Genomic DNA, 144,179 nt, shown 5'->3' on the forward strand with positions numbered 1-144,179 from the left:
ACACTATTTTGAATGAGAAACTGAGATACAGGTATATTTCAGCACTGGACAGTTCCAAACAGCCAAAAGAGCAGGTATTAATGGATTATACTGATTTATAGTGATTCATTTTATTTTTTCTTCCCTCTTCATTTTTGTTTCTCCCCATCCAGGCCTCCCCTTCTCCCTCTGTACTCCCATCCGTCCTTGGCTACTGTGTTGTGGGACCCCCTGATGAGTGGGACCTGCCTCCATGAGCCCCGCGCCCCCTCCCCCTCTCTCTCAGGCTTCAGCACCCCCATCTCAGAGCCCCCCTTCCGCAGGTTGGATGCAGACACCCCTGCCTGCACCCCCGAGACCGACCTGACCCCCACCCAGTGTGTCCTCCGCAACGTGTTGTCCATCGACACCGGTGGGGCACCAGGGGTGCCAGGCGGGGTTGAGGGGTGCCCCCACACCTGCGGCAGCAGCCCCACCCCTAGTGACGGGCCCCCGGCCCACTTTGACAACAGTGTGCTGAAGTTACACGAGCATGAGGCTTGCCAGTGTGGGGGCGGGGCAGAGGCAGGGCTTAGCTCGGAGGCTGGGGCCGTCCGTAGCCAATCAGACAACATCCGGATGCAGCAAGGAGGTGGAGGGTTTCTGGAGGGGCTGTTTGGCTGCCTGAAACCCGTCTGGACCATGATCGGGAAAGCATACTCCCCCGAACACAAGCATAACCAGGAAGGTGTGTGGAGTGAGTATAACAGCCAGTTCTTTGTCACTTCAGCACAAGGTCTTCTGTGTTTAATAACGACTTTTGTATACTTTTAGGATACTGAATACCTTAACCAATACAGAAATACATGGCGATGTCATGTAGGATACTGAATCTATTGTCACTTGAAATGTTAGTCATTCACTGTGTAAAGATGTTGAGGTAAATCCGTAACCATGGTGATGCATTATATATCCAATAAAAAGGTTCAACTTCGAGATGCTGCTCTTCCTTGCTACTTTTCATTTTGGAGGGTATTCACTAAAATGGCTTACATTTCTATCTCTTTTTATATCTCTCACTATGCCTTCCTGCCACCATCCCCTACTCTCCGCCATAATGCGGCTGATGTTACCTTTGCACTAGCCTCATTCACAGTCTTATCTACGGTAGTGGATTCACAGCTGGTTGACGAGACAACAAGAACAGCTGCCTCTACAGCAGCAGGTCCCTTGAGACCACAAAACTTCAGTGGACCTCATGCAGAATTAATCTGCTTGTCTCTCTTATTCCGCCTACTGGCGTCTGTCTTCTCACAGTGACCAAACTCTCAGTTATTCATCTATCTACTGTACTCTTATGACAGATTATGGGAGATGAGAGATTAGCTCTGGGGAGATGTGCAGCTGTTTGCCTTCTACATGTCTCTCCAACTGCAATCTTACTGTACACTGCACATATTGATCCAATTGTGAGCTATGATGCTATAACGGGGAAAACACCTATTAATATGTCAATATTAAGTACTTTTTTCCATAGGAAAGTTATATATACAGTGGGGAGAACAAGTATTTGATACACTGCCGATTTTGCAGGTTTTCCTACTTACAAAGCATGTAGAGGTCTGTAATTTTTATCATAGGTACACTTCAACTGTGAGAGACGGAATCCAGAAAATCACATTGTATGATTTTTAAGTAATTAATTTGCATTTTATTGCATGACATAAGTATTTGATACATCAGAAAAGCAGAACTTAATATTTAGTACAGAAACCTTTGTTTGCAATTACAGAGATCATACGTTTCCTGTAGTTCTTGACCAGGTTTGCACACACTGCAGCAGGGATTTTGGCCCACTCCTCCATACAGACCTTCTCCAGATCCTTCAGGTTTCGGGGCTGTCGCTGGGCAATACGGACTTTCAGCTCCCTCCAAAGATTTTCTATTGGGTTCAGGTCTGGAGACTGGCTAGGACACTCCAGGACCTTGAGATGCTTCTTACGGAGCCCCGCCTTAGTTGCCCTGGTTGTATGTTTCGGGTCGTTGTCATGCTGGAAGACCCAGCCACGACCCATCTTCAATGCTCTTACTGAGGGAAGGAGGTTGTTGGCCAAGATCTCACGATACATGGCCCCATCCATCCTCCCCTCAATACGGTGCAGTCGTCCTGTCCCCTTTGCAGAAAAGCATCCCCAAAGAATGATGTTTCCACCTCCATGCTTCACGGTTGGGATGGTGTTCTTGGGGTTGTACTCATCCTTCTTCTTCCTCCAAACACGGCGAGTGGAGTTTAGACCAAAAAGCTCTATTTTTGTCTCACCAGACCACATGACCTTCTCCCATTCCTCCTCTGGTTCATCCAGATGGTCATTGGCAAACTTCAGACGGACCTTGCGTGCGCTGCAGGATTTTAATCCATGACGTCGTAGTGTGTTACTAATGATTTTCTTTGAGACTGTGGTCCCAGCTCTCTTCAGGTCATTGACCAGGTCTTGCCGTGTAGTTCTGGGATGATCCCTCACCTTCCTCATGATCATTGATGCCCCACAAGGTGAGATCTTGCATGGAGCCCTAGACCAAGGGTGATTGATCGTCATCTTGAACTTCTTCCATTTTCAAATAAAAGTTGTTGCCTTCTCACCAAGCTACTTGCCTATTGTCCTGTAGCCCATCCCAGCCTTGTGCAGGTCTACAATTTTATCCCTGATGTCCTTACACAGCTCTCTGGTCTTGGCCATTGTGGAGAGGTTGGAGTCTGTTTGATTGAGTGTGTGGACAGGTGTCTTTTATACAGGTAATGAGTTCAAACAGGTGCAGTTAATACAGGTAATGAGTGGAGAACAGGAGGGCTTCTTAAAGAAAAACTAACAGGTCTGTGAGAGCTGGAATTCTTACTGGTTAGTAGGTAATCAAATACTTATGTCATGCAATAAAATGCTAATTAATTACTTAAAAATCATACAATGTGATTTTCTGGATTTTTGTTTTAGATTCCGTCTCTCACAGATGAAGTGTACCTATGATAACAATGACAGACCTCTACATGCTTTGTAAGTAGGAAAACCTGCAAAATCGGCAGTGTATCAAATACTTGTTCTCCCCACTGTATGTAGATCTCTTTCCCTTGTGGACCATTAAAATGCAACAGATGATGTCGTTTATATGATACATCTCAGCTGGTTTGCTTAGAGCCGTCTGCCACCCACTGCCTGTCACTTACTGCTTCCTTGTGTTGATGTTGCATTCTTAGAATCCTGGGAGGTTCCATTTGAAGAGATCTCGGACCTGCAATGGGTTGGCAGCGGGGCCCAGGGGGCGGTCTTCTTGGGGAAGTTCCACGGAGAGGATGTGGCCGTCAAGAAAGTCCGGGACATCAAGGAGACGGAGATCAAGCACCTACGCAAACTCAAGCACCCCAACATCATCACCTTCAAGTGAGAAAAACTCCCTGACCCTGACCCCAAGAGAACAGAGATGTAGAGATGTATATGACTATAGTAGTAGAACGTATAAACATATACCCAACTGTTGGTCCGAGCTATTATAGCCTAGACCAGGCAAACCATCATGCCATCATCAGACATTGACTCTATTATTCTCCTCTTTATCATTGTCCCTCCCTCCCTTCATTCCTTCTTCCCTACCTCTCTGTCCCCCAGGGGTATCTGCACCCAGGCTCCCTGCTACTGTATCCTGATGGAGTACTGTGCCCAGGGCCAGCTGTACGAGGTGCTGAGAGCAGGCAGGAAGATTACCCCCTCCCTGCTCATTGACTGGGCCATGGGCATCGCCGGGGGCATGAACTACCTGCACCTCCACAAGATCATCCACAGAGACCTCAAGTCCCCCAAGTGAGTCCATGTGCTCGATATTATCAAAACCGTCCGCCTATATCAGGTGTGGGCAATCATTTTGGCTCGAGGGCCCCATCGCGATTTCCAAATTCAACCGAGGGCCGTACATATTTTTTTTTGCGACCGATTTGTTACTCAAAACCAAGTCCGTTCAAGAGTGTCCCGGAGTGTTTTTTTAACACCCCAAAAAATTATAATTCCACCCGTGGGCTGGATTGAATGGGCTCGCGGACCAAGTCCGGTCGGCGGGCTGTATGTCGTCCACCCCTGGCTTATAGAGACTAGAAGTCTCCAAAGTGAATCAGTGAGCTCTTTCTAATAAAATGTTTAGCTATTTCTGGCTTAAGAACATCTACAATAATAGTGGTTTTCTTTCTACCCTTGGAAGTATGCTGATTACCCATGATGACCTAGTGAAGATCTCTGACTTCGGCACCTCCAAGGAGCTCATTGATAAGAGCATGAAGATGTCCTTCGCTGGTACGGTGGCCTGGATGGCCCCAGAGGTCATTCGGAATGAACCCGTATCGGAGAAGGTGGACATCTGGTAAGTGAAAGATTCTTGGCCATAGAAAAGATGACCAATGCAATCCCATCTCAGTGATCACTAACATAAGGAGTGTTGTGAACTGCAGGTCGTTCGGGGTGGTGCTGTGGGAGATGCTGACCGGGGAGGTCCCCTATAAGGATGTGGACTCCTCTGCCATCATCTGGGGGGTGGGCAACAACAGCCTGAACCTCCCTATCCCCGAGAGCTGCCCAGACGGCTTCAAAATCCTCCTGAGGCAGTGCTGGTGAGTGGAGATGGAGGGAGGGAAAGAGAGGGATGGTGGAAAAGAGGAGAGAGAGGTGAGAGGCGGCAGTGGAAATAGATAGCGGGAAATTCTGTCCTTTTAAACCTTTAAGACTTGGCCCACGTAGAACCATATTGATTATACAGTAGATATACCAAAGTTGTCTCTGACTGAAAATATCTCCTTGGCTTTGCAGGAACTGTAAACCCAGAAATAGACCCTCTTTCCGTCAGATCCTTCTCCATCTGGATATAGCCTCAGCTGATGTACTCTCCACCCCACAGGAGACATACTTCAAGTCTCAGGTAGCCTACTCTACACTATATCTCACACAACCTGATGAACTCATACACAAGCAAACACATTCCCAAGTGACAGATATGAGTGCACAAATATGTGCATGCATGTGTACACTCACACACATACCCAGTGTCTAAGTGTGTGTGTGTGTGTGTGTGTGTGTGTGTGTGTGTTGCGCAGGCTGAGTGGCGGGAGGAGGTGAAGCAGCACTTTGAGAAGATTAAGTCTGAGGGGACCTGTCTGCACCGACTGGACGAGGAACTGATCAACCGGCGCAGAGAGGAGCTCAGGTCTGTACCACGACACTCTGACAGGCAGAGTTACTCTTCCCTTTTAGATGCTGGAAGTGATGCTATGCCAGGATAGTGTCAGAGAAAAACCACCACACACTGGGCCCAGACTCAATTCATTTAAATGACATGGACACAGCATTGATTCAACCAGTGTGTGCCCAGTGGGCAGTGCCTTGTTATGGGCTGTGAAACTATAGTACAGTAATCGCATGGTCATGTCGACAGGCAGTTTCACTAACATCAAATGTCTACCGTTCCTTTTTATCCAATGCCCTTCCCTTATCTATCTTTGAAGATAGAAAAAAGAAGGAGATAGAAAATAATAGTCTCAGGGCACACTTCTTGCATCCTTTCATGCGGAGCATGATGTCATTTGTGCGCTCTTTTCTATTCAGGCACGCTCTGGACATCCGGGAGCACTATGAGAGGAAGCTGGAGAGGACCAACAACCTCTACATGGAGCTCAACGCTGTCATGCTGCAGCTGGAGCTCAAAGAGAAAGAGCTGCAGAAGTAGGTGGCTCCCTCAATCAAAGCACTTCGATGCTTATTTAGTTGTTTAGCTAATTCTCGGATCATTTGCATAAAGAAAAGTCAAATTTATCACATGAATCATGTCAGCTATTATGGCATATAGACCTTCTGAACATGCAGTGTTTCAAAATGAGTTGATAAATAGTCTCTGCTATTTCGGGTTATAGAGGATACAAGTCATAGAAATAGAATATGTAGAACAGACTAGTTTCTAGATTTCTTATGCAATCAACATGAATGGTATTGATGTGTTCCTAGGAGAGAGCAGTCTTTAGATAAGAAGTATCCAGGACTGTTCAAGCACCACAGCTCCAGACAGACTAGCTCCTCCAACTCCATGGACAAACTCATCAAGAAGAGAAATGTCCCACAGAAACTGCCCTCTGGAAAGAGGTGAGAGTTCATTCCGAGAGCCAAAAGCATAGGAGACAAGCGTAGTTCTTATCTGAATCCTATAAGGAGGTGGATCATGCAAAACTAAATACTCGATTGAAACCATTATAAATAGCTGAAGATTTATTATCCAATTATTTCACATCTGACCATCATTTCCTATTCTATTATGTTCTCATAGGCCAGACATCCTCAAGTCAGAGGTGATCATTCCCAAGATGGATTCCTCTGTGATGCAGGTCACTATCCCCTCCTGCTCCAACAGGGGCTCCACGTCTCCTAGCCGCTCGCGTAGGGTCAAGACCCGCCACCGCAAGCCTGGCAAGGGCAGCAGCGGGGACCTTGCCGGCCTGAAGGCCACTCAACCCTCTCCCGACGGGGAAAACCCTGCCCAGGCCAACAGCTCCAGCACGGGCCCCTCCAAGCAGCTCCAGGAACCCAGCGTGGCCCTGCGGGCCCTGGGCCACGAGCAGCAGCAGAGGCAGCTGTCCTCCTCCAGCCCGGACCTCATCTGCACCACACTGGCGGCTGAGGGTCAAGGGAAAGCAGAACCTACCGTTGGGGGGCTTGAGAGGGGCGGCAGCCTGAGCGCCTCCGCAGGCCTAGGGGGGTCCGAGGGGGGCGCAGGGGGTCTGGATGACCTCACAGAGACCACCCCACGCAGCGACACGCCCAGTGAGGACGCAGCCTCGTTCCCCTTCTCTAGCAGCCCAGACTCGCCATGTGGAAGGGGGGCGGCCGCCGGGAGGGGGTCTGTGCTGGGCGGCCCACGCCTGCCCCACGATGGGGACGATAAGGAAGAGGGAGTGAGTGGTATGAGGTTACCCCGGGGGGCATCAGGCCATCTCACTCCCTCAGCTATCCTGTACAGGGCGGCCATCGCACGCAAACAGGTACAGTCCCAATGGAAGCTAGTTATGTTCAGTATGTACTCTCTCTTTTCATCTCTGTGAATCTGTTAGCTAACCCATTCTGTTTTCCCTGCTGTGTCCACAGAGGCGTGGCGTGTCTTCAGAGGAGGAAGAGGGGGAGGTTGACAGCGAGGTGGAGTTGCCACGGAGACGGTGAGCAGTGTTGGGGAAGCTACTCGGAAAATATAGTTTACCAAGCTACAGATTACTTCACACTGGAAGAAGTTAAGATACACTAAATCTACCCTTAAGAAAAATACAGTTTAAAAAGTAGTTCACTACATCCAATCTACTTTGTGATACATTTTCATATCTAAATCTGAAACGTCATAGACTACAAATTGCAAGAACAGACCACTCTGGAGTCAGACGTTAACAGAATGTGTCATTTAGCCCATTAAACACGAAAACTGTGTTTCAAGTGAGAATTAGGCATGTCTGATGCTGAAAAAGAAAGACAATTCTTGCCTAACCATATTTTATTTTAATTCCAGTAGTTAGCTACACTACTACATGTCAAAAGTAATGAAAGCACTACCAAGAGTAGAATGTAGTTCAACTACCACCAAGCTACTGCAAAATGTAGTTAAATCACTAGTTGAATTATATGTAGGTCACTACTCCCCAACACTGAAGGTGAGTACAGCATGTTGCTGTACTCCAGTGCCCAAAAAACAGATAAAAATGTCTTATTTTCTCATCTTTGATATCTCCACTAAATGGTTATGTGATATCATTTTAGGAGTCATAGTGTTTGGTACCGTTATAAAAATAATATTTGTAAAATATTACTATTCTAATCAGAGATTTTGTGTAAGTGGTGTAAGTGGTTATTCAATGTTCAGTATGACTGTTCAGTAGGACTGTTCAGTATAACTATTCAGTATGACTGTTCAGTAGGACTGTTCAGTATGACTATTCAGTATGACTGTTCAATATGACTGTTCAATATGACTGTTCAATATGACTGTTCAGTATGACTGTTCAATATGACTGTTCAATATGACTGTTCAGTATGACTGTTCAGTATGACCGTTCATTATGACTGTTCAGTATGACTGTTCAATATGACTGTTCAATATGACTGTTCAATATGACTGTTCAGTATGACTGTTCAGTATGACTGTTCAGTATGACTATTCAATATGACTGTTCAATATGACTATTCAATATGACTGTTCAATATGACTATTCAATATGACTGTTCAGTATGACTGTTCAGTATGACTGCCAAATATGACTATTCGATATGATTATTAAATATGACTGTTCAGTATGACTGTTCAATGACTTTTCAATATGACTGTTCAGTATGACTATTCAATATGAATGTTCAGTATGACTGTTCAATATGACTATTCAATATGACTATTGAATATTACTATTTAATGACTGTTCAATATGACTATTCAATATGACTGTTCAGTATGACTGTTCAATATGACTATTCCATATGACTGTTCAATATATCTATTCAATATGACTGTTCAGTAAGGCAGATCAAATCAAATCAAATTTTATTTGTCACATACACATGGTTAGCAGATGTTAATGCGAGTGTAGCGAAATGCTTGTGCTTCTAGTTCCAACAATGCAGTAATAACAAGTAATCTAACTAACAATTCCAAAACTACTGTCTTGTACACAGTGTAAGGGGATAAAGAATATGTACATAAGGATATATGAATGAGTGATGGTACAGAGCAGCATAGGCAAGATACAGTAGATGGTATCGAGTACAGTATGTACAAATGAGATGAGTATGTAAACAAAGTGGCATAGTTTAAAGTGGCTAGTGATACATGTATTACATAAGGATACAGTCGATGATATAGAGTACAGTATATACGTATGCATATGAGATGAATAATGTAGGGTAAGTAACATTATATAAGGTAGCATTGTTTAAAGTGGCTAGTGATATATTTACATCATTTCCCATCAATTCCCATTATTAAAGTGGCTGGAGTTGAGTCAGTGTCAGTGTGTTGGCAGCAGCCACTCAGTGTTAGTGGTGGCTGTTTAACAGTCTGATGGCCTTGAGATAGAAGCTGTTTTTCAGTCTCTCGGTCCCAGCTTTGATGCACCTGTACTGACCTCGCCTTCTGGATGATAGCGGGGTGAACAGGCAGTGGCTCGGATGGTTGATGTCCTTGATGATCTTTATGGCCTTCCTGTGACATCGGGTGGTGTAGGTGTCCTGGAGGGCAGGTAGTTTGCCCCCGGTGATGCGTTGTGCAGACCTCACTACCCTCTGGAGAGCCTTACGGTTGAGGGCGGTGCAGTTGCCATACCAGGCGGTGATACAGCCCGCCAGGATGCTCTCGATTGTGCATCTGTAGAAGTTTGTGAGTGCTTTTGGTGACAAGCCAAATTTCTTCAGCCTCCTGAGGTTGAAGAGGCGCTGCTGCGCCTTCTTCACGATGCTGTCTGTGTGAGTGGACCAATTCAGTTTGTCTGTGATGTGTATGCCGAGGAACTTAAAACTTGACTGTTCAGTTTGACTGTTCAATGTGACTGTTCAATATGACTGTTCAGCATGACTGTTCAATATGACTATTCAATGACTGTTCAATATATCTATTCAATATGACTGTTCAGTATGACTGTTCAATATATCTATTCAATATGACTGTTCAATATATATATTCAGTATGACTGTTCAGTATGACTGTTCAGTATGACTGTTCAGTTTGACTGTTCAATGTGACTGTTCAATGTGACTGTTCAGCATGACTGTTCAGTATGACTGTCAAATATGACTATTCGATATGACTATTAAATATGACTGTTCAGTATGACTGTTCAGTTTGACTGTTCAGTATGACTATTCAATATGACTATTCAATATGAATGTTCAGTATGACTGTTCAATATTACTATTCAATATGACTATTAAATATGACTATAAAATATGAATATTCAATATTAATCAAATGAATTGATCAAAACTGAAACTAAACTGGATTCCTCTCTTCTTTCATCTCCCTCTTCTCCCTCGTTCATCCTCGTCAGACGTCCGACCAGCATCACCAAGTGCCAATTGGTGTCTACCTTCAGCTCGGAGAACCTCTCTGTGTCGGATGGCGAAGAGGGCCACACCACCGACCACTCCCACAGTGGCACGCCGGACGTCGTCAGCACCAACACGGACGACCGTCTGGGCGACCGTAGCGATGACCTCCTGTCGCAGGGGTCAGAGATCCCAGCAGACAACACTGACCCGGTGCAGGCCTCTGGCGGGCTGTCTGAGAGGGAGGGAGCCCTGGGCCAGGTCAAAGCCCTGCTGGACGCTTCACAGAATCCTAATGAGGCAACACAATTCTCTCTCTCTGATACTGGATATACAGTGCATTCGGAAAGTATTCAGAGTATTTTTTAGAATTTTTTGCAAATGTATTAAATAGAAACAACTGAAATATCACATTCACATAAGTATTCAGACGCTTTGCTCAGTACTTTGTTGAGTACTTTGTTGAAGCACCTTTGGCAGCAATAACAGCCTCGAGTCTTCTTGGGTATGACGCTACAAGCTTGACACACCTGTATTTGGGGAGTTTCTCCCATTCTTCTCTGCAGATCCTATCAAGATATGTCCGGTTTGATGGGTGAGCGTCACTGCACAGCTATTTTCAGGTCTCCAGAGAAGTCCGGGCTCAGGCTGGGCCACTCAAGGATGATTTTGAAACTTGTCCCAAAGCCACTCCTGCGTTGCCTTGGCTGTGTGCTTAGGGTCGTTGTCCTGTTGGAAGGTGAACTTTCGCCCCAGTCTGAGGTCCTGAGCACTCTGGATCAGGTTTAGGGATGGTGCCGCGTTTCCTCCAGACGTAACGCTTGGCATTTAGGCCAAAAAGTTCAATCTTGGTTTCATCAGACCAGAGAATCTTTAGGTGCCTTTTGGCAGACTCCTAGCAGGCAGTCATGTGCATTTTACTGAGGAGTGGCTTTCGTCTGGCCACTCTACCACAAAGGCCTGATTGGTGGAGTGCTACAGAGATGATTGTCCTTCTGGGAGGTTCTCCCATCTCCACAGAGGAACTCTGGAGCTCTGTCAGAGTGACCATCAGGTTCTTGGTCACCTCCCTGACCAAAGCCCTTCTCCACCGATTGCTCAGTTTGGCTGGGCGGCCAGCTCTAGGAAGAGTCTTTGGTGGTTCCAAACTTCTTCCATTTAAGAATGATGGAGGCCACTGTGTTCTTGGGGACCTTCAATGCTGCAGAATTGTTTTTGCCACTCTTCCTAGATCTGTGCCTCGACACAATCCTTTCTCAGAGCTCTATGAACAATTCCTTCAACCTCATGGCTTGGTTTTTTCTCTGACATGCACTGTCAACTGTGGGACATTATATAAACAGGTGTGTGACTTTCCAAATCATGTCCAATCAAATTAATTTACCACAGGTAGACTCCAATCAAGCTATAGAAACATTTCAAGGATGATCATTGGAAACAATATGCACCGGAGTTAAATTTCGAGTCTCATAGCAAAGGATCTGAATACATATGTAAATAAGGTATTTTTTTATTTCGGTTTTTATATATTTGCAAAAAATATGAAAAATCTGTTTTCACTTCGTAATTATGGGGTAATGTGTGTAGATTGATGAGGAAAAATGGTAATTTAATCAATTTTAGAATAAGGCTGTAACGTAACGTGGAAAAAGTGAAGGGGTCTGAATACTTTCCGAATGCACCGTATATCTCGTGTTATTTTTAATTACTGTAAAGAAAAATATAAACGCAACATACAACAATTTGTTACAGTTTATATGAGGAAATCTGTCAATTTAAATACATTCATTAGGCACTAATCTATGGATTTCACATGAGTGGGAATAGAGATATGCATCTCATGGTCACATATACCTTAAAAGAAACGGGCCTCAGGATCTCATCATGGTATTTATGTGCATTCAAATTGTCATCAATAAAATGCAATTGTGTTTGTTGTCCATAGCTTATGCCACCATAACCCCACTGCCACCATGGGGCACTCTGTTCACAATGTTGACATCAGCAAACTACTCGCACACATGACACCAGACACGTGGTCTGTAGTTGGCAAAGGAGAAATGCTCACTAACAGGGATGTAAACAAATTTGTGACCATAATTAGAGAGGAATAAGCTTTTTGTGCACATGGGAAATGATCTGGGTATCTGTTATTTCAGCTCATGAAACATGGGACCAACACTTTACATGTTGCATTTATATTTTTGTTCAGTCTAGTTTATCTGTTCCCCACCACTAGTTTCTAATCTACACTACTTCCATGGACAAGAACCATTAACACCTCCCATAACTCTGAGGTTTCAGTTGTTTGTCTTCTACCTCTAGCATAATGTTTCTCTTCTCACCCTCTACCTCAGAGTCGGGCCCTGTGCGACGACTCGGACTGCGACAGCGCTGAGCTTGACCAGTCAGGAAGTGGGGAGCCCAGTCGTCCACCCAGCGCTGGGGCCTGGGCACCTCCATCAGGGTACCCCTCTGGGCCCCAACAAGGGTCTCCTCAGGGGCACCAGACAGGGCCTCCATAGAGCCAACACACTGGACACTATAGAACGACAGCTACCTTACAGTAAACAACCATCACAGAGCCTACCTACGCCAGTATCTAAAACAGGACTTCACTGAATGTGATGAGTGGTCACATCAACTGAGCTCAGGCTATGACAAGTTAACGACCAGTGTCTCGTGCAGCAATATGGGTTTGTTAGTTAGCATATCTTCATAAAATAACACAGGTGATTTGTTATAAACTGACAGCAGTTGTTAGGACAGCTTGTGATATGACTTGTTTAGATTTCATTTTATAGCGAGTTTAGATAAAGTGTTAATACAGGTACCTTTAGACACTGCTCCAGTTCAGCAAAAAAAAAAAACTTTGCACACCGACAAAACAGACATGCGCACACACTGTCCCCTTGCCAACTGGTACTTTACCATCACAGCTCTTGGAGGAGCCTAATGTCCAATTCACAAATTTCTCCCATGCAAATGAATAATGTAGATATTCACATATCACGTTACAAAAAATAATATATTTGACATGTAAGATAACTGATGTAGAAAAAAAATAAAGCAGTATGCAGCCCAATTAACAAATGCATGACTACACGTTTATATTACGTTTTGGATGTGTCCGTTTTATATTTTGTGAGAAGGTTTACACTTTTTTTACCCTGAAAGTATTCATTTCCATAAGAATTTTTGTTAATGAATTGAGGTTGGCACTTAAAAAAGGTTATATCAAAAGGTGAATGAACAGCTCAGTAAAATGTTTGAACCTTCGACAGGTCCCTCAACTGGTAATGTTAAAGTCATACTTTTATCTTAACTCTTCTACCACAGAGTTTTGAATACACAACCCTTTAAGATCACAGAGAAACTAGCCAGAACAAAGATAGAATACTGCTCTCTGGTGGTAGTAGTGGAATAGTAAGTATCCTTTGAATTTCAAGAGGTTTTTGTTTTTAATACAGCATTGCACATTGTACTGTAACATAGGAATTATATCAAAATATGAGCAAGAAAATAAATACTGTATTGGTAAATCTTCCGAGGTGTGACGGGTGTGTTATATTGTGAACATGTAAACTTCTTACAGAACTTAGGTGAGGCCCCTGTATGACAAGTGAAGTAAAGTGAAAAAGGAAACCAAACTGAAATGTGCAGTACAAAATGCTCTGTTCCATTTCATTCAGTGGGCTCAGGCAGTTGTTTTAAATCACATTTGGTTTCTACATTAGTAGTAGGAAAGTTCCTCATATTTTTACCCCAGGAAAGATGTAAATAAAAAAAAGACAGGTTACATCCAGGGGTAGTTTTAGCATTTCACATCTTTTTATTTATGTATTGAAGTTCTTCAACAATTCAGTTTGCACCCGAATCTACAATAGTTTGAAAACGTGCACAAAAACGTGAGTTTCTTCATCCTGCAAAGAATAATAAAAAATAAAATCTGATCCAGGCAAAGGAGATAGCAGGAAACTAGTGTTAATTTTAGAATCTTCCTTCAAGTTATTTTAAATGAATACCTCAAGTCTTATCCTATAAAGACACGCAATAATTGTTTTGTTTTACCCCTTGCAGCACCCTCCCACCCCTGCAGTTAAAAAAAATATTTTCTCTATTCAAAACAAATATTCCAACGTTATCAATGTTTATCTTCTATCTTAATAATTTCAGAGAAAATAAATTCATCCCTCTGGCCCGTTGTCTCCGGGTTACCACGCCCCACCCACCCTATCAGAATCCAGTACACAACAACAACACTCAAATGTCCTGAATAAGGAAAACATTTAAACGGATGAAAACAGGAATGACAAAATAATTATACAGCAAATAAAAGAGGTGACAGAATTCAGTTAAAAACACTCCTCATAGTCCCACTTCAGAGATGTTTCAATTAGTTCCTGATCTTGTCTTTCGTTACATCTTAAGAGTACATCATTTACACCCCACGTATACCCATTACCCACAATGCCTCATTTAGGAAGTTCAGCTTTAAAGAATGATAAATATCAGTGAATTCTAACAGGAGGACTGGTGTGTATTAAATAAACAATAAATATAAATCATCAAATACAGGGAAGGAACAGTCCACAACAGCTTGTTATTATTGGGTCTTTTTTTTCTTCATTTTTTAAAACATTTTCTAAGAAAAATCTGACATAAAAAAAAACATTCCTTTTCAGATTTTTCCAAAATGTTTCTTCCCCGGCTACCAAGGTCAAAATATAAATACACCAAAAAAATATCTTTAAAAAACTATATGCAAAGGGAATTTAACATAATAAATAAATAAAATACCTTGATGTAATTACAGCTGAGTAGGTAGGTGTTTAACCAAAGGATTGGTTTTTGCATTAACTTTATTGAGGGACCTCTCGGTAAAAAGTAGGGGGGGTTACGTCAGGTGCTGATGAAGATTCTCCATGTCAGTTGGCTGCCAGTCCAGTAGCTTCAGATGACAGCCTACAGAAACATAAAAAAACAAGAGGAGATTCAAAAACTAGCCTTAAATGCAAGCCGCTTTGATTTCCTAGTCATATTGGTCCTCTTATTCTGAACTATGACTTGGCATATCAGCAGTTCCAGCGTGTTGTCCCTCACCTGGCGTTGATCAGGTACTCAGCCAGGCTGATGCTGGCAGGGGAGCCGGTGATGGTCACCTGCCTGTCAGAAGAGCCCTCCACTGGGTTGGCAATCTTGATCTGAGCCCCGGACATCTGGCGGATCTCATTGATCTTAGCCCCCTGACGGCCAATGATGCAGCCAATCAACTTAGGCCAAGGAAGGCAAGAGAGAAAGTTTCAGAATACAAGACATTTCACCACTCTTCTCAGGAGTGAAATGGTTTTTAAACTAAAAACCCAGATAAGACAAGTATGCTACAACTAACACTAAAGAAATTCCTGAAAGATTTACATCAATCTTGGGCTGAAGTATCGAGAACAAGTAGGGAAGAGAATTCCAGAGTGGACGGGGACACTTACATCATTTGGAATGGTCAGCTCATGGGAACCAGTTTGTGCAGAAGCATCCATCCCAGCTAAAGAGAGAAAACACAAGTCAGTGCCGACAAAGACAAAAATGTTGCAGAGAATGCAACAAAAATCAATAAAATGCTTCCGGTCTCTTTTCCTCCTCTGTTGACCTACCCTGGAAACCCTGGTTGTTGGGAGCGATGGGGAAAGGGCTCTGCTGCATGGCCAGCTGGTGGAGTTTAGTAAGCTGTGGAGAGAGAGGTGGATACATGGAGAGGGAGAGATGGAGAGGAAGAGAGAGTGAAGGGTTGATGAAAGGAGAAAGACAGGAACTATAAAGCCAGGAGATACACAGGGTTATGTTCTGCATTAACACATGTATACACTACATGACCAAAAGTATGTGGACACCTGCTCGTCAAACATCTCATTCCAAAATCATGGGCATTAATATAGAGTTGGTCCCCCCTTTGCTGCTATAACAGCCTCCACTCTTCTGGGAAGGCTTTCTACTAGATAAGTGGTTCCCTAACTTTTTATAGGCCAGTACCCCTTTCAAAACATTCAACCTCCAGCTGCGTACCCCCTCTAGCACCAGGGTCAGCGCACTCTCAAATGTTTTTTTGCCACCATTGTAAGCCCACCCCCCACACACACACACACACACACACACAACGATACACTTATTAAACATAAGAATGGGTGTGAGTTTGTCACTTTCCACAATCCGGGTTGTGACAAAGAGCTCCATAAGACCAGGGCACAAATAATAATAAATCATTTTGCTCTTTATTTAGCCATCTTACATATAAAACCTGATTTGTTCATAAAAAATTGTGAATAACTCATTGGTTAATGAGAAGGGTGTGCTTGAAAGGATGCACATAACTGCAATGTTGGGTTGTATTGGAGAGAGTCAGTCTTAAATCATTTTCCACACAAAGTATGTGCCTGTATTTAGTTTTCATGCTAGTGAGGGCCGAGTATCCACTCTCACATAGGTACATGCGCACCCAGCTCACTCTGGTGCGTCGCTCTATCACATTTGACATTGTCCGTAAGCTTCAGTTCATTTGCACACAACAAAAAAATACAAATGATGGAAAGACCGGTGCGTTGTCCTTGTTAATGCAGACAGGGAAGAGCTACAACTCCTTAATCATAGCCTCAATTTTGTCCCGCACATTGAATATAGTTGAGAGTCCCTGTAATCCTAGATTCAGATCATTCAGGCGAGGGAAAAAAAAAAACACCCAGATAGGCCAGTCGTGTGAGAAACTATTCATCATGCAAGTGGTCAGACAAGTGAAAATTGTCAGTAAAAGAAAACTAAACTTGTCTCAATTCGTTTAAAAAAAAGTGTCGATACTTGATAACCAGCGCACTTCTGTATGTTATAAAAGCGTTAAATGGTCGCTGCCCATATCATTGCATAAGCGGTCAGTCATTCCCTTGGCAGCAAGAGCCTCTCGGTGGATGCTGCACAGTATCTAAGTGGCGTCGGGAGCAACTGCTTGCACGCGCGTTACCACTACACTATGTCTCCCTGTCATGGCTTTTGCGCCATCAGTACAGATACCAACACATCTTCACCACAAAAGTCCATTTGCTGTCACAAAGCTGTCCAGCACTTTAAAAATATCCTCTCACGTTGTCCTGGTTTCCAGAAGAGGATGTCTTCCTTAATTGACCCCCCATAAACGTAACAGACATACACCAGGAGCTGTGCCAGGCCCGCCACGTCTGTTGACTCATCCAGCTGTAACGCAAATAATTCACTGGCTTGTATGCGAAGCAGAAATTGTTTCAAAACGTCTCCTGCCATGTCACTGATGCGTCGTGAAACAGTGTTGTTTGATGAAGGCATTGTCTGTATAGTTTTGGCCTTTCCCCCAGCTGTATCAGCAAGTCTTCCACAATCGTATGGGCTTGCCTGTCCTAGGCACTCGGTAGCTGACCATATAAAAGATGCTTCTAGCCCCTTCTTATTAATGGTATCTATTGCTTTTCTAAGTCTTACTACTCGAAAGTCATCTTTATTCTTGATAAAAAAAAACTCCTGTGGTTTATTTCTCAAATTGTCATATTTCGTTTCTAAATGTCTGCGCAAGAGTGAAGGTTTCCCGCGAGAGAGTAACAGTTAATGTGATTGGATGTTAATTATTTGACTAGGCTACCTGTATTTGACATTGGGTTGTTATTTTGCTGAACACTGGATGGTTTAATTTTATTTTTGGCAATGAAACGAGGCTACTCAGGCGAGAACAAAACCTCACTCAAATGTGTTAAAATTTCCCTTCACTGGAACTAAGGGGCCTAGCCCACACCATGAAAAACAGCCCCAGACCATTATTCATCATCCACCAAACTTTACAGCTGGCACTACGCATAGGGGCAGCTAGCGTTCTCCTGGCATCCGCCAAACCCAGATTTGTCCGTTGGATTGTCAGATCAGGAAGCGTGATTCCTCACTCAAGAAAATGTGTTTCCACTGCTTCAGAGTCCAATGGCGGAGAGCTTAACAGGTGGCATCCGATGACGGTGCCAGGGTTGAAAGTCACTGAGTTCTTCAGTAAGGCCATACTACTGCCAATGTTGGTCTAAGGCGATTAAATGGCTGTATGCTCGATTTTATACACCTGTCAGCAACGGGTGTGGATGAACTAGCAGAACCCACTTATTTGAAGTGGTGCCCATATATTTGTGTCTGTAATATATATTTATAAACTGGGTGGTTCGAGCCCAGAATGCTGAATGGCTGACAGCCATGGTATATCAGACGTATCCCATGGGTATGACAAAATATTTATTTTTACTGCTTTAAATTACGTTGGTAGCCAGTTTATAATAGCAATAAGGCACCTCGGGGGTTTGTGGTATATGGCCATAATACCACGGCTAATGGCTATTTCCAGGCACTCCGCCTTGCACCTAAGAACAGCCCTTAGTTGTGGCATATTGGCCAACAACACCCCCTCTGGCCTTATTGCTTAAAACACACACGTCAAAAGTTTGGAACCACCTACTCATTCAAGGGTTTTCCTTAATTTTTTTTACATTGGGACTAATAGTGAAGACATCAAAACTATGAAATAACACATGGAATCATGTAATGAAAAAGTGTTAAATCAAAATATTTTATATTTGAGATTCTTCAAAGTAGCCACCCTTTGCCTCGATGACAATTTTGCACAGTCTTGGCAATCCTCTCAACCAGCTTCATGAGGAATGCTTTTCAAACCGTTTTGAAGAGGTTCCCACATATGCGGGCACTAGTTGGCTGCTTTTCCTTCACTCTGCAGTCCAACTCATCCCAAACCATCTAAAATTGGGTTGAGGTCGGCTGATTGTGGAGGCCAGGTCATCTGATGCAGCACTAAATCACTTCTTGGTCAAATAGTCCTTACACAGGCTGGGGGTGTGTTGGGTCACTGTCCTGTTGAAAAACAAATGATAGTCCCAAGCGCCAACCAGATTGGATGGCATAGCACTGCAGAATGCTGTGGTAGCCATGCTGGTTAAGTGTGCCTTGAATTCTAAATAAAATCACGGAAAGTGTCACTAGTAAAGCACACTCACACCATCACACCTCCATGCAGAGAGTACCTACTCTGCATTTCTCAAAGACAGGGCAGGTAAATACTAATACTTTTTTAAACTCAAATTTGGACTCATTAGACTAAAAGGACAGATTTCCACAGATCTAATTTCCATTGCGCTTGTTTCTTGGCCAAAGCAAGTCTATTCTTATTATTGGTATCCTTTAGTAGTGGTTTCTTTGCAGCAATTAGACCATAAAGGCCTGATTGACAACAGTTGATTCTGAACAGTTGATGATGAGATGTGTCTGTTACTTGGACTCTGTGAAGCATTTATTTGGGCTGCAATTGATGGTTTTTGTGACTGCACTTGAAGAAACTTTAAAAGTTCTTCAAATGTTCCGCATTGACTGACCTTCATGTCTTAAAGTAATGATGGACTGTCATTTCTCTTTGCTTATTTGAGCTCTTCTTGCCATAATATGGACTTGGTCTTTTACCAAGTAGGGCTATCTTCTGTATACCACCCCTACCTTGTCACAACAAAACTGATTGGCTCAAACGCATTACGGAAAGAAAGAAATTCCACAAATTAACTTATAACAAGGCACACCTGGTTATTGAAATGTATTCCATGTGACGACCTCATGAAGCTGGTTGAGCAAATGCCACGAGTGTGCAAAGCTGTCATCAAGGCAAAGGCTACTTTGAAGAATGTAAAATATAAAACTGATTGGTTTAACACTTTTTTGGTTACTACATGATTCCATGTGTTATTTCATAGTTGAGGTCTACACTATTATTCTACAATGTAGAAAATATTTCAAATAAAGAAAAACCTTTGAACGAGTAGGTGTCCAAACTTTTGACTGGTACATACACACACTATACCAAACATTAGGAACACATTCGTAATATTGTCCTCAGAACAGCCACAATTCATCGGGACATGGCTCTACAAGGTGTCGAAAGCGTTTCACAAGGATGCTGGCCCATGACTCCAATGCTGGGTGTCCATTGGGTGATTGAGCATTCTTGATGCAAAACGGGAAACTGTTGAGCGTCAAAAACAGCGTTGTACTTCTTGACAAACTGGTGCACCTGGCACCTACTACCATACCCCGTTCAAAAGGCACTTGTAAACAAATTATAGTTTTGGCAAGTCGGTTAGGACATCTACTTTGTGCATGACAAGTAATTTTTCCAACAATTGTTTACAGACAGATTATTTCACTGTATCACAATTCCAGTGGGTCAGAAGTTTACGTACACCAAGTTGACTGTGCCTTTAAACAGCCTGGAAAATTCCAGCAAATTATGTCATGGCTTTAGAAGCTTCTGATAGGCTAATTTACATAATTTGAGTCAATTAGAGGGGCACCTGTGAATGTATTTCAAGGCCTACCCTCAAACTCAGTGCCTCTTTGCTTGACATCATGGGAAAATCAAAAGAAATCAGCCGAGACCTCAGATTTTTTTTTTTAGACCTCCACAAGTCTGGTTCATTCTTGGGAGCAATTTCCAAACACCTGAAGGTACCACATTCATCTGTACAAACAAGAGAAGGCAAGTATAAACACCATGGGACCACGCAGCTGGCATACCGCTCAGGAAGGAGACCTGAGAGACTCATGAGACTCCTGGAGATGGCATCATGAGGCAGGAAAATTATGTGGATATATTGAAGCAACATCTCAAGACATCAGTCAGGAAGTTAAAGCTTGGTCGCTAATGAGTCTTCCAAATGCATACTTCCAAAGTTGTGGCAAAATAGCTTAAGGACAACAAAGTCAAGGTATTGGAGTGGCCATCACAAAGCCCTGACCTCAATCCTATAGAACATTTGTGGGCAGAACTGAAAAAGTGTGTGGGAAGCTTGTGGAAGGCTACCTGAGACATTGCTACCAAATACTAATTGAGTGTATGTAAACTTCTGACCCACTGGGAATGTGATGAAATAAATAAAAGCTGAAATAAAATCACTCTACTATTATTCTGACATTTCACATTCTTAAAATAAACTGACCTAAACTGAATTTTTTACTAGGATTAAATGTCAGGAATTGTGAAAAATGGAGTTTAAAAATATTTGGCTAAGGTGTATGTAAACTTCCAACTTCAACTGTATATAGCCATACCATTAGGGATGCACATAAAAATTCTGTCCAACACCGATAAATTATTAGTGGCTCAGACTTAACACTGAAATATATGGACAAAATACTGGCTATGAAATCATCCGATACTGATATATTTCTTTAGGCAATTATCAACCGATACAAAGGGTGAAATACTGTGCAGCCCTTCTTCAAGGCAAAACTCCAAAATGTGCAGTCCCAAAAAAAACGGTGCACCTCAACACAAAACAATAGATTGATTTGACAGTTAAGGCTAGCACCACAAACAAATTTGGCAAAGCCTAATTTCAGAAATTCTCCCAAACATAATCAAGGCTGCAAAAGAAATTAAACGATACACATGGCAACAAACTAAACATTTAAAAGTACCAGAAGGCCTTAGCGATGCATCACTGCAGTGCATTTACTGATTGAAACTTAAAAATGGAACTAGAGTGGTTGAAGGGGGGGGGAGAAGGTACAGCATGTAAGAGAGGGTGGGTGCCATGACTACCCAGGAGGGTTGATGTGTAGATATATGGGCTCACTTACAGAATGACCTTCACTTACGTCAGGCTGTGGAATGGCGTGCTGTCCTTGGACAGCGTATGCCTGCAATGAGAGAAAAGCACTTAGGAGGGTGCGTGGGAAATGGGCACGAAAAGCACACTCACAGACTGTTAGTATCCTGGAGACCCATGGCTGCGTTTAGACAGGCAGCCCAATTCTGATCTTTTGGGCACTAATTGGTCTTTTGACCAATCAGATCGGCTCTGACAAAGATGTGATTGGTGTAAAAACTAATTAGTGGGGAAAAAAAGATCAGAATTGGGCTACTGTCTAAACGCAGCCAAGTCCTTGGATGTCTGGAATGAGAACGCTATGGGGTAATTCAGACAACACCATACACAACAAGGATATGGACATATGGGTGACGCATATAGCCTAGTGGTTAGAGCGTTGGGCCGGAAACTGAAAGGTTACTGACCTGCCTCGTTAGATAAAAGGTTAAATAAAAAAATATGCACCCTCCAGCTAGTACTCAACCCATCTGACAGCTCAGCTACACTATAACTACTGGAGGGGATTTCTCTCCCTTAACATAGAAACTCTGGAGGCCATTTGGCAATGGTGCTGACGTCTGCACAGTGCAGAATAACACACTACTGAAATGTAGAAACAGACTTAAAAGTACAGTGTTATTCAACTTCCCTTAAACAACTGACAATGCTATCATTTTAAAAAAGGGAAAAGGGAAAACTGACATATGAATTACAGACTAATTAGTTGATTAATTACAGATGAATAAGGTTGGTTTATTTACCTGACCTCCCGCAAATATGACAGGAGAGCCTGAGGGTTTGGGCCTGTAAGGTATGGTTACACCCTTAGGCGGAGACTGAGGAGAGAAACAAAATCAACCATTAGGAACTGGAAAATGTACATAAGCGGTAGTTATTTTGAAGACACTTCAAAATGTAGGACAATGATATATAAAAAAAAAAAAAATCAGGAACCTAAGCAACATCTCGGGTGAAATAAGAAAAAAAGACAAGACAAAAAGGGGGTAGTGCGCAATGGTTCTCATACTACTACCTCGAGCATGACAACACAGATCTGCTTGACACACTCGATGATGGACTGGGGGGTCCCTGCAATGGTGATGGCACGCTCTGTGGAGTTAGGCAGCATGTCCCCTGCCACCTGTACCTGAGCTCCTGTCGACTGGAGAGAGAGACAGGAAGGAGGTAGGGTCAACATTAAGTGTTCAGAGTTCTCTTTAGAATATCTGGTGGCACAGTTCATCTAGAGACCGTGGGTGATCATTTCTAATTAGCATAATAACATACTTGTGTGGGTGTACTGTACGTACCTCTCTGATCTCTTTGATCTTGCAGCCGCCTTTGCCGATGAGGGAGCCACACTGGCTGGCAGGCACAACGATGCGCAGGGTGACTGGCGGTTGGCTGGTGGCCGTGCTGTTAGTCATCGAGCTGCTGATGTCCTGTAGGGAATCGAACGGAAAAACAAGATACACTGCTGAGGATGGCTTCGGTCCAAAGGCTTGGACTTAGATTCTTTTCTCATGATCTTTACTATGCAAAATCTGAATTGTTACTTACTCTAACATGGTGTATTGTTCATGGGTGCGTGAAAAACATTTAAATTTCCTAGTAATAGGTTTCCAGCCTGATTGAAATGTTCTATGGCTTATTTGAAATCTGTAGTTAGGAGTCAAACCTCCTCCAGCTTCTCGATGATCATGGAAAAGGCTTTAAAAATGGCGGTGGTGGGGCCTGCCAGGGTGATGATCCTCTCTGGGCAGTTCCCCTCAGAGATGTTGATACGAGCGCCACTCTGTACAAGGCAAACAGTCACGTGGACGTGACATGCTATTCATGCGTTTTCTCATTACAATGCTAAAATATTAGGACAATATATTTAATTGCATTTACACATTCAGCGCTGGCCTAAATTTGGTTGTAACATTGCAATCTGTCAACCCTCAAGCATGAGTCATCGGAATCGGTAGAAAATGTCTAGAAGTGGCCACATCTCACAAACTTCCTTCAATACGTTAATCAATGCAATGACGGACAACTCACCTCCTCTCTCATCTTCTTCACAGACTCTCCTTTCTGCACAGAAAGCACAATGTTTAAACAACAGTCCCAGCCATGAATGAAAAGTGCAAAGCAGAACACAGTGAGAAACATCAGGAAGGCACACTCACCTTGCCAATAATGCTTCCAACTTCCTGCAGACAAGAAAAGCAATAACACATTAAAATCAGTAATCCATCTTTTTATATATATTCACTTTACAAAAGCTTTACTCAAGAATGAAAGAACCCCATGTAGTAGTATTTTCTACTGTATGCAAGTTATCCATGTAGTGTGCAGTGTAAGGTTTATATTAGTCTCGCGTTGCCATACCTCCAAAAACACGTTGCCGCCGTTGGAGGTCTAGAGGATTTATTGCAAACATTTGATGTTTTTGAAGATTTTGATTGGACGTTACATTTCAAGAAGCTCCCGAGTGGCACAGCGGGTCTAAGGCACTGCACCTCAGTACTAGAGGCGTCACTAGACCCTGGTTCTGTATCACAACCGGCCATAATTGGGACTCCCATAGGGTGGCGTACAATTGGCCCAGCGGCGTCCGGGTTAGGGTTTGGCCGTCATTGTAAATAAGAATTTGTTCTTAACCGACTTGCGTAGTTAAATAAAAAAATAAAAATAACCCTCCTCCCACACACCTGTAGAAGGGGTGATGTGTGTTATGTGCGTCACCGTTTTCCGCCCGGGTAGTTGTTGCCTACGCTAGTGCTCGTTTCCAAGCTATCAAGTGTGGCCGACTGTCTGCGATTTATATTTATTGAAATTTCAAGTGGATTGTGCTCCGGTGACAGACCTTTTCTGCCATTCGTCCACATGGCGGCTGAATATATTCAATAAGCAAATACATGTAAAACTAATATATATATATATATATGTTTTACCATGTATTATTAGCTAAGCTAGCTGGCTACAGTAGGCCACTTTATAGACTAAATCAACTGAGCTGCTAGCTTGCTAACTTTACACAGTGTTTAGCTAAGTGAATTAAAATGTCATAAGCTAGTTAACTGTCTCCAAATGCAATTGTAGATAAAAGACATAAAAGAGGGTGAAATTACAGCTCCAGCTGCCAGTAAAGGGAGATTGTAGGCTACTGGATATGGCAGGTCATTTTGTGGAGACATTATGAAAAGATTCCCCAGTTACAGTCCCAAGGGGGGAAACCTTTTGAGGACAGAGAGATAATAGCAACATAATATTCAGGGTTGTCTAATTTGAGTAGAATGAAGCCTGTTGCTTTGTCATGTTTTCGGTTGGGTGTACAGGGCCCAGCCCTGCAATAAACAGACCTGACTCAACTTATCAAATCTAATTCTGTGATAATCAATTGTGCTATTGCTGGGATGGAATAGATGTCTGCTGACATGCATACCTATATAACGTAGGTACATGGCATAATGACGCCACGACACATAGTGCGCTACACATGCAACACAGCATTCCTAACCTAGCCCACAATGTCTGCTGTGTGGATCGAGCAGTCAACAAGTCGAGCAGTCATTTGAAAGAGTAAGAACATTAAAGCGAGACAACTCAAAGACGAAATCCATTAAAATGCCAGGATAATGGGATTCATTGCCCTTGACAATCAACCGTTCTCTGTCGTGGGTGATGTTGGCTTTCGCGACTGGTCGAGCACCGGTACACACTAACATTACCAAGTGCGCTATTGTTCAGATGGTGCCCTACCGGAGTTACACAGTAATAGTATCACTGCTATTAGCTTCTCACTTCTCACTGCCAACTGCGTAGGGCAAACTTAACATGTGTAAATATTTGTATGAACATAAGATTCAACAACTGAGACATAACCTTAACAAGTTCCACAGACCTGTGGCTAACAGAAATGGAATAATGTGTCCCTGAGCAAAGGGGGGGGGGGGTCAAAATCAAAAGTAGCAGTCAGTATCTGGTGTGGCCGCCAGCTGCATTAAGTACTGCAGTGCATCTCCTCCTCATGGACTGCACCAGATTTGCCAGTTGTTGCTGTGAGATTTTACCCCCCATCAAGGCACCTGCAAGTTACCAGACATTTCTGGGGGGGGGGGGGGGAATGACCCTAGCCCTCACCCTCCGATCCAACAGGTCCCAGACCTGCTCAATGGAATTGAGATCCGGGCTCTTCGCTGGCCATGGCAGAACACTGACATTCCTGTCTTGTAGGAAATCACGCACAGAACGAGCAGTATGGCTGGTAGCATTGTCATGCTGGAGGGTCATGTCAGGATGAGCCTGCAGGAAGGTTACCATATGAGGGAGGAGAATGTCGTCCCTGTAACGCACAGCATTGAGATTGCCTGCAATGACAACAAGCTCAGTCCCATGATGCTGTGACACACCGCCCCAGACCATGACGGACCCTCCACCTCGATCCCGCTCCTGAGTACAGGCCTCTGTGTAACGCTCATTCCTTCCACGATAAACGCGTTTCTTTATTTGCTGAGTTTACTATGGAATGCCGTTTGGGTATTTGACAATAACACTATTTGACGCGTTAAATAAGCTTTTAATTTGACAAATCGAATAACAGTTATATTATAGAATGTTGTGTGTGCTGAATTTGCACATGCAAGCCAAGCGCCACCACTACTATCAGTAGCACTGTCAATGCTGTACAAAAAAGTCTGCAAACAAGCAACCACCGGCCACGAACGATGTGCCTACAATACTGTGTCGGTAATAAAGCATTATTTGTTCGACCGAATAGCTTTAGCTTGGTACCTAGCTAGCACCAATACAACCAGCCTGAAAACAATAACCAGTAGAAATGGCAGTCATTTTCAACATTCTTAGCAATGATTTAGGAATCCTTATAAGTAATTATTTGCTAGGAAGCCACTTGTTGTTCGCCTACTGAAATTGAACTTCAGTTCATGAAAAATAAATAGCTAACCAGCTACTTAAACCCTGTTGCCCAAAGCTAACGTTATAAACAGCCAGCTAGCTTCATCTGGTTAGTTAGGCTCGACCTGACCATGTTATGTGTTGTGAAGCTAGCCACAATAAGGATTAGGCACAATAGTGGAATTTGCGGTTGTCCTTCAAAATAAAAGTACCTCTTTGAAAATGATACAACGGTTACAATTGGTGGAATTACGCCATATTTAGACGAGATAATGTTAAACAAGATTGGAATGTGAAGCAATGAAATGGGGTATCAGTCTACCCAGTGACACCCACAGAACACAACTCTGAAGAGTTTACACAAATATTAGCGTTGTTGCTCTTATCGCGGGACTGTGACTGTGTGAAATCCCCTCCCCAGTCAGTCAGCCTATTGTGTGTATTGACATTCATATTGCACTGTACAGCTTTACCTAAGGATTGGGGATCAATGAAATGGGGTAACAGTCTACTCAATACCCAATATATCCCCCCGCCCCCCAACGTCCTCCCCACGAGTTATCAGACCCCAAAACATCCACGCAGTATTGTTTTTTCTTGGGAATAGTGTTCAATACACTAAATGTGGCTCAAGTCACAGCTGTTTCAGAGTCCAGCAATAAGAGCTACGATGCCAATGTTCTCTGTCACTGAGTAGACTGATACCCCATGTCATTGAGCCACAATCCATAGGTAAGGCTGTACAGTGAAATAACTATGGCCCCAATGCAATTCAAAAGTATAATGCATCCAGTGTGAATTCAACAAATGATTGTCTTTTGTTGATTTTATATAACATTTCCACCTCATTTAGCATTATCTATTCAATTATGGCATAATTCTACTATTTGTATTCATTTGCATCACTGTCAATGACACTTATTTTGAAGGCTAACCGGAAAGTCCACTATTGTGGCTAATCCTTATTATGGCTAGCTTCCGACCACCATTAATCAAATAACTGTCTTATAAATCAGGGTTATTTTAGATGACACCTAGCAATATAATTAGCTAGCTAATGATAGCTACTGAAACAGATTGTCGTTTTGCTATGTTTTTGGGGAAGAACATTGTTTGCATCCATCAGCTAGCAAGCTTTTTTTTAATGACCAGCACTGTAGGTACGCGAGACAACTTTACCAGCATCATAGCATACATAGCAGCTGATGAATCGTTGTGACATATGAAATACGAGTGATAGTGTAATCAATGTGTAATAACTACATACAATTTTTATGAACGCCTTAAATGATGTAACGTGCAGTCATATTCAAGACACACAAAGATCCAAATGGCGTTCCATAGAAATCCTGGCTGAGAATGAAACGATTGAACAACGAAACAGCACAGCAGTAAGTGAAAGAAATAGGTTTTGATTATGTTTTACTGGTAATGGGGACATACGTAAATGGCACCGAAAAAACATGTTGTTCAGTGTGGTGTATGTAACCTTTATTTAACTAGGCAAGTCAGTTAAGAACAAATTCTTATTTACAATGATGGCCCGGACGACGCTGGGCAAATTGTGCACCGCCCTATGGAACTCCCAATCTAGGCCGGATGTGATAGAGCCTGGATTCAAACCAGGGACTGTAGTGATGCCTCTTGCAAAGAGATGCAGTGCCTTAGACTGCTGTGTCCATGTGTGTGTTACCTATTTAACTGTATTAGAATGCTTAAAAGGCAGCAAAAAAAAATGTCTCTCGGTATCTGATTTTTTTTGGCAAAGAATATTTGGGTATTAGCTAAATGATGCAATAATTGGTGCATCACACACACAGTCAAAAGTTGACACACCTACTCATTCTAGGGTTTCAATTTTTTACTATTTCCTACATTGTAGAATAATAATGAAGGCATCAAAACTATGAAATAGCACATATGGAATAATCTAGTAACCAAAAAGCTTTAAAACAAATCTAAATATATATTTTATATTTGAGATTCTTCAAAGTAGCCAGACTTTGCCAAGAGTGAGCAAAGCCGTCACCAAGGCATTCTCTCAATCAGCTTCATGAGGTCACCTGGAATACATTTCAATTAACAGGTGTGCCTTGTTAAAAGTTAATTTGTGGAATTTCCTTCTTAATGTGTTTGATCCAATCAGTTGTGTTGTGACAAGGTAGGGGTGGAATACAGATGATAGCCCTATTTGGTAAAAGACCAAGTCCATATTATGGTAAGAACAGATCAAATAAGCAAAAAGAAACGACGGTCCATCATTTAAGACATGAAGGTCAGTCAATACGGAAAATCTCAAGAACTTTGAATGTTTCTTCAAGTGCAGTCGCAAAACCCATCCAGCGCTATGATGAAACTGGCTCTCATGAGGACCGCCACAGGAAAGGAAGACCCAGAGTTACCACTACTGCAGAGGAGAAGTTCATTAGAGTTAACTGCACCTCAGAAATTGCAGCCCAAATAAATGCTTCTCCAGGTTCAAGTAAGACACATCAACATCAACTGTTCAGAGGAGACCATGTGAATCAGGCCTTCATGATGGAATTGCTGCAAAGAAACCACCACTAAAGGAAACCAATAATAAGAGGAGACTTGCTTGGGCCAAGAAACACGAGCAATGGACATTAGACCGGTGGAAATCTGTCCTTTGGTCTGATGAGTCCAAATGAGATTTTTTAATACAACTGCCGTTTCTGAGACGCAGAGTAGGTGAATGGATGATATCCGCGTCACGGGTTCCCACCGTGAAGCATGGAGGAGGAGGTGTGATGGTGCTTTGCTGGTGACACTATCTGTGATTTATTTTTAATCCAAGACACACTTAACCAGCATAGCTACCACAGCATTCTGCAGTGATTCGCCATCCCATCTGGTTTACGCTTAGTGGGACTATCATTTGCTTTTCAACAGGACACCTACAGGCTGTGTAAGGGTTATTTGACCAAGGAGGAGAGTGATGAGTGCTGCATCAGATGACCTGGCCGAACCCAACCCAATTGAGATGGTTTGGGATGAGCTGGACCGCAGAGTGAAGGAAAAGCAGCCAACAAGTGCTCAGCATATGTGGGAACTCCTTCAAGACTGTTGGAAAAGCGTTCCAGGTGAAGCTGGTTGAGAGAATGCAAAGAGTGTGCAAAGCTGTCATCAAGGCAAAGGGTGGCTACTTTGAAGAGTCTCAAATATAAAATATATTTTCATTTGTCTAACACTCTTTTTCATTACTACATGATTTTGCTGTCTTTACTATTATTCTACAATGTAGAAAATAGTACAAATAAAAACCCTTGAACGAGTAGGTGTCCAAACTTTTTGGAAAAAAAAAAAAATATATATATATATATATATACACACACACACACACGTTAATGCATTTCTCTGGGCTATAGTAGTAAAGGCCAAATTTATAGCCCAGAGAAATGCATTGAACAACACCTTCATAAATGGCAAAAAGACAGTCAAAATAAATCATAAGAAACAAGGTTTTGAAGTGTGTCTGTCCTATATCTGGGAGATATAAGAAAATTCAGGATAGATAGATTTTAAAAAACAAAACTTATTTAACCCCTTTTTGGGTAGGCACAAAACGACCTTCATACTTCCATACTTCTTTTTTGTTGTTGCTGGTACTGGTTACCTTCAGACAACTCCTGTGACACTTACAAAACGGAGAACCACATCGCGTTTGTGAGAATCTGCCTTTCCACAGTCGGGTCACATTAGTTTGTAACCCAAATGGTTTGAACGCTACAAACAGAAGTTGGCACATCAACCAGAGGCCGACCGATTAATCGGAATGGCCGATTAATTAGGGCCGATTTCAAGTTTTCATAAATCGGTAATCTGCATTTTTGGACACCGATTATGAACGATTACATTTCACTCCACGAGGAGACTGCGTGGCAGGCTGACTACCTGTTATGCGAGTGCAGCAAGGAGCCAAGGTAAGGTGCTAGCTAGCATTAAACTTATCTTATAAAAAACAATCAATCTTAACATAAATCACTAGTTAACTACACATGGATGATGATATTACTAGTTTATCTAGCTTGTCCTGCGTTGCATATATTCTCAAAATCAATACACAAGTATATGACTTTAAACCTGCATATTTAGTTAACTTCTTAATGCTGCAGGGGAAGTATTGAGTAGCTTGGAAGAAAGGTGCCCAGAGGAAACGGCCGGCTCTTAGTCCCAGTTGCTAATATATGCATATTATTATTAGTATTGGATAGAAAACACTGACGTTTCTATGTCTGTGAGTATAACATAACTCATATGGCAGGCAAAAACCTGAGAAGAAATCCAAACAGGAAATGAGAAATCTGAGGTTGGTCAATTTTCAACCCAGCCCCTATTGAACTCTCAGTCGGATATGGATGAAGTTGCATTTCCTAGGGCTTCCACTAGATGTCAACCGTCTTTAGAAACTTGAATGAGGCTTCTACTGTGTTGTGGGGCTGAATGGGAGCTGAATGAGCCAGGTGTCTGGCAGAGAGCCAAGGGCTGTTGACACGCAATTCACATGAGAGCGACCTGCGTTCCATGGCTTTCCTACAGACAAAGGAATTCTCCAGTTGGAACTTTATTGAAGATTTATGATAACAACACCCTAAAGATTGATTCTATACTTAGTATGACAAGTTTCTTCGACCTGTAATATAACTTTTTGAAGTTTTCGTCCGACATTCGGATGGACCTGCACGAGCGTTTGGATTTGTGTACTACACGCGCTAACAAAAGTAGCTACTTGGACATAAATAATGGACATTTTGGAACAAATCAAGCATTTATTGTGGAACAAGGATTCCTGGGAGTGCATTCTGATGAAGATCATCAAAAGTAAGGGAATATTTATAATGTGATTTCCGATTTCTGTTGACTCCAACATGGCGGAAAATGTTATTTATTTTCTGAGCGCTGTCTCAGATTATTGCATGGTTTGCTTTTTCCGTAAAGTTTTTTTAAAATCTGACACATCTATAATTACATGTGTATTGAGTATGAGTATTTCTGTTTAATTGTTATGGCTATGCAAAATCACTGCATGTTTTTGGAACTAGTGAACGTAACGCGCCAATGTAAACTCAAATTTTTTTATATAAATATGAACTTTATCAAACAAAACATACATGTATTGTGTAACATGAAGTCCTATGAGTGTCATCTGATGAAGATCAAAGGTTAGTGATTAATTTTATCTCTATTTGTGCTTTTTGTGACTCCTCTTTGGCTGGAAAAATGGCTGGGTTTTTCTGTGAGTTGGTTGTCACTTAACATAATCGTTTGTGGTGCTTTCGCTGTAAAGCCTATTTGTAATCGGACACTGTGGTAGGATTAACAACAAGATTACCTTTAAAACGGTATAAGATACATGTATGTTTGAGGAATTTTAATTATGAGATTTCTGTTGTTTTGAATTTGGCGCCCTGCACTTTCACTGGCTGTTGTCATATCATCCCATTAACGGGATTGCAGCCCTAAGAAGTTTTAATATTGCCTGCTAACATTAATTTATTTTAACCAGGGAAACTGTCACTTCTCTTGCATTCTGTGCAAGCAGAGTCAGGGTATATGCAGCAGTTTGGGCCGCTTGGCTCGTTGCGAACTGTGTGAAGACCATTTCTTCCAATCAAAGACCAGAATTATTTGCCAGAATTGTACATAATGATGACATAACATTGAAGGTTGTGCAATGTAACAGCAATATTTAGACTTAGGGATGCCACCCATTAGATAAAATACGGAACGGTTCCGTATTTCACTGAAATAATAAACGTTTTGTTTTCGAAATGATAGTTTCCGGATTTGACCATATTAACGACCTAAGGCTCATATTTCTGTGTGTTATTATACTATAATTAAGTCTATGATTTGATAGAGCAGCCTGGCTGAGCGGTGGTAGGCAGCAGCAGGCATTCATTCAAACGGCACATTCCTGCATTTGCCAGCAGCTCTTCGCCATGCTTCAAGCATTGCGCTGTTTATGACTTCAAGCCTACCAACTCCCGAGATTAGGCTGGTAATACTAAAGTACCTATTAAAACATCCAATAGTCAAAGGTATATGAAATACAAATGGTATAGAGAGAAATAGTCCTATAATAACCACAACCTAAAACGTCTTACCTGGGAATATTGAAGACTCATGTTAAAAGGAATGACCAGCTTTCATATGTTCTGAGCAAGGAACTTAAATGTTAGCTTTTTTACATGGCACATATTGCACTTTTACTTTCTTCTCCAACACTTTGTTTTTGCATTATTTAAACCAAATTGAACATGTTTCATTATTTATTTGAGATTAAATTGATTTTATTGGTATATTATATTAGGTTAAAATAAGTGTTCACTCAGTATTGTTGCAATTGTTATTATTACAAATATATATATATATATATATATTTGCAATTGTTATTATTACAAATATATATATATATATTTGTAATAATATGTGTAACGGATGTGAAACAGCTAGCTTAGTTAGCGGTGGTGCACGCTAAATAGCGTTTCAATCGGTGACGTCACTTGCTCTGAGAGCTTGAAGTAGTAGATCCCCTTGCTCTGCAAGGGCCGTGGCTTTTGTGGAGCGATGGGTAACGATGCTTCGTGGGTGTCAGTGGTTGATGTGTGCAGAGGGTCCCTGTTTCGCGCCCGGGTATGGGCGAGGGGACGGTCTAAAGTTATACTGTTACATATATATATATATATATATATATATATTTTTTTTTAATCGGCCGATCAGTATCGTTTTTTTGGGGTCCTCCAATAATTGGTATCGGCGTTGAAAAATCATAATCGGTCGACCTCTAACATCAACGGTACCGACTTCAGACGAGTCCTTTGACACTTGTGGGGGTCATAGAGCTAAACGGAGAACACCATCGTGATTGCAGTTGTTCCCATGGATGGAGCAACCATGTACAGTCTATGTATCACTGACCCTGGATAAGGTGGCAACTCTGCTAACACAACTAACCTTTTAGTTAAATAATATGCCATTTTTATTAAAATGTAGTTTGCTTCTTAATCTTAAGTGGAATTTAACTAGCTATCTTACAAGGTTAGCTGACGTTTCTCAAAACTAACCCCACTGTGGCCAGCTTCTTCTTGTCCCTCATGCTAGCCTTTACAGCCATATATCACTTCAGAAAAGTCCATAGCAAATATACTGATGTGGCCATTGTAGACCATTTCGCCACTCTGGTTGCAGCTTTAGCTCATCTTGAAATAACAGAGAAATGCTATGAAAACCAGCATGTTGCAAATGTTCTAAAATGTTTTGTTTATATTTTTAGTCCTCATGTACTGTTGCTCCTACGGTACTAATCTGGTGCGCACCTTTGGAGCTCCGCTCAAGCATGGCATTTCATTAGTTTGACGTTTTGCGAGGAGTCTTTTACACCGGCTTCTGGCCCGTCTAGCAGATTTTTGCAATGGAGCTTCCCCAGGCTTCCTGGTTCATGACGATGCTCTATTTATGCTGACTACACAGTAATGAATGAGGTGTGTGAATGGAACAACCACGGTGTAATGGTCATATCTTTTATCGTCCATCTCCTGTGCACACTCACCTTTCCGTGCATAAGGAGTCTAATGGTTAGGGTGACATTGAGCCCTCCTTCAATCACACCGGTGTCCATAGTTGTTGTAGTGTCTGAAGTCTATATTCGCCAAGAAGTAGTATTTGGTCTTCAAGACAAGAGGGAGCAGAGAAAAAAAAACAGAAGTGTTAAGTTACAGATGGCAAACAATTGATGAAAAAAATCTATTCAAGCAAGAAACCAACCAGTACTACTGACTTACATTTTTACATTTAGTAATTTACCATTTAACAGATTCCAGAGCAACTTGCAGTTAGTCCATTCATCTTACAATAGATAGGTGAGAAAACCACTTTTCAATCATAATAAGTACATTTTACAGGATTTAGCAAATGTACTTATCTTGGTTCTTCTAAAAACAGTGAAACTAGCTACTGAGAGTGCTGACCAGGGCATTGTTACCTTAAAAGCATCCTAAGACTAAGTTAATCGAATAAGTGAATCCCATTGTTGAACTTGATTCATTACACCCAAGGTTCACCAACTCTGCTCATATTACAGTGCATTGATTCAGATATAGTTTAGCTAATGATTATGCAGCGAGGAAACCAGACGTAGCAACTAGTTAGCTACATTTATTTACACCATGAAAATACATAACACTGATTTATCAAAGCCAACGTTTGCTTACTAGTTAGCTAGTACTAGTCTGTACTTAAATTACTTAATTAAGCATGGCTAAAAATGGTAAGTTCATTACTTTTGGATAACAAGATTGCTCGTTATAACGGAAAAAATTGTATTTAAAAAGCCAACTGACGTTAGTTAGTTCCAGTTGCCTGTATGTAACTTAGTATGATAATTAGCTTGCTAACGTTAGCTTGCCTGCTAGCAGCATTTCTAGCTAGTAACCCTAGTGACATTGGCTAGTTACCTAAAGATTTAAAACCTAAAGTTGATGAACCTATGAATGAAAGACGGTCCCTACTCAGTCTTGGTAGAATGTGGATAGCTTCATCAATATTGTGCAAACTGCTCAATGGCTAGATAGAAACGGATAGTAGCAGCTAACGTAGCTAATCAAATCAGAATGAGCGCAATGCTAGCAAGCTAGCCTAGTATGTGACGATTAATCCGCTATTTTGAATGCTGCGGCCTAGGTCCTGAATCACTCAGGCGCAGTTAACTCTGTCCTTCACACTCCAAAGAAAATTGAGTAGTTAGGGCAGCCTTACCCGAACAGTCCCGTGAGGTGTGTTTAGGGGGAGGGTAGAAGGGGAGAGGTTCGGGAGGGAATTTTAAAAGGATTCGGGGAAGAGGGAAGAGACGCTGCTGCTTGATCGGGCTCCACTCTCCTGCTTAGCACAAAAGACAACAAAATGAAAATCGTTCAACTTTCACCTTTAACCCGATCCTCCCCTACGATTTAACCCCGCCCACTAAAAACCTTGGCCCACGTCATAATATTTCTCAGTTGGCAAGCACACTGAGGTAATGGGCACAGTCCCACACATTGGTGCTGGTAAATAGATCGATTTTTACAAGCCATTTTAGAAAATATAAAATATATATTTTGGCTGTGCTGAGTGACTATATGACGGCCATATGAACAACAAGAAACGCATTGAGCTAAGAAATATATATTTTTACTTTTCTTGCATTTTTTTGGTATCTTATTCTTTTGTTGTGAATTAACAGTAAAGAAGGGTCTTACATTTGTGTTAAAAGAGAGCAGGGAATACAATATAGGTTTGTGGCCTTATGTAGCAAAGCCACTGATGTGAGAGTAATTTCACCAGATGGCCATGCACAGTTAGCTCATTACTGGAAAAATAGCAGAGTATGTCTGGGCAAAAGCTGTTATTCAGAATGGTGTTGGACAAAGATACACAAAGGCTTCCAGATAACACTTTACAATAAGGTTCCATTTGTAAAGGGTTTATAAAAGGTTCTAATTACGTTATTAACGGTTAATTGATCAATTGTAAATGCCTTATAAACCAGGAATAAACAGTTATATATTGCAATAGCTGGTCAGTGTTTGCCAAATAGTAATCCAATTTTTACCTCCAGTTATTAACCATTTATAAATGCACTTACAAAATCAAACCTTATGTATCATCATGCAACCTTATTTTCAATAGCTGCACAGTTGAACAATATTTATTTTCTCCCTTTTGGGTGTGATGCATTGTTGTCATCCCAGGAACAGAAGAGGTTGGTTTGAAACCCTGATGCCCTGGCAAAATTTACATCCAGAAAATATTTCAATCATCATTACCCCTTACCAGATTACCCAGCCTGGTTTCATAGACTAGACATGGTAAATGTAAATCCGGGACACTCAAATTATACTGAACAAAAATATAAACACAACATGCAACAATTTCAAAGATTTTACTGAGTTACAGTTCATATGAGGAAATCAGTCAATTGAAACAAATTCATTTGGCCCTAATCTTTAGATTTCATATGACTGGGCAGGAGTGCTTCACCCACCAGGTCCAGCTAATCAGAATGAGTTTTTCCTGCAGTCAGCATGCCAATTGCACGCCCCCTTAAAACTTGAGACATCTGTGGCATTGTGTTGTATGATAAAACAACATTTTAGAGTGGCCTTTTATTGTCTGCACCATCAAGAGCATCCAGACTGGTTGCATCACCGCCTGATATGGTAACGGCTTGGTATATGACCGTAAGGCGTTACAAAGGGCAGTGCATACGGACCAGTACATCACCGGGGCCAAGCTTCCAGCCATCCAAGACCTATATACTAGGCGGTGTCAGAGGAAAGCCCATAAAATTGTCAGAGACTCCAGTCACCTAAGTCATACTGTTTTATCTGCTACCGCACGGCAAGCGATACCGGAGCTCCAAGTCTAGGACCAAAAGGCTCCTTAACAGCTTCTACCCCCAAGCCACAAGACTGCTGAACAATTAATCAAATGGCCACTAATACATGGGACTAATACATTGACCCCCCCCCCCCCCCCCCCCTCCATTTGTTTTGTACACTGCTGCTACTTTCTGTTTATTATCGACCTACATGTACAAATTACCTCAACTAATCTGTACCCCCGCACACTGACCCTGTATATAGCCCTGTTATTGTTATGTTATTGTGTTACTTTTTAAAATGTATTTTACTTTAGTTTATTTGGTAAATATTTTCTTAACTCTTGAACTGTACTTTTGGTTAAGGTCTTGTATGTAAGCATTTCACGGTAAGGTCTACACTTGTTGTATTCGGCGCATGTGATAAATAAGGTTTGATTTTATTTGATTTTATTTGATTGTCAAAAGCAACCCACTAGTAACACAGCCACCTGGTGCAGTCAATGGCTCATTGTTCCAAAACTGTTTGCCTGTTTCTACGTCGTCAAGCCAGGACAACTTCTTCTTTGATGAGGTTTATTGGCAGTTGGCATCCAGTCTTACCTCAGGCCAACAGTCTGAAAGGATGGAACACCACCACTCAACACACCCTGTAACTCTTCTGACGTTAAATCTCTCATACCCAAATACTTACTTTCCATCACTGCAGTACAGTTGATAACCATTGCTATGAACACTAAAAAGCCAATCTAACTGAAGCATATACAGTGCCTTGCGAAAGTATTCGGCCCCCTTGAACTTTGCGACCTTTTGCCACATTTCAGGCTTCAAACATAAAGATATAAAACTGTATTTTTTTGTGAAGAATCAACAACAAGTGGGACACAATCATGAAGTGGAACGACATTTATTGGATATTTCAAACTTTTTTAACAAATCAAAAACTGAAAAATTGGGCGTGCAAAATTATTCAGCCCCTTTACTTTCAGTGCAGCAAACTCTCTCCAGAAGTTCAGTGAGGATCTCTGAATGATCCAATGTTGACCTAAATGACTAATGATGATAAATACAATCCACCTGTGTGTAATCAAGTCTCTGTATAAATGCACCTGCACTGTGATAGTCTCAGAGGTCCGTTAAAAGCGCAGAGAGCATCATGAAGAACAAGGAACACACCAGGCAGGTCCGAGATACTGTTGTGAAGAAGTTTAAAGCCGGATTTGGATACAAAAATATTTCCCAAGCTTTAAACATCCCAAGGAGCACTGTGCAAGCGATAATATTGAAATGGAAGGAGTATCAGACCACTGCAAATCTACCAAGACCTGGCCGTCCCTCTAAACTTTCAGCTCATACAAGGAGAAGACTGATCAGAGATGCAGCCAAGAGGCCCATGATCACTCTGGATGAACTGCAGAGATCTACAGCTGAGGTGGGAGACTCTGTCCATAGGACAACAATCAGTCGTATATTGCACAAATCTGGCCTTTATGGAAGAGTGGCAAGAAGAAAGCCATTTCTTAAAGATATCCATAAAAAGTGTAGTTTAAAGTTTGCCACAAGCCACCTGGGAGACACACCAAACATGTGGAAGAAGGTGCTCTGGTCAGATGAAACCAAAATTGAACTTTTTGGCAACAATGCAAAACGTTATGTTTGGCGTAAAAGCAACACAGCTGAACACACAATCCCCACTGTCAAACATGGTGGTGGCAGCATCATGGTTTGGGCCTGCTTTCTTCAGCAGGGACAGGGAAGATGGTTAAAATTGATGGGAAGATGGATGGAGCCAAATACAGGACCATTCTGGAAGAAAACCTGATGGAGTCTGCAAAAGACTTGAGACTGGGACGGAGATTTGTCTTCCAACAAGACAATGATCCAAAACATAAAGCAAAATCTACAATGGAATGGTTCAAAAATAAACATATCCAGGTGTTAGAATGGTCAAGTCAAAGTCCAGACCTGAATCCAATCGAGAATCTGTGGAAAGAACTGAAAACTGCTATTCACAAATGCTCTCCATCCAACCTCACTGCGCTCGAGCTGTTTTGGAAGGAGGAATGGGAAAAAATTTCAGTCTCTCGATGTGCAAAACTGATAGAGACATACCCCAAGCGACTTACAGCTGTAATCGCAGCAAAAGGTGGCGCTACAAAGTATTAACTTAAGGGGGCTGAATAATTTTGCACGCCCAATTTTTCAGTTTTTGATTTGTTAAAAAAGTTTGAAATATCCAATAAATGTCGTTCCACTTCATGATTGTGTCCCACTTGTTGTTGATTCTTCACAAAAAAATACAGTTTTATATCTTTATGTTTGAAGCATGAAATGTGGCAAAAGGTCGCAAAGTTCAAGGGGTCCGAATACTTTTGCAAGGCACTGTAATTCATTTGCAAGTCAAAATGAGGCTCAGTAGTGTGTGTGGCCTCCACATGCCTGTATGACCTCCCTACAACGCCTGGGCATGCTCCTGATGAGGTGGCGGATGGTCTCCTGAGGGATCTCCTCCCAGACCTGGACTAAAGCATCCGCCAACTCCTGGGCAGACTGTGGTGCAACGTGGCGTTGGTGGATGGAGCGAGACATGATGTCCCAGATGTGCTCAATTGGATTAAGGTCTGGGAACGGGCTGGCCAGTCCATAGCATCAAAGCCTTCCTCTTGCAGGAACTGCTGACACACTCCAGCCACATGAGGTCTAGTATTGTCTTGCATTAGGAGGAACCCAGGGCCAACCGCACCAGCATATGGTCTCACAAGGGGTCTGAGGATCTCATCTCGGTACCTAATGGCAGTCAGGCTACCTCTGGCGAGCACATGGAGGGCTGTGCGGCCCCCCAAAGAAATGCCACCCCACACCATGACTGACCCACCGCCAAACCGGTCATACTGGAGGATGTTGCAGGCAGCAGAACGTTCTCCACGGCGTCTCCAGACTCTGTCACGTCTGTCACATGTGCTCAGTGTGAACCTGCTTTCATCTGTGAATAGCACAGGGCGCCAGTAGCGAATTTGCCAATCTTGGTGTTCTCTGGCAAATGCCAAACGTCATTGTGCTGTAAGCACAACCCCCACCTGTGGACGTCGGATCCTCATACCACCCTCATGGAGTCTGTTTCTGACCGTTTGAGCAGACACATGCACATTTGTGGCCTGCTGGAGGTCATTTTGCAGGGCTCTGGCAGTGCTCCTCCTTGCACAAAGGCGGAGGTAGCGGTCCTGCTGCTGGGTTGTTGCCCTTCTACGGCCTCCTCCACGTCTCCTGATGTACTGGCCTGTCTCCTGGTAGCGCCTCCATGCTCTGGACACTACGCTGACAGACACAGCAAACCTTCTTGCCACAGCTCGCATTGATGTGCCATCCTGGATGAGCTGCACTACCTGAGCCACTTGTGTGGGTTGTAGACTCTGTCTCATGCTACCACTAGAGGGAAAGCACCGCCAGCATTCAAAAGTGACCAAAACATCAGCCAGGAAGCATAGGAACTGAGAAGTGGTCTGTGGGCACCACCTGCAGAACCACTCCTTTATTGGGGGTGTCTTGCTAATTGCCTATAATTTCCACCTGTTGTCTATTCCATTTGCACAACAGCATGTGAAATTTATTGTCAATCAGTGTTGCTTCCTAAGTGGACAGTTTGATTTCACAGAAGTGTGATTGACTTGGAGTTACATTGGGTTGTTTAAGTGTTCCCTTTATTTTTTTGAGCAGTGTATTTTTATAAACAAAGTCACCAGATAGATGCTGTTCTCTCTGCTGCTTACTCTTTGGGGTTTAGACCTAGATACTGTAAAACACTTTGTTACAGTTGTTTTTTAAAGGGCCTTATTAATAAAATGTGATTAATTGGTTGACTGCTGTAGAACAGGAGCTGGTGGGGAGTAGGAGATGGAGGAGGGTGAGGACATCCGGGAGGTGGGTGACATCACTGAGGAGTGAGATGAGAAGATGCAAGACAAGATCCAGAGGTCCATGTTGGACATCCAAGGTTGCATTTATACGTCTTCAAGAGCTTTGTGGATTTCTCTTCGAACTCGACATGAAGAAAACCACCAAAACAGAAGCAGCACTCAACAAGGGAGGTGTGCGGCGCTGGTGGCGGGAGTCAGAAGTCGACGCCAGGAGCATACTGAAGATCCAGGAGCTTCAGCCGCCCACAGTGGACGGCATGCTGGTGGACCCTAACCTGGCCACCAATTCTTTAACTGGCCTCTCCTGGGCGACATCGCCAGGTCCCTGCCCTGCAACAAGGCCATGAGCATGGTCTTTAAGTTCATTCAGACGGGGCTCCACAACCTGAACGAGGCTCTGCAGGAGGGCATACGCGAGGCCCACAAATCCCCGGCCCAGCTGGATGAGATGAAGGCTGACAACTACCGTGCCAACCTGGCCCATGCCAAAGCAGAACTGGAAGGGGGCAAGAGGAGGATGGAGAGAGAGAACTATACCTTCAGGGTGAGATCACAGCACACAAGTTCCAGATCCACAAGCTGCAAAAGATAGTCAGGTCAACAGGGTCCTGTAATTGAAGTGATTGAGCAGGTGATGGAAGTCCCCATGCCTCAGAGCCAACCCCAAAAGAAAAATAAAAAATAAAAAAAAGAAACGCACACCTATTTAGGCAAGGTGCTGGCTAGCGGAGTAGAAAACCTGAAAATAAAAGAGAGCCACACACTCTAGGAGCTCAGATGCAAAAATTGAATTACCAACGTTTCGACAGCCAAGCTGTCTTCACCAGGGTATAATCACAAACACTGCGGGATGACTCGTTTATGTAGTGTCAAAAGACACAGGTGTCTGTAATCATGGCCAAGAGTGGCCTAATATCATTGGTTAATTATCAAATATTAAAATGGCATACAAATAACAGCATACAAACAACAAATGGATAGCATACGATCATAAATTCCTTTTAGACTACACAAGCTTACAAACAATTACAATGGCAAAGTCACAATAATCACAAGAATGGCTTCAGATCAAAGTCTACGTTGAGACCGAAGGGAAGTTAAAGATCCAAGCAGCCTTTCATTTTAACAATAAATTATCAAGGTCACCCCCTCTCCTAGGGAGGGTGACATGTTCGATGCCAATATAACGCAGAGACTAAATCGAGTGGCCTGCCTCCAAGAAGTGGGCCGCAACTGGGTAAGTAAAGTTTTTACACCTAATGGTGCTACGATGCTCTGAGATACGTACTTTTAATTTGCACTTTGTTTTACAGAGCCAACCCCAGCCAGAGAGCACCCCAGCCCCATCCAAGCCTAAGTATTTCAGACGGCCCCCACCGCCCAAGAAGGAGCAGAAGCCAAAGATAGCCCCACCAGTGGTGGAACCAGATCAACCCAAGGCTGTTGCCGAGCCAGAGCCAGAGCCAGTGCCAGAGCATGAGCCCAATGAGGAGGTGTATGTTGAAAAAGAGACACCTCACACACCTTCCCCTATCTCTGAAGAAGAGATCAAGCCTGAACCCTCACCTGATGAATTGGACATCTTTGAGGCCATGGAAAAGAAGAGCCCCAACCTCCTGGATGGCTTCCAGTTATCTGTGTTCAACATCATTGAAATGTCCCTCAGTGTTAAACCTGGGGCAAGTGGGGGAGGGATGCTGGCCAGCTCCACAGGATGGACCTACAGGCAGACAAGGCCAATGACGCCATCAAACTCTACATCGTCCTTCAGAAAACCATCAGAGACTCCTTCAACAAGATAACCTCCAATATCCACGGGAAATATACAGAGAACATCCTGTGCATGCTGCTTGAGGAGGACAGACTGGACTGGGCAGGGTTCTGGGATAACACCACCAAGTCACCAGGGGACATGCTAAAAGAGATCAACTCTATTTTCATCATGTCACGCCTTCCCCCGCTCCCCCTCCCTGGATCTCGAGGGCGCCAGGCTGCCCATCATTACGCATACCTGTCACCTTCGTTACGCGCATCAATGATTCATTGGACTCACCTGTACTCATCACGTTTTGATTGCCTTCCCTATATCTTTCTGTTCCTCTGTTTCATCGCCGTGTCAACATTAATGTCGTTATGTTTTTCATGTCCAGACGCTGTCATGTCCTGTTTCATGTCTGTTTATTAATTAAATGTTCACCCCCTGTACTTGCTTCTCGTTTCCAAGCATCTGTCCTTACAGAATGCTGACACCACAATTTGAAGCATCAGGGAGTTTTAGTTTTTAGTTTTTGTTGGTGACGTCGGGTCCGAGTGCAGCTGCTGATGGAACCGGGGTGCCTCAGCTGGCTCATCGGGCTTCCACGCCTTGGCTGTCTCGAGAGAGTTCCTTGCCTCGGTTGGCTCGGCAAGCTTCACAGTGTATTGTTTGTATTGTAAAACCATACTTTATGCTATACTTTGACATTAAGATGGTTAGATTAGTAAACGATGCCACAAAATGCTTCCCATCCAGCAACTTTAAAATAAAGAAATCAACCAAATTCCCCAAATTTCCTCAGATAAGACTAGACTGCACCTGCTAAACTCGTTCCCTTGCTCCAGCGACTCCCTTCCCTTCCGGACCATCGAGCCGCACAAGATGATGTGGTCGCTAAACCCTGTCCGCCAGCGCCGCTGCCTGCCCCCTCTAGCCCAGGCCACCCACCTGGTGATGTCCGCTTCAGAGACCACACCCCTGAGCGGAGTCAGGTACAGGGAAAAACCCACTGTAAAACCCCTAGTACTGTGATCTCAATAAATAGCCTTCACGTTGCTGCATTCATGTAACCATGCTGCAATGTTCAGCCTCAGCTCTCCCTGCTCTTCCTCGTTGGTACAGATACAGCAGCTCAGTGCTCCGTCTCTCTCAGGGAGCTGTTTACGGGGCCAGCTGCAGACACTATGGAGTTCTGACCACGAACAACATGCAGGTGACCAAGAAGATGTCCGCTCCCCCCTGCAACCTATCCTCCATTTCCCTGCTGATGGAGATGAACATCAACCACAGCCAAGCCACCGTGCAGGTAAAGGGCTCACACACTTCAGCATCAGCTAACATATCAATGATCTCAATGGACATGGTGTGGTGCGGTTGGGAGCTTAGAGAGCAGCAATGTGTGGACAATACATGGCAAGATCTTAGTATTATTTCCTTTCCCCTGGTGAAAGGAGTAGGCCGCTTGTGATAGAGTTTCTAAATTCTCATTGGTTTGTGATGTGTTAACACTGTGATTTAGCTCGGGATGAGCCACTGCACTTCATGAGCGCTGGAGGTGGAAAATTGACCTCTTTTTTTTTTTTCTACGGTGATTTTGGATATGACACTGGGGTTTACAAGCCTTGCAACCCAGTCGCTGTCCTCAACCAACTCACTGAAAGGGATTGGTTGTGCAATCCATGAAGAGAGCAAGGCACAGGGAACTGATTTATATCCTCTGTGTGTAGTGTACCCAGCACAAACATCTAAAGAGAAGCTGAAGTTTGAGTTATTGAGTGTGTTCTCGTCTCTTCCGTCTCAGGATGGGCAGGGGACAGTTGCTGCTTGCTAGAGGAGATGTGTAGAAGTGTAGGGAGATGATCTACTGAAGCGTCCCAGTAAAGCATTGAAAACAATCAAGCAACCCTGAAAAGTGCCAAAAATAGCCCATAGTAACATATGCAGCCTAAGAAACAAGGTTCATGAAGTCAATAACTTGCTTGAAACAGATTACATTCATATTCTGATTCTTTGAAACTCACTTGGATAATACATTTGATAATACAATGGTAGCAATACATGGTTATAACATCTACCGAAAAGACAGAAATGCCAACGGAGGCGGTGTTGCGGTCTATATTCAGAACCATATTCCTGTAAATCTTAGAGAGGATCTCATGTTAAATACTGTTGAAATAATATGGCTACAGGTTCATCTGCCTCACCTAAAGCCCATTCTGGTGGGAAGTTGCTGTAGACCACCAAGTACTAACAGTCAGTATCTGGATAAAATTTGTGAAATGCTTGACAAAGTATGTGATATCAACAGAGAAGTATACTTTCTGGGTGATTTTAAATATTCACTGGCTTTCATCAAGCTGCCCACTCAACAGAACTTCACAACTGTAACCAGTGCCTGCAACCTGGTGCAGGTTGTCGGTCAACCTACCAGGGAAGTTACAAACAGCCCAGTCATTAAATCATCAACATGTATCGATCACATCTTTAGTAATGCTGCAGAAATTTGCTTGAAAGCAGTATCCAAATCCATAGGATGTAGTGATCACAATATAGTAGCCATATCTAGGAAACCAAAGTTCTAAAGGCTGGGCATAATATTGTGTATGTAAGAGGTCATACAATAAGTTTTGTAGTGATTCTTATGTTGATTATGTATAGAATATTTGTTGGTCTGTGGTGTGTAATGAGGAGCAACCAGACGCTGCACTTGACACATTTATGAAATTGCTTATTCCAGTTACCAATAAGCCTTCTGTCACACCCTGATCTGTTTCACCTGTCTTTGTGCTTGTCTCCACCACCCTCCAGGTGTCGCCCATCTTCCCCATTATCCCTGGTGCATTTATACCTGTATTCTCTGTTTGTCTGTTGTCAGTTCGTCTTGTCTCGTCAAGCCTACCAGCTTTTTTCCCGAACCCCTGTTTCTTGTTAGTTCCTGTTTTCTAGTTCTTCCGGTTTTTTACTATTCTGTCTGCCCTGACCCTGAGCCTGCCTGCCGTTCTGTACTTTATGAACTCTGCCCTGGATTACTGACCTCTGCCTGCCCTTGACCTGTCGTTAGCCTGCCCCCTGATCCATAAATAAACATTTGTTATTTTGAACTGTCTGCATCTGGGTCTTATCCTGAGGTCTGAGACATGCACCCATTAAGAAAATGACTGTAAAAACAGTTAAATCCCCTTGGATTGATGAGGAATTTAAAAATGTTATGGTTGAGAGGGATGAGGCAAAAGGTATGGCAAATAAGTCTGGCAGCACAACCGATAGGCAAACGTACTGCACATTGAGAAATCATGTGACAAAAAAATAAAAATAAAAAAGATATAAAGAATGATAGTAAAAGGTTTTGGAGCACCTTAAATTACATTTTGGGAAAAAAGACAATCCAGGCTCCATCATTCATTGAATCAGATGGCTCATTCTTCACAAAACCCACTGATATTGCCAACTACTTTAATGATTTTTTTTTCATCGGCAAGATTAGCAAACTTAGGCATGACATGCCAGAAACAAACACTGACACTACACATCCAAGTATATCTGACCAAATTCTGAAAGACAAGCATTGTACTTTTGAATTCTGTGAAGTGAGTGTGGAAGAGGTGAACAAATTATTGTTGTCTATCAACAATGACAAGCCAACGGGGTCTGACAATCTGAATGGAAAATTACTGAGGATTATAGCGGACAACATTGCCACTCCTATTTGCCATATCTTCAATTTAAGCCTACTAGAAAGTGTGTGCCCTCAGGCCTGGAGGGAAGCAAAAGTTATTCCGCTACCCAAGAATAGTAAAGGCCCCTTTACTGGCTCAAATAGCCGACCAATCAGCCTGTTTCCAACCCTTTAGTAAACTTCTGGAAGTTATGTTTGACCAGATACAATGCTATTTTACAGTAAACAAATTCAGCACGCTTATAGGGAAGGACATTCAACATGCACAGCACTTTGGGGCTCCTGAGTGGCGCAGCGGTCTTAGGCACTGCATCTCAGTGCAAGAGGTGTCACTACAGACCCTGGTTTGATTCCAGGCTTTATCACAACTGGCCGTGATTGGGAGTCCCATAGGGCGGCGCACAATTGGCCCAGTGTCATCTGAGTTAGGGTTTGGCCGGGGTAGACCGTCATTGTAAATAAGAATTTGTTCTTAACTGACTTGCCTAGTTAATTAAAGGTTAAATAAAAAATTAATGTAAAAAAACTTACACAAATGACTGATGATAAAAATATTGTGGGGGATGTTTTGTTAGTCTTCAGTGTGGCTTTTGACATTATCGATCATAGTCTGCTGCTGGAAAAACGGATGTGTCATGGCTTTACAGACCCTTCAATATTGTGGGTAAAGAGTTACCTGTCTAACAGAAAACAGAGGGTGTTCATTAATGGAAGCCTATCCAACATAATCCAGGTAGAATCAGGAATTCCCCAGGGCAGCTGTTTAGGCCCCTTACTTTTTTCAATCTTTACTAATGACATTCCACTGAATAAAGCCAGTGTGATTATGTATGCGGGTGACTCAACACTATACACGTCAGCTAATACAGCGACTGAAATGACTGTAATATTGTTGTATGTGGGTGTTATGCATTTTGTAATGTAGATATGTGATGTTGTAATAATATTATATGATGATCTATTTTAACTTTTGTTTTATATGTAATATAAGTGCCTTAATGTGTTTGGACCCCATGAAGAGTAGCCTCGGCAGCAGCCAATGGGGATCCCTAATTAATACAAAAACACAAATACTTATCTCAACCATCATCCAATAAATACCACTTTCACTCCAGCCCATGCTCTAAGCCTAATTTACTTCCAAACTGTAGTTTCCAGTGGTGTCACAGAGGAGGAAGTAAATAGTTTAAAGGCCAAGGCTGCAAAGCAGCCTAACTATCACATGGGCAGAAGGTACTGTTGTTTAGCTGTTGGAAGGAGGCGTCTAAAGAATCCGGTCCCGCAGCCACTCAATAGTTTAAAAAACTTAGATAACAGGATTTTCCCTCTCCATTTGCTTTGGTGTCAGGGCTAGACATGGGTTGATTCCCCAAAGTGTGTTATTACATGCAGAAGTGTATTAGAGTTCCTTAACTGGTTCCTGAAACCCAATTGCTTACAGTATCTGGCATTCCAGAGCAGTTCTGAGAATGACCTTTTCCTGTTTGAGCACCAGCAGGTAAAGACATCTTTAGAACAATTACAGCAGCACTAGCAGATTGACTACAGCAAATAATTAACTGTTTCACACAATATCCACCATATACAGTGCCTTGCGAAAGTATTCGGCCCCCTTGAACTTTGCGACCTTTTGCCACATTTCAGGCTTCAAACATAAAGATATAAAACTGTATTTTTTTGTGACGAATCAACAACAAGTGGGACACTCATTTAGTGGAACGTCATTTATTGGATATTTCAAACTTTTTTAACAAATCAAAAACTGAAAAATTGGGCGAGATGTTTGATCGGGTTCAAGTCCGGGCTCTGGTTGGGCCACTCAAGGACATTCAGAGACTTGCTTAGGGTCGTTGTCCGGTTAGATCTCTCTGTACTTCCCTCGATGCTGACTAGTCTCCCAGTCCCTGCTGCTGAAAAACATCCCCACAGCATGATGCTGCCACCACATGCTTCACCATTCCGATGGTGCTAGGTTTCCTCCAGACGTGACGCTTGGCATTCAGGCCAAAGAGTTCAATCTTGGCTTCATCAGACCAGGGAATCTTGTTTCTCATAGTCTGAGAGTCCTATAGGTACCTTTTGGCAAACTCCAAACGGGCTGTCATGTCTGGCCACTCTACCATAAAGGACTGATTGGTGGAGTGTTGCAGAGATGGTTGTCCTTGTGGAACGTTCTCCCATCTCCACAGAGGAACTCTGGAGCTCAGTCAGAGTAACCATCGGGTTCTTGGTCCCCTCCCTGACCAAGGCCCTTCTCCCCGATTGCTCAGTTTGGCCGGGCGGCCAGCTCTAGGAAGAGTCTTGGTGGATCCAAACTTCTTCCAGCTAAGAATGATGGAGGTCACTGTGTTCTTGGGGACCTTCAATGCTGCAGACATGTATTGATACCCTTCCCCAGATCTGTGCCATGACACAATCCTGTCTCTACGGACAATTCCTTCAACCTCGTGGCTTGGTTTTTGCTCTGACATGCAGTCAACTGTGGAACCTTGTAAAGGCAGGTGTATGCCTTTCCAAATCAGGTCCATTCAATTGAATTTACCACAAGTGGATTCAAGTTATAGAAACATCTCAAGGATGCTCAATGGACACAGGATGCACCTGAGCTCCATTTCAAGTCTCATAGCAAAGGGTCTGGATACTTATGTAAATAAGATATTTATGTATTTTATTTTTAATACATTTGCACACAAAAAAAGTGTGTAGATTGAGGGAAAAAATGTATTTAATCATTGCAGAATAAGGCTGTAACGTAACAAAATATGGAATACTTTCCTACTGTACACTCATACTATATGCCCAGCACATATTGTGGACTCACTCAGTAACCATTCGGACAGTCTTCACTCACACAATACATTTCAAAACACAATGATTCTTTGGACATGATTGTCTTTAATAACTTATTTCGGTAAGGGTTTATTTCTGCCAACTACAACACAATGATTCACATATTTGAATGAGTATATACAGAAATATGCATGTCGCACGATGAATCACATAACGAGCATATAGGCCTACAGAAATTAATACATACAGTAGACATTATGGTTCCCTAACAAAGTAATATTAAGTGGCTAATTTCCTTTCATTTAATCACATACTGATATGCTGTTATACTTACAAGTTGAACAATATTATCACATATGCTAAAGTCAGACAGTGACACACTATTGTACTATAGACGGTAGTACAATTTCTCAAACATGTTACACCCAAAAACGACCTCAAACGGGAATCAAAACAGTCATCGGGGGGGGGCAAGCCTGGTTCGAAATCATTCAGTCTTTCATGTATCCAAGTGGAGGAGGTTATGAGTCCTCGGTCACTTAGCAATTTTGTGGTTAAAAAGACCAGACATAGGTGGCCCCACTACACACTGTTACCAATCAGAGATCCTGAGATGCTGTAGGTTCCAGTCATATTGTTGATATTAGTAGACTGACATGTGGGTCAAAAGGTCTGTTCGATAGACCTGAAGTCAACACTGTACAGTCAAGACTATAGTCAGTGTACCAACTCTATACAGTGCAATACTTGTCAAAAGACCAACACAGCTCCAGCAACCGCTGGTTCTCTCTGTCCCGATTGGCTGATCAGGATTCTGACTGAGAAAACACAGCAGAGCACTGGAGAGTAACGTAAAGCTGATATTACTAACATGCCACGTTTACGATAAAATGAAAGTCTTTCAAACCCATTTCTGGTGGCAGCTCAGTTGGGAGAAGTTTGAAAACACATTCAGATGGTGTTTCGTGGTACATTGAATAACTTCATTTATTTTTATAGGGGTTGAGAAATGTTTGGCGTGATTTTGTTCCCGGTAACAGAACACAGAGAGAACCGCTTGTCAAAATGCATTTTTGAGGAGCAGGTAGAAGGCCCCTATTTTAAAATAGAGACTATCTGATCAATAACCTCATGCTTTATTTCACGAAGAGGAATCTTTGTATAAACAAACGAGTTCACTGGACAACATAACAGCTCGCTTCACTGCCTACAATCTACTAATATAACAACATATTGGAATCAGTTTTGGAAATGACGCCAAAAGTTGTATCAGTAGAGCTAGAGGTAGGAACTACACAGATACTTCTATATGTACACACATGGCTGGGTGTTATGATCATGTGAAATCAGCTGTTGTTGTTTATTATTAAGGCTGGGTTAGACTCTAAAGGCCATAGAGCACGGCTGAGTCATACATGCCTCAGTACTGTCTAGACAATGACATCATACAGCGAGTACAAAAGCATCATAAACTCTGCATGACATCTGTAGCGGTTTATCCCAGTTCATAGAAAAATTGAGTAACGCTGTCATGAAACATGCACAGATTCAGGTTGGCTAATTGGCTAGCTGGGCAACATGCAGAGTGAGATCCTTTGTTCGTAAGCTGACAAGACGTCTTATAGGAGAGATGCCAGGGCACGGCGAGGACGACGCTCTAGGTCAGCATTACGATGCCACTGTCGAGTAAAGTGGGACAGTACATACACAGACACAGTGCTGGTCAATACCCATACAGGAGTATACACTACTATGCGTTCTAATCACAGGAGCGTATGAGTGGGTGGTCACCATTGGGAGCATGGGGCTGAGCTATACAGTAAGACTTGGGCTACAGGGGGGGGGGCATCATTGGCCACGTACGGGTGCAGGGGGAGGGACGCTAGACGGCTGCATGCAAATATACGGGAGAGGTACTGAACACAGTGTTCGGCCATCTGTGGAAAGAAAAGGAAATCAATCGTTAGGAGACAAGTTGCAAATAGGGGAGAGTAATTCATCCCTTCGGCATGTGTACTGATGACATCATTTGCGGCGAGTTAATGTGTGCATGCGTGTTAGTTACCATGTCATTAACTTGCAGCGGTCTCCTGCTGAATGATGTAGAGTCTGCCTGGGTCGTCCACCTTACTGCCACAGTGCACATCACTCCTACACACACACACACACACACAATTCAATACTGTAGTGTTGGAGAAGCAGCAGTTGTAGTAGTACTAATAGAGTAACAAAAGCTAGAAGCAGTAATTAGTCTCATTGCAATGCTTGTACAATATACAGTTGAGGCGCCGATATGCTTACCTGTTGTCATTGACGTCTACGGTGTTTCCTGTTCATGAATATAACAGGGAAGAGTGCGCATTAGTGTGTATAAAAACACAAAACACTTTCTTTCCTGATAATCAATAACCTAATTACAAGCTGTTAGCCAGTGTAACATATAATGTACAGTAAAAAACACAAAACAAAAACAGACCTGGTGGCGTGGGTGATTGTTTGAACTGTAATGGCTCTGGGACTAACCGTTATCCCTGTCTATGTTGAGTGGGTAGGACTCCAGCATGTCTGCGGGATTGACTGCTCTGTAGCCCAGCGCCGTGGACACTCTGCTCAACACAGACAACAGGACACAGTCACACCGAAGTCTAATAACACACCAATACAAGTCAACTATTCCAAGCTAAAGGAACTTAACACGAGCGTGAGATGGGACTCACGTGTTGGTCGGGACGGAGCTGATCTGAGAGATAGGTGCCGTGGTCTGTTCTGTGATGGAGCTCTGGAACAGGGCATTACTGTAGGTGTTGGCCGGCTCACTGGCACGTGTGTAGAACGGGTTGGTGGGAGAGCACACCGGCAGCTGCTTCGGTCGCACTGGTTTGGCTGCAGGATGACAGTAATGCTGAGGTCAATCAGTCAACTATTCCAATCATTATTCATTTATTATTCCGTTGATCAATAACTGCCTATGTAGCTCTCCATCCAATAAATAGCGCAGAATCACAGTCAGTAGAGCTATATTTGGAGTGGGTGCGCTACCGATCTGTGCAGCATGGGGGCGCCTCAGAGCGTTCTTGGTCCTCATGGCTTCTTTGATGCGGTCCACTTCCTTCTGGTAACGACGCCTGTCGATCATGGCGCCCTCCTTGGCGTCCCTCAGTGCCGTCTCCAGGGCCTTAACTCTCTCAGCAGTAGACCGAAGACGTTTCTCCAGCTTTGGAAGCTCACAACGCAGATCTGCATTGTCACGAACCAGCTACAGAGAAATACAAAGAGAGAGAGAGAGAGAGAGAGAGGGAAGGGAGGAGAGAGAAAAAAAAAAAGAGTGACACAAGGGAAGAGAGATTTATAGCAGGGAATAGTGATTGATCAGGGGTGGATAAGGTAAGAGAGGGCGGGTTGAGACTGGGTGACGCCAGTTTGAGAGAGATGAGGGGAGATTGTATGAACAACAGGAAAGGAGAGGAGACTGCACACTGACCTTGACATAAAACGGATGCGTTTCATGACTCATCAAAAGTGACATTTAGCCACACACGCCCGCTTTCTTTCAATATTATTGTGTCCCCTGAGTATCTTGTATCACGGAGGTATTTTGAATGGAAATGTCTCTTCTCTCATAACCCGTAGCATGAAATCATGTAAACATTCAAAGGTAAATGCACGGTGTAACCTTTCCTCTTTCGGTTCATGCCAGACTAAAACAGCTCAGAACCTGTCTCTGTGAGTACGGCATCACACAAACGGCTCACTCTTTTCCTCTTTCAAACATCTCTCTCTGTTTCAAACATCTCTCTCTGTTTCAAACATCTCTGATGTACAACAACAACAAAGACCGCATGCCAAGAAAGAGAGTGTTAAGGAAGCCTCGAGCCGCTTGTGTCCCTTTTAGAAGCCTTATGCGTAGTGCCAAAAGCAGAGGGACATTTTAGGTTAAAAAAATATATATATACAGAAGAAAGAAGAAAAGGGGACGCCAAGCCTGCTGGGAGATGGAAGCGAAGGAGAAGCGAGGGCCTGTACCTGCCGGGTGTGCTCTTAACACACAACAACAGAAACCCAATACACACACATCCATGCTCACACACTAAAAAAGCACAAGAACAAGAGGTGAAAAAGAGACAGAGACAAGAGGAGCCAAGGGTAGAGGGCTGAGTGTGCGAGGGGGGAAAAGGTGAGAAGGGAACGGGGGGCAACGGTAGGTCGCGATGTAGGACCATGGTGGGTGTTCACACTCGGGAAGCAGGAGAGAAGTGCCTGGTGTGACCAGTAAGCTTTTACTTCATCAAAACAAGTCAGATGACACAACTATCCTGTGAGGCTCTCACCTGTTTGTGAACCTTTGTAAGCTGGTCCAGGTTATTCTCAAGAAAGGAAATCTTCTGTTTCTGGGTGCAAGACCCCCCACTGTCATCAGGCTCCATTTCGGAACTCTGTGGACGAAAGAAAAGAATTGGAACAGAGAGAGAGACGAAAGGGGGGTGGGGGGGGTTTAGTGCCCTGCATAGTGATTAACAGGGGGCATCTTCTGTCTTTCGCCATCTCTAGCTCACTTTTTTAACCCGCGACGTGAGGTCTTGAACGAACAGCTTGCGCAGGTTGTGGAGGGTCTGGAGCTCCCGGGCCTGAAAATAGAGATGGAGAAGAAGAGTAGTCAAAGGGAGGAAAAAGAGGGAGAAAGTGGAGGAAAGAGAGGTAGATGCAGAGAGAGAAGAAAAGAAGCAGATGGGGCGAGAAAAAGAAAGAGGAGGGTTCTGAGAGCGATACAGAGAGAGGGCCACTCACGACGGTGTCCTCCAGCCCTTTGAGGTCCTGCTTGGTCTGCTCATGGCGTTCATGCAGGAATCTGACAGGAAGAGAAAACCCATCGTCATCAGCAACATCCAAATCAGAATACATTTCTTAACTTTGTGTCTACACGTTGTGTCAGTGTGTGTGTGTGTGTGTGTGTCTGTGTTTGTGTTCAGACTTACGACAGTTCCTCCAGCCGCTCGCTCTTGCTGCTGTCCACGCTCTTCAAACGGTCAAAGTCGGCAAGCACCTGAGCCAACTCAATCTGCAGCTTCTGGTTATGACTGAGAGAGGGAGAGCGAGAGAGAGGATCATGTTTAATAAGAGAGAGAGAGGGAGAGAGAGAGAGAGAGAGAGAGAGAGAGAGAGAGAGAGAGAGAGAGAGAGAGAGACAAAAAAATATTGTTTTTTTTACAGTGAAGTGAATATTTAATTTTTATCTCATCAACGGCACATAAACTGAGAGGGTTACAGTAGTCTTGATGACACTGACTCAGTGAGGTCATCGATGATCCTCTGCTTCTCGTTGATCTCATCCCGCAGACGTGCCATCTGCCTTTGCTGGAGACCACGGTGAGAGTCCCCCTGCTGCCGAGGAACCTTCTGAACCACCATAATGAAAATAACAATGTCAGATTCCTTTCATTTTTGCTCGTTAACAGGTGAAACAATTAGCATTATTGGAGTCAATGTTTACCTTGACGTTACCCTCCTCGGTCTCACCCTTCTCTCCATCCTTCTCCTCGAGCAGAGAGTTATCTGTGACACACAGAGAGAGATGTGTAAGGTCTGGTTTCCCCACCCGGGGCCTGTAGCCTGGCTGATGTGAGGGTGGATGGTGTGTGTTACCCGGGTGCTGCAGCTTGGCCAGCTCCTCGCTGAGGGAGTCGTGGCTCTCCTCCAGCATCCTCTTCTTCTGCTCAACACTCTGCATGTACTCCGTCAGAGAGCGGATCTTCGTTTCATGCTGCGAACGGCCCCGCACAGAGTCACTTGGCGCACAAGCACGCTCCCATCGACACAGCTCATAAAATGTCTACACGTTTTGTCAACGACGTAACGGAAGAATGCATTCATTGTGTACGGCGGTAAAGTGCGTCTATGTGTGGATCAGAGGAGGCTGGTGGGGAGGAGCTGTAGGAGGACGGGCTTCATTGTAAATGGCTGGAATGCAATCAATGGAACGGAAGCATAACGTGTGGTTTCCACATGTTTGATGTGTTTGATACTGTTCCATTGATTCCATTCCAGCCATTACAATGAAGCCCGTCCTCCTACAGCTCCTCCCCACCAGCCTCCTCTGGTATACATGGTGTCAACATACCATATGTACAGTGCCTTGCGAAAGTATTCGGCCCCCTTGAACTTTGCGACCTTTTGCCACATTTCAGGCTTCAAACATAAAGATATAAAACTGTATTTTTTTGTGAAGAATCAACAACAAGTGGGACACAATCATGAAGTGGAACGACATTTATCGGATATTTCAAACTTTTTTAACAAATCAAAAACTGAAAAATTGGGCGTGCAAAATTATTCAGCCCCCTTAAGTTAATACTTTGTAGCGCCACCTTTTGCTGCGATTACAGCTGTAAGTCGCTTGGGGTATGTCTCTATCAGTTTTGCACATCGAGAGACTGACATTTTTTCCCATTCCTCCTTGCAAAACAGCTCGAGCTCAGTGAGGTTGGATGGAGAGCATTTGTGAACAGCAGTTTTCAGTTCTTTCCACAGATTCTCGATTGGATTCAGGTCTGGACTTTGACTTGGCCATTCTAACACCTGGATATGTTTATTTTTGAACCATTCCATTGTAGATTTTGCTTTATGTTTTGGATCATTGTCTTGTTGGAAGACAAATCTCCGTCCCAGTCTCAGGTCTTTTGCAGACTCCATCAGGTTCTTCCAGAATGGTCCTGTATTTGTCTCCATCCATCTTCCCATCAATTTTAACCATATTCCCTGTCCCTGCTGAAGAAAAGCAGGCCCAAACCATGATGCTGCCACCACCATGTTTGACAGTGGGGATGGTGTGTTCAGCTGTGTTGCTTTTACGCCAAACATAACGTTTTGCATTGTTGCCAAAAAGTTCAATTTTGGTTTCATCTGACCAGAGCACCTTCTTCCACATGTTTGGTGTGTCTCCCAGGTGGCTTGTGGCAAACTTTAAACAACACTTTTTATGGATATCTTTAAGAAATGGCTTTCTTCTTGCGACTCTTCCATAAAGGCCAGATTTGTGCAATATACGACTGATTGTTGTCCTATGGACAGAGTCTCCCACCTCAGCTGTAGATCTCTGCAGTTCATCCAGAGTGATCATGGGCCTCTTGGCTGCATCTCTGATCAGTCTTCTCCTTGTATGAGCTGAAAGTTTAGAGGGACGGCCAGATCTTGGTAGATTTGCAGTGGTCTGATACTCCTTCCATTTCAATATTATCGCTTGCACAGTGCTCCTTGGGATGTTTAAAGCTTGGGAAATCTTTTTGTATCCAAATCCAGCTTTAAACTTCTTCACAACAGTATCTCGGACCTGCCTGGTGTGTTCCTTGTTCTTCATGATGCTCTCTGCGCTTTTAACGGACCTCTGAGACTATCACAGTGCAGGTGCATTTATACGGAGACTTGATTACACACAGGTGGATTGTATTTATCATCATTAGTCATTTAGGTCAACATTGGATCATTCAGAGATCCTCACTGAACTTCTGGAGAGAGTTTGCTGCACTGAAAGTAAAGGGGCTGAATAATTTTGCACGCCCAATTTTTCAGTTTTTGATTTGTTAAAAAAGTTTGAAATATCCAATAAATGTCATTCCACTTCATGATTGTGTCCCACTTGTTGTTGATTCTTCACAAAAAAATACAGTTTTATATCTTTATGTTTGAAGCCTGAAATGTGGCAAAAGGTCGCAAAGTTCAAGGAGGCCGAATACTTTCGCAAGGCACTGTATTTATATACATATGCTGTGTAGAGTATAGTCATTCGAGCTGGTTGTGATGTCTGCGTTTGCGTACACTGAGGTGCCCAGTAGAGCTGGAGGCTGACCTGTGAGATGAGGAGCTGGCAGGAGGAGAGCTCACGGCCCGTCTCCTCCATCTTGCGATGACACTCCAGCTGCAGGTTCTCCAGCTGGCGACAGCGCTTCACCATGGACTTGACCTCCGACTTGATCTTGCTGATGTAGAGACGGGCCACCGTGAACTCCTCCTCGATCGCCCCGCTGATCTCCACCGGCTGCAGCAGAGCGAGAGAGAGAGAGAGAGAGAGATTAGAGAAGGATGGGGGAGCGAGGGATTGAAAGAAAGGCTCACAGGGTGGGTGAGAGATGGAGGGACGAGGGGGAGGGGGATGACACGCATACTGTGTACAAAACCGCTCTCTCCCTCTGCCCATCTATCTAACGATTCTATCTCAGTGGCTCCAGAGGGGCAGTAGGAGATGGAAGTAACTCACCAGCTTGATCTCCCCGTTGCCCACGATGGTGCTGAACTCACTGAGGTCCCTCATCAGGCCGTTGAGGACGTCGGCGATGCGCTTCCTCTGCTGACCACTCACTTCCTGCATGTGGGATAGCTCCGCCTCCAACTCCATCAGATTGGCCTGCACAGCAGACAAGAGAGTTGGACAAGATGATTGAACGTGGGCAGAAAAAAACAATAGATAGGCTACAGATTTTCGAATCAAAATGATTCCGCCACGTCGGCAGAGCTCTGGTAATTTCAAGTAGAGCAATGAATCCATAAAGCCCACAGACTTCATACAACACTTCATAGAAAAGCATTGTAGACTTTATGTCCATTCTATGCCTTGTATTTATATGCCCTGCTGAACCCACCATCTTCTGGGCCAACTGGTCGGCCAGCAGCTGGTTCTGCAGGCCTTTCTCCTCCACCTCCAGGCTCTTCTGGTCGTAGTTGATGGCCAACTCCTCAAGTGCCTGCAGCACCTCCTTCACCTCTGTCTTGGCACAGTTGCTCTCCACCTGCAGGCGGCCCAGCTCCGCCTGCACCTTGTCCCCATCCCCACGGGACGACGCCAGCAGCTAGAAGACAGAGAGAGAGAGAGAGAGAGAGAGAGAGAGAGAGAGAGAGAGAGAGAGAGAGAGAGAGAGAGACGATCACGTGAACACAGCCTCACAAACATGATCATACGTAGGAACACAGTACACATACTTTGACAACACACAATATTCGTAATACTCATATTTTACACAGTACAACCAGACACAAGACACACACAGATGGCCTGGATTTAGAATTGGCATTTGAGTCATCCCCTGCTGTTGCTATGACAACTGTTCACAATTGAAAGAGATCTGCTGCCTCACTGAAAGGGTAGGAAATGTATCAGATTATTAACTATATTTAGAGTAGATATATAGAGGATTCCAGGTTATTCGTTTGCTTGGTTATAATTCTACAACATCTTCTGTATAGGCCTACTGTACATCCCCATAAGATGTCACCTCTACCATAAGGTGACCAGATTTCTGAAATTAAAACCGGGGACATTTCCAGTTTGGCGGTCAATATATCATTCAAATATCCAATGTTATTATCTATGAAATTTTAAAAAAGAGGGACAATTCCGGTTTCATGTATTTAGTCTAACAGGCACACTGTGATAGAAAAAAACAACTACATTACAGAAACACTACAGACAAGACAGAACTGTCCAATCTGAACAGCCATTCAGTGGTCCTGGTGGCCTGGGTAGAACTGATCTGAACAGCCATTCAGTGGTCCTGGTGGCCTGGGTAGAACTGATCTGAACAGCCATTCAGTGGTCCTGGTGGCCTGGGTAGAATAAGAGCAGAAGAGAACATGAGCAAAATTGAGAGAAGAAAAAAAAAACAGACAATAGTATATGTGAGATACTTAACATAATAAAGAAATAAGATGATGATGAGATTGGTAACTACATAATATACTTATACCAACCTAATCTGTATATTTCTTAGAAGAATGTATCTCCTTCAGGATTGCTATGTCTTCGGCCAGCTTCTCCATGAACTCCTGGCAGAGGAGGTTGAAGTTTGTCTTCACAATAAGCATGGCCTTGATGGTAGGAACAGTGAACCTATTTCTTGCTGCTGTCCATAGATCATTCATTTAGGAGAACACTCTCTCTCGACTGGTGCTTTACTTCCAGGTAAGCACATGACAACAGAGGCTAATCTAGCCAGGTTAGTGTGTGAGATGTCGTTCTCTTTGAAGTGGGTAACCCTTTAGGAACTCTTGCAATCCAGTAACCTCGTCAAACAATGCATCCTCATTGATGGCCACAATAGGGCATTTTTCCTGCAGTGTGCCTGCCTTTTTAAAAAGGAGACCATGTAAATATTTTAGATTATCTGTGTGCTTTCCCCATAAACTTGCAAGTAGTTCACAGCCGTAGTGAAGAATGATTGGGATGTTTTGAGAAAGCTCTCTTTAGACATGGCTCCATTGTCCTCCAGCTCTCTCAGAAGTCCTCTGACCAAAACTGGAATGAAGTTGCCATCACGTCTTGCAGTCAATTTTGCCTCAATGTTTCTCAGAATTGCAGCGGACTCCACAGCACAGCGGTCCTGGCCTTCAAGCATCTTGATCGTGTCACCGAATACGGTCAGGTTTCCATGGACAAAGGCCAGCCAAAGTTCAGTCAGTGGATCTTCGAACATTGTTCGCAGGACAACAGGGCATTTGTCTTCAGAAAGAAAAAGGATTTCAATGGCACATACATTTTCAGCGCTCTTTCTAGATCAGGGAGCATGGACAGCCAGCGAACATTTCTGTGTCCTAAAAAAAGCTCTTCAGTCTTTCTACTCCAACGGTGAAAATGTCCAAATATCTTTGTGAGCAGGTACTCAACATCAAGGGGAATCATATGCATAGCTGTTCTGGCCGTGTTATGAATGATGTGGGCAGGACAACCTAAGCTAATCACCTCCCACTGCAGAGCATTTTTAACTTTGGTATGGACATTGACCCTCCCCAGTTGGTATTTGTGTTGTCGGCAGAGAATGCCACAACTTTGTTTTCCAGGTTACATTTTTTTTAATGACCTCCAGGACCTCAGCTGCAATTTCCTCTGCTGTTTCTCCTTTCAATTCAACAAAACCTAGCAGGTTTGTTTCCACAGATGTGTTGCCACCATATATCTTACAATATCTGACTAGTATTGGCAGCAGCTTTACATGTCCATGATTGGACGCATCAATGGACAGGGACACAAATTCAACCTGGTCTAGGTCCTGTGTTACCAAAGTAGTTGCCCATGGTGCTAACACGCTACTTACTATGGCTTCACATTTTGTCCTAGCACATGTAAACTTCGGCTCATAAAGCTTTCGTGTCAGTTGTGCTGTTGCAGCCCAGAGATCTGTAACTATGATTGTGTCGCATAGTGTGGTATGTAAAGACATCCCTTCTGCACAGCTAAATCATATTCTTCTTGGGAAGGCTCTACCTTCTTGCAGAATGTGGTGACAGAGGACATACCAACACGGGCAATCAGGGAGGCTTTATGTATTTTCGACTGTTGATGTTCTACCACTGCCGTTCGTCCCCCGCTGCCAATTGAAAAAGAGGAATTACAAAGGGTGCAGTGAACCATTCTATTGTCTTGACCTGAGCGTATAAATGGACATTGTCTCATGTCATTGTGTCACTCTTAACTTTTTCTTCTCCTCCAATCTTTCTCCTACTTTTTTCTTCACTCCTCTTCCTGCCTTTCCTTCTCTTTACCTTTCCACCTCACTCTTCCACACTCTCCTCGCTTCACTCTTTTTACTCCCTTCATCTTTCCTTCTCCTTCTCCAATCTGTAATAATAAATAGTACACTATTAGATAAACTACTTTGGTTAACAGATTCCCATTGCTTGCCTCACTTTTGTATTTTATCTCAAAAACATTGGTTGGAATAATAAATTGGCAGTCTCTGTAATCATATCTTTACCTCTTATCTCCTTCACTCTTCTTCCTATCCAGTCTTCCTCCTCTCCTTCCTCTCCACTCTCTAACAGTAAACATTATGCGAATGTTATCCATGAAAATGTCAAAATATTTTTTCACGCTACTTATTATAAACGCCAAACCATTAAAATTGTAATCTACAAAGAAATATTCTCATAATTAATTGTGCATTCATTTAATATAATCATATTTTCAAAATAGCCTGTCCAATGCATGTTTACATGTGAACGTTTTTTAACCTAGCTACCATGCCAGTAGCTAGCTAACCTAACTAGATAACTTAGTCGACATAGCTCATGTTAGCTAGCATAACCTATTTAAAACCTTATAAAGCAGATCATCTATCTATATAATACATTGTGACATTATAACATCATTAGCTAGTATCTCAAATGATTGTAACTTACCTGGCTTGAAAAGACGTTTGTGGTGATGTTGTGGATTCACTTGACACTTGCTAAGCTTCTGGCAGAGTTTTCCACAGAAGTTTTCTCTAAAACTAGCGCGAGCAAGTAGTTAGTAGAAGAAGAGTGAATGAAGATGATATAGTGAGCAGCCCCCTCTGCTGGACAAAATAATCACAACGCGATTGAGAGATCAACCGGCAGACTCTGCTGTTCAGTCTTTCTTGCCACGTAAAATATTATTTCACTTTGCAGTCTGTTTTTAACGCAGAGTTAAAACCGGGGACATTGCCAGGGACAGGCCACCAAAAACGGGGACTGCCCCCGGAAAACGGGGACGTCTGGTCACCCTACTCTACCAATAAAGACTCTAATTGCATATAACCCAAGTTTTAGCATGGACACTTCCATTGAGGGCTTCCACCATTTTAAAGAGGTCAACAGGGTGGGGATTCCTATGGGTTGGGAGAGATCAGCCAATGATCAGAGCATTGTCTTCATCTTGAAATTGGGTGCTATGGTCTGTAAATGGCTTTAAGCTTTATCACTGCCATCCAGTGGTCACAATAAATGAATGACACACAAGATCTGGTTCAGGACTCTAGCGCTGCAGGTGGCAGTACATCACCAATATTGGCTGTACACTTTTTTCAAACACTTTAAAATGGAGATAGCCTCAATGGGTTTTGACTAGATGTTATACAGCTACGGTCAGAAGTGAGTTTTTCGTAGCTGGTTAGGAGAACTTATGCAGCAGGTTAGGAGAATTAGGTTAAGGTTAGGAAAAAGGTTAGAGTTAGGGTTAGCCGCTTGAGAACCAGGCTTCCCTAATCGGAAAGCTTGGTGAAGCCTGGTGAGATCAATGGCTCAAAGGAGTGGAAAACCCCAGTGTAAATCAGTGACGTTTTCGCAAACACTTCAAACCAATCAAACGCCTGGCTTGGGCGGAGCTCCAAAGGCGCTCAGCAGAGTCGTACCGTAGGAGCGACAGTGCGTGACGATGGCCAGGAAATTGCAGATGAAAAACCCTATCATTTTTGTGGCGAACCCTACGACTCTAACAGGAAACAAACACAACCTTTTGGCAGGTTAATCGTCTTTATTGCAACAGGACAACACACTGGCGGTCGGAAAACCATGACGAACATAACACGCCTTCTACGGGCATGTGTGGGGAGGGTAAATGTAACGGCCAATAAAAATGCAACCGTTGGAAGCCGGTGGACCATTGTGGCCGTTTCGACTGACATAGAATTCTCCAGACCTCAAGGAGGTGTGACAACAAGGTTTTTCGAGGTATGGCTACACACTTGGCGAAAATCCCCACATTTTCGCTGTAACGTGCAATTTTTGACGTCACTTTGACATAAGCTGTATGCCGTCTACCCATGACTGCCTAAATGGCGCTGCCCGTGCTATAATGGCAGATACACAAAGGTGAGACCTCCAATGCCTCTACCACTACCCCCCCTAGTGCCCATAAACACAAAGAGCACTATATCCTACGATAGAATTATACCAGCACGTATAGATTCAGGATCATCAAGATTTGTATCCCAATAAAAAGCGGACATATTTGTTAATAAGACCGTTGCATGAACGAGAGATGCCTGGACAGAGATACATACAGAGAGGGGAACAGAGTGTGTGTCCAGAGTGTGTCCCCACCTCATCCTGATCCAGCATCTGCTCCTTCAGTTTCTCAACCAACTGGCACTGCAGGTTGATCTCATCATCCTGTGGAGAAACACACACTTTGGTCACTTGGTCTGCTAGTGGAAATATGGACGTTAGGAACCCCTTCCTAATATTGAGCTGTACCCCCCTATCGCCCGCAGAACAGCCTCAATTTGCTTCGGGCATGTACTCTACAAGGTGTTGAAAGCGTTCAACAGGGATGCTGGCCCATGTTGATTCCAATGCACAGTTGTGTCAAGTCGGCTGGATGTCCTTTGGGTGGTGGACAATTCTTGATACAAACGGGAAACTGTTGAGCGTGAAAAACACAGCCGAGTTGAAGCTCTTGACACAACCGGTGCGCCTGGCACCTACCACCATACCCTGTTCAAAGGCACTTAAATATTTTGTCTTGCTCATTCACCCTCTGAATGGCACACATACACAACCCATGTCTCAATCGTCTCAAGCCTGAAAAATCATTCTTTAACCGGTCTCCTCTCCTTCATCTACACTGATGGAAGTAAATTTAACAAGTGACATCAATAAGGGATCCTATCTTTCCCCTGAATTCACCTGGTCAGTCTATGTCACGGAAAGAGCAGGTGTTCTTAGCGTTTTGTAACACTCAATGTTTGTGTGTGTGTGTGTGTGTGTGTGTGTGTGTGTGTGTGTGCGTATGGCGTGGTGTATGGTGTGTTTCAACAGGCCCTGACCTTGTCGTCCAGCTGCTTGTAGAGCTTGCGGATCTCCTCCTCGTACTTCTGACGCTCCTCCTCGGAGATGCGCACCACGATGGAGGAGGTGTCGTTGTCCAGGATCATCACGGGGCTCCGCTCCTCCACCGACTCCAGACGCACCACGTCCGCAGTGGTCCTCTCCGTCTCAGGAACGTTCTCCCCTGGAGGAGCATGAGGAGCAGACGCGTCAGCAGTCCATGTCAGCTCTTTAAGAGATCTGGCTTCTGATTCATCGGTCTAGCTTTTTCCAGGAAATGAAATGTCCGTGTACCTTGCTCCCAACCTCAAGCAGAGTTCAAGGGAACATCAAGAATATGCATGACAAGCATGTCCTTTTTAAAGTATGTTAAGAGCATAAATTCAATCAACATTCAGGGAGGAGAAGAAAAAAAACTATCATTAACAATAAAACAAAGTAATAGACTAGGAATCCTCAACCATGATAAATGCTCTCCAGCTCTGTGTTTTACTGTGTCTCACCGTTCCTCCAGCGGTTGAGCTCAGCCTCCAGCCTCTGAACCGTTTCCTTCATGGTTTTGTTCTTCTCCTTCTCCTTCTCGTACTTCCTCTTCCACTGATCAGCCGTCAGCTCCAGATTGACGGAGGCCGTGTTCCTGATGGTCTTAGCGCTGGAGGGCACGTTAATGACATTAATGACATGTTGAAGCGGTGGCTTCGACGGCTTCTATTCATCGCACCAGTAATATCTGCATATTCAACAGCTTATACTCATCATACCAGTAATATCTGCATATTCAACAGCTTATACTCATCATACCAGTAATATCTGCATATTCAACAGCTTATACTCATCGCACCAGTAATATCTGTATATTCAACAGCTTATACTCATCATACCAGTTGTTACGAATACCATTATCCTGTGTGTGTGTGTGTATCCTGTGTGTGTTTCTTTTCTCTCCGTCTCCCCTCACAGGTGAAAATCATCACTCCCCAATCAGTCAACAATCAACCTATCAATCAGAAGACACACCTCCTCCTGTTTCCTACCCTATCACAGTTCCTTCCCCATGGTTTAAAAACCCCATCATTTGTTTGCTCTAGAGCTCAATCTCTTTGTAAATGCCATGTTTGTAGATCTCTGTTCTTCATAGATTTCAGTAGCTCAATCTCTCTGTAAATGCCATGTCTGTAGGTCTCTGTGTTTCACTCGCTTTCTGTGTGTTAATTAACCTCTCTTTTGTTTGAGCACCTCCATAGCACTTTGTCATCATCTGTGAGTATTGTTTCTGGTTATGGTGTTTGTTTGTTGCTGGTGGGAAAAGGGGGAAACCAAGACAAGTCGCCCATGGGCATACACTACCAGTAGGTGAACTTTGTTAAATACACTAGTTAGAACTGGGCGGACCACCCACTGTATTTTTGGTTGGTTAGTTAGCTGTTGTTAAAGTAGGCTAGTCTAGCTTAGGGGTGTTTTTGCATATTTATTGTTTCTTTCCTTGGGTCCAGCACAGCCCCTTTTCCTGCTCCCCACATTACCGTGTGTTTATAAATAAACCCTGAGTTTGACGGTATTATTTCAGTTGTCGTGGTTATTTCGTTCACACTTACTTTGTCACAACTATAATTTGCATGAGATATGTTACGGGTCTCTTTACCATCCCCCCTAGACTGTCGGGCCAAAAGGGATTCGTAACACCAGTAATATTTGCATATTCAACAGCGTATACTCATCATACCAGTAATATCTGCATATTCAACAGCTTATACTCATCATACCAGTAATATCTGCATATTCAACAGCTTATACTCATCATACCAGTAATATCTGCATATTCAACAGCTTATACTCATCATACCAGTAATATCGGCATATTCAACAGCTTATACTCATCATACCAGTAATATCTGCATATTCAACAGCTTATACTCATCATACCAGTAATATCGGCATATTCATATTGGAACAAGTGAATGTGAATACGAGTTAAGGAAATATTGCATGCTAAATCATTTGACTTCGGACATATTGGTACATTGGCCCTTTCTGTGGAGAATTGACAGCTGACACTGTTGACATGGTACATTGTCAATGCAGGGAGAAGACAAGATGGGGGCACAGTGTTTGTTACCGTTGTCCAAACATCAGGGTGGACTTGGTCTCAGCGTCGTTGAAGCTGGACGGAGAGCAGCAGATGAACATGGTGGTCCTACAGTTACCCCCCAGAGAGTCCTGCAGGATACGGGTCATCTTGCTGTCACGGTACGGCACGTGGGTTTTCTAGCAAACAAAACAGGAAGCAGGGATGAAGTGAGTAAGTGCACTCTTTCGAATAAAAGAAAAAGGGTTCCTAAAGGGTTCTTCGGCTGTCCCCATAGGAGAACCCTTTTTGGTTCCAGGTCTCCCAGGTCACCCTCTGTGGAAAGGGTTCTACATGGAACCCAAAAAGGTTCTATCTGGAACGAAAAGGGATCTACCTGGAACCAAAAAGGGTTCTGCAAAGGGTTCTCCTATGGGGACGGCAAAATAACCTTTTTAGGTTCCAGATAGCACCTTTTTTTCAGTTGACGGCAGAGTAAGGCCAGGAGAAGGTAGGCATTGATAGGTATGTGTGGTGAGTTGGCATTGACCAGGCTTCAGATGGGTTATGGCATGGATGGCAGGGAGATTATTGTACAGTGAGTTGGTACTGGTGGATGTGTGCAGGGGCTGGATCGACATTAGGGTGACAGGTGTGTAAGGTGGATGGCTTCACTGTCTTGGACTCACCGTCCCTTCAGCCAGTGCAGAGATTACGTTGCCCAGGGCTGACAGAGACTTGTTGATGTTTTTGGCCTCATCAAGAACGGCACCCGCAGCGCCCGTTTTGCTGACCTGAGAGAGAGAGAGAGAAAGGGAGTGGGGGCAGAGAGAGAGAGAGAGAGAGAGCAATAGAGAAAGAGAGAGAGAGCAATAGAGAAAGAGAGAGAGAGCAATAGAGAAAGAGAGAGAGAGCAATAGAGAAAGAGAGAGAGACTTAATTACTGACTGTGACTCAATGACCTTTGGAAAGGTCAAAAACTCCAGTGTCACTGTGCTTATAATGTCAGCTCTGTCACAATGGCATATGCAGAGTAGACTGACCCATAGTCTCTCTCACCTCAGCCCAGCTAGATAAACCAGACAGACAAGGATGTGAAGTCTTACCTTCTCACTACCAGCCAAGTCCACCAGGTAGAGTTTCCCACACAGCTTCTGCTCCGTCTCCACGTGCTCCTGCTTGATGTTGATCAGGAAGATGCTGTGACTGCGAGAGCTGTGCTCATTCATGTCTACAAGGAGGGAGAACAACACGGAGGCGAATGAGCATCTTCATGTCAATATGCACAACATCTAATCTAGTGTTTACAGAGATGGTTTTACATGTGGAATGTTTAATTAATGCTTTTCTGGTGAATTTCACTGATATAAGATTGAAATGATCGGTATGTTTTTTTAAATTATTTTCTATTTAACCTTTATTTAACTAGGCAACTCAGTTAAGAACAAATTCTTATTTACAACAACGGCCTAGGAACAGTGGGTTAACTGCCTGTTCAGGGGCAGAACGACAGATTTGTACCTTGTCAGCTCGGGGATTCGAACTTGCAACTTTTCGGTTACTAGTCCAACCACTAGAGTACCCTGCCGCCCCTACCAAACCCTTTTCAGGACAAAACTCATATCTGAATCCTTCTCCTGATGCGACCTACAGTCCCCCAGAAGAAGGGCTCGTGTTACTTATCTGTTCCTATCTTATTGCACCCACTATTTTACAGTGAGAGTATTACACCAGCCAGCAGACACCCAGGTGGACCATTGCAATTGTGAGCGTCCTTATAGAGATGCTGCTTGTAAGCAGGATACGTGTGAGAAGAAGTCCCGTTATATAAGCCATATAACGAGCCACACGACCCAACTGTCGTGAGACACTTGACGAACCATGCAACTCTCCTGCTAGCAGAAAGACAGGGCGCTGGATTCACTGCAACAACAAAAAAAAGGAGACGGATGAAACGGAACGGACTAACGGAGAGAACGCTCCAAAGGCTTACTGGTGACGGCAACATGGCGGTTGTTCTTCCCCTCGTCAATGACGTCCATGACCTCGTCAGGGCTGGACACAAAGCGCTCGGTGCAGCCCTGCATCACAGGGAAGGGGGGGGGGGGGGCGGGGCGACAGCGGAGTGCGGTGATAAAAAGGGTTAATAATGAATATGCATACTCCTCTTCCCCTGGAAAACGTTAGGCACCGTTAGGAACGGACGTAGGTGTAGCTAGTGACAAGTGGGCATCGTCAGAACCCACCTTCACGTATGGGATCTTGTTCTTATCCTCATGAACAGCCAGGTTAGTCTTGGTCACTAAAAGATACAGGGAACAACCGTTAGGACGGACCATTTTTTTGGGGAGAAGATTTGCCTTTGTAATGGCATTAGATGTGGACTTGGTAAATAAAGAACTGTGCACAAACCATCCAGCAGATCCCGAATTTTGTCCATATAGACTTCAAAATATGAAACCTAAGCACAGGAAAGGGGAAAGAGAAGAAGAACCTCAATCAAGGCATCCATACCGTGGCTCCGTGTAAGAGCACCAAGTCATTGCGGTATACAAACGGATGACTACTCTTACACTCTTAGGGAAAAAAGGTACTATCTACGACCTAAAAGGGTTCTTCGGCTGTCCCCATAGGAGAACCCTTTTGAAGAATCCTTTTTGGTTCCCGGTTAGAACCTTTTTGGTTCCAGGTAGAACCATTTGGCGTCCCATGTAGAGCCCGCTGTGGAAAGGGTTCTACATGGAATCCAAAAAGGGTTCTACCTAGGGTTGTGGCGGTCATGACATTTTGTCAGCCAGTTATTGTATTGCAAAAGACTGCTGGTGTCATGGTAACTGGCTGTTAATGAACATAAACAGGTTTAGCATCTCCAGGCCTCTACACCTAGAGGCCTTGAGAAAATGTTCATTTAAAAATGTCTAATAAATCAATTGAACGTACACCACCAAAATAAATCCATTGTTTATTTTCGGCAGGTCTAAAGAAACATTAGGATATGAAGAGAATGTATTTCAGAAGAACAGAATATGAGTCGGCCTACTGTATGTTATCCGGCTATGCGCCGTGCCATAGGCTGTAGGCTTGTTCATTTAGCAGACAAGATATGCTGATAAGTCCGGTGTTATTATTTTACATTGTATGATTTTACAGTAAGAAGAATATAATTGAACTTAGCTGAATAAAATATACATTTTATTTTTCCCATTCCGTAGCGAGTGTGCATAAGAAGTGGCTATGTTGAGCGTAAAAATGATCATTTCAAACAGGTCCTATACGTTTCGAATTTTTTGGCAACTTTAGTTGTGAATGATGCAAACCTTAGAAGGTTTTAGAAATCAGAACATACATGTATATGGACTGCATGATAGGCCATTGATGATTTGAGAAAGTCGCAAAAAAAGCTTGCGCTCTGTTCCTTGCCTCAGGCTGCACAAGCTGTTCTCTCATCAAGTGATACTATTTTCACCCATCTGACTATTCTCAATTGAATCTTGTCTTCACTAATATGTCAAATTTGTTTCGATTTTCAATGGCCCAATATCAAATGGGTCGGGGAAAAAAAGATGCCATCTGTATGCACTCTAATAGCAAATGGAGCCCACATTTGTGCAGGTTCGTTTTTGACTCATGCTGGGTAAGCTACACTGGTTATTTCACTTCAGCATGGCAGGTGATATTCCACCCAAACTCTGTATGCCATGGGCTCTCCAACCCTGTTCCTGCAGCTACCCAGTGATTCATTTGGGAAACTAAGTGAAATCTGTCCTGGAAAATCGATAGTAAAATGTTTTCACAACTAAACATATTTCATTAATCTGTTGACATCTCCTCTCTCTGCATGCTTGAGAAAGTAATGAAGGGGAGAGGGGAGGAGATGGAAACGCACGGTGGTGAGATATTCTGCCAATAACGGTAGCCTAATGCGACACCCTATTACTACGCTATTCAAAAACAAATACAAATTCACTATAATTGTAGGATTCGTCTGTAAGCCGCACTGCACAATCAATGAACCAACAGCATCGCCTAGGCCTGTGGCCTACGTTCTCTCCTAGACGGGATAGAACGTTTGGAGTGTGGCATCATGTAACCAGTCCATCTAGTATGCATAATAATACAGTCCACACTCAAAGGCGATTACCAGAATTTGTTACATTTTGGAATATAGGCTAGATCAAAGACATCCGTTTTGACTTAAATCTTAAATCAGTTTTTGTGTATGTTTTTCTGCCATTCATAATATGTGGTAGGCTATGTACAGTATAACAGCACAATCCTTCTTTTTTTTCCGAGGTTGGGCTCGTATGCATAAGCTCTAATATAGTGTATGGTTGTTTTTGAATTAATCAAAGTGCGGTCCATTTCATTGTTAGGCTTTGAAACAACACCCACAACGACCATGTGTTCCACTTCTTTCTTCAAATTGATTAATCACAGTGGAGTGAGTTTTAAAAGCACATACTTGCTTTGATGATAAGTGTTTAAGGAAATGTTTTATTGCATTTGCATTGATGTCAGAGTGGTTAGAGGGACAATAGAACCCTGAGTACCAGGCCTTTAGCGACCTGATGGTTGTTAGCGAGTTTGGGTACTACCAATGTCCAGACTGCATAAAAGGAGATTACTGTGACCATGGTCACATGGAATCTTACTGGTATGATAGTAATATGGTCGCCGCAACAGCCGTAGTTCTAACTGCAATAATGGTGCTCCTATGGGGTGCTCCTAAGGGGCCAGCCAAAGAACCCTTTTGGAACCCTTTTTTCTAAGATTGTACGGGATTCACAAAAAATGAATCATCCTATATATGGATGAGGAGATGGAGATGAATCCAAACCTTGATGTGGAACTCCAGGTTCTCGTCCATGCCAAAGATATGGTTGAAGATGTCCTCTGCAATCCTGGGGATGATGCCCATCTGATTTGGGTCATGCAGCTTCCCCTATAAAGACATACTGCACAGTCAGTCTCTGGAGTTTGAGAGGTTAATATACCTGTTATACGTATATTGTATTAATATTAAAATCCTCATATAATTACCAGCAGTATTTTTCCAATACCATGTACTAGATTTGGTGCAAATGCCCCCAAAGCAACATCCGGGGTATTACATTTAGATTGAAACCAAACGGGAGCCAAATTTATGCTGATTTATAGAGTTATTTCATAATGGGAGATCATCCCTTTTTCAGAAGAATTTGAAAATACTGTATTATGCATATCATTGACTCCCACTGTACCTCCATGGTGTGAGTCTTGCCGGAGGCGGTCTGTCCATATGCGAAAATAGTGCCATTGTATCCACCCAGAACATCTATATAAACAGAGGGAAACCAAGATCATTTGAGGAAATGACAGAAATTAAAACAAATTGTCTTCAGGCCTTCAAGTTTGAAAATAAGAAAGACACCAATAATCTTTAATATGAACACAGTTGTGGGAAACAAAGGCCGCAAGTAGGCTACTAACGTGTGACGTCGCCGACTGATTTAATCAATTGATGAGTCAGAACCTCACATTGACTTCTCTTTTGTCTCTCTAATACACCTCCACGAACTGTGTGCGGATGTTCATTCTGCCATTGTTGGCAGTATTTTTTCCTTACCCTTGACAATCTGTTTAGCACAGGTATTGTAGACCTGCTCCTGAGTGGTGTTGGTGGGGAAAACCCGGTCGAACACGTACGACCGCCCCTGGGAGACACAAAGAGATTAGGTCAGTTTTGTAAACCAAATACTGTAGCTATTATTTGGAATGCACAGACCAAGATGAACCATGGTATAGACATACTGAAGTGGAAAATAACGAGGGACATTTTCTTGTCTCCAATTGTCTTTCCAACTAGTATTGTTATTTCATTTATATATCCCAAACAAACAAACCATGGCAATGCAATCCAGTTTGATCTTGGTTCCTTGTTTATGGATAGTAATAGATGATTTATGTATGTCGATCACTGAATAAATTAACGGGACAGACGAAAAAAATACGCTCAGGCACAATAAGGACAAAAATCCAAAACTGTAGCAAAAATAATCCTGTGACCTAGGATACAGAGTGTAGGTAATACTGTTTAATCTGTCCAGTGCTTACACAGTCACTATGCATGATCACTGACGATGATGAAACAGCCTATAGGGAGGAGGTCCGAGACCTGGCAGTGTGGTGCCATGACAACAACCTCTCCCTCAAAGTCAGCAAGACAAAGGAGCAGATCGTGGACAACAGGAAACGGAGTTGCCGAGCACGCCCCCATCCACACCGACGGCGGCCTGTAGTGGAGGAGGTCAAGAGAGCTTCAAGTTCCCTCGATGTCCACATAACTAAGGATCTATCATGGTCCAGACACACCAACACAATCGTGAAGAGGGCACGACAACGCCTCTGCCCCCTCAGAAGGCTGAAAAGACTTGGCATGGGCCCTCAGATCCTCAAAATGTTATACAGCTGCACCATTGAGAGCATCTTCACAGGCTGCATCACTGCTTGATATGGCAACTGCTTGGCAACCAGTATATCATTGGGGCCGAGCTCCCTGCCACTCAGGACCTTTATACCAGGCGGTGTCAGAGGAAGGTCCTAAAAGTTGTGAAAGACTCCAGCCAACCAAGACTGTTCTCTCTGCTACCACACGGCAAGCGGCAGCAGAACCAACAGGACCCTGAACATCTTCCACCACCAAGCCATAAGATTGCTAAATAGCTAGCTACATAGTTAACCAAATAGCTACCCAAACAATCTGCATTGACCCTTTTTGCACAAACTACATATTTAACCAAACAGCTACCCGGACTATATGCATTGACTCTTTTTGCACTAACGTATCACATATGCTGCTGCTACTCTTTACTATCTGTCACTTCATTCCTAGTTACAGTGCCTTGCGAAAGTATTCGGCTCCCTTGAACTTTGCGACCTTTTGCCACATTTCAGGCTTCAAACATAAAGATATAAAACTGTATTTTTTTGTGAAGAATCAACAACAAGTGGGACACAATCATGAAGTGGAACGACATTTATTGGATATTTCAAACTTTTTTAACAAATCAAAAACTATTTGACTTGGTGCTCTTACACGGAGCCACGGTATGGATGCCTTGATTGAGGTTCTTCTTCTCTTTCCCCTTTCCTGTGCTTAGGTTTCATATTTTGAAGTCTATATGGACAAAATTCGGGATCTGCTGGATGGTTTGTGCACAGTTCTTTAAAAATTATTCAGCCCCTTTACTTTCAGTGCAGCAAACTCTCTCCGGAAGTTCAGTGAGGATCTCTGAATGATCCAATGTTGACCTAAATGACTAATGATGATAAATACAATCCACCTGTGTGTAATCAAGTCTCCGTATAAATGCACCTGCACTGTGATAGTCTCAGAGGTCCGTCAAAAGCGCAGAGAGCATCATGAAGAACAAGAAACACACCAGGCAGGTCCGAGATACTGCTGTGAAGAAGTTTAAAGCTGGATTTGGATACAAAAAGATTTCCCAAGCTTTAAACATCCCAAGGAGCACTGTGCAAGCGATAATATTGAAATGGAAGGAGTATCAGACCACTGCAAATCTACCAAGACCTGGCCGTCCCTCTAAACTTTCAGCTCATACAAGGAGAAGACTGATCAGAGATGCAGCCAAGAGGCCCATGATCACTCTGGATGAACTGCAGAGATCTACAGCTGAGGTGGGAGACTCTGTCCATAGGACAACAATCAGTCGTATATTGCACAAATCTGGCCTTTATGGAAGAGTGGCAAGAAGAAAGCCATTTCTTAAAGATATCCATAAAAAGTGTAGTTTAAAGTTTGCCACAAGCCACCTGGGAGACACACCAAACATGTGGAAGAAGGTGCTCTGGTCAGATGAAACCAAAATTGAACTTTTTGGCAACAATGCAAAACGTTATGTTTGGCGTAAAAGCAACACAGCTCATCACCCTGAACACACCATCCCCACTGTCAAACATGGTGGTGGCAGCATCATGGTTTGGGCCTGCTTTTCTTCAGCAGGGACAGGGAAGATGGTTAAAATTTATGGGAAGATGGATGGAGCCAAATACAGGACCATTCTGGAAGAAAACCTGATGGAGTCTGCAAAAGACCTGAGACTGGGACGGAGATTTGTCTTCCAACAAGACAATGATCCAAAACATAAAGCAAAATCTACAATGGAATGGTTCAAAAATAAACATATCCAGGTGTTAGAATGGCCAAGTCAAAGTCCAGACCTGAATCCAATCGAGAATCTGTGGAAAGAACTGAAAACTGCTGTTCACAAATGCTCTCCATCCAACCTCACTGAGCTCGAGCTGTTTTGCAAGGAGGAATGGGAAAAAATGTCAGTTTCTCGATGTGCAAAACAAATAGAGACATACCCCAAGCGACTTACAGCTGTAATCGCAGCAAAAGGTGGCGCTACAAAGTATTAACTTAAGGGGGCTGAATAATTTTGCACGCCCAATTTTTCAGTTTTTGATTTGTTAAAAAAGTTTGAAATATCCAATAAATGTCGTTCCACTTCATGATTGTGTCCCACTTGTTGTTGATTCTTCACAAAAAAATACAGTTTTATATATTTATGTTTGAAGCCTGAAATGTGGCAAAAGGTCGCAAAGTTCAAGGGGGCCGAATACTTTCGCAAGGCACTGTATATGTACAGTGCCTTCAGAAAGTATTCAGACCCCTTGATTTTTTTCCACATTTTGTTACTGTCACGAATATTATCGAAGGTGGCTCCCCTTCTTGTTCGGGTGGCGCTCGGCGGTCGTCGTCGCCTATCTACTAGCTGCCACCGATCCTTTGTTCCGTGGTCGTTTGGTTTTGTCTAATGGTTTGCACCTGTTCATTGTTTGGTTGTTAGGGTGGTGTTATTTAAGTTAGTTTAGCCCGCTTCTGTTTGTGCCGGCTTGTTCTTCTGTATTTTGTGAGAGGTGTTAGTGTTTTGTTGGGTTTTCTCGCTGTCCTGTTATCTACCCCAAGGGTACTATTTGTTTTAATAGTTACGCCTGTGTTGGGTAATACTATTTTGTTATTTTTATTTTGGACATTAAAGCGTGTTTTTTCCCGCATCCTTTGCTCTCTGCGCCTGACTCCACACCCATTCACTCATTGAGCGTTACAGTTACGTTACAGCCTTATTCTAAACTGGATAAAAAAAAAACATTAAAAAATCCCCAGAAATCTACACACAATGCCCAACAATGACAATGCGAAAATAGTATTTATTTTTTTGCAAATGTATCAAAAATAAAATACAGAAATACCTTATTTACATAAGTATTCAGACTATTTGCTATGAGATTCGAAATTGAGCTCAGGTGCATCCTGTTACCATTAATCCATTGAGTCCATCTGTGGTAAATTCAATTGATTGGACACGATTTGGAAAGGCACACACCTGTCTATATAAGGGCCCACAGTTAACAGTGCATGTCAAAGCAAAAACCAAGCCAAGAGGTCGAAGAAATTGTCCGCAGAGCTCCGAGAGAATTGTGTCGAGTCACAGATCTGGGGAAGAGTACCAAAAAATGTCTGCAGCATTGAAGGTCTCCAAGAACTGAGTGGACTCCATCATTCTTAAATGGAAGAAGTTTGGCCGCAATCGAGGGAGAAGGGCCTTGCTCATGGAGATGACCACGAACCCGATGGTCACTCTGACAGAGCTCCAGAATTCTTCTGTGGAGATGAGAGAACCTTCCAGAAGGACAACCATCTCTGCAGCACTCCACCAATCAGGCCTTTGTGATAGAGTGGCGAGGTGGAAGCCACTCCTCAGTAAAAGGCACATGACAGCCCTCTTGGAGTTTGCCGAAAGGCACCTATAAATGACTCTCAGACCATGAGAAACAAGATTCTCTGGTCTGATAAAACCAAGTATCATGTATGGAGGAAACCTGGTACCAACCATACGGTGAAACATGGTGGTGGCAGCATCATGCGGCAGTGACTGGGAGACCAGTCAGGATCGAGGGAAAGATGAACGGAGCAAAGTACAGAGAGATCCTTGATGAAAACCTGCTCCAGAGCACTCAGGACCTCAGACTGGGGCGAAGGTTCACCTTCAAACTGGACATCGACCCTGAGCACACAGCCAAGACAATGCAGGAGTCTCTAAATGTCCTTGAGTGGCCCAGCCAGAGCCCGAACTTGAACCCGATCAAACATCTCTAGAGAGACCTGAAAATAGCTGTGCAGCAACGCTTCCCGTCCAACCTGACAGAGCTTGAGAGGATCTGCAGAGAAGAATGTGAGAAACTCCCCAAATACAGGTGTGCCAAGCTTGTAGCATCATACCCAAGAAGACTCGAGGCTGTAATCGTTGCCAAAGGTGCTTCAACAAAGTACTGAGTAAAGGGTCTGAATACTTATGGAAATGTGATATTTCTGTTTTAAAAAAATTGCAAACATTTCTAAAAAACAGTTTTTGCTTTGTTATTATGGGGAATTGTGTGTAGATCTATGAGAGAAAAAAACTATGTAATCCGTTTTAGAATAAGCATGTAACGTATCAAAATGTGGAAAAAGTCAAGGGGTCTGAGTGCACTCAGAAAGTACTCATACCCCTTGACTTATTCCACATGTTGTTGTGTTACAACTTGAATTAAAAATTGATTAAAATGATTTGTTTTCTCATCAATCTACATCCAATATCCTATAATTACAAAGTTAAAACATATTTTTAGAAATGTTTGCATATTTATTGAAAAATAAATACAGTCATATTTCTAAGTCAATACTTTGTAGATGCACCTTTGGCAGTCTTTCTGGGTAAGTCTCTAGGAGTTTTCCACACCTGGATTGTACAATATTTGCCCATTACTATTTTTAAAATTATTCAAGCTCTGTCCAATTGGTTGTTGATCATTGCTAGACAACCATTTTCAAGTCTTGCCTAGATTTTCAAATAGATTTAAGTCAAAACTGTAACCCGGACACTCAGGAAGATTCACTGTCTTCTTTGTAAGCAACAACTGGCCTTGTGTTTTAGGTTATTGTACTACTGAAAGGAATTCATCTCCCAGTGTCTGGTGGAATCAGACTGAACCAGGTTTTCCTCTAGGATTTTGCCTGAGCTTAGATGCATTCAGATTATTTTCAATGTCTGTTTAAAAAAAAATTGTTACCCATCTACCAACATGTGCCCTTCTTTGCGAGGCATTGGAAAACCTCCCTGGTCTTTGTGGTTGAATCTGTGTTTGAAATTGACTGTTCGACTGAAGGACCTTACACATCATTGTATGTGTGGGCAACAGATATGAGGTACTCAAAAATCAGGTTAAACCCTATTATTGTACACAGAGTGAGACAATGCAACTTAATATGAGACTTGCTAAGCGAATCTTTACTCCTGAATGTATTTAGGCTTGCCAAAGGGGTTATGTTTTTATTAATTAGAAAAATCGAATTCCACTTTGACATTATGGGATACTGTGTGTAGGTCATTGAGAAAATAAATCTAAATTTAATCCATTTTAAATTCAGGCTGTAACACACCAAAATGTGGAAAAAGTCAAGGGGTGTGGATACTTTCTGAAGGCACGGTATCTACTTCAATAACCTCGTACCCCTGCACATCGACTCGGTGCTGGTACCCCTTGTAAACATAGCCACGTTATCGTTACCCATTGCGAATCTATTATTACGTTCTACTGTTCTGAAGCAGATGACACGTGGCCAAGAGCTTGACATGGCTGGTCTTGAAATGGGGAAATCATTCAGAATGCATTGTAACAGTTAAAGGATGACCCGTTCACGTGTTCATTGTTCAACGGGCTTACATTGAATATCACCCCCCCTTTAGAAAAACCGAACAAAAGTAGCCCGAAGCTGACCCATTCACATCACTAGCAATGCAGACGCATCGTCACGAACATAAAATCACTGTCCAGAGTGAGGCAGTCAGAGGTAGAGTGAGTCGGTTCTCAACAGGAGAATAATTATTGATCCTCTCCTCCATAAGCAGTTAGAGAACAGATTCTTGGCCCGCTGTAAAGAATTATGACTGAGGAGAAGGTCAGCCAAAGGTGTGTCCCTTAACGTCCTCAGTTAAACTCTAAATAAATCCACTCTCTCATTCCACTCGGTCCTGGCCCTGAGGAACCCAACAGACTAGTAGGCCTGTCTGAGGGAATGATTAAGCTACAATATGTATGTGGCATTTATTACATAGGCCTAATGCAATCCCTGCCTATACATTTAAAGTACCATTGCCATTACATATACGAACCAAATCATTACAATGAGAATAACAACAGCATATTGTTGCTAAAATAACATTCGAGCAATATTAGCTATTGGCAGGCTATGTAGACCATCCATATAGGCGGCGGCCTGTAGTAAATATCTTGAGCCCATTTCCATTGAAAGGGGTTCATTTCTGTTATCAACAACCTAAGCAAGTACAAGGTTAATGTGAATTGGTAGGTTATTGGATATGAGGCCTGATATGTAGCCGCAGTAAATAAAACATGTAGGCCTATACACTGGGTGGAAATCAGAGCCGACTGCACTGAATGCTCAACTGATGCCTACGCAGTTTACAGAAATTATTACAGTCAGGTAGCCTAATTTTAATCACAAATTATTGCTATTGGCAGTCCAAACGAAAACAGAAAAAGTGAATCATGTATTAATGAGCATATCAGAAACAAAGTGCCTTACCCCAACGCTGACACTGTCATCTCCCAGAAATGTAGGAATAAATTGATCCCCACGCAGAATCTCCGATTGATTCAGAGGGCGAAAGCGACACAACACCTTGATATTACATTCGGAGGTTGCATCCGCCATTGCGCAAATTCAATTGACGGGGTTGGAATAAAATAGTCGAGAATCACAATTTGCAGGCCCAGTCGACTGTAAAATAAGTAATGACAGACCCGCTTGGATGCTACAAGATACGTCCTTAATTCTTATGTCTTCAAGGCTGAAAAAATATTGCAGCCCAGAGGTAAAGATTGACAGTTAACTACGGAGAAATGACAATTTGAGAGACTAAAAAAAAGATGCTTCGAGCATGTCGCAGCAAAAAAAATTGCCTATGCATATAAACTCTAGTTAAAATCGCAGTGGGTTACATCATTGTAAGAATATACTATAACGTCGAATTCATCCTCTGGCTAAATCTTTAAAGATGGACGTAGTTCTCGGATGTTTTTCTTAGATGTTGTCGTTGTTAGATGATGGCACCACTCGGTCGGGCCTGTTGAAGGTGAGGCAGACTGAGGTATCGCCGGTTTTGCGCTGGGACTCACTGTGTAGAGCGTAGGGCGTGGTCTGTCGCTTCCCTGATGGTACCCGCCTCAGCATCCACGTTATCCAGACACCGGATGTAGCCTATCAGCATCACCACCACGTTCTTCGCATAGGCCTATAACGTCTTATGGATGAAAGGTTTCATTGTTTATATATTTTTTATTAAAGGACTATGAATAATGTTCCCTAAATCGCACAATTTCATTGCCGTTAACGTGTTTACCCCCACTTGCACGCATGAATGAAATGTAAGCCCTAAAATCGCCTTAAATAATTTTCTATCCCCCATGAACTCTTACTGGAATGTAAGCTCATCACATCACCGATGGGAAGCAATTGGAATTATTGATCAAAAGCTGAGTTTGGGCTCCTGGGCTTTTTCCACTGTCTCAAGCATGAATTTGCAAATAAGAGGTTTGCTAGATACAATTCAGTAGATGAAGCCTACTATTAGTTGCAAATACCAACACAAAAGAAGGCTCATTTTCTGTAAATAGTTTAATATTAAATAAAAAAAAGACTCCCATATAAAAAGAAAGCTACAGTCCACAATTCAATCTTTAAACATAAGTATTGAAAGCAAGGGTATGAGAAAATACTTAATTACAATTCCCCCCAAAATTCACAATTCATTGTTGTCTCTCTAACAATATAAAATCAAAATAAAACACATTAGCTGTACATATTTACAAATCTCCAAGTGTAGAAATTGCATAATCTGCTTCTTTTCATTTTATTTAAATACAGTAAGAGATGCCAGTATTATTGGGCTGGCAGATAGTGTACAGAGCAAAGCCATTTGAAGGACAAAGAAAGTATAACTCTATCCCACCAAAAATACATTGCGTTACAAACCCACACAAGATGGGCAAAAAAATTATGTATAAAATAAATACAACTACTGAGCGATATTGTATGCTAAAAAAACATGGAAAATTATATTTATTTTATACTAATACAACTTTTTGAGAGAAATAGATTTTGTTTAACAAATGTCACAACATATTGTAATGGCCATCTCAGTCTCTGGACTGGAATCCCGTTGAAAATCTGTGGTTAGAATTGAAGAGGGTAGGCCATGAGAACAGACAAAGGGTATCAAAGATCTGGTAAGATTATGTATGGAGGAATGGTCTAAACCAATGTGTTCTCCAATCACATAAAACATATAAAATATTTAAAGGCTCAGTGCCATTATCCTCACAAGGTGACTTAAAGGAATTGAATTCAGAAGTGCCAATAAGTTTGACCCCTATCTTTGAGAAAAAAACATTTCTTACTAAACAAAATCTCTTTGTTTCCAATTGTATAAAATAATAGAATGTTAAAACAGTTTGGAGCATACAATAGCTCAGTATTAGGATTAGGATTTATTTTTTTTGTAATTTTTGTTCAATCTTTACCAAGGGTGCCAATAATTGTTGACTTGGATGTATATCTCAACACACTATTTCTTCAGCCACTCCCGTGAAAGGAAATAATTGAAATGTACATTGTTTGCTAAACATCACACAGAGAATATGTTGCGAGTGTATCACAAAACATGACCACCAGATCGAGCTGGTACATTTAAAACCTCTACAGGATCGGTGTCCCCCTTGCGGGACGGTTGAGCTAACGTAGGCTAATGTGATTAGCATGAGGTTGTAAGTAACAAGAACATTTCCCACGACATAGACATATCTGATAGGGCCAGAAAGCTTACATTCTTGTTAATCTAACTGCACTGTACTATTTAAAGTAGCTATTACAGTGAAATAATACCATGCTATTGTTTGAGGAGAGAGCACAGTTATGAACTTGAAAATGTATTAATAAACCAATTAGGCACATTTGGGCAGTCTTGATACAACATTTTGAACAGAAACACAATAGTTCATTGAATCAGTCTAAAACATTGCACATACACTGCTGTCATCTAGTGGGCAAAATCTAAATTGCTCCTAGATTCCTAAGTCATTTACTGGCCTTTCTCTTGCATTTCAAAGACAAAACTAAATGTAAAAAATAAACATGTTTTATTTTCTTCTCCTTTGAATTATCTTTTACCAGATCTAATGTGCTATATTATCCTACAGCACTTTCACATTTCCACAAACTTCAAAGTGTTCCCTTTCAAATGGTATCAATAATATGCATATCCTTGCTTCAGGGCCTGTGCTACATGCAGATAGATTTGGGTGTGTCATTTTTAGAAAACTGGAGAGAGAAAAAAAGTGTCCTGCCCTGAAAGCTTATCTTGAATGTGGGTTGTTAGTAGTGTCAAGTCATGCCCATTTCACATTATCTTTATGAACTTGAAAATATGACTTCAGAATATTTAGGCTGGAGAGTTTGCTAGCCAACTCATTGATCCTGCTTTGTGATACACCCCCTGATTGGGAATTATTACTTTTGCCATTGCATGGTTTCCACACCAAGGCTGTGTTGGGTAGTAGTATGTCTGTCTGCAGAGAAGCCCGAGACTGTCTGGCACAGATGCATGGTCTCTCTCTCTCTCTCTGGGTACACATACTGTATGACTACCACAGTGAAAGGGCTCAGCAACAGCAAGCATCTCTAGGAGTTGGTATAAGTTGCCCCACAACTCAGGTCCAGGATTAGATATATTTTGTATCCTCATAAGGATTTGGGTTATCTGATCCCAGATCTGTGGTCAGGGACAACGTCTAGCATCTCGAAAACACTCTTGGAACATACACAAACCACACATATCATACAATCTCAAACAGAGAGCAAACGTAGGTCATTCAAGTAGATACTCTTATCCTGACTCACAGTAAACGCACTGAGAAACAGTACAGGTTTTTTTTTGTAGACAATTCTAACACTTACATCATAACGGATCTCAATCAATAACGCCAAGCAACCACACAGACTTAAGACGGGTCTTCTCCTAAGTGAAAGCATCCACAGAATTATGTTTATTTTTTATCTAGATCACTCCTGTTCAAAGGTAAGAGGTTGGCATGACGATATAGTAGTGCAGTTGAAAAACAGTGGGGGAGCCAGGACAATATAAAGCAGTGATAGTGGGTGAGGTTGGCGGTGAAGGGGAAACAGTCACTGTCTCTGGGACCTGGCCCCCCGCCGCCTCCTGCCCCGGACCGACCTCTCAGGCTTCAGCAGCACCACCTACAACACAGACACACGTCAGCATCAGAACTGCTGTTAGAAAACAGGCCGTGGCAACTGAGGTGATATAATAGGTCCAATTATGTTAAAAGAGAGAGTTGCGGGAAGGTCTGGTGCTTTACCGTGGGTTTAGGTTCCTCCAGGGCTGGAGCATCCAGATCTCGGAAATCCTCCAGCACATTCTGTAGCCTAAGACACACAAAGAAATGAATATCACTATATACACACACACACATACACACACTGAGTGTACAAAGCATTAAGGACACCTGCTCTTTCCATGACGTGCATTGACAAGGTGAAAGCTACAGTACGATCCCTTGATGTCACCTGTTGAATCCACATAGAAGAAGGGGAGGAGACGGGGTTAAAGAAGGATTTTTAAGCCTCGAGACAATCGGGACATGGATTGTGTACGGTGTGCCATTCAGAGGGTGAATGGGCAAGACAAAAGATTTCAGTGCCTTTGAACAAGGTGCCAGGTGCAGCAGTTTGTGTCAAGAGCTGCAGCGCTGCTTGGGTTTTTCACGCTCAACCGTTTCCCGCGTGTATAAAGAATAGTCCACCACACAAAGAACACACAGTCAACTTGACAACTGTGGGAAGCATTGTAGTCAACATGGGCCAGCATCCCTGTGAAACGCTTTCGACACCTTGTAGAGTCCATGCAACTTCCTAATATTGAGTTGCACTCCCTTTGGCCCTCAGAACAGCCTCAATTCATCGATGCATGCTCTACAAGGTGTCGAACACACATATAGTGCATACGAAAAGTATTCAGACCCCTTGACCTGATCCACATTTTGTTACATTACAGCGTTACTCAAAAAATGGATTCAATAGTTTTTCCCCCCATCAAAATACACACACAATAACCCAAAATGACAAAGCAAAAACAGTTTTGAAATCTTTAGAATTTTTTTTGAAAATGTATTAAAAATAATACTAATACTAATAATAATAACTGAAATATCACATTTACATAAGTATTCAGACCCTTTACTCAGTACTTTGTTGAAGCAGCTTTGCCAGCAATTACAGCCTTGAGTCTTCTTGGGTATGACGCTACAAGTTTGGCACAACTGCATTTGGGGAGTTTCTCCCATTCTTCCTTGCAGATCCTCTCAAGCTCTGTCAGGTTCGATGGGGTGCGTCGCTGCACAGCTATTTTCAGGTCTCTCCAGAGATGTTTGATTGGGTTCAAGTCCAGTCTCTGGCTGGAACACTCAAGGACATTCAGAGACTTGTCCCAAAGCCACTCCTACATTGTCTTGACTGTGTGCTTAGGGTCGTTGTCCTATTGGAAGGTGAACCTTCGCCCCAGTCTGAGGTCCTGAGCACTCTGGAGCAGGTTTTCATCAAGAATCTCTCTGTACTTAGTTCCGTTCCATCTTTCCCTCGATCCTGACTGGTCTCCCAGTCCCTGCCACTGAAAAACATCCCCACATCATGATGCTGCCACCACCATGTTTCACTGTAGGGATGGTGCCAGGTTTCCTCCAGACGTGATGCTTGGCATTCAGGCCGAAGAGTTCGATCTTGTTTTCATCAGACCAGTGAACCTGGTTTCTAATGGTCTGAGAGTCCTTTAAGTGGCTTTTGGCAAACTCCAAGCGGGCTGTCACGTGCCTTTTACTGAGGAGTGGCTTCCATCTGGCATCTCTGCCAAATCCTATCCAATCAATTGAATTTACCACAGGTGGACTCCATTCAAGCTGTAGAAACATCTCAAAGATGATCATCAGCTCGATTTCGAGCCTCATAGCAAAGGGTCTGAATATTTACGTAAATAAGGTGTTTTTAAATTTTTTAATACATTTGCAAAAATGTCTAAAAACCTGTTTTTGCTTTGTCTATCTATTGTGTGTAGATAGATGAGGGAAAAAATAATTTCATCCATTTTTTAATAAGGTTGTGATGTAACAAAATTTGGAAAAATTCAAGGGGTCTGAATACTTCCCGAATGCACTGTATACACCACACACACACACACACACTGGTATTCAATTTAATTGTTCTAAGGAAAAGTGGTAGTGTTATAACCATTGAGAAGATAGGCAGAAAATAACGTTGGTGCTCATCGTTATCAAAGATTAATGTACAGAATCAAAATGAGCTCACGTTTGTTTTCTCTTCCTGCCCCTCCTGGCTCCCGCCGTTTGGGCAGTTAGGTTCTGAAAGGGAAAAAGGCCACTGAAATCAATAAGGCACAAATTATATCTCAAATCTTTCACTGCATGTTATGTAATATGCAATATTGTGGAGGAATGGCATTTTGGTAAAAACAATACATCCTTATGGCTCACCCTGCCCTGCTCAATGTGCTGCAGACCCACGGTCTCCTCCTTGGGGCAGCTGCCCCGATCTCTGGGGCTCAGGTACCCCCCTGCCTGGGGTCTGTCCCCATTCCTATCTGTGACAGCCTGGCTGTACGACTCGGTCTTGGCTTCCTCAAGGTAGATGGGAGGCAGAGGGGGGTTAGTGTGGCCCTCTGGGACCCCTGGCTTGCTCTGCAGGGGTGTGGACAAGCCGTCGTTGCTGGGTTTGGGGGTGCCCTGAGCCGGGGAGTGGGCCGCCTCCAAGTTGAGCCGGGACAGTTCCGGGTTCCTCAGGGAGCAGGCCAGGCGAGGGCTCAGGGACAGGGGGGCGGAGGGGGCAGGGGGCTCCCCAGGGTAGGAGGGGGGTAAGGCACAGAGGACATCGGCCCCAGTCTGAGCTGCTTCTTGCTCTTTAGCACTGACCTGGAGGAAAGAGGTGTAGATGGTGTCCATGAAGGAGGCATAGGGGTCCAGGACGCTCCCCACGGAGCCCTCACCACGTTGGGACACGGGGGTACGGACGGGACAGGGGCTGGGCGCAGCCTCCGGGGTAAGCTGATTGGCTGGAATATCCTTCTGAGGGGCGGGGCTGTCTTTTTCCTGTAAGGAAGTTGGCTTTTCTCCCTCGGAGGGCGGCGCCATGTTGAGCTGAAGGAGGAAGAGGAACGGCTGATGTGATCAACATCCAATACTGATATTTAAAAATCACAGGACAAGGCTCGTGTCAGGAGTCGGAACACAACAAGTACCTGGATGTTGTTGAGGAGGTTGATGGCCCCATCAGGGCCCTGGAGTAGAGGCATGCCAAGGGCAGAGGTCTGTACGGGGGGGAGGAGGAGAGGGCCTGCACCTAGCCCCAGCAGACTGTGGAGGCTAGTCAGAGCAGACAGGTCTCCTACAAAGACACATGGTTCATCACCAAAACGGTTTCCGAATGATCAATATGTGGGTAATGTACAAGATATAGCTTTGTTGTAGCTGTTCCCCACAGTTGTGCATAACACACTATTCGGAGAGTTAAATGTAATAGACAATACTAACTATGATTCAGCATAGCGAGGGCTTGGTACTATAAGGTTCTTTTAGCATTTTTGTCAAAATTGAGTTATTCTGTTCAATGTTCTCTAACTATATAGTACTCTAAAACACCCCCAAAAGAATGCTGTTAAGTTCAAAAGAATACAAGATAAAAAATATTGCTGACACCATTCAAACCGGTGAGGGTTCAGAACTTTAAAAGCCAATTATTTCAGAATCAATAGGCAACAAAAGCACTTGATATTACTAGCAGTGGAAATTAACGGTGCTGTGACTAACCTAGTAGGCCTGGGTTGAGGAGAGTGGGCAGTAACTGGTGGAGAACAGGGTTGTCCTTCCCCTGGACAGACAGGGGGATGAGGGTGTCCACCCCCCCATCAGGGCCTGAAGCGGAGACCTGGATGGAGACGGGACCAAAACGTCAAACTGACCTCTCTAATACAGATAGTGCCAACTCTTTCACAAGGGCAAACTACTGAGTATGAGCACTAAAATAAGGGAGGGAGCCTACCTGAGGTGGGGGTTGTTGGGGTGGGGGGAGCTGAGGGGTGGTCGGGAGGTCAGTAGAGCCCAGGGCAGCGTTTAGCAGAGTGGGGTTGAGGGAGAGGAAGCCCGGGGGAGGGAGAGGAGCGGGGAGCAGGAGCGACTGCAGGGCCTGGAGGGGCCCCTCGGCTGGGGGCAGCAGGCCCTGGAGGGCCTCAAGGAGCCCAGGGCCGGGGAGGGACGATAGGTCCAGGAGTCCAGAGCCTTTATCCAGAGACAAACCCTCCAACAAGGCTGGGATGTGCTGCTGCTGCAGGGGGAGGTCCAGGCTCAGCTGGCCCAGCCCAGACAGGGGCAACATGGCAGCCTGCTGTTGGCCAAGGAGCAGGGAGGCCATAAGGAGAGCCTGGAGGCCCAGTTTCTCCCCTATACCCAGATCACCCTCCTGGCCTGGGGTAAGGGTGGCAGAGGGGGGTAGAAGTGGGTTCAACAGACCCAGGAGATTGAGAGGCAGCTCTCCCTGACCTCCCATTAGAGAGGGGAGTAGGCTAAACGGAAAGTTGTGGTTCAGATGGGCAGTCTGTTGTTGTTTCTGGTGTTGCTCTTGGTGTTGTTCGTGCTGTAACAGTAGTTGTTGGTGTTCCGATTGTTGTTGATGATGATGATGATCAGGCAGTTGATGGTGTTGCTGTGAGGTGTTAGAGGTGGGGAGGTGACACTGCTGACCACCCAGCCACAGGCCCAGGGGCAGGGAGCCCAGGATGGTGGGATCCAAGAGGGAGGGCAGGCCGGCTGTGGCAGACAGAAGCTGGAGGAGCTGCTCCTGGCTCATGAAGGGGAAGGCTTCGGCCAAGGGTAAGGAGCCGGGGGAGTCCCCTAGGGAAGGGGTGTTGCAGGGGCCGGGGCTGCAACCTCCTGGGGTTTTGCTCACTGTCGAGCTACGATGATCAACACTCTCAGGCTCTTGCACCCCTAGAGAGGATAAAATAGAACCCGGATGAAAAGGAGCGAGGGAGATGATTGTTCAAAATGCACAGTGCTCAACAACAACTAACACAAATACAGTCGAATGAACAATGAATACATTTTCCTATTCCGTGGACTTTGCCTAGTTACAGACAGAATTTCAAGGCTCAACCTCACCTGCAGTGTTGTTGCCGGTGGTTGTGTCCAGGCCCCCTTCCTCCAGAGGCGTGGTGGAGGAGGCTGCCAGCAGGGCCAGCACGTGGTTACTAAGATCCAGGGGTCTGGGGGAGGTGGTGCTATGGTTGGAGGTGGGGATGTTGTTGGGAGGATGACCCAGGCTGAGACCAGGGCCTAGTGTTGATACGCTCTCAATCTCCACTGATGCACTGACGTCAGGCAAGGTCTGGCACATGGGAGACTGTAAGGTGGTGGTGGCGGCATCCATAGGTTGGTTTTGGGCCTGCCGTAGCCTATCAGGGGTGTGTCGGGTGGGCGAGGGGCTACTGCGATGGTGTGCTGACTGAGTGTTGGACAGGGCCGTGGAGGGAGACCGTCTCTGTTTGGGACTGGCCTTCGTATGTGGAGACTGTGCACTAGCACTACCAAGCCTGGACAATGACTGAGTGGGAGACAGGGGCTGTGACAGGCCTTGCATGGTACAGGGATGAGAGGGGGACTGCATGGGGAATGGTCTAATGTTTAAATGGGAGGGAGAGGGAGACTGCCTGGGGCTCTGCCTCGTGCCTCCTGTACCGTGTCCAGAGCCGGGCTGGGTTCCGGCGGCTTGGGCGTTCTGCATACTGAGCAGGTGAAGCAGAGCGGAGAGAGGCTGGGTGGGGGGATCCGGTTGACCTGCCATGATTGTAGTGAAGTCCAGGGCGCCGTCAGGCTGCTTCTGAGGACCTGTGAGCGGGCAGGAGTGTCGGACTGAGAGCCTCAGACCCTGGAGGTGGTTCTCCGACGTGGCAGAGTGGGACGAGCCTGAGGTAGAGGAGGGTTGAGAGTGCAAGGCGGAGAGGTTGAGCACGTCACCGGGGGTTCTGAGACCGCTCACCTGGGAGTCCTTCAGCATGCTGAGCACCGTGGGCGAACGCCGCTGCCGCTTCCTGTGGGACGTCCGGTCTGTAGGGGAGAGGTGCAGGGGACTCGAGGCTAGGGGCTGAGAGAGGGTGGCGCAGGGGTGGAGGAGCAGGCGGGAGGCTGCAGGGAGGGGCCTAGTGATGGAGGGATGGCTGTTGTTGTGTAAAGTGCTGTTTGTTACCTTTGACTGCCGGGACTCTTTCGAGACCTCCAGAGAGGTGGCCGAGCTGAGGACGCTGGCTGAATTGGAACTGTGGTCGTGGGCCATCTGGCTGGCCAGCTGAGCCTTAGCTGCTGCCGAGAGGAGGCTACTGGCAGGAAACGAGGCTGTGTGTGGTTGCTTCTGGTGGTTCAAGAACTGTCCAAGAGGCAACCCAGAAGGACCAGCACTGATCCCCATGCCTGAGCCGGTGGCAGAAGCAGGTGCCTTTGTGGGCTTCTCACCCTTTTCAAGAGCTAGAGAGAGGATCTGAGGATTGCTTTGGTTGCTCAGTGAGTTTGTGTTAAGGATGTGATTATTAGTGCTACCGTTGCCTGAGTTCCTAAACTGCTCTAAGATGTCCTCGAGCTTGTATTTGGGGAAATGGAGGTTAGGGGACCCCCCGGGTAGAGGAGAGTGTGGGGAAGAAGAGGATATCCTTCTGGGGGGGTAGCCGCCCAGCACCACCCCTCCCACCTCCTGTTCAGAAATCGAAGAAGAGGCGGAGGGGTGGCGTGAGCGCTGGCGGGGAGAGGGGGAACATGAGGGGGACAGGAGAGACCCAATGATGATACCATGTGGATGGCTCTGCCCTCCCCTTCCCAGTGTCCCAGGGGAGGAGGGAGGAAGGGGAGAGAGGGGCCCCAAATGAGGAGATCTGGGGGCTTCCGGAGTCTGGGGTGTCCTCTGACCCTGACTGAAGTTGTGAGACGTGGGGGTGCATGGGGACCTCTGAGGTGCCCCATAGCTGGAGAATTGAGAGGTGGTGGGAGGGAAATGGAGAGGAGGGGGCAGTCTCTTCAGAATCTCAGGAGAGTGATGAGAGTTAGTGCTAGCATGTGAGAGGGGTGAGGAACCATTGTAAGAATACACAAGTTGGGTGGAATATTTAGGACTGCCACAAGGGTTGTGGTTGAGATTATTGTTGGGCCTGGAGTGGACTGGAGGGTGTTTAGAGGGATAAGTGCCACGTTCTTCTTCTTCCCTGTCCACTCTCATCCTCTTTGGATCTCGGTTCTCCATAATGGCACTGGTGACCTCTGCAAACAAACAAAAAACCTACATTAAGGGCTGGCACAATAATCGTATGGTTGACAACGACGGACGATAACCACGAAACAAAACCACTGTCATAATGGTCTCAATTCAACTTTATAGTAAATATAGTTTCCCAAAAAGTTTTTTTTCCATTCATTTCACAAAAGCTGTGTTGTAATCATTAGGTATGTCGTAGCACATTTTCAAAGATGCAAAATGATACGTTACAATACTACAAACTAAAACTGTGACAATAACTGTGGTCATTTGCATGACAATTAATCACTACCCAAAATCCCATACTTGTCATAGAACTAACCAACACGATTAGTTACATTTCTGAGAGCAATTTTTCAATAGCACCATGAAAACCGGTAATAGCAGTACAATATCCTACAAGTACTTATGTTATATTAGATCTATTTTTTTTCTTTTCATATTTACCTGTGTGACAGGAAACATAGGGCAGCTGTGAAGCCTGCATACTGCGACAGAGCGCTGCCATGGCAACCACTTTCCTTCGATGGTTACAGAGCTTTGTCATGTCCTGCTCTGCCTTCCCCACCAGCTGGCTGCGCTGCTGAACTTTGACCCCTAGGCTAAAGTTAAACACCTGCCCGAAACAATAAAGGAACATACCTTCAGCAAACCGCAGTCAAAATCAGGTGTGACACAGCGGAAATGAGATGGGAGATGCAGAGGGAAAAGTGAGGTCTCCTTTACCTTGTGGATGACCAGCGGACATTCCAGGCCACACTTGCATGTGCCATCGGTCAACAGATAAGACTTAACCTCTTCCAGTGAAGACAGGAATGTGCCACTTGGACTGTTGGAATGGACACGGATGCAGGAGATTCGTTTTTAAATAAAAGAGAAGGGAAATTAAATATATTTTACAATTCCCTGCTCTAGCCCAGCTTTTGGGAAATGAAGACAACACACACCCAGACTAGTCTGAATATATAATACGGAATAACATCGTATAAGACATATAAGAATAGATTAAATGTTCATAACACAAGCACTATGCCCGTTACTGGACTTGCTAACCTGACATACACCACAAGCCCGTCATCCACTCTCCTCTGCCAGCCAATGGGGACTTGTATTGCCACAGTGTGAACTCCATCCGTGTCTCCACTGCCACTCTCACTGCCTCCCATCATTTTGTAAAAACCGCCTTGCAGCACCTTTGGGATAGAAGTGGCGGGAACAAATGTAGTATGAATTAGGGCTGTGACGATCCCAGAATGGCAATATTTCTTCCATGGGAAAAATGGAAACATGAAGCAGATCAAACTCTTTAGTCGTTTATAAACCTGTAGTACGTAACATATTGTGTGCTTTAGATTGGAAAATAAATAAAAGTGACAACATAATATTTGTTTCCAACATACCTATTTATTGCCTTACCGCCTCACGCCATTTGCACACACTGTATATAAACTTTATTTTTCTATTGTGTTGTTGACTGTACGCCTGTTTATTCCATGTGTAACTCTGTGTTGTTCTTTGTGTCGCAATGCTTTGCTTTATCTTGGCCAGGTCGCAGTTGTAAATGAGAACTTGTTCTCAACTATCCTACCTGGTTAAATAAAGGTGAAATTTAAAAAAAATGACAGCTTTTTCCTTAAGATGTTAAACCCTCGTGTTGTGTTTCCTTGTCACGATACTAACGAGTATCACAATACTGGTATTGTCCCAGCCCTAGTATGAATGCATGAGAGCTTTAATGAACAACTATTACGACAAGAGTACTGAGATTCGGATTTCAATGTTTCCCCACCAAAAACACAACCAGAGTTCCAACTCATAGAAACCAATATAAAGTCAAACAGAGCATGGCTGATGAGTGAGGAAGGATGTCATGTCGTTTTCTCCAGTATACCTTGTCATCTTTGAAAAGCCCAAGAAAGTATTGGCTATGGTATCCACCGTTTGAAGGCCATGGTGTCAGCGGAGAAGAACAGACTCTGCCAACCTCCTTCCAAACGCCTTGCAGAACTCTCCAAGAACTAAGTCTTCTAGCCCTACTTCAGAAGTCAGCCCCTCCAAAAACGCTGCAGCTCACACTCGGGCCACTGTATATCTGCAATTGAAGATAAAGATGTACCTAGTTAGTTAGCCTTTAAATAAACACATGAAATGTTGAACAAAAGGGATCTCTCAATTCTGATCGCTACAATAACCCACACAGACATAGCAGGGAATGCATATTTGGACATGCCTAGTTGTATTTCAATTGAGTCAGTAGCGTAGTATCAAATAGCTAGCTAGTTGGATGTTGAAATGAGAAGGGAAACCCAGCATTTGTAACCTGATAATAAAATAGCTAAATGCACACTATACTTATCTAATATATTACAAGAGAAAGCGACACGAAAAGTAGCGAAATCATATGCACAACGAGGAAGGTCCTATATCCAACGTCAAGGTGAAATAAGCTTTATCCCAACTAGCTAGCCAACTAACGTAAACGAGCCAATGTTGCAGTCTGATGTTTCGTGACAGGTTGATAGACACAGTACGAAATAACAGCATTTTAATCATGAGAACTTGGGGGGGGGGGGGGGGAATTGTTGTTTATAACTAGTCATGCATGCTAGCTAGATAACGAAGAATTGAGCGAATTGCATTCAACCGTTCTGTTCTAAAACAAGCTCTCGAAGTTTTTGGAGTCTTCTCCTGTAAGCTCGCGGGAGAACACATAGTTAGCTGGCTTGGTAATGCTAAACTATTTTGGATGTTAACCTTATCTAGACAGCCAATACGATGATCAATCTTTCAGTGCAGTCTTTTCGCCACCAATCAAATCTCCGCCGGTCTATTATATCGCTACATCTGCCCATCGGGTTAAAAACAAAGGGCAATAATGCTTCATTTTACTGCGCCTATGATCTTGGGGCGAAGCTAGCTCGCTAGCATTGACAGACATTTACTTGATTCTGTAGTGTCCCAAGACCCACCGATGTCCGATCGTGTCGCCAAATTATTCAATTATTATCTCCAGACACTGTTCGATCAGGTCGGTGTAGGTTAAGCAAAAAGTTAGCGTAGCTGATGCACCTTTTAATCCCTATTTCACGGTTTCAATTTTTTTTCTTGCAGATTCCGTGCAAAAAAAGAATGGAGTTTTCTAAGGAGCATGCGCACTTGGGATGCGAGAGACTGTTGTACCCACAATGCAATGGGACCTTTGTAGTGGTTGTCAAAGATTGTGTACTATGTTGACAAGATAGTCAAGTGACCGCTCTAACAGTGGAAATACATGACCTCAAAGATGGAAGGCAGGCGTGAGGAAGCGACATCGGGTGGAACCATTCCAGCCAATGAGAGGGCAGATACACGTGTCAACAACAAGCCATGGAGATAGATAGAGCCGGGGTTTGCCAAACTTTATTGCTTCGTGACTCACCAATTGAGGTGTCTTTTGTGTCCTGACCAACCAAATGGGTTGGGCGGTGAAAAAACATACACAGACCATACAATAAGTAAAAAATACAACCTTGGCAGCAGAGAGAAAATGTTACCGTTTTAAAGCTAATTTCCTGCAAATCTACACATTTTGTAATGGAGCTGAAATAAAATGTTGCAGTTTTATAGCACATTTTTCTGCAATACATTTTTCCATATGGCTAATGCTATGCTCTTATTATAACAAAGTCAATAGGGGCCTGATTGTCTAGTTTTTGTTTTGATGATTGTAATTATTTAAAGATTCTAAGCTATTTCTACTCGGTTTTAGTTGTTGAAGTTTACACTGAAAGCGTTTTTCCATCCCTAAACTGTTTGTTTTTTTATTACCAAAAATGTAATCCCACAACCCACCTGGACCCCTGCCACAACCCACAAGTGAGTCCCGACCCACAGTTTGGGAACCACTGAAATAGAGGACTCATCTTTGTATCTGTGCTATTATAGCGTCTGTGACAGCACGGGCAGTGCCAATGCCATCTCCATTTAAAGTAGTACATTTTCTTCTTCCTCATTGACTGATTGCTCCAAACTCATAGGAATCCCCACCCAGTTGACTACTTTAAAATGGTGGAAGCCCTCCGTGGCAATGTTCATGCTCAAACAGTTTAGATGCATGATGAGTCCTCTATCTATCTATATGACAATAAACACAACTCAATATTAGGTAGTTTTTTCAAAGTATGTCGAAATGCCACGTGCATCCACTTATATCGGTGCATTGTAACAACCTAAACATTACGAAACTTTTATTTGATCAAATTAGCCACACGTAGCAAATTAGAAATACATTTTTTTGTGGACCAAATTCGACACTCGTTGACCACCATATAATAAGTCCCCTTATTTTCATGGACAGATTTTGAGCGGAGTAAAACCTCTTGCCTCTCGCAATCTCTGTGGTAGCCGACGCAAAAAATACAATAAAGAGCCAGTTTGTTGTTCAACAGTGCTGGGGCCAAAAATAGGCCTTTGTAAAATCTCATGTTTTCATCTATGGATTCACCTCTGACTACTCCCATATCAGTCTTCCACAATATGAATACATTTTCAAATTCTATTATTTTGATCCTCTTACATAAAAACTACACATTTTTCTTTCTGTTTTAGAATTTCTTTCCTATTCAATAAGGATTTAAACTGTTAAAGGTTTTATATGGAATAGTATAATGTGGTGTTCACAGTGTATTGAAAATGCAAGAAACTACAGAAATTCTGATGATGCCTGCAGTTTATACAGTAAGCCAACAGTAGGCTGTGTGTGTCTTGGCCTGCCCTCTAAGGTTGTGAGCGGGGTCTGATTTCCCCTCGTCATCGGTGCCCTGAAAGTTACCCAGCTGTCTCACTCACTCACAATGACACCTGTCCTCACAGTCCCTTACTCACTCACCCCTCTGCTCTAACCACTAACCATTGGATCACTGCTAGGAAATGACATGCATAAAGAATAGCTCAAAAGGAAAGTACCAATCAAGAGTTAGAAGTGTTTCGGAGGTCTCCGATGTGACAGGTTGCTCATCACACACGAAAGGAATATCTCTGAATCCAAAACTGGTGAAGAAAGCCTTTGCCATTCATCCACATACCAGATTCAATTTCTTCATTGACTGGACTAGCAACCAGTGGGACCAAGTATGTCTCAATTTCAACTATATTGCATTCCTCTGTTTTTAGTGTGTGGTCTGTTCAGTTCTTTTCTAACTCGACATCATATATTTAATTGTTCGGTCAGCTATTAGTTAGATAGAAAATTGTTTAAGTTTTCATTGAGAAGGGACTGAAATGTCAAATATTTGCGAAGACTTCTGGCCTTATATCGTTGTACTTTTCCCCAGAACTTCTCAGCTCATGCCCAAATTTAGCTATGATGAGATTGAGTTACCCTTCCCCAAAATAGTAGAGTGGATGAGCGTATCTTGGGGGGGGGGGGGGGGGGGGGGGTATGTGTATGTGCATGTATGCTTGTGTGTGTGGGTAAATCATCCTGCCCATACCTAGCTGTTCTGTAAATCAATTTAAAACTCCCACAGACTAGACCAAAGTAGTCAAGTGTTCCATTCAAATGGTTCTCAGATTAAAGGTGATATTGAAAGCCAGTGTTTCTGTTCCCTAAACTGTTTCATGTCTCAGGTGCGTAGCACTGCAGGACGAGCGTGAGAGCTCATACGTCACACCATGGCCCAATATGACCAGTGAGTCTACTCTCATGTTGCTGAACTCAATACACTATGTACATAATGTGGATAGTCCTTTTAAACAGTTACCCCTGGTTCTAATGAACACAATATGGGAAATCTTTAGGAATTATATTTTTCATTGCAATAATCATGTTAAACTTGGTCAAATTCAAATGCTCAGCCACCATAACAATTCTTCTGCAATGTTCACTCTCAAATACATTTCAGGTGTCCTTGTCGCTCGATGTTGCTTAATGTTCTCTGTTTGTTTGTCTGTGTTAGACTGGAAGATAAACATTCGGTGGATATCCACGACAACCCCACAACTCCTGACAATATTGTAAAAGAGGAAGACAATACTGTGAGTGGCACATCAATCTGCCACCGTTGGCAACACCATCCCCCAAACAGATGAAAATTACAGCCAGCTAGGACGCTCATTAGTGTAATATATGTGAGGGTTCCCCGTTCCCTATTTCTATTCTGTAGTTAGGTGACACTATGGGCTAAACCTAGAGCTTTTTTTTCATTGACCACATACTCGCCCGAAGTCAAATAATATTTAAAATGCTTGTTAAATGAAAAGCTACTTTTACTTGACTGATTTACTTAACTGATGCAAAAAAAAAAAAAACATTTGCACGTTATAGAGAACCACCGTGTGGACTTGTCAATGACAGGAAAGCATTATTTTGACTAGACTGATTTTTACCTCTCCAAACAGTGGTCACTAGGGAGAAGGAAGGAAAGCTGTCTACCACTAATAGTATTGAGACGTAGCCACTCTCTCTGCAGGTATACTTCGTTTATGAGGAGGAGGTGGAAGTAGAGGAGAAGGAGCCCGAGCCTGAGCCCGTTGTTATATTGGTGAATGACAAACCACACAAGTTCAAGGACCACTACTGCAAGACGCCCAAGTTCTGTGACGTCTGTGCTCGTATGATCGTCCGTAAGTTTAAAATGGACCAGGAGTCGCTCTTGTATTTATTCATATTATCTCTTAATCATACTGACTAGCTTCTTACTGTACATATTTTCAACCTTTCAGTCAACAACAAGTTTGCTCTAACGTGCAAAAACTGCAAGACCAACATCCACCACTCGTGCCAGTCCTATGTTGAGTATCAGAAGTGCTTTGGCAAAATTGTAAGACGTTTTCTATTCATAATTTAGGTCACGATCGGTATAAAGTCAGATCACGATCAAGTTCATGTTGCATGTGGTTGCCGGAAACACATCAATTCCTCTACGTATTCATATTGCGGTCTCTCCTGTAGCCCCCAGGTTTCAGACGAGCATACAGTTCCCCTCTATACAGTAGTGACCAGACAGATGCAGGTAAGACACTAACCATCTCGACAAGCTAAGGGTTCAACTTGTGTTCAACATATTTTGAACTGTGTGTTCCCTCTGCTGCGTTCTCCTGTCCAGCCCACTCCAACCGTAACGACCCTGTGTTTGACACCCTGCGGGTTGGGGTTGTCATGGCAAACAAGGAGCGCAAGAAGGGGTCTGAAGACAAGAAGAACGTGAGTGTGGCACACATTAGCCAAAAGAGAAATGAATGACAATAAGTCACAATAACGGTATCATTAACTGACAGACATTTGCATAGGGAATATAAATGGTATGTTAACCATATTTTTCACCCTCCAAGATGATGATGATGATGATGGAGGAAGAGGAATCACAACAACCCAAAGAAGACGAGCAGGCAGAAGGTATTGAAAGTGGACGAAGGATGTTCATATTGACGCATGTGATAATTCAAGTTGGTGCCCTCTATGGTTCCACTGCATCAACTGTACAAAAATATGGTGTATTTATTTATATTTATAACCACATAGTTTTACAAATTGTGCCATGTGATTTGATATTGGAGCCCATTAAAGGGAATGGTAAACTAACTGAGCGGTTGTTAATCTGCATTAAATAAAGGTTCAATAAAAATTAAAAATGAAGAACACTTTCCTAATATTGAGTTGCACAGTTGTGTCAAGTGGGATGGATGTCCTTTGGGTGGTGGACCATTCTTGATACACACGGGAAACTGTTGAGCGTTCAAAAAAATCTAGCAGTGTTGAAGTTTTGACACAAACCGATGCGCCAGGCACCTACTACCATACCCTGTTCAAAGGCAATTAAACATTTTGTCTTGCCCATTCACCCTCTGAATGGCACACATACACAATCCATGTCTCAATTGTCTCAAGGCTTGAAACTCCTTCTTTAACCTGTCTCCTCCACTTCATCTACACTGATTGAAGTAGATTTAACAAGTGACATCAATAAGGGATCATAACTTTCACCTGAATTCACCTGGTCTATGTCATGGAAAGAGCAGGTGTTCTTTATGTTTTGTGTATGTATGTCAACCTTTTCTCAGACAAAACAGAATGGCATACAGTACAGAATAAATCCCCCAAATTATTACACTGAATGTCAAGGAGCTACATAAAAGGCTTGTAATACTGGGTCTAAACGTTGAGGAGTTCACCATCGTTGTATTGAAACTCTACAAAGACCATGTGTGTGATGTGTTTGTAGGAAAGCCCGAGGGGGATAAGAAGGGAGACAAGGCTGACAAAGCAGATGACAAGGTAAAGGGCTTTAACCGCCTGACAAGCCCTGACGTCATGTATACACTTACCACGTCCACATCAACAATAACACCCTGTCTGGTACGTCAATACCAGTAGACAAACATCGGTCTATGTATGCTACAGAAAAAGAAGGAGATGGGAAACATGGGAAATCAGTCCCATTACTACCTGGCTCTGTACCGCTTCAAGGCCATTGAGAAAGACGACCTTGACTTCCAGTGAGTTTCCTAAAACATTTTCTTATATTGTATGAGTGACGTTTTATGTCCAATATTTCAGTCTGGTGAATGTTTTTAAATCCAATTTCATACAAATATTACAAACCTTTGTGTGTCTTTCAGTCCTGGTGATCGAATCACTATAATCGATGACGCCAATGAAGAATGGTGGAGGGTAATGGTTCCTGACAAGATGATCGAGCAAGCTGACAATGATCAAAACTAGCAATGGCTCTACCAGCTCATTGGCTGTGCTTTCTCATTTCTTGTCGACATCGTAAATAAGGCCTGTTTTCTATTCTCAGGGGAAGATTGGTGAGAAGACAGGTTACTTCCCCACCAATTACATCATTAGAATAAAAACTGGGGAGAGGGTGTTCAAGGTGACACGGTCCGTCGTGGGAAACAGAGAGATGGGACAGATCACTCTGAAAAAAGACCAGGTAAGAAACAGATGGGTCGCTGTTTGTCAGACCTGAGTCAAATACTATCACATCCTTGAAAGTACTGTAATTTAGGTGTGCTTTATGTTTCTAGGAAAATAATGTGTTGAGTTTTTCTTTGTACAGGAAACTGATTTCAGCTTTATGATCATGAACAGTATGGATGGAGGTGTGCATGTGGACAGTGACTGTAATGACGCTACTGTGTGTGTTTGTGTGTGTGTGTGTGTGTGTGTGTGTGTGTGTGTGTGTGTGTGTGTGTGTGTGTGTGTGTGCGTGCGTGTGCCTGGTCATCTGCAATGATTACAGTACCTCTGTGGAGCCACAGCACCTTCCTCCATCCTCTTTGTGTTGTGTTGCAGATCGTGGTGAAGAAGGGAGAGGAGGTGAATGGCTACCTGAAGGTCAGCACTGGCCGCAAGCTGGGCTTCTTCCCCGCCGACCTGCTCCAGGAGATCTGAACCTTACCGGATCACAAGGACCATAATCACACAATTCATCAAACCCAGTTCCAGTGAACACACGTGACCAGGCACAGCATTTTTATACTAGCACCACTATCATTTTCCACCTGTAGGGGCCTAGGTCTGATCTGGTGAGTCTGTAAGCTGTTTGAGGGCTGTAAAGGCTCAAAGGGGGCAAGGTTATTGAGTGTAACCCAATACTGCAGCCTCCCCAGCCTGTTGAACTGGGTCAGCTGGCCATGCAATCCGAGCTGGATGGAGAAATGTGTTAGGTCAGACCGTAAATGTGTGTGGTGGGAATTTAAAAAGTTAACATGTTTGTGTCATTTTAATGTGATGAAAACTGGACAACCTTAAACCTTAAACTAGATCTTCAGCAAGGTTCAAAAGGCAATGGCTGTAACTACTGTAAGTAGCTAGGATTTCGACATCTTGTTTTTGTTATTCATTCTAACAAATTTATATTTTGGAGGCTATTGCTTACTGTCACTGTAGTAGCTTTATTTTCCCCTTGATGTCCATGTTAAAGGGAGCTTGCTAAAGTGCATGTCGTTATTTTTTTGCATGGGCCCATCTTTAATAATCATTGCCAAAACAATGTGCTGTGTATTTGAGGAATTTATATAGAGCAATAACCTATGGTGACACACAGACCCACATGCTTTTGCCAGACTAACGTAGGCCTATCATTGATGCAAGATTGTAACATTACAGGCCTATCATTGATGCAAGATTGTAACATTACAGGCCTATCATTGATGCAAGATTGTAACATTACAGTACAGCCATTTGTTATTCATGTTCTATTGAAATACCAACAGCCAAGTGCAGGCTTATCCCATTTATTGTCTTTCTTGATATGCATCCTTTCAAAACCTATATAACTCTGTGATACCGTCATAGTAAACTTGAATGACTGACCATTGTGTAAACATGAAATCAATTCACAATTAGAAATAATGTACTTTATTTTTGTAGCAGTATTTTGCATTCACTGATATGTGTGTGTCTACTATAACTCAGGACTCATATGCCTAACCTAAACAGGTAGGCCTTATCAGTTCAGCTTTTGTCTACAAAATAGTCATAACAGGTACTCATCTTGATCCAGTGATGGGGACCAGAGCCATGTATTTGTTCTAAATACATGGCTCTGATGTTGACAACTAGTGATGTGCAGTTCGCGAACCATATTTATTTATGTCGTTATTTTTGAACTACTCTTTTTTTCTGAATCGAGAAACATTATTTGGTTTTTTTGAGAGACTCGTTAATTTTAGTCCTTTGACTTTCCTCTTCTTCTTCCTCATCCCCTTCTTCTACTTCTTCGGTATCATGTCGTTCACACATTTTGTTTTTGCATGCCGCTACCTACCTAAATTTGCACCAACAACTAACCCTACACTTAATTGTATGACACCATTTTTTATCGTAAAAAAATGCATGTAAAAACTGTCCAACTATGGAGAATATCCTAGCTCTATATATGAAATTAAGGAAATGCGTATATGGAGCATGTCTACTCCTTATATCTAATAAAATGTCAGATATACACGCTCCTTTGTCCCATGCCCTCCTTCACACTTCTTACATCTCCAAATCTCCTTCCTACACACTGCTGCAATATGACCATAAGCTTGGCATCTGAAACACCTCAGTGGGTTCGGCACAAAAGCTCTCACTGGATAACTGACATATCATAACATGACTTTATCGGGTAAAGAATCTGCTTAAAAGGACAGACCCTGCTCTGGAGGGCAAAGCAAGTCACAGGTCTCGTTTCACTAGTCATGTGACATGAAGTGCCCGCTCCCTCTGGACTGAAGAAACACAGAAAATCCTCACAGTCCACTTTGAGTTACCTTCACCAATTTAACAGTACCCAAATTATTTCCTACATATAGATCAGCCAAAAGGCAGGTATCCACTTTCTTCAAAAATGTCGATCCCACTGTGCCCGAATCATCCTTTGCATGACCATCAGGACAAAGCTTGGACAGAGGTCTTCACCAAACCTGCCACAGCAGGTAGGTAATTCATCCTCACTCTCCTCAGGTTAAATTTCTGAGCCATCAAAGCTAGCAGAATACGGGTTGTACTTGATGCCATTCTTCCTCAACACACTTCTTCCCTCTACACTCAGCTCTTCTCCTTCTTCCTTGCTGTCCATAACCATATCTATCTGCTCACCACGCTCTTGCCATGCCTTCAACAGCTGTATTGCTTGCAGAGCACGCACGGATGGCGTTTCTCCAACATAAACTTCAGTTCCTTAGGCCAATTTACAAGTCTGGCTGTCTCTTGCCTCTCCGTGCTTCTCTTCTATTGTTACAACTGAAACCCGATTGGATTAGTTTCACTTGAACCTGAATGTTCAAATGGCATGTGACAATCTGCCAGCAAAGTCACAGGACCCTTAGCAGCCACAGCTAAACCTCGTTTCAAATGTATCAAAACATAATCTTATTTGTATGCCTATCAATCAACACATCTACATAGTTTAAAGCAGACGTTTACAAGTATCAGTCACAAATGACAGCTCCAATAAGCCCTATATGGTAAACGACATGTGAACGGGAGGCTCGTAAAATCATGACTCTTTCGAGTTTTCAGTTTATCGTTCGCTGGTAGGGGTCCTGAATGCTCTGGGCATTGCTGACTAAAGTGAACGAAATGAGTCGAAATATTTGAATTTTGAACAAACGAACAGAAAAGATCAGAGTAAGTACAAATAAAATAGTCCAACTTCCCGTCCACTAGTTTCAACTTGATTAAGCAGACTACCTGAAGCTCTCTATGGCAAGCCTTTTCACGAAACCTCCTCAACATTTATTTCACAAGAGTAGGAAGCCCAGCCGTGAGGCCGGGCATCAAAAAATTAGTTGATACTCATAATGTTCCTCCCCACGGAAATCTTTAGTAAAAGGCGAAAGATTTATGCGATCTGAAGAGAAACCAGAGTGTACTGCAGACTGAAAGAACCGGCTCGCAGCAGGTTCAATTCATTACAAGTCCCGGTGACGTTATATATATATCAATATCACCCAAACTGTAAAGTTGGCAAATCACAGTTTTATTACATTGAAATGAAAACAATCCCACATTCGTAGTGGAAACATGTTGCAGTATTATTATTATATTTAAACATTTAGTAGCCTATAATTCCGTACGAAATGCATGCTGGGGATTATTACAACCACTTATTTCACACCCATTGCTGACACGTGTATAAAATTGAGCACACAGCCATGCAATCTCCATAGACAAAACTTTGGCAGTAGAATGGCCTTACTGAAGAGCTAAGTGCCTATCAACTTGGCACAGTCATAGGATGCCACCTTTCCAACAAGTCAATTCATCAAATTTCTGCCCTGCTAGAGCTGCCCCAGTCAACTGTCAGTGCTGTTATTGTGAAGTGGCAACATCTAGTGGTAACAACAGGTCAGCCACGAAGCGGTAGTCCACACAAGCTCACAGAATGGGACCGCCGAGTGCTGAAGCGCGTAGCTCGTAAAAATGGTCTGTCCTCGGTTGCAACACTCACTTCCGAGTTCCAAACTGCCTCTGGAAGCAACGTCAGTGCAAGAACTGTTCATCATGAGCTTAATGAAATGGGTTTCCATGACCGAGCAGCTGCACAGAAGCCTAAGATCACCATGTTCAATGACAAGCGGCGGCTGGAGTGGTGTAACGCATTATCTGGAAACGCATTAGCTGGAGTGATGAATCACGCATCACCATCTGGTTGTCCAACTGACAAATCTGGGTTAGGCGGATGCCAGGAGAACTCTACCTGCCTCAATGCATAGTGCCAAGTAAAGTTTGGTGGAGGAGGAATAAGGGTCTGGGGCTGTTTTTGATGGTCCGTCCTAGGCCACTTAGTTCCAATGATGTTCCACCTTCTAGACAATTCTGTGCTTCCAACTTTGTGGCAACAGTTTGGGGAAGACCCTTTCCTGTTTCAGCATGACAATGCCCCTGTGCACATAGCGAGGTCCATACAGAAATGGAGTTTGCCAAAAGGAACTTGAAGGACTCTCAGACCATGAGAAACAAGGTCCTCTGGTCTGTTGAAATCAAGATGGAAATCTTTGGACTCAATGCCAAGCGTCAAGTCTGGAGGAAACCTGGTACCATCCCTACGATGAAGCATGGTGGTGGCAGCATCATGCTGTGGGGATGTTTTTCAGTGGCAGGGAGACTAGTCAGGATCAATGGAAAGATGAACAGAGAAAAAAGTAGAGATCCTTGTTGAAAACCTGCTCCAGAGCATTCAGGACCTCAGGCTGAACATCAAATCTAGTCCTACCCCATCAAATCTAGTTTCAAATGTATCAAGAAATAATCTTATTTGCATGTTTATCAATCAACAGATCTACATTGTTCAAAGCACACGTTTATACAAGTCTCAGTCACAAATGACAGCTCCAATAAGCCCTCTATGGTAAACGACATGTGAACGGGAGGCTCCTAAAATCATGACTATTTCGAGTTTTCAGTCATTGTTCGCCGGTAGGGGTCCTGAATGCTCCGGGTATTGCTGACTAAAATGAAGAAAATAAATCGATTTTTTCTTTATTTTTAACAAACGAACAGAAAAGATCAGAGTAAGTAAGTGCAAACAGTCCAACTTCCCGTCACTAGTTCCAACTTAATTAAGCAGACTGCCTGTAAATCTCTATAGCAAGGCCTTCTCAACAAACTTCCTCAACATTTATTTCACAAGAGTAGGAAGCCCAGCCGTGAGGCCGGGCATCAAAAAATTGGTTGATACTCATAATGTTCCTCCCCACGGAAATCTTTAGTAAAAGGCGAAAGATTTATGCGATCTGAAGAGAAACCAGAGTGTACTACAGACTGAAAGAACCGGCTCGCAACACATTCAATTCATTACAAGTCCCGGTAACGTTTTATAAGGCAATATCACCCAAACTGTAAATTCCGCAAATCACAGTTTTATTACATTGGAATGAAAATAATCCCACATTTGTAGTGGACACATGTTGCAGTATTATTATTGTATTTAAACATTTAGTAGCCTATAACTCCGCGCGAAATGCATGCTGGGGATTGTTACAACCACTTCCTAATTTCTCAATCTATGTATAGAGAGAGTGCCATATGCCATACACCACTATTTAATCGAATTATACATGGGAAATAATAACATAGCTATGAGTAAAAGGCATAGTCAAAAAGGAAAACAAATTAATTGAAACGTCTTACGTCTGTATTTCACTGATCCCACCGTGTAACACACTCACACGCATGCGTAGTAGTACAGCTAACATCTCCGCCACATCCCCATAGTGCAGTCCTCAAACAAAGCCTACGTTTTCTAAACTCTGTGTAGACATCTTCATTAGGTCTGGACTTTAAGCATCTGTGTATAATGCATCATTCTGTGTATAGTAGTTTACTCAACTGCAACATGCAAAATTGATTAGCTCCACTCTTTTGATATAATAAAAAAATTCCTAGCGACATGCTGTGGTCATACTAAGTACTACATACCATGATAGCCCATGAAACCCACAGCGTGTAAGGTGGAGGTCGTGGACTGGCCTAAACCATTTATATAGTAGATGGGCTTGCCACATTTTTTTGACACTGATGCTATCATAAGTACATTGAACCATCAAATTATGTGAATCTTGGGTGTCCTTAAAATGGGCCCGTGGACTGTGACAGTGTGAATGATAATGGACTAGTTAAGACAAAAGCCCATGGGCCTAATGGGGCTCCCTCTCATGGCCCTCACGGTTAAAATACACCAATGCAGTCATTTGAGTCCTATCACTTTCTATAGTTTTTAAACATGAAGGCCTAAAGCGGAAAAACAATATGTTAGGCTTGTAGGCCTACAGCTAGAGCTGCTACTACATCTAATTAGCAAAACAACAACAATTAAACAAGGCAACAGTAAACATGTTGTCCCCCACGAATGATGTAGCGCCCCTCTTTGGGCCAATCAGTGTAATTTTTGTAAAGGATGGATCTTTTGGAGATTATTACAGCCTAAATTACGTTCTTTTCATCATCGCTATGCAATCCAGACTGATTTCTGCGACAGTTTCGCTGTTTAAACAAGTTTTGTTAAGCTAATAAAACGAAAACATGAATTCAAACTACTTTTGGGTATCTTGTTAACATTACAACATGAAGTCCATGTCATAAACATTTCTACGTTTCAGAAATGGCAAAGAATGTGTAAACTAATTTGACACATTAAAGTTACTAACCCTACAGATCACGAAGTCAGCTAATTTCCACTCCATGCATATGCAAATCCGTTTGATTCATACACTGGCTTGTCTGGCTGTCATGTTTTTATTTAACCTGCCCTTCCCTTATCAACACTGAAATAATATAATTTCAGTTGTCCTCTATTATAATATTATAATATAATAACCAAGTCCTTTAAAAGTGACCAGTTCTTCCACACTGGTATCAGTCCCACATAGATAACTATTAGAAATTACGTTCTGACAGTCTGCCAGTAGTGAGGAATTCTTCTTCCGTTCCACTGGTTGCACTTCACTGGTGATCTTGTATTGTTTCAGGTACAGTCCTTGAATCGAAGGATATTGCTGCAGCCTCAGACGGTAGATTCTCATAACCTGTAACAAAGGAAAGAAAAAGTGAAAGTAACATGCCCTGGTTTCAAGAGAAATTGATATTTCACATAGATTTCCCTAAGTAAGCATGTCCCAATTATCAGGATAACGTTGGACATTTCACCTAGACATCCCTAATATGACGACTGCGGTATACATCATAGAAGCTCATCAGGTTCTGATCATCTTACTATGCTTCTTCACCCGGGATTGGCCCCCGATTGCTAATCAATCAGTTCTTTATTCTCCAGGCTCAGCTTTGTCATCAACATGGACAACCTTGCAATGAGTGACGTATCCATCGTGATTTTCCCTGGACTTCTACTGCTGACCTCGTTAGAAGCCAAACTTGATAAGGACCTTCCCATTTTGGCCCTAACGCGTCTGTCACATATTCCTTTACCATCACCCACTGTCCTGGTACTACGTCATGTCCCCCTTCGGGAGTTATTCCCCACGCCTCTTTTACTTGTCTGTCTGCTTCCCTTACTGCATTAGAGAGTTGTATGCAATAGTTAAGCATTGTGTCACTCATAAAGTGAACGCCGGCTTTCTCAAGCCTAACGTGCCTGGTAGTGACATGAGTCGAACTGTGACGACGTCAAACGGACTCAACCCTGTGGCTTTGTTATGTGTTGCCCGTATACTACATAATACCGTAGGCAATGCATGTGGTCATGCCATCCCTTCTTGATGCATCTTTGAAAGTCTCTCTTTCGAAACCCAATTTGTGTGTTCTACCAGTCCACTCGATTGAGGATGATAAGGCAGTGTAGATGCCAGTCTATGTTCAGAAGACGAGCTACCTCCTGACAAACCTTTCCTGTGAAATGAGTGCCTTGGACGGAATCTAATTGTTCCCGGTTGGGAATTATTTCTCAAATTAGAATTTTAGCTGTGTGTTGTGCAGTGCATTTCTTAGCGTAGAGTAGGTTTCAAGCCATCGTGAGAAACTATCAACAAGGACCAGCATATCTTCATGTCTTTTACATTTGGGAAGTGTGATATAATCCAGCTGTAGATGTCTGAAGGGTCCTGGTGGGGCAGGCGCTCGTCGTGTTTGTACTTCCACTCGTCCTTTGGGGTTATTTTCCATACAAATGTTGTAATTCGCTACAACAGCCTCAGCCTCTTTCCGCACATCAGGATTCCACCATTTGCCCACAAAACGATAAACTATCTTGTCCACACCAATGTATCCCAAAGAGTGGATCTGTGTCACCAAGTACGGTAAGAGTGCATTTGGCGCTACACATCTCAGGTTGTATTTCCACACCCCTTCTTGACTGAGTTTGCATCCTGCAGCCATCCATTCCCACACTTCATCTTTTGGTGCACTGCTTTGCATATCTCTAATGTGTTGCAACGTATCCAAGGTGTATCTCCTCGTCAGTTTAGGTGTCAGAGGTGTTCTCTTTGCAGCCGCCTTAGCAGCTCTGTCAGCCAAATCATTACCTTTACTGTCATCTGTAAAGATTTTTCCATGTGCTTTCATGTTCAAAATTGCAACTTGTCCAGGTAACTGGAGAGCATTCAGTAGAGCCATCACCTCTGGTCCATTCTTCACAGGAGCTCCCAGTGATGTCATGAATCCTCTGTTTTTCCATATTTTTCCAAAATCATGGGTAACACCAAAAGCATATCTTGAGTCTGTGTAAATGTTGGCTGTTTTTCCTTCAGCCTGTTTACATGCTTCTGTCAAAGCCACCAATTCCATCACCTGTGCTGATGTTCCTGCAGGTAACGTGCCTGTCACTATCACATTGTCCATTGTAGTAAATGCCCAGCCAGCCTGCCTTCCTTATTTAAAAAAATAAAAAAAGAGCAGCATGTGGACACTTGATGTTGGTCAAGAACAAGTGATGCCACCATCGACACAGTAAGTAGCCTGCATAGCTCTGAGACAGGGACCCCATCCCAACGCCACATCATCCAATTTCTCCGAATAGTAGCCTACAGGTTTCTGACAATCACGATGGTCTTGTGTCAGAACTGAAGTCATGTAGCCATTTTCTTTCAGCCACAAAGAGGGTGAATGGTTGGCCTGAGTCTGGAATGTCCAAAGCCGGTACTGATGACAAAGCTAGTTTGAGCTTGCCTAAAACCTCTGTTCTTCCTTTGAAGGCAACAGTCTTTTGAATCAGGGTCTCCCTTGAGGAGGTCGTTAATGGATTGTGCAATTTCGACGAAGGAGTCCACTCAGCATCTATTGTAATTGCACAAGCCCATGAAGGAGCGAAGTACTTTAATAGTAGTGGGCTCTTTAGGCAGCTTGTATGGCAGCCATACAATTTTGTGTCATCAGTTGACCAAGATAGGGCTAGCTTTATGGCCTTTGGCATGCAGGTGGTCTAACAGGGATTTTTAGATCCTTAGCGTGTGTTTCCTCATCTTCTGAAGCCAACAATATATCATCAACATATTGTATGACAACAGATGACATCTGAGGGAGAGCTTGGAGATGTCTCCGCAATGCCCAATGGTAAATCTAAGGACTATTAGGAAGGCCCATAGGAGTCCTAGTCCACTGATACCATTGACCATCCTCAGAAAAAGCAAGGCATGGACGGACCTCTGGTTGTAAGGGTACAGACCAGACAGAACCCATTAGCCACATCAATGACTGAGAACACAGAGTGAGCAGGTGACAATGAGGAAAAAATGGTTGAGGTGTCAGCCACCAGTGGAGTGAGCTTGGAGATGGCTTAATTTGCATTCCTGTAGTCCACAGTCACTCGCCAGTCACCACTTGATTTTTTCACTGTCCATACTGGGCTATCGGAGGCAGAATGTGTATTTTCAACTATACCCATGTCCCATAGATCTTTAATCACTACTTTAGTAGCGGCCATAGCTTCCTTGCTAATGGAAAATTGTTTTGTGCAAGGTAGGGCAACACCTGTAAAGCACACTGGTTCCATATCCAAAGTTCCACACTAATTTTTCTTCGTAGTCCAAATAGGATGGTTCTGAACTGTAGATCCCTGCATCAATCTTCATTGGACCAAAATAAATTGATAATGATTTGGTTTGTTTCATATCTGTCTCCAGATATATCCAAACGCTCGTGCAGGTCCATCCGAAAACTTCAAAAAGTTATATTACAGGTGCTGGGGACTGTCAAACTAAGTATAGAATCAATCTTTAGGATGTTGTTATCATAAATCGTCAATAAAGTTCCAACCGGAGAATTCCTATGTCTGTAGAGAAGCCATGAAACGCAGGCCGCTATCATGTGAAATGCACGTGACCAGGACTTGGCTCTCTCATCTAAAAACACATTGTAAATCTTGCAAAAATGTTGCAAATAAATTGGTCTATTTACTGGCCTGCTACACCAGATGAAAAGTTACGGTTAACAGGTAAAAAACTGTTTTCTAAACTCCCTAGTGTAGGGGCTAGCTTTTTAGACTATCATATACATTTAAAGCCTGAATGAATAACCACGTGGTAAAAAAAAAGACGAGAGCAATTTAGATATTAAATGATCTCTCTGCCTCATCATGCTATTTCCACACACCATCACACACATACGACTATAGTCAGCAGCAACCAAAATGGCTACAGAAATCACATCCACACATACTGGCACTATATGCCTACTGTCTTTATATTCCACTGGGAGAGCGTTCTTATCATTGTGTCAGCCTCCCTGTGGCAGAACCAGGGGCAGAAGTCACCTCCCCGGGGATGAGTTCTAACGAGCCAGGAGGTTTGGTGACAGATAGACAGTAGCAGAGCAACTCTTCATTCTGTCAGATTTTCTCTTGAATGTATTACCAGTGTGATGAGAGGGTCTTTATGATTTCAATGGTCTCACATTCTGTCTACAGTTATATAGCCTACATCGAATATCATTAGCCTTCAAAATGTGTATTCTTTGACCATGGTCTATTTTTACCATGGTCAAATTCAAAACAAAGTCCGCTACAATGCAAATTGTGCAGGGTAGGTGGTTAGTGAAATAATGCACATATACACATTTGTTCTAATTTGCTCTCATTGTACAAATGATGAGAAGCAAACAGACGTGTGAATGTATGACACAGAGAGAAAGAGAGAGAGAGAGAGAGAGAGAGAGAGAGAGAGAGAGAGAGAGAGGGTGTGCGAGGGAGAGCACAAATGAAATCACAGGGGCTGTCCAATATCATCACTAAGGTGAATCTCTAAAACACTTTTTTTTTTATCTCCCCCCCCCCCCCCCAGTTTGTCCTGTTTTCACAGAGCCATGGACCTCACGGCAGAGTGTCATTGAAGCCACTACCAACATTTTCTGACTTTTGAATCAGTCTGAAGTGTTCTAAGTTTTCTTCCAAGGGAATTGCTCCCAGACTTTGATTGCCACGGTGTCCAGATTTGTTCGACATAAGACATTCAGGGACGAGATGAGGATACTATTCATCAGCTTTGCCATCTTCTGTCTGTGGCTTCTACCAATGGTAAGCTACAGTATTTGACATTATTTTCACATGAGGGTTGGCAATCATCTTCAGATAAACGGCTACTAAATGCTATACAGAGAGTTTAAGTAAACGTGGCTTTTGTAAATTCTCAAAAGTGTTTCGTCTTTGTGCCTGTTCATACCTTCTTCATTTTGTGTGTTCACATGCAGAGAAAAATCTGTGATTGTGATGTGGATTTGAGAGGGAGAGGGAAAGCATAACTATAAATAAAATATTAAATTCCCATTATATAACAAATCCATCCCTGGGGCAAGAAAACAACAGGATCATATTGATTATCTGAATAATTATTCTGCTGAACATAGAGGGAGCATTTCAGTCCTCACACTACCACAAAGCCATAGGCTACAGATGGAAATCAATGATAAGACATTCTCTGTCTCTATGGTAGAGGTTGATAGTTATGAAGTTGTGTGCTATGCAGAGATATGTTGATGGTGATAACATAGAATAAGGGTTTTGGGTACACTGTAAAGGGGTTACCATGAATTGTAAAGTAGCTTACTGGCAGCTCGTGGCAAGAAAATTCTGTATTTCATATTACAGTACACTTCCTGTAATATAAATATGGTGCCAAAGCATGTACTGTGTAATGACACACAGTACACAACTGTAAAATGGACTATTAGACTGTCAATTTTAGTTTGTATTTCACAGAATTTTATTTTACAAGGGATTGGTGCAAGCCGGTTGGCTGCTTGGTAAAGTGTTAAGTTTACAAATATTCTAGAATATTAATGAATATTTGGTGTTTTATATCACTTGAATTTCTAAAGGCTTCCAAACTGGCAGCGTCTACAGGGAATAACAGACAAAAAAATGTTTTATTCATACAGTTTAAAATGTTCAAGTTCAAATTCAATCCATCATTAATTTCAAATCCTAAATAATAAACAATTCCAACAATAAGCAACCAATTAAAATTAGGCAAACCAAATGGTCATCCAATCAAACGAAAACAGAAAAACTAAAGCAATCAATCAATCAATCAATCAAAAAGGAATCAGAAAAAAATCTGTCTGTCAGTCACTCAGTCCTCAATGTGTCTGTGTCTTTTTGTTGGGGGGGGGGGGGGGGGGCCTGGGCTGGCAGTTGCTGGAAGCTGGTGGCAGTTGTGCTAGGTGGGTGCGGTGTACAGGGTTGTTGCTGGATGTGGCTGGGACCGGGAAAACCTGGGTTGGTACTGGTGTTGGGGCCAGGACTGGAAGTCATGCTGGGACCGGGAAAACCTGGGTCGGTACTGGTGTTGGGGCCAGGACTGGAAGTCATGCTGGGACCGAGGCTAGAGGATTGGTGCTGGGGACTGGGAAAAACAGGTTTAAGACATGCTGCCACTCAAATCTCTCCCAGACTGTATACATGTTAAATTGACAGGGAATATAACTAGTGATAGAGCCGACTCGTTCGCGAACGACCTAAGAGCCAGCTCCTGTAGGTGAACTTTGGGAGCCGGCTTGTATATCAGAAGAGCTGAATCTATTTATAAAAATATAAAAAAATTAAGATATGAATAATCAAAAGATTTAAATTAATAGAATTAACTAATTCAAAGAGCGAAAAATGAAATAAAATAATATAGGCCTAAATATAAATATAGGCTCAAGTGCGCACACATTCATTCTGACTGTCTGCTCAGACTAACAGCCTCACTTGTTGTTCCTGTCAATCAGACACGCAGTGTCAACCAATGAACCAAAGATGCGTGAGGGAGGGCCGAGCCAACTCACTCACAGTCACACACTTAGCAGCCGAGGAGAGAGAGGAAGGACAGCTGTGAAAACAACAGCTGGAAAATGAGTCAGAAGCACAGTAGCATTTGGATGCATTTTAATAATGTAGACAATATTAGAGCACAGTGTAGAATTTGCCAAAACAAAATCTCATATAAAGCTGGTTCTACACACAACTTTACACCAGCATATGCGAACTGTGCACCCAACTGTGAAGCTAGCTGTAGCGGAGCTTCCAGAAACTAGCGGGCCTGCTAGTGATAGTGGTGGAGCCAGCACCTCCACACGGGAGATGTATCCACTCAGTCAAGTAGGCCTACTCCGCAACCCACAGCAACGCAGTCTTCTATGGAACAGTTTATGCCAAAGTCTATGTCTGTAGCAAAACAAGGCCAAATTGATATTGCATTGGCTAAAATTATTGCCACCGATTTCCAGTCATTTTCGATCGTGGATGACAGAGGTTTTAGAAATTATAGCAATAGTCTAAATCCAATGTACACAATTCCAAGCAGGAAAACGTTTTCAAAATCACATATTCCACAACTGTACGAGAGCACACAGGCTTCAGTACGAGAAAGAGTCCAGAAAGCTACTGCAGTTTGCCTTACCACTGACTGCTGGACATCAAGGGTAACCACTTCTTACATGTCAGTTACATGTCACTTCATTGAAGATTTGTCGATGCCTAGCTGTCTTCTGGACTACTTTGAGTTCAGCAACAGACACACCTCAGAGAACTTGGCAGAGGAACTGTTGAGAGTGGCCAGAGAATGGCAAGCAGACGGAAAAATTGTCTGTTGTGTTAGCGACAATGTAGCTAACACAACCCAAAAAATCTTGCCATGAAAATGTTTAAATGGATGTCTTGCCCACACAATCAACCTGATTGTAGGAGATGTTCTGAAGGTGATGAAGCCCACTGTGGACAAAGTGAAAGCAGCTGTGGAATACTTCCACAGGAGCGCTGAAAACCTAGTCTACACAACGACAGATGAGGCCTAAACAAGACTGCACTACAAGGTGGAATTCAACATTTTATATGTTGAAGTGGTTTCTTGAGTCAAAGGATGCCATCATCTCTACCCTGGCCATTGTCAATGCACCTGTTGATGCTCTGGCCCAAGAGGAATGGGAGGTGGTGGAGGAGGTGTGCAGAGTCCTGGAACCCTTTGAGCAGGTCACTGTAGATGCTGTTTTACGAGAGAGCAACTGGGGATGCAGCACGAAGGAATCCCTCAGCAGATGCCATAATGGAGGTCCGATCCTATTTGGAAGAGCCCTTCCGCCAAAGATCTGCAGATCCTCTGAGCATGTGGAAGAACCTGGCCTCTTACTAAAGTCATGACAGGGAGACTTTGCATAGTGGCCACATCCGTTCCCTTAGAGGGTTTTCTCGAAAACGGGACAAACAATTACTGAGAGAAGAAACCGCATCAGTCCCTCGAAAGTGAGGCAGCTTGCATTTCGGAATGCAAATCTCTCATAAAAGAAAAATATGGTCAGCATTGCTGTGTGCTGCTGGTTATAACATGGCAATAAGGAAGAGAGAGAAAAGAGGGACCAGTTTAATGTTAAGTGGGATGCTGCAGTTTTGCACATTGTTATTTATTTTTCTTTGATATGGTGCAATATTCTATTATGTTGTTCAGATTGTATTCGTTTTGAATGGTTAGATTTATATGCACTTGGTTTATATACATTAAAAGGTTACTTAACTTTAAATGCAAATGTTTAATATAATTATTTTTCATAACAAACCAATGCATTTTTAAATACATTGTGGTTAAGGTAGAGTATGATTTCATTTAATAACTTAATTAGAATTGTTTTAACACCAATCATAGTCAAACTATCGCAAACTGTTTGAGATGAAAAAATACAAAACACATTTTTTTTAAAGAGCCGTTTGGGAGCCAAAAGAGCCAGTTCTTTTTGGTGAGCTCAGCTGAACAAACAGGCTTACTGAAAAGAGCCAGAATGCCCATCACTAAATTTAACCAGATAGGAGTTAAATTGGTACAGCACTCTCACTCATGGGTGCAACAAAGATAGCCTTTTACAAGGCACGCCTCAAAATATGCTATTGAGCCAAAAACAACAACAACCATGCACCTACTAGTGGTCAAAAGGTTTTTGGCCCTCCAAAAATATGGTAAGGTACTGTAAACTGTGGGGTGGAATTACAGCACCATTCGAAATACAGCAATCTTTCCCTACCGACAACATTCCCACAATGCACCATAATGTTCAGTATGACGCAGTAAAACGTTTGAGTATTTTACTGTTGAAAATACAACAACAAAAATTACAGTATAATTTACAGTTTTCCATTACAGTGTAGAACTTCCTCAAAGTTCATTTCTCTTTATCTATGTTATGATCTTATATTCAACATACCCCAGAAGACTCTGGTTCCCTCAAACTGTCTCATGGTGATAAATAATTCCAAATGCTATTTGTGTCTATGCAGTTGTAAGGTCTGAAGATGTTCACTTACGTAACGGCATTACTTCATCCTCTTGATGATAGCAATAAAGACACTGTTACCCACATTTAGCAAATTCACGATTTGTTATCAATGCACTGGATGAATGAGGTATTCATTTAAAATAATACTATCAAAAATTGAAGAACACATACTCTTATTGAACTGGGATCATTAGACAGACGGAATCTACAGTCTCCATATTAATGCTATATTAATCACTTTTTTTAAAATTCATGCACCAATAATAACTAGAAATGTTATCATTTAATTGGCCTCTTCGGTCGCAAATTAACTCCATGTGTCGTTACAGTACACATCATCCTGAGGGTTGACAGCTGTACCGGGTTAAACTGATCATTTGCTCAGCAAACACAATCTGGAGAAACATACAGTGCATTCATTGTTCACATTAGAGAGTTGTTCTAACTCGGTTATGGCGCAACTCAGGTTGAGTGTTTTCCTCGGGGGGCTCAGCATGAACCACAGTGAGCCGTAACACCATTTTGATGATCTATCCATTTACCAAAAGCAGCCTCAATTTTCTTTCCCCCAGCACTATTCTCACACATGACGATCATGTGAGTACACAAATGATTATTGCCCATGGAGCCGTGTGTAACACGTGCACCATCTTTCACTGCCATCCCCATTACCATGAGCTGAGGTTTCCCATGTCAGATTGTATTCTAACCCAGCCACGGCCAGACATACAGACAACCGGACACAGAGCCACTGGACATGACTGTCAGAGTGTGGTGCCCAATTAGAGCTGGAGCATGGCTGGCTTACCACCCTGCTAGTGGAGGAGATGAATGCAGTGGCTCAGAGTTCTTCATTAGCCTGATAAGGGTTCTGTAATGGATCATTGGTTTGACAGTGGATTACAGACAGGAGAGTAGTTATGAGAGGGCATGCAGAGAAAAGAAACGTAGTTAAAGCTATACTATACGTTGATGATGTGTAGGCTAACATTCTATATACAGATGGGCTGAGTATATAGTAAGGATATATCATATTACCAATCAGTGAATGGGATTGGGAGCATGCTATGCTGTATAATATTGGTCCCGTGGGCTTGGCATATAGTACACTGTAGCAGACATTACAACCCACCGTTGTGTACTTAATCTCAGAAATATTGGATTGATAGAAAATCCTCATGACTGATGTGCTTATTAGTATTTATGTATTTTTATGGAACACGTCAATAGGTGGTAGCCTTTCTAGCTCAGTAAGTGTCATTATAATGATTCATCCAAAGATAATTGAGGAACATCATTCCCTTTCTATTTAAGCCTGAAAATAATTGAGGTGGAATGTTGCCAGTTCCAATTTGAAGAAAAGAGACATATTATGCCACGGCCATGAATTTATCTGTTTCCTAATCTTGATCACTGATCACGAAATCGGCAAGAACTCAAATGTGTGTGTGTGTGTGTGTGTGTGTGTGTGTGTGTGTGTGTGTGTGTGTGTGTGTGTGTTTTTTTTTCTGTAGCTGACAACTATGAAACAGATAACAGATGGCTGCAGCAGAGCACATGGAGCCAAGCTGACTTCACACTCAGCTGTGTCTGACAGTCACATTTACATGAGCACTTAGTGCAGCACAGTCTATACTCTCCAACTATATGTTACAATCAACCTACCAATGAAACACTCCTGGGCCACAACGGCTCGGGGCAAGAACAGAGAGACTGTATCCAATGTCTTTTGGAGTGGATAATGGATCGATGAGATTAACTATCTTTTTATACATTTTCATGAGCTCGTGGCATCATCCCATCATTTTAATAATGTCTTTGTCAATTCCTCATTAACACTCATGTACTCTTAATTGTAGTTTTAGGATCATGTGGGAACTGATCAATAGATTTCTACCTTTACTTTATCAAGGTTACATCCATATCAAGCCCACAGGCATGTGAAGATTGACAGCAATTCATTAGAGACAAAGAGAGAGACGGACTGAAAAAAATACAAAACTTATCCTTCATTCATCTGTCCATAGGTGCAGGAGGAGGATGCTGGGAAGACCTTGGACTATCTGAACCTCGATCCAAATGTTGACAACACCTCACAGCCCCTTACCTACGAAATAGGAAGGAGGGGGAAAGAAGGAAACCTTGGAGCTGCATTGAAAGTCAAACACCTTTCCAAAGATGTATCCACCAAGCCTAAGGCCTCCAGCTATAGCTCTGTGGGCCCATATGGCTGGTCACAGAACCTCTCCCTCCCCTTGGATCAGTCACAGTTTCTCTCCAAATCCAAGCCCCCCATAAAAACACCTATCAAGGTCAAGAAGACCTTTGGGTGGGGCAACTTCTACCTCAACATCAAAACCATCAAGTTCAGCCTGCTGGTGACAGGTAAGATAGTGGACCACATCAACGGCACCTTCAGTGTGTACTTCCGCCACAACTCGTCCCGTCTGGGGAATATCTCAGTGAGCATCGTTCCTCCCTCCAAAGCCGTGGAATGGGAGGATGTGGGACGCCCGAAACTCCACTTCCAGAGTCAGCCGCAGTCCACCCCCAATGAGCACCGGCAGGAGATGAAGGCCCTCAACTGCGTGGTGGAGTACCAGAGGACCAACAGAGCCAAGAAAACAAAGCCATGCCTCTACGATCCCTCCCAGACCTGCTACTCAGAACACACCCAGTCTCACGCCGCTTGGATCTGTGCCAAGCCCTTCAAGGTCATCTGTGTATTCATCTTTTTTCTCAGCGCCGACTACAAACTGGCACAGAAGGTCTGTCCAGACTACAACTTCCAGGCTGATCTCCAGCACTTTGGAAGACAAGGATAGTGGATGAACTAGGCGGGTTATTAAAGCATGCTTTCCTTCATCTCCTATATCATTGGAGAAAGGGTAGAGATGGAGAGATTTGCTTGGTAGAATGGAAGTCGTCAGTACCGGGATAATATTTTGATAATACACCACTGAAGGGTAGAAGAATTACAGAATATCGAGTAGTGGTTGTTATAGTAGTGGTAGTGGTTGTTATATTTGGGGTCAAATATTGAATTGGTTGGAGTGATGCTCCATGTGCATGCCAAAGCAGCTGGTATTAGCACAACAATAATTCCTATTTTTTACTACTGTAATTATGTTTGTGTAAGTTGTCTGCTTTTTTGTCACATATTGCCCATCTGTGATGGCCCTTACATTAAACCTTTTCACTATTCATTTGGGGACATATTGCAACCATGGCACCGCATCTACACAAAGAAAATGCCAACCTAACCAATTGCTTAATGTCTGTGAGTTGAGTGGACTTCAAAAGGAAATTAATTTGAGCTAGTGTTTAGGTTTGTTTTAGCTGAATTTCAACAAGCTTGTTGAGTAAATTGCAAATGTATGTTTGCTCAAAACCACTTAAAATTACACTCATCGTTATCACATTTCCCAGGGTGCTCTATTGCAGGTTGATTTTCAGAATTGTTTGCTTCAATACCTGTGTTGTTTGTACATTGACTGGTTGATTAATCGTATACTACACAAACATAAATAACATACTTTTTTCCAATCTAATCCAACTTGTTAGTAGTTGGGTTTATTACACCCGTTACTGAGATGTTAATCTCAGTTAACCCAGAACCAGGGCGTAGCCACCCATTGGAGAGCCAGGCCCACCCAATCAGATTGAGCAACAACCAAAATTATGTATAAATATATATACACACTGAACAAAAATATGAACACAACATGTAAAGTGTTGGTCCCATGTTTCACGAGCTGAAATAAAATATCCCAGGAATGTTCCATATGAACAAAAACATTATTTCTCTCAAATGTTGTGCACACATTTGTTTTCATCCCTGTTATTAATCATTTTTCTTTTGCCAATATACTCCATCCACCTGGCAGGTGTGGCATATCAAGAAGCTGATTAAACAGCATGATCAGTACACAGGTGAACCTCGTGCTGGGGACAATAAAAGGCCAGACTAAAATGTGCAGTTTTGTCACACAACACAATGCCACAGATGTCTCAAGTTTTGAGTTAGTGTGCAAGTGGCATGCTGACTGCAGGCATGTCCATCCGAGCTGTTGCCAGGTAATTAAATGTTCATTTCTCTACCATAAGCCACCTCCAACATCGTTTTAGAGAATTTGACAGCACATCCAACCGGCCTCACAACCGCAGATCATGTGTAATCACGCCAGCCCAGGACATCCACATCCGGCTTCTTCACCTGCGGGATCGTTTGAGACCAGCCAACCGGACAGCTGATGAAACTGCGTTTGCACAACCGAAGAATATCTGCACGAACTGTCAGAAACCATCTCAGGAAAGCTCATCTGTGTGCTCATCATCGTCACCAGGGTTTTCACCTGACTGCAGTTTGGCGTTGTAAGTGACTCAGTGGAACGCTGGAGAAGTGTGCTCTTCATGTATAAATCCCATTTTTAACTTTACCTGGCAGATGGCAGACAGTGTGTATGGTGTTGTGTAGGGTGAGCAGTTTTCTGATGTCAACGTTGGGGACAGAATACCCCATTGTGGCAGTGGGTTTATGTTATGGGCAGGTATAAGCTACGGACAACGAACACAATTGCAATTTCACAGAGATACCGTGACGAGATCCTGAGAACCACTGTCATGCCATTCATTCGCCACCATCACCTCATGTTTCAGAATAATTATGCACAGTCCCATGTCTCAAGGATCTGTACACAATTCCTGGAGACTGAAAATGTCCCAGTTTTTCCATGGCCTGCATACTCACCAGACAGGTCACCCATTGAGCATGTTTGAGATGCTCTGGATAGACATGTACGACAGCGTGTTCCAATTCCCACCAATATCCAGCAACTTCGCACAGCCATTGAAGAGGAGTGGGACAACATTCCACAGGCCACAATCAACAAATTTATCAAATTGATCATGAGGCAAATGTTGATCATACCAGGCACTGACTAGATCCACACTCCAACTTTTTTTTAAAGGTATCTCTACCAACAGTTGCATATCTATTCCCCAGTCATGTGAAATCCATAGATTAGGGCCTAATAAAATTATTTGAGTTGACAGATTTCCTTATGTGAACTGTAATTCAGTAAAATCTCTCTCTCTCTCTCTCTCTCTCTCTCTATATATATATATATATATATATATATATATATATATATATATATATATATATATATATATATATACACAGTGATTATTAAACAGCACGATCATTACACAGGTGAACCTTGTGCTGGGGACAACAAAAGGCCAAACTAAAATGTGCAGTTTTGTCACACAACACAATGCCACAGATGTCTCAAGTTTTGTGTTAGTGTACAAGTGGCATGTTGACTGCAGGCAAGTCCACCAGAGCTGTTGCCAGGTAATTAAATGTTCCTTTCTCTACCTATGTATTTTTGTAAATAACAACTGGTGCACGATATCTAAGGAAGTCTCAAACTATTGCTCACCTGAGGTAGAGTATCTCATGATAAGCTGTAGACCACACTATCTACCTAGAGATTTTTCATATGTATTTTTCGTAGCTGTTTGCATATCACCACAGACTGAGGCTGGCACTAAGACAGCATTGAATGAGCTGTATTCCGCCATAACCAAACAAGAAAATGCTCACCCAGAGGTGGCGTTCCTAGTAGCCAGGAACTTTAATGCAGGATATCTTAAATCCGTTTTTACCAAATTTCTATCAGCATGTTAAATGTGCAACCAGAGGAAAAAAAACTCTGGACCACCTTAACTCCACACAGAGACGCATACAAAGCTCTCCCTCGCCCTTCATTTGGCAATCTGACCATAATTCTATTCTCCTGATTCCTGCTTACAAGCAAAAATGAATGCAGGAAGCACCAGTGACTAGATCAATAAAAAAGTGGTTAGATGAAGCAGATGCTAAGCTACAGGACGGTTTTGCAAGCACAGACTGGAATATGTTCCGGGATTCCTCAAATGGCATTGAGGAGTACACCACATCAGTCATTGGCTTCATCAATAAGTGCATCAATGTAGTCGTCCCCACAGTGACCGTACGCCATGGATTACAGGCAACATTCGCACTGAGCTAAAGGCTAGAGCTGCCGCTATCAAGGAGCGGGACTCTAACCCAGAAGCATATAAGAAATCTCTCTATACCCTCCGACGAACCATCAAACAGGCAAAGCATCAATAAAGGACTAACATCGAATCATACTACACTAGCTCTGACGCTCATCACATGTGGCAGGACTTGCAAACCATTACAGACTCCAAAGAGAAGCACAACCAAGAGCTGCCCAGTGACACGAGCCTACCAGACGAGCTAAACTAGCTCTATGCTCGCTTCGAGGCAAAAAACACTGAAACATGCATGAGAGCACCAGCTGTTCCAGAAGACTGTGTGATCACGCTCTCCGCAGCCGATGTGAGTAAGACCTTTAAACAGGTCAACATTCACAAGGCCGCATGGCCAGACGGATTACCAGGACGTGTACTGCAAGCATGTGCTAACCAACTGGCAAGTGTCTTCACTGACATTTTCAACCTCTCCCTCTCCGAGTCTGTAATACCAACATGTTTTAAGCAGACCACCATAGTGCCTGTGCCCAAGAACACTAAGGTAACCTGCCTAAATGACTACCGACCCGTAGCACTCACATCTGTAGCCATGAAATTCTTTATCCCAGAAACCCTAGACCCACTCCTATTTGCATACCGCCCCAACAGATCCACAGATGATGCAATCTCCTGTATATAGTCTCGCTATTGTTATTTTACTGCTTCTCTTTAATTAATTGTTGTGTTGTTACTAGTGGTTAGAGCGTTGGACTAGTAAGCAAAAGGTTGCAAGATCGAATCCCCGAGCTTACAAGGTAAAAATCTGTCGTTCTGCCCCTGAACAACACTGTTCCGAGGCTGTGATTGAAAATAAGAATTTGTTCTTAACTGACTTGCCTAGTTCAATAAAGGTTAAAATGTCCTATTCTTATCTGTATTTTTTAAACTGTATTGCTGGTTAGGTGCTTGTAAGTAAGCATTTCACTGTAAGGTCTACACCAGTTGTATTCGACGCATGCGACTAATAACATTTGATTTACAGTATATGGACAATATCAGTCGACAGTTAGGACACACCTACTCATTCAAGAGTTTTTCTTTATTTTTACTATTTTCTACATTGTAGAATAATAATGAAGACATCAAAACAATGAAGTAAAACAAATGGAATCATAAAGTAACCAAAAAAGTGTTAAACCGTTCAAGATATACTTTATATTTCAGATTATTCAAAGTAACCACCCTTTGCCTTGCTGACAGCTTTGCATACTCTTGGCATTCTCTCACCCAGCTTCATGAGGTAGTCACCTGGAATGCATTTCAATTAACATGTGTACCTTGGTAAACGTTAATTTGTGGAATGTCTTTCCTTCTTAATACGTTTGAGCCAATCAGATAGCCCTATTTGATAAAAGACCAAGTCCAAATTATGGCAAGAACAGCGGAAATAAGCAAAGAGAAACGACAGTCCATCATTACTTTAAGGCATGAAGGTCAGTAAATCCGAAAAATGTCAAGAACTTTGAAAGAAGAAAAGAGACATATTATGCCACGGCCATGAGTTTATCTGTTTCCTAATCTTGATTACTGATCACAAAATCGCAAATTACTCCTTCAATGTCGTTTTTCTAAATCACAAGTGTGTGTGTGTGTGTGTGTGTGTGTGTGTGTGTGTGTGTGTGTGTGTGTGTGTGTGTGCATGTGTTGCTCTTGGCTGCTGTAATATTTATGTAGCTGACAACTATGAAACAGATAACAGATGGCTGCAGCAGAGCACATGGAGCAAAGCTGACTTCACACTCAGCTGTGTCTGACAGTCACATTTACATGAGCACTTAGCGCAGCACAGTCTATACTCTCCAACTATATGTTACAATCAACCTACCAATGAAACACTCCTGGGCCACAACGGCTCGGGGCAAGAACAAAGAGACTGTATCCAATGTCTTTTGGAGTGGATAATGGATCGATGAGATTAACTATCTTTTCAAACATTTCAATGAGCTTGTGGCATCATCCCATCATTTTAATAATGTCTTTGTCAATTCTCATTAACACTCATGTACTCTTAATTGCACCTCAGATTGCAGCCCAAATGAATGCTTCACAGAGTTCAAGTAACAGACACATCTCAACATCAACTGTTTAGAGGAGAATGCGTGAATCAGGCCTTCATGGTTGAATTGCTGCAAAGAAACCACGACTAAAGGCCCCAATAAGAAGAAGAGACTTGCTTAGGCCAAGAAACACAAGCAATGGACATTAGACCGGTGGAAATCTGTCCTTTGGTCTGATGAGTCCAAATTTGAGATTTTTGGTTTGAACCGCCGTGTCTTTGTTAGACGCAGAGTAGGTGAACAGATGATCTTCGCATTTGTGATTTCCACTGTGAAGCATGGAGGAGGAGGTGTGATGGTGGGGGTGGGGGGGCTTTGCTTGTGACACATTTATTTAGAATTCAAGGCACACTTAACCAGCATGGCTACCACACCATTCTGCAGCGATAAGCCACCCCACCTGGTTTCGCTTTGTGGGACTATCATTTGCTTTTCACCAGGACAATGACCCAAAACACAATATAGTCAAAGCTATACTATATGTTGATGATGTGTAGGCTAATATACAGTGAGATGTGCTGGGTATATAATAAGGATATATCATATTAGCCATCAATGGATGGGATTGGGATCATGCTATGCTGTATAATATTGGTCCCGTGGGCTTGGCATATAGTACACTGTAGCAGACATTACAACCCACCGTTGTGTACTTAATCTAAGAAATATTGGATTGATAGAAAATCCTCATGACTGATGTGCTTATTAGTATTTATGTATTTTTATGGAACACGTCAATAGGTGGTAGCCTTTCTAGCTCAGGAAGCGTCATTATAATGATTAATCCAAAGATAATTGAGGAACATCATTCCCTTTCTATTTAAGCCTGAAAATAATTGAGGTGGAATGTTGCCAGTTCCAATTTGAAGAAAAGAGACATATTATGCCACAGCCATGAATTTATCTGTTTCCTAATCTTGATCACTGATCACGAAATCGCCAAGAACTCCTTCAATGTCGTTTTTCTAAATCACGTGTGTGTGTGTGTGTGTGTGTGCGTGCGTGTGTGTTGCTCTTAGTTGCTCTTAATTTTATTTTTAGGATCATGTGGAAACTGATCAATAGATTTCTGCATGGCTACCACAGCATTCTGCAGCGACACGCCATCCCACCTAGTTTGCGCTTAGTGGGACTGTCATTTGCTTTTCAACAGGACATTGACCCAAAACACACCTCCAGGCTGTGTAAGGGCTATTTGACCGAGGAGGAGAGTGATGGAGTGCTACATCAGATGACCTGGCCTCCACCATCACCCGTCCTCAACCCAATTTAGATGGTTTTTGGATGAGTTGGACCGCAGAGTGAAGGAAAGCACCCAACAAGTGCTCAGCATATGTTGAAACTCATTCAAGACTGTTAGAAAAGCATTCCTCATTAAGTTGGTTGAGAGAATGCCAAGAGTGTGTAAATCTGTCTTCAAGGCAAAGGGTGGCTACTTTGAAGAAGATAAAATATATTTTGATTTGTTTAACACGTTTTATGTTATCTCATGATTCCATATGTGTTATTTCATAGTTTTGATGTCATATTCTACAATGTAGAACATATTAAAAATAAAGAAAAACCCTTGAATGAATAGTTGTGTCCAAACTTTTGACTGGTACTGTATACAAACTCAGCAAAAAAAAGAAACATCCCTTTTTCAGGACCACGTGTAACAACACCTGCACAGGATCGGTACATACGAAAATCACACCGGCGGGACAGGTACAGGATGGCAACAACAACTGCCCGAGTTACACCAGGAACGCACAATCCCTCCATCAGTGCTCAGACTGTCCGCAATAGGCTGAGAGGCTAGACTGAGGGCTTGTAGGGCTGTTGTAAGGCAGGTCCTCACCCCCACATCACCGTCAACAACGTTTTGTCTAACCAGGGTGGTCGGATTCTCGTTTATCGTCGAAGGAATGAGAGTTAACCAAGGCCTGTACTCTGGAGCATACACTGAGCTTGTTGTCATTGCAGGCAATCTCAACGCTGTGCGTTACAGGGAAGACATCCTCCTCCCTCATGTGGTAACATTCCTGCAGGCTCATCCTGACATTACCCTCCAGCATGACAATGCCACCAGCCATACTGCATGATCTCCTGCAAGACAGGAATGTCAGTGTTCTGCCCTGGCCAGCGAAGTGCCCGGATCTCAATCCCATTGAGCACGTCTGGGACCTGTTGGATCGGAGGGTGAGGGCTAGGGCCATTCTCCCCAGAAATGTCTGGGAATTTGCAGGTGCCTTGGTGGAAGAGTGGGGTAACATCTCAAGGCAAGGACTGGCAAATTTGATGCAGTCCATGAGGAGGAGACGCACTGCAGTAGTTAATGCAGCTGCTGGCCACACCAGATACTGACTGTTACTTTTGATTTTGACCCCCCCTTTGTTCAGGGACACATTATTCAATTTCTGCTAGTCACATGTCTGTGGAACTTGTTCAGTTTATGTCTCAGCTGTTGAATCTTATTATGTTCATACAAATATTTACATGTTAAGTTTGCTGAAAATAAACGCAGTTGACAGTGGGAGGACATTTATTTTTTAGCTGAGCTTATATATATATATATATATATATACACACACACACACAGCTGGAAGTTTACATGCACCTTAGGCAAATTACATTTAAACTCAGTTTTTCACAATCTCTGAAATGTAATACTAGTAACAATTCCCTGTCTTAAGTCAGTTAGGATCACCACTTTATTTTAAGAATAGGAAATATCAGAATAATAGTAGAAATAATGATTTATTTCAGCTTTTATTTCTTTCATCACATTCCTAGTGGGTCAGAAGTTTACATACATTCAATTAGTATTTGGTAGCATTGCTTTTAAATGGTTTAACTTGGGTCAAACGTTTCAGGTAGCCTTCCACAAGCTTCCCACAATAAGTTGGGGGAATTTTGGCCCATTCCTCCTGACAGAGCTGGTGTAACTGAGTCAGGTTTGTAAGGCCTCCTTGCTCGCACACACTTTTTCAGATCTGCCCACAAATTTTCTAAAGGATTGAGGTCAGGGCTTTGTGATGGCTACTCCAATACCTTGACCTTAAGCCATTTTGCCACAACTTTGAAAGTAAGCTTGGGGTCATTGTCCATTTGGAAGACCCATTTGCGACCAAGCTTTATCTTCCTATCTTGAGATGCTGCTTCAATATACCCACATAATTATCCTTCCTCGTGATGACATCTATTTTGTGAAGCGCACCAGTCCGTCCCTCCTGCTGCATAGCACCCCCACAACATGATGCTGCCACTCCCGTGCTTCAAGGTTGGGACGGTGTTCTTCGGTTTGCAAGCCTCCCCCTTTTTCCTCCAAACATAATGATGGTCATTATGGCCAAACAGTTTCATTTTTGTTTCATCAGACCAGAGAACATTTCTCCAAAAAGTACAATCTTTGTCCCCATGTGCAGTTGCAAACCGTACTCCGGCTTCTTTATGGCGGTTTTGGATTAGTGGCTTCTTCCTTGCTGAGGAGCCATTTAGGTTCTGTCGATATAGGACTCGCTTTACTGTGGATATAGATACTTTTGTACCTGTTTCCTCCAGCATCTTCACTGATACAGTGCATTATAAGTTTAATAATCTTTCTGTAAACAATTGTTTGAAAAATGACTTGTGTCATGCACAAAGTAGATGTCCTAACCGACTTGCCAAAACTATAGTTTGTTAACAAGAAATGTGTGGAGTGGTTGAAAAACAAATTTTAATGACTCCAACCTAGTGTATGTCAACTTCCGACTTCAACTGTATATAAATGATGCTCTCTTTGTCAGTGTTCCAAATGGGACATTATTTGTCTTTTTATCTAAGCACAGTACTTGACTTGGTCAGGAGCTCACCGGAATTAAGTACTGGCAGCTCAAATTTTCTTCCGCTTTAGTTCCTGCATCTCATTTTACATTTACATTTAGTGGACGCTCTTATCCATAGCGACTTACAGGAGGAACGCTCTTAACCCCTAGGCTTCCTGCCACCTCCTACAGAATATTAGCGCAAAATTATTGAGGAGATCCTGCATCTAATTATAAACGGTACCTGCACCCAAAATGAGTGCCAGCACCTATTTCATTCCATGTCAACCACTGGCCATCAGATAGAATTCATAGTAAACAGTACGGAGGAGGTTGGAAAAACAAAAGGGATATATATTGACATATTAATAATAAATAGTTTTAATAATACATTTTACTTTGCAGATGCCTTTCAGGACACTCAACGTCTTTCATAAAATCTTGTGCTGTACGTAAAATCCATTTCATGTAGGCATGTGTAATGAATTTGAATTATGCTTGATTATTTACAGGGGAAAAAATTATAAAAACATATTGTAAAAAAAACAAAAAAACAATCAGCTTATCAATTTCAAAATAATGTGCACTGATACCATGTGCAGTAAACAGCAGCTATTGCTGTGTAGGCTAGGCTGCACTGTGTAGGCTAGTCACTGTTGCGCTAGCTAGCTAATACTCACTAGCCAACTTGGCAAAAACAAGTAAAATGGCCAAACAAAGCTCACTGTAACATTTTTCCAAGACACTGTGTATTGAAAATGATGTTGGACAATATTCCAAGTTATTTGATATCAGTGATTTCACCATGAAGGGCCTCCAGTCCCCCTATGTATCAATCACTGATTATATTGACCTAATCGAGGGCCTTAAAGACAGTTTCAGTACTGTTATGGGATTTTATGAATAAAGACTAAATGATGTATACATTTAACGCAGGATTATAACTATCAGAATTATATGCTGTTTGATGAAGAATGTTTGTACTTAGGCAAAGAGGAAGTGTTAACAGACAACTTGTGATCACAGTGAAACTAACAACAGGAAAGATGTCTGGTCCCCAACCAGGGAGGGGAGAAACCCTTGGGCTTGCAGTAGATTGTGTAACATGTGGTAGCATATGATAAGCAATATGTATGTGTTGGAATGGAATTGAAAAGCAGCTTTGTCATTGTCTGAGAGGAGGAGGGACATTTATGACGAAATGAGAGGTATATAAACCAATGTACATGAAATGATGGGTAGAGCTCTCGAGAATAAACGTCACTGACTATTTTTGACTGGTTTCCATCTGTTTCATTTCTCCCAAAACCTTACAAACTTTGGGTACAGACTGAGTATGTTCATTGAAGTTCAGTTCATGAACCCTGAGAACTTAATTATCCTAACAAGTACATTAAGAGACAATGATCAGCACCACGACAATGTTTTTATTCAACACTTTCAGAAATCATGAAACATGCTTCTCCACTTGAACGTGAACGCAGAGTCATGGTTATCAGTCCACTGAGGAGTGGCTTCCATCTGGCCACTCTACCATAAAGGCCTGATCGGTGGAGTGCTGCAGAGATGGTTGTCCTTCTGGAAGGTTCTCCCATCTCCACAGAGGTACTCTGGAGCTCTGTCAGAGTGACCATAGGGTTCTTGGTCCCCTCCCTGACCAAGGCCCTTCTCCCCCAATTGCTCAGTTTGGCCGGGCGGCCAGCTCTAGGAAGAGTCTTGGTGTTTCCAAACTTTTTCAATTTAAGAATGATGGAGGCCACTGTGTTCTTGGGGACCTTCAATGCAGCAGAAATGTTTTGGTACCCTTCCCCAGATGTGTGCCTCGACACAATCCTGTCTCGCAGCTCTACGGATAATTCCTTTGACCTCATGGCTTGGTTTTTACTCTGACATGCACTGTGGGATCTTATATAAACAGGTGTATACCTTTCCAAATAATGTCCAATCAATTGAATTTACCACAGGTGGACTCCAGTCAGGTTGTAGAAACATCTCAAGGATGATCGACGGAAACAGGATGCACCTGAGCTTAATTTTGAGTCTCATAGCAAAGGGTCTGAATACTTACGTGAATAAGGTATTTGTTTTACATTTTGTATAAATTTGCTAAGATGTTTAAAAAACAGTTTTTGCTATGTCATTATGGGATATTGTGTGCAGATTGATGAGGGGAAAAACATTTCATCCATTTTAGAATAAGGCTGTAACGGAACACAAATGTTGAAAAAGTCAAAGGGTCTGAATACTTTCCTGAATGCACTGTATTGGCCTATGTTTTATTATGTGTAGGTCTATGCGGGTCACATGTTAATTGCTGTTCCAGTTTATATGATTTGGGTAGTCTCAATAATCCATCTTCACTATTCAAGCAGTTTTTTTCAATGCAGGTTGCGGGTTATTAAAAGTTCAAATTGTTGGATAACCTCACCCTGGCTATATTCCAATAGGATCATGTCACTTTGCAAGCGTAATGGGATTTGCTTGCTTGATGTGGCTTGTAAACCAGGAGTTTCAGACCACTGTGTTAGGGTGTAACTAGCCCTCAAAGAAATTAGGCCTAGTTTTTTAAAAGTGTTATTAAGCTCATACATCACACACTAGGTTTCCTAATGAGTTAGGGACAACAACATTAATAAGGGACAACAACATTAATAAGGAAAACAAACTGTAATGGACAGAAATAAAGCAGCTGTCCTGGACTGAAGCAATGATCCGGAATTGTCTTAGTGGGAATTGATGCTCAATGGGAATGCGTTACAGTCCCGTCAATATTTCACTTTCACCTGCACCTTAAGAAACGTTTTACTATCTTGACATGCTCTCTCTATCCCTGCGAAAAAATTGTGTGAGTGAGTGTGTTTACTCACCTGCTATTACAATCTGGTGAAGCATTTTTTAACCGACTGACAATGCAGTTTATAGAGATGAATATAAGGCTAAAACATCACTGTTATGATCATCAAATTGCACTCTAATCGTCATGTCGCTGTCTTTCACTGTTTTGAATAGGCATATTGCAACTATAAGTTTGTCATTTCATTTAATTGGGAGATGCATGGTTATGGCCTTTCTTGATTTGTTACCTTGAATAACCCTGAGTGATTCATCTGAGGTTTGGCTGTTCGACTTCTACTTGTTGTGTAGAAATGCTCTTTATTGTGAAAATCACCCTTATTACACTCAGACTACTGAGACCTAGCTAATTAGACAGGCTTATTCTATCAGTTTTAATCAACTCTTATTTGGCAAAATGCTCATTGAAGCACTCCTACTATCAGGCCAAAGTAACAGATGTTACGTATTAGCATGCAGCAATGGTTTTGGCCTTCAGTAAACAAACAAACCTTGATAACTTTGTCTCTCCCCCCTGCACAGTAATTTATTTTGTTATTCCAATTATCTCTTTTTGCTTACCAGTAAAGTTTTTAAAAAACAGGCTAAATACAGTAAGAACCTCCACTCCCCAGCCTCTCTGCCTTTCGAGGCCCTGAGTCTGTGGGGCGAGAGGGAAAGACTCTCCTGCAGGTGTCCAAGCGTGCTTCAAGCCGGTGTGAAGCTATGGACAGGCCAGGACAGCCTAGCCAGAGATGACCCAGAGATGTGGACCCTACTGTAGCAAGAGAAGGACCGGCAGTGCAGAGGACTGGAGCTCATTGCCACTGAGGTTAGAATACGAAAACATCCAGAGATACACAGACAGATGCAGAGAAATCATGGACATGGGTAGAGATTTCTACTTGGAAATAACCTGTTTTTGAATGGGAAAAAACAATGACCTGTTTTTGCATATGACCCAATCTATCTAATGTTAAACTTGTAACCCAGGATTGTAAACTTGACAAAAATATTTAAATCCATGATACACTTTCTCTCTTTCCATCCTGCCCCTGTCCAGTTAAGTGGTGGAGAGTTCATTTAAAAATGTATTAAATACATCTACACACAATAACCAATAATGCTTGGGAATGTATAGAGCAATGTATCAACCTCCACAAACAGGCAAAATACACACACACACACACAATGTAGGTTATGTTCAACTTGACAAAAATAAGAATACATTTAACAGTTCAGATTAGTTACACTGCAAAAATTCAAATCTAAGTAAGATTAAATATCTTAAATCAAGGCAATACATGCTTGTTTTTTGTCTGACAAGATATTTCTTCTTATCAGCCAGTCTTTATGTTGGAGCATTTCACTTGTTTCAAGCTTTTTTGTCCTTAATTATCTTAATAATATAATATAACTTGTTACTGAGATTGTATTACTGGTTCTGAGTAACTTTATGCTCGATACTAGAATTACCAGAATAATAAAGCTGTTTAATCAACACTGACACGTACAAAACTGCTTTGTCAAAGTCACAATTTCTTATTTCAAGCATCTTATCCTTTTCATCACCACATATTAAGATCGGATAATGATCCAATTGAATTCACTGTTTTATTGTCAATCTTACACACAGCACAGCAATCATGTAGACAAAATACAGTACAGAACAAAGACAGTACACTTTTCATATCTGGGGAACACACTATGAGTCATTTGAACTGTTGTACAATTCAATTACGTCACCAAGAGGGTATTTGACTTGTACATAAGTTTGGCTCTTGTTACTAATTGTGTAATAAGAGATCAAATCAACCAGCTTTTCAGCATCCACTAACTCAGTGGCCTGTTGAAGGTGTGGGACCTCAACTTGATAAGCCATGACGTTTCTATCAAAAGGTTATAGTTTGAAATGGTTGATATTCCAAACAATAAAGCCTAGAATCAACAAGAAATGTGTTTTTGACCAGTCCAAATTCTGGCATATTACCATTCAGTACTTTGGCAAAGATCATGGATTTCTGAGTTATGTATTTATTACAATTTATTACAAGCCATTTGACTGATACAGCATGGTTTACTTCATTGAAACCTAGGAAGTCCCTACATTTTCCACATAAATATTGTAGATCTTTAACCTCTGATAGTCCCATCTCCCTTTCATTTGAAAAAAAAATCGGGTGCATTGAACGGTCAACAATTTGGCAGCTTTCATATATGTGGTTCTGATTGATCAAAGACGTGCAAATATTTTCTAAATTGAGCTTGGAAGCCCATTGTTTCAAGAAACAACCGCATAGACATATGTCTAACCATTGGCCCCAATGACTTTATCTGCGAATGGCAAATGTATCATATAATGCTGTTTAGGTGTAACATTGTGGTCTGGAAAAAGCTCCTTCCAATGCTTCAAATTATTTTCAATGAGTAACTTCAACCTAGACACAGTCCCAATGGTAAGAACAGGTGCAAATACTATCTGTGCAATCTCTATTAGCTCAATTATCAGTTGTATATATGCATTGACTTCCAAACTCTCCAAAACAAATGGCAATATCCTTAGCAGGACAAGCATATGCCAAGATGACTTTAGCTTACCATCACTTGACTTTAATGTACTAACAGAAATTGGGGATGGCCGATCTCAAACATCTAGAGGGGAATAAGAGAAACCAAGAACAGCAGAATTCACTGAGTCCAGATCAATCTGTCCTGACACAAAAAGATGAATCGAACACATATGATGTCCAATGGGGCTACGTCCCCCAGAATCACATGCATAATGTCTTGCAGAGTTTGTTGTATGACATCAAAGGCTGGGAATTCAACTAACTTGCTCTTTCTATTGATCCCATATGTTGTTCTCAGGCTGTTGCTAAGCAAGTCCGTCTGCGCCTCTTCTATTTCATCACACTGTCTGACATGCTTCTCCAATGTCCTTTTTGTATATGCATCCTCATTGAAGTGTGACTGCATGTCCTCAAAATAACACTCAGTGTCTGCACTTACTGTAGGAAAAGCCCACACCCTCTTTGAACCCTGCTAGTTCATGTTGTGCCAGGGTGTCTCCACAGAGAGAGACCATGGCACCATATATAGTTTTCTCTCCGTTAATAGATAGCATTTTAACCCCGCTGTACAATGCATCCATGTCGTCCTTGATTCTATTCAATATTACATCTACACCAGATTCACGGAGGTCTGCTGATCTAGCCATGGCAAGTAGCCTGATAGCAGCCAGTTTAGACCTGTATTTTGGATTTATATTTCCTAGGGTGTAGTACACCATTAACAACTGACTCAAAGGATCCTAGTGGATTAAAGATTTCTATTTCATCCGTGTACAGAACAATCTGTAATGCCTTTGGTTTCTCTTGAAAATAAGGGATGTGATTTTAGATGAGCACCATCAACAATGTGATGAAAATAACTTTCCCTGCACATCTGGGGTCCCTTTTCAACCACAGACAAATCCTTGGGTGTGATAAGAACTGTTCTAGACTTTTGACTAATGGTACATAATAAAATAATTTGTCTTTGATGAAAATGTCTTTTGATTCTGCATATGGTTCGAGCAAATTGGAATTTCCTCTGCGTCCAAACAGCTTCTTAATAACAGTCTCCTGTCTAAATAAAAAGGGTAAATGAAATTGTCAAATATATGCATTGCATATTTTTCAAGTTGACCTGATGTGCTTCCTGAATGCATCTTTAGCACTGCCTCCATCTGCTTCCTGAGGTTGTCCAATAGTGATGATTGATACTGCTGTATCCCAGCAACAATGTCATTCACATCTTTCTGAGAAAAAATATATATATACAGTGCCTTGCGAAAGTATTCGGCCCCCTTGAACTTTGCGACCTTTTGCCACATTTCAGGCTTCAAACATAAAGATATAAAACTGTATTTTTTTGTGAAGAATCAACAACAAGTGGGACACAATCATGAAGTGGAACGACATTTATTGGATATTTCAAACTTTTTTAACAAATCAAAAACTGAAAAATTAGGCGTGCAAAATTATTCAGCCCCTTTACTTTCAGTGCAGCAAACTCTCTCCAGAAGTTCAGTGAGGATCTCTGAATGATCCAATGTTGACCTAAATGACTAATGATGATAAATACAATCCACCTGTGTGTAATCAAGTCTCCGTATAAATGCACCTGCACTGTGATAGTCTCAGAGGTCCGTTAAAAGCGCAGAGAGCATCATGATGAACAAGGAACACACCAGGCAGGTCCGAGATACTGTTGTGAAGAAGTTTAAAGCCGGATTTGGATACAAAAATATTTCCCAAGCTTTAAACATCCCAAGGAGCACTGTGCAAGCGATAATATTGAAATGGAAGGAGTATCAGACCACTGCAAATCTACCAAGACCTGGCCGTCCCTCTAAACTTTCAGCTCATACAAGGAGAAGACTGATCAGAGATGCAGCCAAGAGGCCCATGATCACTCTGGATGAACTGCAGAGATCTACAGCTGAGGTGGGAGACTCTGTCCATAGGACAACAATCAGTCGTATATTGCACAAATCTGGCCTTTATGGAAGAGTGGCAAGAAGAAAGCCATTTCTTAAAGATATCCATAAAAAGTGTTGTTTAAAGTTTGCCACAAGCCACCTGGGAGACACACCAAACATGTGGAAGAAGGTGCTCTGGTCAGATGAAACCAAAATTGAACTTTTTGGCAACAATGCAAAACGTTATGTTTGGCGTGAAAGCAACACAGCTGAACACACCATCCCCACTGTCAAACATGGTGGTGGCAGCATCATGGTTTGGGCCTGCTTTTTTCAGCAGGGACAGGGAAGATGGTTAAAATTGATGGGAAGATGGATGGAGCCAAATACAGGACCATTCTGGAAGAAAACCTGATGGAGTCTGCAAAAGACCTGAGACTGGGACGGAGATTTGTCTTCCAACAAGACAATGATCCAAAACATAAATCAAAATCTACAATGGAATGGTTCAAAAATAAACATATCCAGGTGTTAGAATGGCCAAGTCAAAGTCCAGACCTGAATCCAATCGAGAATCTGTGGAAAGAACTGAAAACTGCTGTTCACAAATGCTCTCCATCCAACCTCACTGAGCTCGAGCTGTTTTGCAAGGAGGAATGGGAAAAAATGTCAGTCTCTCGATGTGCAAAACTGATAGAGACATACCCCAAGCGACTTACAGCTGTAATCGCAGCAAAAGGTGGCGCTACAAAGTATTAACTTAAGGGGGCTGAATAATTTTTCACGGCCAATTTTTCAGTTTTTGATTTGTTAAAAAAGTTTGAAATATCCAATAAATGTCGTTCCACTTCATGATTGTGTCCCACTTGTTGTTGATTCTTCACAAAAAAATACAGTTTTATATCTTTATGTTTGAAGCCTGAAATGTGGCAAAAGGTCGCAAAGTTCAAGGGGGCCAAATACTTTCGCAAGGCACTGTATGCCAGCGTTACGTATCTCATGGTGTGTTATTACACCTTTCACCTCACACACATATATACATTTTTTTAATCCGTAATTTTAAGTGCATTGTGACACTCCTCTCTGTGCTGCAGACAGAAGTCCTCTCGGGCGCCATTCACGACCGGGACATGACTTCTTCATAGAAAAAGGCTACGGCCGAGTGGAAAAAGTTCATTACTGACTAGGGTTGCACAGTACAATTTTTTTATTTCCGGTCCCGATAACAGAACCTTGTGTATTGGCGCATCCGAGAACCGATCCGATAACCTTTATTAAATAGGCAGGGCGTTTGTTGTTTATTGTAAGAAGGCTTAAAGCATTGTTATGTTTGTTATCTTCCCATTGGTCTTACATTTTCACCTTGACCACCAATGGCCTTTGTTGTTGTTTTTGCATCCTTTGTTCTGCCATATACTGAGTCCTCAATAAAGACGTGAAAATAAATTAGATTCATTCTTTCTTTAAGCAAGCCAATCTCATTTCTAGTAGTAGTACATTTATCTTAGTCAGGATTACTTATTTTAAGCACAATATGCTATTTTTCTGTAAAGTCCTGGACATATTGCCTAATTTCAAGACGATTGCAATAGCATTGGATTCTAAATTTCAGCACATTTTCCTAAATACTGAGAAAATTATTCTTAAATCTTTTCTTTGTATCCAGACAAATGCACTTGTTTTTAGTGTAGCCGTACTGGTTTTAAGATAGATTTTACTAAACATACAGCCTTATTTCAAGATGATGGCACTAGCATTTGCTACATTTAAGCACATTTTCCTACTTTATTGAGAAAATGAGTCTTAAATATTTTCTTTGTATCCAGACAAATTACTTGTTTTTAGTATGAACGCTCAAGGTTTAAGATATCTGTGCGTCCTTTGAGACTAGATATTTTTTACTTGTTTAGAAAATCTTGGCAAGTAAAATTTTCCTGTTGTGTTGGCAGATAATTTAGCTTATTTTAAGGAATATTTCCCTCATTTTATTGCTTTTTTTTTCTTGTTTTTGAGAGCTGACTTTTTGCAGTGTAACTACATTTGATTTTGAATACTCATGTTTAAGTTGTGTTTGTTTCTAATTTATGTCTTTCAGGTTGGTTGGTGCAAGATAATATTTAAAGCTCACTTTGGATCGACAAGCAGGTTAGCCTCTGTAAAGTTTTCTGATGTATTTGAAGTGTGATCATAGTGTGTTCTTTGTTATTTCTTTATATTTTCCAATACTAACCGAATGTCGAATTCATGTATTTACAGTGTAATTATTGTTTTGTTATGCCGGTCTCTGTCCTCCATACTCTCCCTCTCCCTAATGTCTTGTCATAATCACTGCAGCTAATAGCATAGCACATACTCAACTTTTACTTGATAATAATCAACAGCAACAATCAACGTAAGTTGTACTCCAAACCTAATTGTTAGTCTAAAGGTAGTCTTGTACGTTTCTGTTTTTTGCTTTAGGTACTCCACTACCCAAATATACAAGGATGTCTGCACAGCGCTCATTCAGAAGTACTCCTTGTTGAGAGACCACACTTGGAAGGGATATGTAAAAATTCTTCAATTTTCCTACTCACATTAATAACCTTTGTACACCACATTGTGCCGACCTAGACCATAATGTGCTGGCTTGGATAATTTCTTCTCAAATTGTTTATTCCGTCACATTTCCAGCAGCATAATGAGACAATCGCTAGGAATGTAATTGACTAAGTCTGCTCCGCTAACCCATGTCCCAATAATCCGTCATCACATTTCGCATGTACCCTTTACGCTATGCAGCCATTCTAATTCTATTGATTCTAATCCAGCCTTTTTATTACACACCCTCCAATTGAAGGTCTCAAGGTCACTGCGGCCATTTTGCTCCTTCTCAAAGAAGATTCCAAGTGGGCTGTACCATGTCTGTATGTCGCAGACAGGCTATTTATTTCCCAGCAGACAAATAAAAGAAATAAATGCAAAGTAAATGCAAAGTAATACTGTGTAAGGTGGGCTCATTTGTTAACTTACTGTGTGAAAATGACTTAAGTAACCTTAATCTTTTTTATTTGGTTCAAGTTCCCGTCACCTACCATAATAATACATGGGAATCCCTTTGCGGCTGAGAGCCCCGTCCAAGTCTTCCTTTATTACATGCAGTCGGGAGGAACTACTGGTTATAAGAGCAACGTCAACTCACCATCATTACGACCAGGAATACGACTTTCCCGAAGCGGATCCTGTGTTTTGCCCACCACCCAGGACAATGGATCGGATCCCAGCAGGCGAACCAAAACAACGACGCTGTAAAAAGGGGCAGACGAAGCGGCCTTCTGGTCAGGCTCCGGAGACGGGCACATCGCGCACCGCTCCCGAGCATACTACTCGCCAATGTCCAGTCTCTTTACAACAAGATTGATGAAATCCGAGCAAGGGTAGCATTCCAGAGAGACAGAGACTAACGTTCTTTGCTTCACGGAAACATGGCTCACTCGAGAAACGCTATCGGAGTCGGTAGAGCCAGCTGGTTTCTTCACACATCGCACCGACAGAAACAAGCATCTTTCTGGTAAGAAGAGGGGCGGGTAGGTATGCCTTATGATTAACGAGACATGGTGTGATCATAACAACATACAGGAACTCAAGTCCTTATATTCACCTGACAATCAAATGTCGACCGCATTATCTACCAAGAGAATTCTCTTCGATTATAATCACAGCCGACAAAGCAGACACATCGATGGCCCTGAACAAACTTTATTTGACTATGTAAACTGGAAACCACATATCCTGAGGCTGCATTCATTGTAGCTGGGGATTTTAACAAGGCTAATCTGAAAACAAGACTCCCTAAATTCTATCAGCATATTGATTGTGCTACCAGGGCTGGTAAAACCCTGGATCATTGTTATTCTAACTTCCGCGACGCATATAAGGCCCTCCCCTGCCCTCCTTTTGGAAAAGCTGACCACGACTCCATTTAGTTGCTTCCAGCCTGTATACAGAAACTAAAACAGGAATCTCCCGCGCTCAGGTCTGTTCAACGCTGGTCCGACCAATCTGATTCTACGCTTCAAGATTGCTTCGATCACATGGATTGGGATGTGTTCCGCATTGCGTCAAACAACAACATTGACGAATACGATGCAAGTGCATCGGCGATGTCGTACTCACAGCAACTATTAAAACATTCCCAAACCAGAAACCGTGGATTGATGGCAGCATTCTCACTAAACTGACCAAGACCAAGATGAAAAGACCAAGATGTCTTGCACCCAGACAGTCTAAACAACTTCTTTGCTCGCTTTGAGGACAATACAGTGCCACTGACACGGCCTGCTACCAAAACCTGCGGACTCTCCTTCACTGCAGCCGAGGTGAGTAAAACATTTAAACGTGTTAACCCTCGCAGGGCTGCAGGCCCAGACGGCATCCCCAGCCGCGTCCTCAGAGCATACGCAGACCAGCTGGCTGGTGTGTTTACGGACATATTCAATCAATCCTTATCCCAGTCTGCTGTTCCCACATGCTTCAAGAGGACCACCATTGTTCCTGTTCCCAAGAAGCTAAGGTAACTGAGCTAAATGACTACACTCACGTCCGTCATCATGAAGTGCTTTGAGAGACTAGTCAAGGACCATATCACCTCCACCCTACCTGACACCCTAGACCCACTCCAATTTGCTTACCGCCCCAATAGGTCCACGACTCAATCGCAACCACACTGCCCTAACCCATCTGGACAAGAGGAATACCTATGTGAGAATGCTGTTAATCAACTACAGCTCAGCATTTAACACCATAGTACCCTCCAAACTCATTATCAAGCTCGAGACCTCGGGTCTCGTCCCTGCCCTGTGCAACTGGGTACTGGACTTCCTGACAGGCCGCCCCCAGGTGGTGAGGGAAGGTAACAACCTCTCCACCCCGCTGATCATCAACACTGGGGCCCCACAAGGGTGCATTCTGAGCCCTCTCCTGTACTCCCTGTTCACCCACAACTGCGTGGCCATGCACGCCTCCAACTCAATCATCAAGTTTGAAGATGACACTACAGTGGTAGGCTTGATTACCAACAACGACGAGACGTCCTACAGGGAGGAGGTGAGGGCCCTCGGAGTGTGGTGTCAGGAAAAAAACCTCATAATCAACGTCAACAAAACAAAGGAGATGATCGTGGACTTCAGGAAACAGCAGAGGGAGCACCCCCCTATCCACATCGACGGGACAGTAGTGGAGAGGGTAGTAAGTTTTAAGTTCCTCGGCGTACACATCACGGATAAACTGAATTGGTCCACCCACACAGACAGCATAGTGAAGAAGGCGCAGCAGCGCCTCTTCAACCGCAGGAGGCTGAAGAAATTCGGCTTGTCACCAAAAGCACTCAAACTTTTACAGATGCACAATCGAGAGCATCCTGTCAGGCTGTATCACCGCCTGGTACGGCAACTGCTCCGCCCACAATCGTAAGGCTCTCCAGAGGGTCGTGAGGTCTGCACAACGCATCACCGGGGGCAAACTACCTGCCCTCCAGGACACCTACACCACCCGATGTCACAGGAAGGCCATAAAGATCATCAAGGACAACAACCACCCGAACCACTGCCTGTTCACCCCGCTATCATCCAGAAGGCGAGGTCAGTACAGGTGCATCAAAGCAAGGGCCGAGAGACTGAAAAACAGCTTCTATCTCAAGGCCATCAAACTGTTAAACAGCCACCACTAACATTGAGTGGCTGCTGCCAACATACTGACTCAACTCCAGCCACTTTAATAATGGAAAAATGTATGTAAAAAATGTATCACTAGCCACTTTAAACAATGCCACTTATTATGCTTACATACCCTACACTACTCATCTCATATGTATATACAGTACTCGATACCATCTACTGCGTCTTGCCTATGCCGTTCTGTACCATCACTCATTCATACATCTTTATGTACGTATTCTTCATCACTTTACACTTGTGTGTATAAGGTAGTTGTTGTGAAATTGTTAGGTTAGAGTACTCGTTGGTTATTACTGCATTGTCGGAACTAGAAGCACGAGCATTTCGCTACACTCTCATTAACATCTGCTAACCATGTGTGTGTGACAAATAAAATTGGATTTGATTTCAAATGAATTTGTGACTTTACAAGTTTGCCACTCAATGTTATTTGCATTATTGTATTATTAATATAATACATGGGACATACCTAGAAAGATACTTGAACCTTTTTAAAAGGTTCATCAGGGAAAAGGTTCCTGGAGACTCCTTTAGGGGTTCTGCTGGTGTTGCAATCTGAGGAACCTCTAAAAGGTGCCTACAGGAACTTTTTCTTTTTAGAGAATACAAAACATTTCACAGCACATCCCATGCATAAAATGCAACGTCTGCCAATACCCACACATATTGTCTCAAGAAACGTTTATATTTTTAATACCTTCAAAGACAAACACGAAGTCAGGCTAACCTAATTTCAAAAGAGGCCAAGGCATCATCACGCTCAATCATGAACAAATAGGATAATTCTTTGTTTTACCAGTGAAGCAGGCCAATCATTTGATCTCAATCATTTGAATTGGAATATGCATTTAGATCTTGAATTACTGTTTTGTGGGCAAATTACAGCAGATGGTGTCAACAAATTATAGCCTATAGCCTTCCTGTAATATATATATTATCAAAGCCCAGTGGTGCTGTTGAGTTTGACACAAGATTTTGTTTTACTATTCAGTGCATCATCCTAAAATCTCAAATTCCATGGTGTTTTTGGTGTAATAGTGTCGTTATACTATGCTGTTATATTTGGTTATGTTATGTGAAATACTAACCCATTGGGCACACACTGGTTGAATCTCACGTTGTTTCTACATCATTTAAATGAAATTGCGTTGAACCAATGTGGAATAGATGTTAAATTGATGTCTGTGCCCAGTGGGAATTAATCATTAAGTGATCTTCCAAGACATTGATTCAGCTTTGATCTATACTGAACAAAAATGTGAACACAACAATTTAAACGACTTTACTGAGTTACAGGGAAATAAGTCCATTGGAATAAATTCATTAGGCCCTAATCTATGGATTTCACATGACTGGGCATTGGCCCACCCACTTGTGAGCCAGGCCCAGCCACTCAGAATGAGTTTCTCCCCACAAAAAGGCTCGTTACCAGACAGAAATTGTAGGAAGGCCCATGGAGTTGGTGGAATCGTCCTTTAATGTATTGCCACTTGCTCAGCTGGGCCAGGGGGCGCTTTAATTGGGTCAGGTGGAAACGTCCGACAGATCTCATTAAAAGGAGGAAATGTAAATCGCCTAGCCAAGGTAGCGAGCCTTGCTTGCATCACCACTCAAAATACTAAGTACACCTACAATATGTCTAAGGAGAGCGTTATCTTGAGCTGGTCCTGACGAGCATTTTTCTATCATTGTACTAAATGAGTCTATCAGAGAAGGCACAGTAGAAGCCAGGCATTTATGCTATGTGTAGTGTATTTAACAACTATCAGTTCGACCAAAACAACATTACACTGAAATATGAGGACTACAGTAGGCTACGTATCAAATTAAAAGTAATCAGGTTTATTACAGTTAAGCAATAAGAATAAAAATGGCAGAGGCTACATATTAAAAGTCTTCAATGTAAAACCAATACAAAATAGTAAGTCTAAATGCATACAAATACACTGACAAACTGGAGGTTGTCAGGAGCTAGATTTACAATGTCGCCATTAACATGGGTTTCATCCAAACTTTTATTCTTTCCAGAGCGGCAAATATTAGTAGCCCTACGTCTATAATTAACATCACTTTGCATGGCCCAAAACATTTCATCAAAAAGGCATAAAACATCACACGCAATCTCTAAACCAGTCACCTCACATCAAAACAGACAGAATAACAGTTTCCCTGTAACAAAAAAACTCATACAGTACAATATAACGTTATCAAAATTCACAGCTCTTTTTGAAATATTGAAACAAATCAAACAAGACCATTTTGAATCAACATGCCAGGCTGGCGTTGCTAGACGGATCTTCAGCATTCACATTTCGTTAGCTTTATTTTCCCACTACCAACAGCAGTTTAACACGTGCATAGCAGCAGTGACACACATGTCTGATAGGAACAATATGACTGAAGGCTTTTTACATTGACTGCAGTAAGGTGGGCTGGACCTTGTGCCATTTGGACAGGAGGAAGGATTCTCAGAATTGAGGTCCCTCCTTCTTCAGGTTCTTGTAGTCTGTGCCTATGGCCAAAAACTGGGGAAGACAATATGGCAGGATTTACGTAATCCAGGCCATAAAAATGAGAATGAATAGAAAGAAAGGGTGGCACCATTCAAGTCAATTATGGCATAATGGGTGGACTCGCAGCAGTTTTGAGCGTACCCATGCCAGGAAGTAAAATCAGAACGTGTACCCTTCAATCTGTGCTGTGATTTGTCAACTCAACTAACATGATTAAAAATACATTCAGTTAGGATCATTTGAATGAACAGTCTACATTACCATGGCAATCCAGCATCAGTTGATAGAACATTCCAAAATCCCAATTAAATTATTGTATCAAAATACCAGGCAGCCATTGCGAGTGTACCCATGAGTTTACCAGTCAAATGCCATGGTTAGAGCTTCCAAGTCTGTTCTATTCATTTATGTCTATGATCCAGGCAAGCACAGTAATGCTCTTGGCTACTTATATTGATCAAAAATATATTATTGACTGGTACTATTGATAGGCTGATAGGCATTACTATTACACTGTTGTCACATGTAACAAGAATCGTTTAAGATAGTGATTCATTCACTTTGTGGAGCTAAAGTGTGCTCGAGTGTTAACACTACGGTACCTTGTACTGGTAGGTAGGGTCAAGTTGATTCCAGGGCTCAGGGTTGTTCTTCTTGTTCCAGCTGTCAAGTGACACAATAGTCAAAGCAGGCCGAAGTAGGACAGATACAAATGGGATCAGAGGGAACTGTATTAGTCTGCCTGCGAGCAACTATTCATTAGCCAGGCATAGTTTTCAAACACTTACAACAGTGGTATAGGCCTTTAGTAGTGAAATGGAAATTGATGCCCTAGAACTGCACAAGAGGTGGGATTACCAAGAGCAGTCAATCATGAACTGATTTAGCCTAGGCTTTACGATGCAAAAGGGGATCCACTACTTCGTTTTGATTTGATAGTATTAAGAAATTGATTAACCAATATTGAGACAAAAGAGAATGGAGAATAAGGGTGAATGAGTCTTACTTAACATGGGGCCCATTTGCAAGACGGAACAAGTACATAGAGGCTCCTCCTATTCCCAACAATACGACGAGGAACTGGGGGATGAGCTATGAGAGGGTAAGAAGATAAGGAGTTAACATGAGCATGGCATTCATGAGTCATAGAAATCTGAGCATTCTTAGACACCTTTTGTCAATACAGTTTTCCAGTAAACAATGGCCAGCTAATCAAGCTGATTACAAATGGAGGGATCCATAATATACTTTGTTCTGTCATGCTTGAGGTCACACACGACGCTACTGTGTCTGTCCTGTTCAGGGAGACTCATATGGAACTTCCTCTTCATATTATATGGTTGGGCAACTCCAGTCCTAGGGGGCTCGAATGGTGTCATACATTTTTCCCATGCAGCCTTACCTAAAACGCCTAATTAAACAAATTGTATTCTAAACTGGAGATCATGATTAGTTGATGATTAGAGTCAGGTGTGTCAGCTAGTACTGGAGCAAGTGTCAATCAGGCCAAGAGTACTGGAGTTGCCGTCCCTGCTATAGACAAGTGTAAATAGCTATGACTCAGGGCTACCCAAATCCGATCCTGAACGGCCGAAACACTTCTGGTTTTCATCCCCTTCAAGTCAGACTAATTCAGACCTGGGACACCAGATGAGTGCAATTAACTACCAGGTAGCAACAACAAAAAACACGTTTTCGGCCTCCAGGACCAGAATTGGGCAGCCCTAAATGTAGTCCGTTGATAAACTGTATTGACTTAAATCTAATGTCTTGAGTTTTTCTAGCATTCCTCAATGTTCACTTGCCTTCAGTTAGCACACATGGCCTAATGGCGCTTTAAATAAGGAGGAACTGAAACCATAACGCATAACAGCGTTAGATACAATTAGTTGTACATGTTCATTAACAAAAAGTGTGTCTGTTGCCTTCTCAAAAAGTTGGTATAACTTTAGCAAGCCTGCGTGAATGTAGCCAAATAAATGCAGACCTAGTTTGCCTTGTCTAGCCTATAGTCAGACGTGACACTGGTAGCAAATCCTATGGCGCAGTCCAAATGTTGATCCTGCTGCACAAGGTGGTTAGGCTAACTTGCATCCCTGGCAGTGGAGGCTGTTGAGGGGAAGACGGTTCACGTCTGAAACGAAGCAAATGGAATGGCATCCTGTTTGATACCATCCCACCAACCTCCTGTGATCCCTGGGGTTTTCGAGTTTGTTTCTAAGCTCCCATTTTGACAGAACCCCGATGTAAATCCTTGCTGATCTGCGTTGAGGACCTCTAGGCTAATGCAGCCTATGAGATGGTATAGTTTTTTGTACTATTTCAGTCATAACTCCAGTCTTTAAATCTCACTGTCACTACACATAAGCGAATAGCCAGTTTTGTGCCCCTCTTTTAAACAAACCATTCACCAACAACGTCAAAACGAGGACAAAAATCACTTTTTCAACCACCCAAATAATTTGGCAAAATGCAGTAATGCCTATTTAGAGAAGTAATTTTTCATTTCAAGTACCCAAATTACAGTCGGTCTGTGTGGACAACTGATGTTGTAAACTGCAATTAAAGTCATTTTATAATTTAATTGAGCAACAACTGGTAGCACATACCACACTGACAGAAGGAATTGTCTTGCAATATTATAGGCGACTAAGTCACTTGAGGCAATAAACCGTAGAACAAAAATAAGTAGGTATTCTTACCCCTGGATGCTTCTTTGCGTGTCCCATCGCTATTCTAATCATTTTTGATTGCAGTTGCTCTAATTTATTATAAAGGTCAAAATTATT

At 42.7% G+C, this 144,179-nt stretch overlaps 7 protein-coding genes and 2 non-coding genes across 18 annotated transcripts in view; 3 read left to right on the forward strand and 6 right to left on the reverse strand.

The window, feature by feature from the left end:
- Window positions 1–213: 213 nt before the first annotated feature.
- Window positions 214–12,719, forward strand: LOC139417227 (mitogen-activated protein kinase kinase kinase 12-like). The gene is made up of 13 exons (XM_071166472.1): window positions 214–706; window positions 3,209–3,392; window positions 3,618–3,809; window positions 4,201–4,359; window positions 4,448–4,606; window positions 4,803–4,911; window positions 5,087–5,196; window positions 5,595–5,711; window positions 5,991–6,125; window positions 6,307–7,018; window positions 7,122–7,189; window positions 10,052–10,349; window positions 12,407–12,719. The coding sequence occupies exons 1-13, from the start codon at window positions 214–216 to the stop codon at window positions 12,572–12,574; spliced, it is 2,904 nt and encodes a 967-aa protein (XP_071022573.1). The 3' UTR covers window positions 12,575–12,719.
- Window positions 12,720–13,858: 1,139 nt separating this feature from the next.
- LOC139416315 (poly(rC)-binding protein 2-like) lies at window positions 13,859–35,608 on the reverse strand. 8 transcript variants are annotated; one of them, XR_011635081.1, is made up of 14 exons: window positions 35,423–35,605; window positions 34,218–34,335; window positions 23,917–23,940; window positions 23,789–23,821; window positions 23,424–23,540; window positions 23,056–23,187; window positions 22,779–22,907; window positions 22,507–22,581; window positions 21,753–21,794; window positions 15,701–15,773; window positions 15,536–15,591; window positions 15,153–15,322; window positions 14,850–15,014; window positions 13,859–13,972 (listed from the first exon to the last, which is right to left on the reverse strand). XR_011635081.1 is itself a non-coding variant. In XM_071164815.1 (13 exons), exons 2-13 carry the CDS (start codon window positions 34,284–34,286, stop codon window positions 14,978–14,980), a joined length of 978 nt encoding a protein of 325 aa, XP_071020916.1. In that variant the 5' UTR covers window positions 34,287–34,335; window positions 35,423–35,608; the 3' UTR covers window positions 13,859–14,977. The 8 variants fall into 8 exon arrangements, 4 of the variants coding, with proteins under 4 accessions (XP_071020916.1, XP_071020919.1, XP_071020917.1 ...); XR_011635079.1 differs by having other exon boundaries at window positions 21,735–21,794; XR_011635080.1 differs by having other exon boundaries at window positions 22,776–22,907.
- A 13,635-nt stretch (window positions 35,609–49,243) lies between these two features.
- LOC139416317 (kinesin heavy chain-like) lies at window positions 49,244–79,021 on the reverse strand. Of its 2 annotated transcripts, none has more exons than XM_071164821.1 (29): window positions 78,426–79,021; window positions 71,379–71,466; window positions 71,014–71,087; window positions 70,611–70,715; window positions 68,186–68,234; window positions 68,020–68,075; window positions 67,767–67,854; window positions 66,880–67,004; window positions 66,463–66,567; window positions 65,825–65,973; window positions 64,212–64,360; window positions 63,708–63,892; window positions 62,983–63,051; window positions 57,789–57,995; window positions 57,407–57,553; window positions 56,999–57,187; window positions 54,799–54,916; window positions 54,647–54,708; window positions 54,443–54,552; window positions 54,132–54,233; window positions 53,944–54,004; window positions 53,712–53,783; window positions 53,487–53,591; window positions 52,198–52,414; window positions 51,876–52,041; window positions 51,682–51,764; window positions 51,460–51,487; window positions 51,224–51,309; window positions 49,244–51,095 (listed from the first exon to the last, which is right to left on the reverse strand). In XM_071164821.1, the coding sequence occupies exons 1-28, from the start codon at window positions 78,552–78,554 to the stop codon at window positions 51,231–51,233; spliced, it is 3,117 nt and encodes a 1,038-aa protein (XP_071020922.1). In that variant the 5' UTR covers window positions 78,555–79,021; the 3' UTR covers window positions 49,244–51,095; window positions 51,224–51,230. The 2 variants fall into 2 exon arrangements, with proteins under 2 accessions (XP_071020922.1, XP_071020921.1); XM_071164820.1 differs by having other exon boundaries at window positions 49,272–51,095; window positions 54,422–54,552; window positions 78,426–78,682.
- Window positions 79,022–79,502: 481 nt separating this feature from the next.
- Window positions 79,503–92,451, reverse strand: LOC139416318 (methyl-CpG-binding domain protein 5-like). 2 transcript variants are annotated; one of them, XM_071164822.1, is made up of 13 exons: window positions 92,343–92,451; window positions 91,165–91,365; window positions 90,327–90,466; window positions 90,000–90,102; window positions 89,721–89,889; window positions 87,137–89,278; window positions 86,022–86,965; window positions 85,790–85,907; window positions 85,222–85,367; window positions 84,461–85,120; window positions 84,276–84,328; window positions 82,277–82,343; window positions 79,503–82,154 (listed from the first exon to the last, which is right to left on the reverse strand). In XM_071164822.1, the coding sequence occupies exons 3-13, from the start codon at window positions 90,440–90,442 to the stop codon at window positions 82,083–82,085; spliced, it is 4,590 nt and encodes a 1,529-aa protein (XP_071020923.1). In that variant the 5' UTR covers window positions 90,443–90,466; window positions 91,165–91,365; window positions 92,343–92,451; the 3' UTR covers window positions 79,503–82,082. The 2 variants fall into 2 exon arrangements, with proteins under 2 accessions (XP_071020923.1, XP_071020924.1); XM_071164823.1 differs by lacking the exon at window positions 92,343–92,451 and adding an exon at window positions 92,243–92,334.
- Window positions 92,452–94,102: 1,651 nt separating this feature from the next.
- Window positions 94,103–100,214, forward strand: LOC139416319 (SH3 and cysteine-rich domain-containing protein 3-like). Its single transcript, XM_071164824.1, has 13 exons — window positions 94,103–94,382; window positions 94,881–94,942; window positions 95,210–95,288; window positions 95,723–95,876; window positions 95,976–96,073; window positions 96,205–96,265; window positions 96,359–96,456; window positions 96,585–96,648; window positions 97,475–97,527; window positions 97,654–97,748; window positions 97,872–97,923; window positions 98,054–98,191; window positions 98,554–100,214. Exons 2-13 carry the CDS (start codon window positions 94,926–94,928, stop codon window positions 98,650–98,652), a joined length of 1,008 nt encoding a protein of 335 aa, XP_071020925.1. The 5' UTR covers window positions 94,103–94,382; window positions 94,881–94,925; the 3' UTR covers window positions 98,653–100,214.
- Window positions 100,215–101,503: 1,289 nt separating this feature from the next.
- Window positions 101,504–101,619, reverse strand: LOC139417657 (U5 spliceosomal RNA). The gene has a single exon (XR_011635205.1). It is a non-coding gene; the product is annotated as a U5 spliceosomal RNA (small nuclear RNA).
- Window positions 101,620–102,661: 1,042 nt separating this feature from the next.
- Window positions 102,662–116,762, forward strand: LOC139417548 (neurexophilin-2-like). Its single transcript, XM_071166790.1, has 2 exons — window positions 102,662–102,769; window positions 115,965–116,762. Exons 1-2 carry the CDS (start codon window positions 102,662–102,664, stop codon window positions 116,760–116,762), a joined length of 906 nt encoding a protein of 301 aa, XP_071022891.1.
- LOC139417645 (U5 spliceosomal RNA) lies at window positions 103,389–103,504 on the reverse strand. Its single transcript, XR_011635194.1, has one exon. It is a non-coding gene; the product is annotated as a U5 spliceosomal RNA (small nuclear RNA).
- Window positions 116,763–140,700: 23,938 nt separating the features above from the next.
- LOC139417228 (cytochrome c oxidase subunit NDUFA4-like) overlaps window positions 140,701–144,179 on the reverse strand; it is a 3,582-nt gene continuing 103 nt past the window's right edge. The window contains exons 1-4 of the mRNA XM_071166473.1: window positions 144,093–144,179; window positions 142,397–142,482; window positions 141,993–142,053; window positions 140,701–141,402 (exon numbers count right to left, since the gene is read on the reverse strand). The exon at window positions 144,093–144,179 is cut by the window's right edge and continues 103 nt beyond it. Coding sequence (XP_071022574.1) covers window positions 141,346–141,402; window positions 141,993–142,053; window positions 142,397–142,482; window positions 144,093–144,134 — 246 coding nt within the window. The 5' untranslated portion in view covers window positions 144,135–144,179 and the 3' untranslated portion in view covers window positions 140,701–141,345. The remainder of the gene's footprint in view (window positions 141,403–141,992; window positions 142,054–142,396; window positions 142,483–144,092) is intronic.

The sequence above is a fragment of the Oncorhynchus clarkii genome, chromosome 9, assembly GCF_045791955.1.
Source record: "Oncorhynchus clarkii lewisi isolate Uvic-CL-2024 chromosome 9, UVic_Ocla_1.0, whole genome shotgun sequence".
Taxonomy (NCBI): Eukaryota; Metazoa; Chordata; class Actinopteri; order Salmoniformes; family Salmonidae; genus Oncorhynchus; species Oncorhynchus clarkii.

Coding starts and splice junctions, on each gene's coding strand:
- LOC139417227 (XM_071166472.1), top strand. CDS start 214: ATGAGTGGGACCTGCCTCCATGAGCCCCGCGCCCCCTCCCCCTCTCTC. Junction 707..3,208: donor ACACAAGCATAACCAGGAAG/GTGTGTGGAGTG, acceptor TTGCATTCTTAG/AATCCTGGGAGGTTCCATTT. Junction 7,190..10,051: donor GTGGAGTTGCCACGGAGACG/GTGAGCAGTGTT, acceptor CATCCTCGTCAG/ACGTCCGACCAGCATCACCA.
- LOC139416315 (XM_071164815.1), bottom strand. CDS start 34,286: ATGGACACCGGTGTGATTGAAGGAGGGCTCAATGTCACCCTAACCATT. Junction 22,582..22,775: donor GTGTTGTCATGCTCGAGGTA/GTAGTATGAGAA, acceptor TTCTCTCCTCAG/TCTCCGCCTAAGGGTGTAAC. Junction 15,323..15,535: donor AGCTGACCATTCCAAATGAT/GTAAGTGTCCCC, acceptor CCTTGGCCTAAG/TTGATTGGCTGCATCATTGG.
- LOC139416317 (XM_071164820.1), bottom strand. CDS start 78,554: ATGGCGGATGCAACCTCCGAATGTAATATCAAGGTGTTGTGTCGCTTT. Junction 66,568..66,879: donor ACTTGGCTGGTAGTGAGAAG/GTAAGACTTCAC, acceptor TCTCTCTCTCAG/GTCAGCAAAACGGGCGCTGC. Junction 54,553..54,646: donor CCGAGGAGGGTAACGTCAAG/GTAAACATTGAC, acceptor ATGGTGGTTCAG/AAGGTTCCTCGGCAGCAGGG.
- LOC139416318 (XM_071164822.1), bottom strand. CDS start 90,442: ATGATGGGAGGCAGTGAGAGTGGCAGTGGAGACACGGATGGAGTTCAC. Junction 85,121..85,221: donor ACCTCCTCAACAACATCCAG/GTACTTGTTGTG, acceptor TTCCTCCTTCAG/CTCAACATGGCGCCGCCCTC. Junction 82,344..84,275: donor GGCAGGAAGAGAAAACAAAC/GTGAGCTCATTT, acceptor TGTGTGTCTTAG/GCTACAGAATGTGCTGGAGG.
- LOC139416319 (XM_071164824.1), top strand. Junction 97,749..97,871: donor AAAGACGACCTTGACTTCCA/GTGAGTTTCCTA, acceptor TGTGTCTTTCAG/TCCTGGTGATCGAATCACTA. Junction 97,924..98,053: donor CCAATGAAGAATGGTGGAGG/GTAATGGTTCCT, acceptor TTCTATTCTCAG/GGGAAGATTGGTGAGAAGAC.
- LOC139417548 (XM_071166790.1), top strand. CDS start 102,662: ATGGAGTTTGCCAAAAGGAACTTGAAGGACTCTCAGACCATGAGAAAC. Junction 102,770..115,964: donor GACTCAATGCCAAGCGTCAA/GTCTGGAGGAAA, acceptor ATCTGTCCATAG/GTGCAGGAGGAGGATGCTGG.